Raw genomic sequence first — 143658 nt, forward strand, 5'->3', positions numbered from 1 at the left:
AGACTGGCAAACAAGCCTTTAACTGTGAGCATTTGGGAAAAACTCTTTCCATACCATAGTGTGTCCTCACACACTCACCAAAGAGGGAGGTGAAAGAACCATAGAAGATATGTGATAACAAATGTGTTGTGTTTGTGTATTTAAGAGACAGGAGGAAGGGAGGAAGGGAGGACAGACCTGTAGTGTGCATGAAAACATAACAAAGGAAGAAAAGAAGAGATGATACAATTACATTTTCTTTTTCTTTCTTTACCTTCTTCTTCTTCTTCTTCTTCTTCTTCTTCTTCTTCTTCTTCTTCTTCTTCTTCTTTTTCTGAGACAGGGCTTCTCTGTGTAGCCCTGGCTGTCTTGGAATTAGCTCTGTAGACCAGGCTGGCCTCGAACTCATAGAGATCCACCAGCCTCTGCCTCCCAAGTGCTAGGATTAAAGGCACATGCCACTACCACCTGGCTAATTTAAAATTTTTAAATGAAGAAAATATTCAAATAAATAAGGGCTAAATTTCTCAAATTTGGCACACATAACAAAAACCTCCTATGCCTGCAAATTCAAGAAGCTGAACAATATCCAATATTACTAAATCCAAAATAATGGACACGGAGACATCACAGACAAGTACCTGAGAATAAAATGTAAACGTTTATAAAGCAGACAGACAGAAATGATATACCACCTATAAGGGAGAAACCACCGGGATCAAAACAGATTCTCCCGCAGATACTACAGCCACCAGAGCCGAGTAGCATATTTTTAAGTGATAAGTGAATTTTTTACATAGGATTGTATATTCATTTAAAATAGGCTACAGGAGTGAAGGGGAAAGCAGAACGTTCAGATGAGGCCAACTGTTCCCAGAAACCACACTCTGAAAGAATATCCAGGGCACCTACACCAAAAACAATAAGCTCTGTCTCCCGCTTGTGGATCTGATGTAAGCTCTCAGCTACTGCTCCAGAGCCATGCCTGCCTGTCTGCTGTCACGCTCCTCATCAAGACCTTCATGGACTCACCCTCTGAAACGGTAAGTCCCCAATAAACACACTCATCTCTAAGTTGCCTTGGTCATGGTGTTTTGCTACAGCTCTAAAAGATACTTCCAGAGGATATAAAATGAGAAGTCAGAGGCCGGGCGGTGATGGCGCATGCCTTTAATCCCAGCACTCGGGAGGCAGAAGCAGGCGGATCTCTGTGAGTTCGAGACCAGCCTGGTCTACAAGAGCTAGTTCCAGGACAGGCTCCAAAACCACAGAGAAACCCTGTCTCGAAAAACCACAAAAAAAAAAAATGAGAAGTCAGAGAGATGAGATCACTCAGACACTGCTTGTGGGAAAGGTATAGTGCTCTAGAAAATAACTGGGCAATTTCTTATGAAGCTAAATATGCAGATTCCCATGTCAATCAGTAATTGCACCCTGGGCATTTACTCAAGAAAAATTATAAACACATAAAAACCTATATACAAATATTTCTCTTATAGTAAACGTACTATAATGTTCAAATTGGAAACAAGCCAGATATCCTTGAACAGGTAAATGAATGATTAAGAAAAAAAAATGTGTCATCCATACAACGGAACACAACTCAGCAATAAAAAGAAACAAACTATTGACTCATGCCACAATATTGATAAATCTCCAGGAAAGTTTCCTGAGTATATAAAGCTAGTCACAGTCACACAGTAGGTGGTTTTAGTCATAGGATCCCTTTGAAATGATACAATTATACACATAGACATCAAGAACCTATAAAATAACTGACAAGACATTGAGACATGGAGGTGGGAAGAAAGGAAACAAGAATTATGGTAAAAGAGCAGCACATGCACCCCCTATTCTGCAACTCGACTGTCATGTGATTACGTAGACCTATGCTATTGCTAAGCTACAGAGAACTAAATGTACACACAGAAGATGGTGAAATAAGATTTGTGCATTGTAGTAACATCAGTTTCCTGGCTAACGATATCATGCTATATGCTACCACAACTGGGAGAAATTGGGTGAGGAATATGCAGAATTGCTGGTTTATTTCTGATAACTTCATGTGAATCTATCTCAAAATTAAAATATTCATTCAAAGCAACTTCATGCGATGAAACCTAAGAGAATGCAGGTGTAGACAGATGGTCTGAGGGGTTACATCTCAGAGCAGTCACCCCTGCCCTTCAGTGACTGCCTGGGAATAAATCTCCATTCACCCAGATAAGACACCAACAGAAGACCAAAGAAATTACTACAGCCACGTCCACCTTGGTGAGCCAACCAGTTATCTGGGCACATGTACAGGACTGAGGATGAGGAGTTACTTAGAGAAATGTGGGTAATCCCTAAATAGCTTCACCACTGAAAAGTCCCACCCAACATGAATGGCAGGCTCTCAAAGGCTGAATAGATATAATCTTCCCTCCACTGCAGTTAACCTTTCACCCAATAAACCCTAGCACCCCTGTATATCTATGAGAGAACAAAATAAATGGAGAGGCTATAATCTCAGCCACTTTTACTAGGGCATGTCAGTATGCCTGGTCTTCTATAGGTCTCGTACAGGTTATCAAAACTGCTCTGTCTTCAAGATGATAATGTACATGCCGTACCTGAAAGATGTAATTTTACCTTTCCTCTGCTTCTTACATACCTTCCCCCTCCCCTCAGTTTTCTGCAATTTTATTGAGATTGGGAGGGGGTAATAAACATGTATGATTGTTTTTCTCCCATTTAGGGTTGATCATTGGGCTTCTATCTCACAGAAATAGTCAATTGTTCTTAGCATTTTAACCAGTTACACCTCTGCAGTAAACACCAACTACAGCAAAAAAGGAATTTCCAAGACCAGCAAAAGCAATAATATATGGTAGATGTAAGCAAAAGTTTAGAAGCCAATTAGACAGAAACACCATATCATAACTCATAGAACTGAACAATACAGAGAATAAATTTTAAAGATAAACAGGTGGTCTTAAAGACACACAAATTCACTGGACCCATCTGAGCATTTTCAGAGACGGTCCTAAAGGGAAGTGATCCTGAAAGCAAGTTCTACATCAACTTTAAGACAGAGTCAAAACTGGAAGCCAACAATAACTAGGCCCACTTTCTTTTAGACAAAGTTTGAAGGTCTGTGCCTTTAAGAATGTCTTGGTGATTAGTCTTTAACAAGTGTCTGAAGTCTTCCTGGGTTGGCCCTCTGTTAGCCTCATGAGAATTCCCTGTACCTCTTCTCTGTGCTGGATCCCCCAATTCCTATACCCTGGGCCTTTTTCTGGTTTTCTTTTTTGGTTTGGCAAGTACAACTTTCACCTACTTCTAGAAAAGGAAACATGAGTTGGTACATATTTGTATCTTCATACTATTCAATACTTGACTGGTAGTTTAGCAGGGTATAGAATTCCAGATTAAAACAATTTCCCTTCACAATTCCGAGGATATAACTCCAATATTTTAACTTCCAGTATTGCTAAAAATTAGTTCTGATGCACAATAGCTAGTTAGAAAATGGAAAGGACATGGAAACGGAAAGCATTCTCCACCCCCTAATTCTCCTGGTTCTAACATTTATTTTCCTTTTTCTCACTAGCTAATATCCAGGAGTTTTTCTTTTTTAACATTGTTTTCCAGTCCTTCGCAGTATAATTCTTTTTAAAAGGATTTTTCTAGAAAAATGTGTGTATGTATGCATGTGTGTGTGTGTGTGTGTGTGTGTGTGTGTGTGTGTGTGAGAGAGAGAGAGAGAGAGAGAGAGAGAGAGAGAGAGAAAGCTAAAAGGAGGGGGGAGAGAGAGAGATTATACAGAGGTCAAAAAAGGATGTCAGACCCCTTGGAACAGATCCCTTGGGATCTTGTGAGCTACCTGATATAGGTGCTTAGATCCAGACTCTAGCACTCATGATAGAGTAGCTAACAGTCTTAACTATGGAGTCACCACAGTTACCACTACAGACCAGGGGGGCTTCTTGTTACTGTTTGGTTTTATGTGTGATTGACAAGACAACCTGTAGAAAGCTGCACTCCCTTCTGTGAGAAACATCACAAATGAGATTGTTAGAAAATGCTGAAGAATGATGCTTTAAGTGCCACCATTTGGGACTTGGACGTAAGTAAGACACCTTCCTGGTGTTCTACTTCTGCCAGTCCTCTCTCAGACTGCAGGCCACTCAATGTACTGACAATGCTCCTCTTCAAGAGCAGAAATCTGTGAATAAGAGGAGTGCATGACTTTCCCTAACAAATTTCAAATTAGTTGCAAATGAAGAAGCTTCAAAGTGCCAAACGCAGCGTCCCCTGAGCACATCTGCATTTCTCACACGGACTCCCTTCAGACGTGCCATCTTTTTGCTCAGTCAGTGGTCATTCACTTTGCTTTGCTTTGACTTGTCCTGAAAATCTCTTCTGTGTAAGGTGCCAAGGATCGAGGTACAACCGAGTCAAGGTCCCACAAGACCCTGAATGGGACTCCTCAGGCCACATTGAGAAACACCAGTCGAGTCTTCTGCTTCTGGCAACAGTTTGGAGAAGAGAAGTCTGGAGCTGTTCTGATTCTTGAGATTCAGTATATGACTTAATTTTCTCCATTAAAGGTTGTGGAACCTTTTTGTGCCAAGTTCTGAAATTTCACAATTTCCATGTCTTAGTTGGGCCTGTTTTACCTACTGAACACAGCAAAGCCTCAACACCTGGTGATTTATATTTTCTACTTTGACAAATTTTTCTTGAATTATCTCACTCTTTATTACCTTCCCTCCCGTTCTCGAAGTCCTACTATTTTTGACTATTCCTCCTACATGTGGTTTGCATTTGTTTTCTATGAACTGCCTCAGACTTTGCCTACACATCTTCTATTGACTTTATCATTTCTGTAATACACACGAATGTATGTTTATTTTTAAGCTGCATTTTATTTCCTGCCTTAAGATAGCATCTTATTCTTGTTTTGTGGTTACAGTATCTCATCCTTGAGAGTAAGTCTCGATGTTTCATAAATTTTTTTCCTATTACTTTATTTTAATATGTGTTTTTGCTACTTGTCCTCTATCTTCTGTATCTATGGTAATCTAATAATCTATACTAGATACTATTGGTGTCCTACCCATGCCCAGCTGCTGTGTGTCTGGATGCCAATGAGCTGTTTTTCCTTTCTCTACAGAGTTGCCTTTGACCAGGAACTGCCTTCCCTAATTTGTGACCTCTTTCTTGGCAGTCAGTTGCCAAAGATCTATTAATAGCTGTATATAAGAAATCAGTCCTTTTGCTCCAAGATGAGATCAACTTTGATATAATTTCTATTTCAGAATTCCCTATGGATCAGGCTGAGTCCAGATTTTAGCCAAGACTACCTCCATGGTCTCCTTTCTTTATGACTTCTAAGAGCAAGAAAGTGAGCTGCTCCCGAGTCCCTGCCCTCTGTAAATCAGTTGCACGGGATGCCCATCTCCGGGTAACCTAAGGCACAGTTATGGTTCAACTTCATTTTTGCCTTGGTTGGATTTCGAATTAGGAGGCTGTCAGGGACCAGCCAAAACAAAAATACCTCTTGCCAGGGTAAAGACATGGGGATGTAGAAATGTAGTAAATATAGTAATATGAAGATGTGAATGAAAGGAATAAAACAGAGAAATATATAGGATAGTATCGGGAGGGAATTCCAGTGAGTACTGAAAATTTGCCCAGGTTTAATTTCCAACTGCTCAAAATACCCCTGACCCCAAAAAGTAGGAGTAAGACAAAAGACTGCATTCTCATGATACAAGGAAATGAACAGATCAGTTGAGGGCTACATTCATAGTTAAACATTCTGTTGCTAGAACAAAACAAGTCACACACCCTAGACCAAAACATTCTGTAGGCAAATCACGCCATGGGTGGAATCCCAAGTGAACTCCATAAAGGAAACAGGAACTTACTTGGATCCTTAGACTCTTGTTTGAGGTAGGAACAGATCTACTTCTCTAGAGTACAAGGTCTGACAATTAGCCACACCTGTTGACAATAACCTTGAGCAGGTAGAACTCTCTGCTCAACATCTGGTGGGACCTTTGAGGTGGAAGCACAATAACCTTGAAGGAAATAGAGGACTGTTCCAACTCTCTGGCCTTTGGTCAACATGGAAACAGGCTCACGTTTTTGGGCCTCCACAGGAGGTTTACTACCATGCTTGTGAGGGTGCTTCCAGAGAAATTCAACTAAAAAAGGAAGATTCACCCTGAATGTGGCCAGCATCTTTCCATGGCTGGGACTTGGGCTGAATAAAAAGTGGAAAGGGGAAAGGAAGCAAAGCACTGTCATTCATTTCTCTCTGTTCCATGACTGTGGACACAATGTATTTAGTTCATTGTCTTACACTTCCACCACCATGCCTTCCCTGCCATGACAGACTGTGTCCTCTTCAACTGTGAGCCAAGATAAATTGTTCATCTGTTATATTATTCTCATATTTTCACAGAAGTAATAAAAGCAAGTAATAAAGATAATTGATTCCTAGAAGTGAGGCCTTTGCTAGGATTACCTGGTATGCAATTTGTAGACCTCTGCAACTAATTTGCAAAAGGAATTTGATTTGGACATGGGGTGGTGGCGGCAGAGGGGCAGGCCATCCTGGTCTACAGAATGAGTTTCAGGATTGCCAGGGCTATAAAGAGAAACCCTGTTTTGAAAAAAAGAGAGAGAATATGGACATAGAAATTATGCTGTCTAGTAAAGAGATACTAATGGGTTTTCTTCTAAGATTCATGCCCTCACTAGCCCTGAGCAGTTAGCTAGGTTTCTAGTACTAGTCTCTTTGCTACTGTCCAGTGTTTGTGGATGGAAATGTCTGGTTTTTCTTATACCTGGTTAAGGTATTGGCAGAACAAAGGACAAAGTTAAGTTTAGGGGAAAAAAAATTTAGGACCAGAGAATTGAGAGGGGTGTTATCTGGCCTGTTTCAGGTGGATCCTTCAATTAAGCTCCCTGGAACTCACAAGAATTTTGGAGGTTTGTGAAAACATAAGTTTTAACATATTTACGTCAGAATGACTGTGACAGATGTTTTTGCACAATGGCAAGTATTTTTAAGACTATGAAAGACAGCATGAGAGAGAAATTTGATAGCGTGCGCCTGTCCTCACACCTTTATAACTTGCAGGTACACACCCTTATCACTTGTATTTATATTTTACTGAAATTTGTTTGGTGAGATTGTCCACCAATCATCAGGGAACTTAAAAGTTTGATCTCTGGAAGCCAAGCAGGCTATCCAACTCTGTTCCTCTACCTCTTGGCTATGATGCTTAGACCAACACCCTTAGACCACAACTATCACCACGATTTCTTCCTCCCCTGAATTTTCCATCCAGTTGTCAGGGCCTTTTCTTCCTTCAAAAGAGGAAATGGAGTGGGATGCTGCTACTGTATTGCTCACAGCTTACTCTAGGAAAAGGAACCTCGGTAGTTTTCTTCCTCCATTTCAGTCTGTCCAATCTACCAACATAGCTCCCAGTCACCACCAGCTCATTCCAAAGCAAGGGGAAGGGAAAAGGGAGAAGAAAGCAGACAGCTGTCTGACCTGCTTTCCAGCTGGTGCAGCACCCTTCTGGGAGGGTTTCCATCAGAGCTGGCTATTTGCTCTTCCGTCTTACATAATTGAAAGGTAGCCTTCTATGTTTTCGAAAGTTGGCTCATGCTATGGCTGAGAGAAGAATCTGTAAGGGAACATCATCCTCTGCAGGAAGGCACAACTTTCATCTAGGTCTTTGACTCTAATACAAGGTATTCCTTACTTGCCTGCTTGTCATCGCAAGGATCTCACGAGAAGAGAAATCCAGGGAGTATATGCCTTCCAAACAGTACTGGAGTCTTGTCCCCTCCACACTATCCCAGGCTAAGGTCATAAAATTAGTCCATATATCTATTTTTTAATCTATTTTTTTGTCCCTCCTTGATTCCACAAAACTACTGTCAGGCTCGGGAGTGGGGTGGGAACCTGAATTCAAGAGGACGAAGAAAACAGAAAGGACAGTTGCAAAATATGTTAGAAGCTGGAAAGCAGGAACAGATATAATTGACTTAGAAAGTCCAAGAGAGCTAAGAGCCAAGGAAAAAGTAAGAACAGCCTCATTTTCGTGGAAAAGAGCGTGAGTTAGGGAGGGGAGATACAAATTGAGTCTTAGACACCTTTGGAACTGAGCAAGCCAAAATCAGTAGAACTGAGTGAACGGTGATTGAGAAACAGTTAAGTCTTACTTATGGAAGTGATTTGAAGAGGTGGGTTTCCCCCCTTACTCTCTGGCATAAGAACACTTGGCCCCAGTTGGTGGCACTATTTGGGAAGCTTAGGAGACTGGCCTTGTTGAAGGAAGTGTGTCACTGGGGTGGGTTTTCCGAGTTTAAAGAGTTCTGTCTTCTTCACACTTACAGTCAGGGATGAGAGCTTTCAGCCCCCTGCTCCAGCTACAAGGCTTGCTGCTACAATTTTTGGCTATGATAGACTCTTATCCTCTGAAATCATAAAGCAAAATACAATCTTCTTTAAGATCACTGGGTTTTGCTGTTTTTGTTTTTTTGTTTCAAGACAGGATTTTTTTGTCTAGGCCTGGCTGTCCTAGAACTTGATCTGTAGACCAGGCTGGCCTTGAACTCACAGAGATCCCCCTGTCTCTGCCTCCCAAGCGCCCAGCTGATCACAGTACAACATGGGTTAGGGATGCCAGAAATAGTACAAATTTGTTTTGCGTTTGCTTTTGAATGAATTTTCGGCTGTTGCATATTAAGAAACCTTTTACTGTTGCCAATTTTTATGTCACCTCCACATTCAGTGTGGGTCCCTAGCCACATTTTGGGAAGTTGCACCTTATCTATCTCCCCCCATCACCAACCTCCCCCACCACAGTGGGAAGTTCATTGTAGCTGACAAATCTTCGTTGATATGTCATTATCATCTAAAACCCATGGCTTATGTTAGGGTTCACTCTTGTTGCCATATGTTCTACAGGTTTGCACAGATGTGTGACTTGTAGTCACCAACACAGCATCATTCAGGGTATTTCCAGTGCTCTAAAAATTCTGGGTGGATTTTAAGAGGAAATAAGTTTTCTTCTGTGTTGCTAGGTAAGTGTTTTTCTAGGAGAGGGACCAGCAGCCACAGTGGCAGAGAGCGAAGCAGTACCGTTGCTGATCTAGAAACAGCTGTAAAATAAGGCTCAAGTGCCAGACAGGGCAGGAGAAAATGAAAAGCCAGACACAGCAGATCTGCACATCAAGAGAATATATTTTTGAAGAGAGGTGAGGGAGGGAGAGAAAGAGAGAAAGAGAGACAGGGAGAATAAATAGATCTGCATGAGAAGTGAGCAGCAGCCTAGAGCAAAGGTGAGGAGGTCTGGTCTATACCAAAGTGAGAGCTATCATCAGCAAACCTGTGTCCCTAAGGCTGTCCTGGGAATTGCTGGGATTAAGAGCCAGGAGGGAGGGGATAGTCCAGACCCCCACATTGAGGGCTGAGGGAGGAAGTGGTCACAGCAGGTGGGTTCACAATGAGCTTTGTTAGTCTCAAGACCTTGGAGGGCTGTTCTCAGCCTTAAGGGAAGAGAGTGTCATCTCAGAGACATCATGGCTGGACCTTGAAGAGAGAGGGGGGACTCCGTTCCAACACTTGGAGAGGAGCCTCGTCAGTAGAGATAGCTTAAATGGATAAATAGAAAACAGAGCTGCCACGTACAGCAGGACAGGCATCCTGAAAGGAGAGTTTCAATAACCCCAAACAGGGGAGATTATTTATACAGTATTCTGACTCATTCTTTGATGATTTCATACATGTATATAATGTATATTGATCGTATCTACCCCTCTCTCCCCACTCCTCTTAAACTCTCTAATCCATCTCCTTCCCACCTTCGTGCCCCCCCTTCTCTCTCAAGTCACTGAGTCTAATTAGTACTGCCAACATGGGCACGGGTATGGTACCATCCACTGCAGTATGGCCAACATACTAGCAGACACATCCTGGAAGAAAATTTATGTCCCTTTCCCCAAGCAGCCATCAACTGCCCATAGCTTCTCAGTTAGGGGTGGGGTCTCGTGAGCTCCCACTCCATCTGGAATGTTCACTGGCTAACTCCCGTGCATGGAGCACAGCTGTGGTGATCCACAAGCGCTGTGGCCATGCCATGCTCAGAAGCAAGCTTTTCACAGCATCCCTTCACACTCCTACACAGGCCTCTGCATCCTTTCTGCCCCCTTACATGATAGTCCCTGGACCTTGGTAATAATAGATGTCCTATTTAGGGCTCAGCATCCAAGAGTCACTTATTCTTTACTCTTTGACCACTTACGAATCTCTACGTTAACTGCAAACAGAAGGTTCTCTGTCCAGTCTTGGGAATAGCACTCATCTATGGGTACAAAGAGAAATATTTAGAAGGCAGCGTGACAGCATGAACATTTAACAGAACAGGACTTAGATCCCCCTTGGGTCATCTCCCAAGCCATTGGCATTTGACCAAGTTTACAGTCTCACGTATGAATTCTTCCCCGTGAGGCTGGCTTAGGTCCAATCAGAAAGTATTCAGCTAAACCGCAACAGTCATCACTGCTTCAGTGGGAAGACCTTGACTGACAGCTCAGCATCGGAGCATGTAGGGTCCTGTGCTGGGTAAGACCATTGTTTTCATTTGCCTTCTACTGCAGTGATAAAAGACCAGGACCAAAAGCAACATGGGGAGGAAAGGGTTTATTTGGCTTACATTTCCAGCTAACAGTCCATCACTGAGGGAAGTCAGGACAAGAAGTGAAGGCAGGAATCAGAAGGAAGGAGCCCCTACAGAGGCTGCAGTAGAACAGTATTCACCGGCTTGCTCCCTAGGGATTGCTTGGCTTGCTCTTTTATGCTACCCAGACCACCTGCCTAGGGGTGACAGCACCCACAGTGGTTTGCATATCAGTCATTAATCAAGAAAATGTCCTATGGACTTGCCCTTCCCACCCACCCTCCTCTCCTCTCCCCTCCCCTCCCCTCCCCTCCCCTCCCACATAAATCATTAATCAAAAATATGTCCCGAAGATGTGCTCACAGGCCAGCCTGATACAGTAATTCTTCAGCTGAGGCTCCGTCTCCCCAGGACTCGTTTGTGCCACGCCCCTTCTTGTGTCTCCCCTCCCCCCCAAAAGAAGGCCTCAGACAATAATCCAGGCACTTGAGTGTCTTCACTCATGTGGCCCTGCTGCTCCTTTGCATTGTATTCTGAATATTTTTTTCTTTTTTTCTTTTCTTCCAGTAAAGTTTTCTTGCTACTTTTGCACATCTGTGTGGGCTCGTATTTCAATTCCTTAAATAAGAGACCAGCAACGTGAAAACCCTGTACCCTAACTTCGGTTAACAATCTGTTTTAGTTTATCTGCCAAGGTGAAGGAACTAGGTAGGCCTTTCTGCGGGCAGCCGCGAAGGGGGAGGAGCTGCGAGGCTACGGCACAGCAGGACTCCTGAGAGCCAAGGGAAAAGAGGGGAGGGGAGGAGGGAGGGAGGGGGCGGGCATGGGAGGGGAGATTGCTGGCAGTTGTGGCCTGATTCTGGGAGAACGAGAGGAAGTTGGGTAGAGGGCCTGTAATCTAACATTTACTGATCCTTCTTACTTCCCCTTTCCTAGGAGGTTTATGGTTTGCTAGGCATTTTCCATGATGAATTAAGCCATGAACTATTTATGGTTCATGTGAAGGATCTGTGTGTGTGTGTGTGTGTGTGTGTGTGTGTGTGTGTGTAGGGGGGGGATGTCTCAGACGGGGAAATAGGGGCTAAGGTAAGCGGGTAAGAAGCCTTAGCGGTGGTGGCTAAGAACGTCTGCACGCTCCCACTGATATGCTAGAACTTGGGCCTTGCTATTACAAGAAGGACTCACTGCCCCCAAATCCTGAGCCAGTTTCTGTCTACAGTGTAAAACAGGAGCTGGGGCCCGAGAGTAATGGGTAGATAAATAAATAATTAAAGGCAATTAAATAAAGGAACGCACTGTTTCTTGAATATACTTTCTTCCACTATCTGCAGGCACTGGGTCTGCAGCAGGTGAAACATCTAAATAGGGGGCACCCCACTTTTGAGTACTCTTGGTCCGGCGGTTACGACAGAAGCCAAGTTTCACTCTAACTGTCAAATTGTTTCACAGACACGGAAAATACTAAACAGCTGAGAAGACACGAACCGTACAACTCAGCATCATGAATCTATGCTACAGGGCAGCCAACAGCCTAGACGCGCTACAGGGCGCCGCGCCTGCGCATTGCAGACAATGAAGCCGCGCGCCCTCAGCGAGGAGGTGGGACTTGCCCGGGCATCCGGGTCCCACACCCCGCCTCCGCGGCATGAATGAGAGGCGCGGCGCCCGCCCCTCCCCCGCCGGGCCCGCCCCTCGCCGGGGCAGCAGCTAGCAGTCGCCAGCTCAGCCGCTCGGGCTCTCGGACGCCGCTCATTAGCAGCTCGCTGCCTGAAAGCTGCTGCCGGGCGCCGCAGCCCTCACGTCTGCTGCCCACCGCCCGGGTGAGTGAGGGGAGGGCCGGGCCTGAGGGCCGCGCGGCTGAGGCGCAGGCTGAGGCGCAGGCTCCGCAGGTCCGTATCTGGGATGCTAAGGGCTGCGCGCCGGCCTCGCACCCGCTCCGAGACTGGGGGGCCGCCGGGCATTCTCCACACACCCGCACAAAGGGCGGCTCAGGCTGTCACCCGGAGGTCACCTCGGGCTGGGCCCGGGCGGGGGAGGCGGGATGGGCGGAGGATGGAGGAGCCGCTGCCTCCGCGTTGGTGGCGGGGACTGACGCGCGTCTCGGGGACGCGGTGTGGCAGTGGTTTTTTGGTCCCGAGCCACTCCTTCCTTTGTGGTGCTTGTCTCGTGCCTGGTTGTCACACTGCAAGGCAGTGGTCTGCACCGGGTCATTGACTAGTGAAAGTCGTCTGGCGGCCTCATCATCTATGGGTGGGGGGCGTGTGTGTGCACCCACAGGGCAAAGAATTAATGACCCTGCTTTGTTTTCGGAGACCCAAGGGGTGTGTGTCCTGTGAACAGAGACGGTCTGGGATCAACTAAAAGGGCACACGGAAAAAGAAGTGTAAAGATAACTTCACACCTTTATTCGTCCGTCCCTGGTGCGGGGTTTTTTGGGTTTTGTTTTTTCGGGTTTTTTTGTTTTGTTTTGTTTCTATATTTTTGTTTTGTTTTGTTTTTGATTTCTTGTAAAACCAGTGGGTCTGTTCACTGAAAGTGCGAGTCTGTATTCTTATGTCGCTGTATATTTAGAACACATTGCTCTTGTGGTTGATGGTGATGTATTTATGTATCGGGGTTACGCCAACATCCAGAGCATTGCTTTCTGGCCTTAGCTGATTGATAACAGGTCTTTGTATACGTACCTATAGGAATACTTCCATGTATGCAGACTCCACTTTACCCACTCTGCTGTACAGGTGGATTGGGTTTCTTGACTTCCTGCCTTAGTAAGAGGTGGTCCAGCAGGTTCTCTCTACCTCCTTGTTTGTCTGGTCGCCCCGTAACCGCCTCCCCCCCCCCCCCATGTTTTGGCAAAGGATTTTATTGCAGATTATTCTGGCATGCACTCTGGCTTTGATCTGAACAGCTCATTTTACACGACTACCAGAAAACAACACCTTTTTCCCCCATTGTTTTCAGCCACCCAAAGAGGGTAGGAAGCCCTGCTGGGTCCCATAGACTTTGACTTGATAGGACCGCCTGCCTGCTTGCCTGTTCACTTCACTGGTTAAAAGAGGTCGTTAAGCTAGCACCAGTCAGGCTTGGCGGCCAAAGCCTTCCATCCCCTCACTTAGAAGGAAGAGACAGGAGGATCTCCGTGATTTCAAGGCAAATCTGTTCTACATCGAATTTCCAGGCCAGAACTGCGTACTGAGACCTTGTCTCAACAAACCAGCAAGCTATATCTTGTTGTTTTAAGACAGATTATTTGAATCTTATAAGATAGTTCTTACTCTAGTTGGAGAATGATATTTTGGTTTCTTTTTTACCTTCCTAATTTTGTAGAATGAAAAAGCCACATTTTAGAAATATTTTTGCTATGATCTTTTGTTTCAAAATAGTGATGGTGGAAGAAAACTGAGGAGTTTATATATGAATAATTGAGTGGGTTCAGTTTTCTTTAAAGTTCTTTTCAAGATTATTTATTTTTGAGTCGCATATATTTTCATTCCTAGTAAAATTTCAGTACAAAATGAAATGTTAACCTCCACAGCATCTGTTTATGTATAGACTCCCTGCTTAAAACATTTGCCTTTAATTTGAAGGAAATTTCCACTGGTTGGATGACAATCCATTATTCTTAAAGAAATTCTTGCCTTATGCATTTCTCTTAAACCATGGGTCACAACCCAATATGGGATTGCATAACTGAATGTAGGACTCACAATAATTAACAACCAGAAGTTTCTGCATGTTCGGTGATCAAAAATTAATTCAAGGGGCTAGAGATGTAGTTTAGTTGATAGTGCATATTTGCTTGGCATGTGCAACACCACGCCCTGGGCTTGGTCTCTTGACTGAATTAACTAGATTTGGTTTCCCATACCTGTAATCCATCTCCCCTTGGGAGATTGGAGGCAAGGAGATCACTTTGGCTACATTAATAAGTTTGAAGCCAGCCTGGGATACAAGAGACCCTGCTAAAATGAGAATAGTAAGAATATTACTATTCTGTGTTTACAGTCAAACACAGAATAGATCTGAGGTGTTCTGGCATTGCTGGTGTAGCAGTGTAGGACTTCACTGTAGCCTTGCTTCTGAGTATGCTTGGCACCTCATGTTATTATACCAACTGTGCCAGTGGACCTTGGCTCAGACTCTAGGCTATTGTCTGTTTGAATTACAGTGGTTTTGTTTGTTTGTTTTCTTTTTTTCTGCACCTAGAAGGGTTTTTTTTTTGTTTTTTTGTTTTTTTTTTTTTTTTTGGTTTTTCGAGACAGGGTTTCTCTGTGGCTTTGGAGCCTGTCCTGGAACTATCTCTGTAGACCAGGCTGGTCTCGAACTCACAGAGATCGCCTGCCTCTGCCTCCCGAGTGCTGGGATTAAAGGCGTGCGCCACCACGGCCCCGCCTAGAAGGTTTTGTGATCCTGTGGAAACACCCCGTACTCCCGAGGCAGGTGGGTCTCTGAGTTCAAGGCCACCCTGGTCTACAGTGTTAGTTCAGGATAGTCAGGGCTGCACAGAGAACCCTTTCTTGAAAAATCAATGAATGAGTGAATGAATGAATGAATGAATAAATCTTTAGAGAAAGAGAAAAACACTATACCTATTGTATTGTGTTTAATTTTCTTTCTTTCTTTCTTTCTTTCTTTCTTTTTTAAAGACAGGGTCTCACTACATAGACCTGTAACTCACTGTGTAGACCTGGATAGAATATTCAGGAGCCAGTAGCAGGCAGATTGATCTCTGAGTTCAAGGCCAACCTGGTCTACAGAGTGACTTCCAGACCAGCCAAGGATGCATAATGAGACCCTATCTCAAAAGAAAAACTGTTTGAGTGGCTAACTTTAATTTCATTTTTAAAAAAGAAACAATCATTATTTGAATTTCGGTTTAGGATTAGATTTCCAACAACTCCAGATATGGCTCTGTGTTTGTTATTTTTCTCATTCCTGTGACAAAAAAATGACTTCAGGAAAGGTCTGTTTTGACTGACATCTTGAGGGTGTCATGGTAAAGTCTAAGACAGGAGTACCAGACCCTGGTCCCATTGTGTCTGGTGGCGAAGCGGAGAGGGGTGCATACTGATGCTTCATTTCTTTCCAGCTTGTGAGGATCCCGGCATTCACATTCAGGGTCTTCCCCCTTTTTTCCTTTTTCAAAATTACTATTTTATTTATGTGTATGGATGTTTTCCCTGCAAATGTGTCTGTGTGCCAGTGTGCTTGCCTGGAGCCAGAGGAAACCAGAAGACAGCATCAGATTTTCTGAAACTAAAGTAGCAGACAGTTGCAAGCTGTCCTGTGGGTGCTGGGAATTGAACCCCAGTCCTCTGGAGGAGCAACCAATGCTTTTAACTTCTGGATTGTTTTTCTAGCCCAGTCTTACTCTTGAGTCAAACCTTTCAGGGGCAGGGGACTTCTTAATAGACACACCCTGAGGTGTTCTTTTATGATTATTCTAAGACCCATCAAACTGAAAATCAACGTGAACCATCATAGGTCCCAAACATACTTCTTCCATTTTGTACTATATATAAAGTGACATTTCAGCATTGACATTATAAAGTCAAAAGATCACTCACCTCTGAAAATGATGCTCTAGGTAGTATCAAAATTTAGCTACAATTTAATTTTCTATATAAAAGTCAACAAACATATTTTTTAAAATATTTATTTATTTATTTTATTATGTTATATACTGTCTGTGTGTATGCCTGCAGGCCAGAAGAGGGCACCAGATCTCATTACAGATGGTTGTGAGCCACCATGTGGTTGCTGGGAATTGAACTCAGGACCTTTGAAAGAGCAGGCAATGCTCTTAACCGCTGAGCCATCTCTCCAGCCCAGTCAACAAACATATTTATATCAATATACAAATTTGCCTTTTTGTCTTTAATAAGTGGTAAAATTGTATATGTCAAAGAGTTACTTTAAAACAAAACTGTCTTAAGTTCATTATCAGTAAATGTTTGATTTAATTTTAAGCCAGTTTTATATAGCCCTTCCTTCTTTCCTCCCTCCCCCTTCTCTCTCTCTCTCTCTCTCTCTCTCTCTCTCTCTTTCTTAAGACCGTAAAGGTTTAGAAGATCTCAGACGGAAACCCCTCTTCCTCTCACCAGCTCTGGAAACCTGTCTTTAAGACTCTTGTTTCCTGGTCTCAGAACCACCCTTCCCACACCCATTCTTTGTCTCTCCCCTTCACTACTCACAGTTCCTGTATTTGTGCCCTCGCTCTTGCATCATTAACTTTACACAGGTTATGTCAGGTCACAGGCATGTTCTCATGTCCATCACATCCATCTATAAAAACAAATTTAACAAACTTTCTTTGCTTCCCATCAGTCTGTCGTGTTTACCTGATAGTTCAATGTCTCAAGTGAAATGCACATACTTTGCCTGTGTCCTTACATAAGACCTATCATTCCTAAAATACTTTAGTTTAGAATACTTATATCCCCTAAGATATATTGGTCATAAATATGACCTGTTTAGTTTCTTTCTTTCTCTCCTTCTCTTCCTCCCACTCCCCACCCCCAATTTCTTGCCCACCGGTTCTCCAGATTAGATCATGTGATAGGTTAGTAAAATGATCTGCTGTTGGCCAGGTGGTGGTGGTGCCCGCCTTTAATCCCAGCACTTGGGAGGCAGAGGCAGGGGGATCTCTGAGTTCAAGAAAGCTCCAGGGCTCTTTACACAGAGAAAAATCTATCTCAAAAAAACCAAGGATCTACAGTTGACAAATGAGCAGCTTATAGCACTTCTTAGCAGTTTGGTAAATTGATAAATTGTTTTGATCATTTGATAAAATAGTTTAATTTTGAACCAAGTACTATTTGTTTATTTGGCTCAAAGGTTCTTTCTTCATGTTACTTATTTTTATCTTATTTACTAATTTTGTTTTCCTTTTTGAAACAGTTTCATTATTGTGTAGCCCTCGCTGGCCTGAATCTTACTATGTTAGCCAGTCTGGCCTCCAGCTTGAAAGACCCTCCTGCTACCTCTGTCACCAGTGTGGTAAGATTATGGTTGTGTGCTAAAACTTTCAAATGCCCAGTGTGTCATCAAGCAGATTTGCTTATTTATTTTGGTTATTTAAGACAGTATTTTATGTAACTCAGACAAGCCTTGAACCTAATAACTTTGTGGCTGAAGATGACCTTGAACGCCTAATCCTCAGGGCTTTACCACAGTGCTAGAATTATAGATTAACACCCTTAGAGGCGTGTTTGTGTGTTAGATACCTGGAAAACAGATTTTTTTTTTTCAGGTAGCTATAGATGTTCTATCTGCTAGCAAGGTAGCCAGGCAGATGTATGTAGCAGTTCAACTTTTGGGAGGCACATGAAGGATATAGACAGGCTGTATAAGTCCCATTTGGAAGGGCTAGATCTTATGTGTTAAATTGTTTTTTGTTTTTGTTTAGTTTATTTTCTTATTGTGTGTGTGTGTGTGTGTGTGTGTGTGTGTGTGTGTGTGTGTGTGTGTGTTAAGGAAGCTTACTTAACCATTTTAAAGAGAAAGCTATGGGTAATTTTTAGTTTTAGAAATTGTTTCTTGAATTAATTTGGTACTTACTCTACTCTTTCTTATCTAGATACATAATGGGAACCCTTAGAATCTGAGCATTTCAGACCTCAAAATGTAGTGCTGTGTAAATTGAGGGTTTTAAAAGAATGCCAGATGGTTGAAAAGGAATTGCGAGCTCTCCAGTTAGTGCCATCCTTTGAAAGCCAGCTGGATAAACCTCTGCTCTGGAGGTAGGAACTAGACACTTTGTTCCATGCCAGCTGGCCCATGAATAGCTGGCCAGTGGCCTTATTTTGGGTCGACCACTATTGGGAAAGCTAGCCTGGGCCTTCCATCTATCCTAAGAATAGTCATGCCAAAGAGTTAGTTGCTCCAGGCCTCCCTCTATGGAGTTGAAGGCAGCCTGCAGTGTTAAGGGAAAGCAAGCCACTTAGTATTGCAAATGAACTCTGTGTTATGAATTGCTGTGGGAAAGTTTAATGCAACCTGAATTTTTATGAATTTAATGCTAAGGATAGAAAAACTGCTTGTCAATAAAAGTAAATGCTTTTCTATTGGGACTTCCTCCAATTTATCTGTTTTCATTTATTAGCATCTCTTAATAAAGTTTGCCTGCTATTTTCATTTTTATCTTATAACATTTGGGTGCCTCAGTAGAAGGCTAATTCTATATGTTATCTTAAAATTAGTCTCATTTTATTTGCTAATATTTTCTTAACTTGACAGATACTTGTATCAGGCAGTTCCTTAAATCCTTTAGCAAATTTAATGTATTAGTTTAATTAAGAGCAAAAGAATAAGTGTGATACTGCAAGTATGAGCACACATCTCATCTGATGATGCTATCTTTCATTCTCAACATTAATAGTCTTATTCAGACTTCAGTCTTCGGTGATTGGCTAGTTTTAAGAGAATTGGTGCAAAGGAAATGATGGAAAGGGGTCAACACTTCAAAGCATCTAGTTCTGAAATTGCAAGGGTGTCCTGTGGTGAATTACAGGATGTGGGGTGTGTGTGGGGGGCATTCTATAAAACAAAAGTTTTATCATGTGGAGATTTATGGAATGGTATTGAGCAAAGTACCTTTGATAGAAAAAAACTATCTCACAGTAGTATGTTGCCTTAATTTTTTTTTCACTTGGAGATTGAATGGTTCTATATTACCTGTTTGTTAAATTCATCTAACCAAAACAAAAAGCATTAGAAATTACCTAAATTTCTTTATTATTTTCTCTTGAATCTGAGCATGTGAAATTATACTTTGTGCTTTAAACTTAAAATAGGATCTAGTATCTACAGTTTGTACTGAATTGTGTACATGTCTGTAATTAAAGTTTCTTCAATCTGATGGATGGTGATGCTGCACATCTTTAATCCCAGCACTTAGAAAGCTGAGGCAGGTGGATATCTGTGAGTTCCAAGCCAGCCTGGTCTACTTAGTGAGTTCCGGAACAGCTAAGGCTACACAGAGAAATGCTATCTGGAAAACAAAACAAAAAAGTTTCTTCAGGCTGGAGAGATGGCCCAGAAGTTAAGAGCACTAGCTGTTCTTCCAGAGATCCTGAGTTCAATTCCCAGCAACCATATGATGGCTTACAACCATCCATAATGATACCTGGTACCCTCTTCTGGCTTACAGGCATACATGCAGACAGAATACTGTATACATAATAAATAAATCTTTGAAAAAAATAAATAAGTTTCTTTAATCTTTTGATTTTTCAATTTTGTCTCTGAAAACAAGCCAAAAAGTAATATTCTTTATTGAGAAAGGGTCTCACTATGTAGCTCTGGATGTCCTAGAATTCTCTTTGTAGTTGTGGACCAGAATAACCTCAAACTCAGTGCCTCCCAGGTGCTGGGATTAAGATTGGAAATTTAAGATTTGTTTTCTTTAAATGACAAAGCAGTATCAATAGCTACATAGAACTTTTTCATGAATTGGCCTATGCTGAAAACATTGTATATCTATAGCAAAACAGCTATTATTTTCTCCTTACAACTACTCCAAAACCAGTTCGTGGGTGATAAAATTAAAAATCAAAGAAGTAATTTTGTTTTATAAAAATAATTTATTTATTTTTATTTTATATGAATTGGTGTTTTGCCTGCATGTATGTCTGTATGAGGGTATCAGACCACCTGAAACTGAAGTTACAGGTAGTTATGAGCTGCCATGTGGGTGCTGGGAATTGAACCAGGGTCCTGGAAGAGCAGCCAGTGTTCTCATCCTTTGAGCTATCTCTCCAGCCCCCAAAGAAGTAATTTCTTGAGGTTAACAAGTCAGGAGCCAGGGCACAAACATCTCCATCATCCAGTATCTCTCAGTTTATGCTGCCAACTCCCAGGAGAGTATTCAGATGCACTGCAGTGGATGAAAAAAGTTCAGGGTCCTTTGTGTTTAAGGGAGGTTATTCTATAACCAGCACTCATCTTGAATTCACTCTGTAGCTCAAGCCTCAACTGTGCGGCACACTTTTTGTTAGAGTTACAGGTACGAGTTACCACACCTGGTTGTAGATTCTTAAAATTATTCTACTTATGTGTGTGGGTGCTTTTTGCCTGTGTGCATATCTGCGCACCACCTACATGCAGTGCCCACAGAAGACAAAAGTAAGTTGTCATATTCCATGGTACAGTTACAGTGGTGAGCTGCCATATGGTGCTGGGAATCAAACTCAGGCACTCTAGAAGAACAGCCAGTGCTTTTCTTACTTTCTTTCTTTCTTTCTTTCTTTCTTTTTTTGCTTTGTTTTGTTTTGTTTGTTGTGAATGCTGTATGTTAGGATACGATCTCAGAAAAGATGTGAAGTAATCAAGTGTAAACAAAAGGAAAAATATTCGGTTCTGAATGTAGCTGTGACTATTTTGTGGGTCTCGGTTCTCTGTTTCAGTTCCCTGCCACCATTCATTTACAGCTCAGTTCTTTGAAAGCAGGACAGTTCTGAGGTGTGGGCAGCTGCAGCCATAAAAGGATGTGTTTGTATTTGGAGACTCTGCCTCTTATATGTGCGTGTGTGTGTGTGTGTGTGTGTGTGTGTGTGTGTGTGCTGTTAAAACTGCTTGTTCTGTGTTATAGATTTTCAGTAAAAGAATTTATTTGAGGTATAAAACAATATTTGCATTCTATAGTTATGTCATTGTTTTACTCAAGGAGAAATGGGTATTTACTGTATAACTTATTCTACTTGTACACACTGAAAAACCAGTAAGGTGGCTTTTAGCCTTGGGTCCCCTTTATTTTCTGCCTGAGATTAATATTCTTAGACTCATGTTATAGAATATTATTTTAAGGTGTGTTACATTTGATTATGCTCTGGGACATTTGTTTAATGATGTAAAGATGTGTTACTTTTGTTCATGCTGCAATTGTTTAACTGTGAAGCTGTGATTCTTTATCTGTCTAAAACACCGTATGGTCTAATAAAGAGCTGAACGGCCAGTAACAAGGCAGGAGAAAGGATAGGTGGGGTTGGCAGGCAGAGAGTATAAATAGAAGAACAACTCTGGAAGAGAAAGAAAGAAGAGAAAAAGGAGAGGAGGATGTCAGCCATCTAGTCAGCCAGGGAGTAAAAGTAAGATACACAGAAGAAGTAAGAAAAGGAAAAAATCCAGAGTCAGGAGGTAGATGGGATAATTTAAGGTAAGGAAAGATGGCAAGAAACAAGCCAAGCTAAAGCCAGATACTTATAAGAAAACATAAGAATCTGTGTGTAATTTATTTGGGAGGTGGGTGACAGCCTCCCCTCCCAAGAACAAAAGAATAGAGAACCCAAAAAAGAAAAGACTACAGACTCAACTATCCTTTTTTTTTCTTTTCTTTTGTTGTTTGAGATAGGGACTCTCCATGTAGCCTACTGGCCTGGAACTTGCTACATATACCAGGTTGGCCTCAAACTCAACAGAGCTCTGCCTGCCTCTGTCTCCTACATGTTGGGATTGCAGGCTTGGGCCAACACACTGAGCTCAAACTTCTGTTTGCCAGAGGCTTAGGTTTTGTTAGGAAGAGCTGTAAACATCCTCAGAAGCAGTGTTGAGTGCTCCAATATGCCATCTCCATAGTTGGAGCAGCAGTTCCCAACCTGTGGGCTGAGACCTCTTTGTGGTCAGATGAACCCTGTGACCAAAGACCGCTGGAAAACCCAGATAGTTACATTACAATTCATAACAGTAGCAAAATTACAGTTACAAAGTAACAATGAAAAAATATTATAGTTGGGGGTGTCATCACAACTTGAGGAACTGTTCTAAAGGGTTGCGGCATCAGGAAGGTTAAGAAACACTGAGTTACAGGGTTTGTCACATTTGTTTCTCCTATTTTTTTTTCTCTTTCGCCTTCCCTTGCTGTGATATTTTAAAGACTAGTCCAGGTCTTCTGTCTCTTTATTTAGGGAAGTTCCTCTTCTTTTTGTTTTATGTTATGAATGCATCGCATCACACAAGCTGGGTCCTGGTCCTGTGATTCTCACATTTGGGCTTTGTCTGCTTCTTCATCACATGATGTAGTTTGTTGCCCTTCTCTGTATCACATTCAACACTGAATCACACCTAGAGGCTATATGTATCTGTCTACCCCACTTCCGGTATTGCCAAAAGACCAGTGTGATGGTCACAGTATCTGTGGCGTAATAATGACTTTCCTTACTCCGCTATCTCTTCTACATCTGTTAGCAAGAATTCTGTAAGGTCTTTGTCTTAGCCAAGGGATTTTTTTGTTTTGTTTTGTTTTGTTTTTCGAGACAGGGTTTCTCTTTAGCTTTGGTGCCTGTCCCGGAACTAGCTCTTGTAGACCAGGCTGGCCTCGAACTCCCAGAGATCTGCCTGCCTCTGCCTCCCGAGTACTGGGATTAAAGGCGTGCGCCACCACCGCCCTGCCTCTATCCAAGGGATTTTTAGGGCAACCATAAAATTCACTTTAAATGAGAGGCTGCCACTATAATTTTATACTGTTGTATACTTGGTAAAAATAAGTTTAATCAGATAAGGAAGGAAATTGAATATTTGACTTAAGGATTTAATCTTGTGTCTTTGTGGTGCTGCTTTTGAATACTATATCAGTATGTGAATTATTTCTTTTAAAATTGACATGCACTCTAATACCTCTGCAAGCAAAAGGTGGAAATATATAAACGCCTTTTTAAATCAAGCGATGGAAGGATACTACTAGTTTAGGATACAAAGTCAGGATTCCCAAAAGTTGATTTGACCTTCCTCAGATGCACCTGAGTGCCCATTCCACTCATTCTTCATGAGCTGCTTTTTGGGTGAATGTTACTAAGTTCCCAGGAAAAAAAAAATGAATCTGGAATAAAAAAACAAAATAAAAAACATAAACACAGATGACAGATAAATTGGAATCCTGTCTAGAAAAAATTTTTTTTACTTTATGCTGAAGAGTTCTTTGATCATTTCTCCTGATACTTTTTGTTTATTTGTGTGTGTGTGTGTGTGTGTGTGTGTGTGTGGTTTTGTTTGTTTGTTTTTCAGGCAGAGTTTCTCTGTAACAACCCTGGCAGTCCTGGAAATTGGCTGGCCTTGAACTCACAGAGCTGCTGAGGTGGGCTACCTCTGCCTTCTGAGTGCTGGGATTAAAGGGTGTGCCACCACCACCCAGTATCTCCTGATACTTCTTAACATCAAATTCCTTTAATGCCAAGGAATTTGTCCTGCTCCAATTTACCTTATTTACGTTTTGTTTTTAGTTATTCCCTGAATCCTTGTTCTCGGGAAAGTAGTCTTGATTTCAAAGGAAAATTAAACAGGTTAGAGTTCTTAACTTAGTAACCATCTCTAGACAATCTAATTGCACTGTTTGAGAGGATCATTAAAAGTATGTGCTAGTGTGATTTCTCCATAGATGAGCCCTTACTGTGCTATACTGTTTACTTAAAAAGGAGTAATACTGTACTGTGATCTCCTAAAAGTGAAGTATGCCATTGTAAAGGGATGCCTTCAAAAACTGCAGATAGGCTGAGACAATACAGAAAGCCACAACTACCACAATCCAGAGAACAACTGATGGTGGAGTACCCAGGCCCAGTGATACATCTGCAACAAAACTCCAGTACCAAAGGCTCAGGGGGATCTCATGGAAGAGGGGCAGAAAGATTATTAGAGCTGGAGGATCAACAAGCCACACAGTTGTGTCTCCTAGGAATGATAGGGAACCTACACTCATGATACCTGAACAGTGTGTCTCCTAAACAAGACCTGAACAATGACAACACCAATAGACAAGCTAACATGAAAGGGGGCAGCCTCTAATCACTGCCATGGGAGGGCGAATGATTCAACCCTGGGGTGAACCCCCAATTGGTTATCCAAGGCCAAATGATCAGCTCTGAAATCATGTACATACGAGCAACTCAGCAAGTCATATTTGTGTGTGTGTGTGTATGTATGTATGCTGTATGTATGTATAAAATTAAAGGAAAAGAAGCCATTATCAATTTGAGAGATAACAAAAGGGAAATGGGAAGGACTGTAGGATAGAGAGGGAAATAATGTAAATATATATATTGGTTTTTCGAGACAGGGTTTCTCTGTAGCTTTGGAGCCTGTCCTGGAACTAGTTCTTGTAAACCAGGCTGGCCTCAAACTCAGAAAGATACACCTGCCTCTGCCTCCTGAGTGCTGGGATTAAAGGTGTGCATCACCACCGCCCGGCTTATTTTAATTTTTAAAATTGAAAAAAAAAAGACTGCCTACAAGAACTGGGAGTATTAGTAGAGTATTAATAGTATTAGTAGGCCTTGTCAGTCCCTAGCACAGTTAAACAAAACAAAACATCCCCTCACTGAAGCATATAGATAAAATCAGCATAATTGTTTTTAATCAAGTGATCCAAGCATTACAGGTGTCTTTATTCCTCATCTCAGCCAAAGTGATTTAGTGCAGAAAATGAACTTTCTACTTGCTGAGTTCAACAATTGCTTTAGGATAGTCACGGTGTGCAAGTCATTGTGCCTGCAGAGGGCTCATTATTATTGCATGTGTTTAGTTAAGATACACTTCCTTTCTGTAAAGAGTCTTTCTAGGAAATTGTGTCACCACCTTGTTGCCTCATGCCCTTGCAACCTCTTGTCTCATACAACCAGAGCCCACAAGGTGTAGATCCACCATTCAAGGTCCTACTGTTATTGTTTATGGTGGGGAGGCCGATAAAGCAGTGGACCACAGTGCCTAGTAGTCTTAAACACTTTGATGTTCACAAAGCTGGTACGTTTTACAACAAACAAGTGTAATTTTTTGTATTTTTAAGATAGTGAGGTGGCTTAGGTATCAGCACTTTTGATCCCCAGAAACCCACATGGTAAAAGAGAGACCCAACTGCTTCAAGTTTCCTCTGACCTTGACATTCTCTCCAGTGTACACATGCCCCCTCCCATACACAATAAATAAATAAATATGAAATTTATAAGTTTTAATCAGTTAATATAAAAAGAATATTTCCATTATTCCATTGAACATTCTACTTGGGTTTACCATCTTTATTTATGTCTCATTTATCATCTTTTATATACCAGGCATCATCTAGTCTGAACATATAAATGAATATCTCTGTATATGATTCACTAAGTTACATTTTAATATTTTCCAGTTGTCATTTTAATATTCTTTTTGTGACGTATTTCATACAGTCTGAAAAGTTCCTGTAAAACTTAAATAGAAACTTCTTTGGCATTTCAATACTTTCCACAGGCTAATTTCCTATAATTGCAGTGAAATCAAGTAGAGCTTGCATTTGACTTTTATTAGCTAACTCCCAACTCTCCTAAAAATCAAACTTATACATTTTTTCACAATAAATTCCAGTGATTTTTTTTTGAATACAGAAAAAACAGAGTGATATGGGGATAGCATATGGTAGTTGAGCAAGTTTTGGCCTTATTCATTAACTGTGTTCTTAGCCTCAGATGGAAGTAATTACAATTAAATACTTGAGTTACTATGAATGTAATTTGGTTGCTTTAATAAAGTACTGTCCTAATAATTGCTGTTGCTTTTTGAGAGCTAGTCCATTGAAAGGAGTGAACACAGAACAGATAGCTTTGCCCTCCTGACTGCCAAGATGTGCCCGATCAGAGGTTGCATAGTTTTATTAGACAAAATTTACATGTTCACAATTTATTTAAATGTATGATTCAGTTCTAGGCTGGAAAGATGGCCTAGTCATTAAGAGCATCTGCTGCTTTTGTCGAGGACCCAGTCAGTTTCCAGTGCCACATGGTGGCTCACAACCAGTTGCAGGGGGTCTGATGCCTTCTCACTTCTGCAGGCACCAGGCACATTTGTAGTACACATATGCACATGCAAGCAAAAACACTCACAGATAAAATGAAATCTAAAATAAAAATTTTAAACAACCAAAAAAGTTTTTACTGCTCCTGCAGAGGACCCATATCGGGTATCCAGCTCCCGCCTCAGGCAGCAAACAATATATAACTATAGTTCTAGGGCATTCAACACCTGTGATTTCTGTGGGTGCCTGCCACACGTGATAGACCAGCCCACATAGGCACACACATACAAATAAGTAAATCTTTAGATGTACATCCATTGGATTTTAATTTGTTCCTAGAGTTGGGCATTCATCACCGTAATTTGGGAACAGTATCATTCTCCTACAAAGGAACCTTATTTCTGTAGCCATCGCTGTCTACTCCTTACTCTCGATGGCTTCTGTGTCTAGTCTCAGTCTTCCAGAGAGTCATATACTAGGCGACCATGTGGTATTGATTCATGTGACTTAGCAATGATGTTTTCAAAGTTCATTTTGGTTATCATTTTGAAATATTAAGATTCTCAGAAGCACACTGACCTATAGGAGGAATAGATGGAATGACTTGTTAATAAAGAAAACTGACTTGGTGCCATGCCTCATTCTGTCACAAATGATGAGAAATGCTCTCTAAATAGTTGCTATAGATGGAGTAAAGAATGGTGTTCTGGTAGGGAAGAGAAAAGATTGCTCCTTCTGAGCCCCCTTTATACATGGATAATGTCATGATTGTCTTTTCATGTACAGGGTAATGATTGAGACTCTGGGTCATTGTATCTAAACTGTTGCACCACTGTCGCTTTTATTTGTTGTTTCCCTCCTCTGAAACTGCTTTTTCTCTTCATTGTTCTGCAGAACTTAAACATTATTGATATAATTTCTAGGCTTACACACTACATTTTAATTATGGAGTTTTATGAGATGAAAACTTAAATGTTTTATTTTGAACAACCAACTATAGTGTGTGTAACAGACTGAGTATCCCTAATCTGAAAATCTGAAATGCTCCAAAAGTTGAGACTTTTTGAGCACTAAACAAGTCCTCATGTGACTGGTTACAGAATAGGTACTGTAAAAATTGAATAACATCAGCTTCAGCTATGTGTAGTCAATATATAGAAATACAAATGACTTTATTTATACTTTAGTAAAGTGATAGCCAACCTGCAGCATAGACATGATTTGGGATCAGGATATATATGTCAGATAATGTTAGTTAGGTAATTAGTAAATATATTGCTGTTGGTTTCACACTACCTCCACTGTTGTGTTATGAACACATTGTAATGTCAAGTTCTCTGTGCTCTAATTAGTTATATAATGTGTCGGAATATGGGGCTAGGAAATATATATGATCTTAGCAAAAAGTGTGTGTTTCTGAACTAGAGTTAGGATCTGTGATCTGGCTTTCTGAATGTCTGTGAATACAAAATAATTTAAAAATAGTACTGACCTAGATGACAAGTATGATTAGGGATCAGCTATCATAAAACAAGTGCTAGAAAATATTGAATTTATTAATATTAATATTAAATAAATATTAAAATTATTTCTTTATGAATGTCTAGTATGTCACATGTCTAGTATGAAGAATCATGGAGCAAGGGACCTTAATACTAAACATCCCCATTTCTTTCTTGCCATTCCACCTTCAAGTTGTGGGTGACCTCATCCTCTTCCTATATTTGCCATGCTATGAGTGGAACCCAGAACTTGTGTATGCTGGGCAGGCACTGGGCCAGTGAACTGTATCTCCAGCCCTTCTTGAGTAGATTGGTGGCCTGGCATTCCCACTAGAGAACACAAGGGAAAGAAAAGAATGAAGCATAAAGTAGAAGACAGTTGTCAGTGCTTTGATGAGCATGATTTCATGTGCATCCATTGCATGTGTCTTAACGAAGATGTGGACAAGTGTAACTGCAAGGAGAGTTGGGAAGTGTAGTCATGTACCCACCTAGAAATCTAATCACACGAAGGAAAGGAAGACAGATGTGGCAGGAGGCAGGAGAGGAGGACAAACCATCATTCTCTGCCACAATCTCTCTCTTTTTTTTAAACATTTATTTATTTATTTATTTTTTATTTTTATTATTTTTTTTTATTTTAATTTTTTTGTGGTTTTTCGAGACAGGGTTTCTCTGTGGTTTTGGAGCCTGTCCTGGAACTAGCTCTTGTAGACCAGGCTGGTCTCGAACTCACAGAGATCCGCCTGCCTCTGCCTCCTGAGTGCTGGGATTAAAGGCGTGCGCCACCACCGCCCGGCTTATTTTTTATTTATTATGTATACAACATTCTGCCTCGATGTATGCCCACATGCCAGAAGAGGGTGCCAGATCTCAGTACAGATGGTTGTGAGCCACTATGTGGTTGCTGGGAATTGAACTCAGGACCTCTGGGAGAGCAGCCAGTGCTCTTAACCTCTGAGCCATCTCTCCAGTCCCCACAATCTCTTTTTGTTAAATTATTGTTAAGGATTTTATTTTTTATATATTTTATGTGTATGACTGTTTTGCCTACATATATGTCTCTGTGCCACATATGTGCCTGTGCCTGCGGAGGCCAAAACGAGGGTCTCTGATTCCTTTTATCTGGAGTTAGAGATGCTTGTGAACTGTGTGTAGATGCTAGGACTTGAACTTAAGTCTTCTGGACTTAAGTGCTCTTAACTGCTAAGCCATATCTCCAGCCCCATGCCACTATCATGTTAATCATAAGAGAAAAGCAAGGACATTCTTCACCATATCTCTTCCTCTAAAGAAGGATTCTATGTTTCTAATAGCTCATACTAATTTCCTAAATAAATTTCCCAACTTTATAAAAATATCTCTTAATATATCATTACCAGGACTGGAGAAAGGGCTCAGTGGCTAAGGGTAAGTAGTGTTCTTGCATAGCATCCAATCTGAGTTCCTAGTATGTCGTTCAGTTTACAACTGCCTGTAACTCCAACTCCAGGGGTACCTGGCCTCTATGGACACCTACACTTGTGTATGTGCATGTATACACGCACACACACACATAATTAAAAGTAATAAAAGTAAATCTTAAAACAAAAAGAATATGTCATTCTGGTATCTAGCCCCTGTAGTCTCAGCATTTGTGAGACTGAAGAAGGAGAATAGCAAGTTTGAGGACAGTTTGATCTATATTGCAAGTTCCAGGCTATTCAAAGCTACATGACAAGACCTGGTCTCAAAAATTAAACACAAAAAGAAAGAATAAATCATTCCTTTTTCTGTAACTGTGTTATTGTAAAGAGATAGTCTGAAAGACACTTGCTAGAACTGATGTGATTTATGGATTCTGAAAAACTCGTATCTTTCCTAGGAATTGAGAGCCCACCTGTGAGACTGGGATTACAACTCAGTGGCAGAATGCATTTAGCATGTTTAAAGCCCTGGGTCTAAACACCAGAAAGGAGACTCAGCAGTAAAGTCCTGAACTTGATGTGTTAAAATAAGAGAACCTAGTGAGCCTCATAGAGGATCTTAACACTTCTCCTAAAGCAGCTTGAATATATATGTATTCAATATGTAATAACTGAGTATTATATAAAGACTACACTTTTTCTGGGGATTCAGAATTTAAATTAAAATCACTTAGCAACTTTACTGCCATCCATGAGAAAAAGGGAGTTCACATGGAGAGAAAACCCAGTGCATTTTAATATCCGTTGTATACTTGAATTCAGTTATTAATAAAATCATTAATTTATTTTGTCTAGAGACTGAACAAAGTCAAGTCCTTTAATTTAAAAACAAATTAAATCTTTCATGACTGTTCCATTAAACAAGTTGTATTGATTTCTATCTGGTGACCTGTGCTTTTCCAGGAACTTATGACTAATTGTTGGTTTGTTTTGTTTTATTGACAGGTGTCTTAAGTGCAGGTATCACAGTCAGTTCTCTTTACTTAGAGAAGGGCTCTCAGGGACCTGTGAGAAGGCTCAGAAAGTAAAAACTTTTGCTGTGTAAGCCTGGCCACCTGACTTCAATTCCTGGAACCCATGTTAAGGTGGAAGGAGAGAACTAACTCCACAAAGCTGTCCCCTGACCTCCAGGTGCACACTGTGGCACACATATACCTCCACACGCATCATTCCCATCAGTGCACACACAATAATTTTAAAAATTAAAGAAGGGCTCTTTTTCTGTCTTTAGAGCCTCTCTGGCACTGATTTCACAATGTATACACAGCCAGTGTCTAGGACTTGGACAATCATGACACTAGAAAGAGAATTTCAGATATGAAAGCCTCAGCCATGAAATATAAAGCCCAAGACACCCAGTGGAATCCATAAAGTCTATGAAATAGTTACCTTACATTGTACCTGAAGGCGCTAGGCAGGCTGCTAGGTGAAGAAATGCATCATTCGTCTTACCTGTTCCTGGACCTTGCATCCTACAATACTGATTTGCCTGGCAAGATGTGCCTACTAGTGCAGTGGTAGCATAATGGTTATGAGAGCAACCAGTTGCTTTCTGATTAGGGGCCTATTCCCCAGGAGGCATTTCATACTTGGTACTGTAAAACTGGTCAAAAATCCATACCTGTGTGCTAGCTAGTTTTTATGTCAACTTGACACAGGCTAGAGTCATGGGAAGAGGGAACCTCAACTGAGAAAATGCCCCCATCAAATTATCCACTGGACAAACCTGTGGAGCATTTTCTTGACTAATGATAGGGTGTGGATGGGCCCAATCTGAAGAGGGTGATGCCAGCCTGGGCAGGTGGTCCTGGATGGTAGAAGTAAGCAGGCTGAGCATTCCATGAGGAAAGAGCCAATAAGCCAGCACTCTTCCATGGCCTCCAGGTTCCTACCCTGCTTGAATTCTTGCCCTGACTTCCCTCAGTGGTAGAATGTTACCGAGAAGTGAAAGATGAAATAAATCCTTTTTTTTCCAAGTTGCTTTTGGTCATGATGTTTTATCCCAGCAATAGAAATCCTGAGACAAATAGTGAGAAAATAGGTCTTGGAGGAACCTAGTTTTGTTAGTCATGCTGTTAGATTTCCTTCTAAATATAGATTTGTGTTGCTTTCAACTTCAGTCAGAAAAGTTGCCTTTTGTAGTGGATAGTGGTTAATGCAGAGACTCATAACTGCTTACCGTGCTGAGTATAAGTAAGATGAGTGGTCAGCTGTGTAGCACACACACACACACACAATCCCCACCAATGTCCAAGCCTCAGGGAACATTACAGGGGAGGGAGCAGAAAGAATGAGGACTGTTGGATGAGGAAGAGAGCCGTGAGATGGTGGTTTCCGGATATGACACGACATGACAAGCACACATCAACCCATAGCAGCTGTTGTTACCCACACCAAATCAAACCCATCTCATGATTTTCAAACAAATTCATACTAAAGACTTTCTTTAGATCTGTCTTTATATTCTAGTATATATGTAAATTTATATTAAAACCAACAGAAAGTATCTTTTGTACTGACAATGTGGCAGTCTTACAAATTTTTTAATTACATTTATTTTGTGAGTTCAAGACCAGCCTTGTCTACAAGCGCTAGTTCCAGGACAGGCTCCAAAGCCACAGAGAAACCCTGTCTCAAAAAAATCAAAAGTAAAGTTATTATTGACATAATTATTATTTTGATTTCTTTTGTTGTGAGAAAGGTGTACTACTATTCTCTTGAGAACAAAGCAGCTCTTTTAATATTAGGCAGATAATATACCTAGTTTATTGCAGATTGGAAAGGGACCTTCTCTTTTCTGCCTACTTCTTTTCAGTGCCTTTCTGGAACTGACTGAAAGTCTCCTTTACAGTTTGTATTCTGTGCTATCTGAGTGTTACAGGATAGTGGTGGATATGTTCTTTTTAACAATCTGTACAAAAAGAATTCTGTACTTAGATCAGATGTGTATACATGCATTTGACCCAAGCACTCAGTAAACATAGGGAAGCAGATCTCTGTGCATCTAAGGCTAGCCTCTTCCATATATCTGAGTTCAGACCAGCCAGGGATACATAGAGAGAACCTGTCTCAAAATGGATGGATGGATGGATGGATGGATGGATGGATGGAATTTTAAAATTCTGCGCTTAGAGCCATAGAAGTGTACACCTCAGCACTCAGGAAGAGGTAGGAAGCTTGTGATTTTAAGACTGAGGTTTAGTTGTGAAATAACTCAGTTGAGAGAGTGTTAGACTGAAGACTGAGGTTTATACGAGGACAACCTATCTCAAAAAGAAAAAAAACACCCTAAGCAAACAGAAAAGAACTTTCACCAAGCTGGTTGTAAAACCATGAATCAAATAGAATCCATTAATTAAAGGCTGATAAATAGATTCTTTGTAATATAGTGTATGCACTGTGTGCCTGCGACAAATCAGAAGAGAATAGGAGATGACTAATTTGAATCCCTCATCACCACAGGGAAGTCTCTTAAAGGTCTAATGAGATTCCTAAAAATTTTAATGGAGACTTCAGTATGTAAAAAGATGGAGGTGGATCTTTAAGAAACTGACGCATAGAACAACTGACACTTCTGCTGGGCTGTGGTGACCTGGAGGGTCTGCGTTCAAAGCCATACTGGTCCACAGGTGAAGTTCCAGGACATCCAGGGCTACACAGAGAAACTCTTATCTCGAAAACAAAACCACAGAAAAAGAATAACTGAAACTTGGAATAGGGCAGAGCAAAGGACCCATCAGAATAGCAAACACTCATGCTCCAATTACGGTACACAAATTAAAGGCAGCAGCTCAGGCCCGATTACTTGGGCAATACCAGCCAAGGGGAGTGCTGGATACACACCCGTAGGGATCAGTGGCAGCTGAAAGAAAAATCCAACAGCAAAGGGCTCAGCATCTCCATCTATAGAGCAGGGGAGGATAAAGACTATTAGAGGAACTATTTAGATTTTTTAAAATGATTTATTTTATTGCATTGGTGTTTTATCTGCATATATATCTGTGTGTGAGTGTCAGATCTCCTAGAATTGATGTTATAGACAGTTGTGAGTTGGTGCTGGGAATTGAACCCCAGTCCTCTAGAATAGCAACCCATGAGCTTAACTGCTGAGCCATCTCTTCAACCCCAGATCTATCTTTTCCTCCCTTCCTTCCTTCCTTCCTTCCTTCCTTCCTTTTCTTTCTAACAGGCTCTTACTGTATAGCACTGACTGGCCTGCACTTGTAGAGATCCACCTGTCTCTAACTACTGAGTGCTAGGACTAAAACCTTTTGCCCCACAGCAAGCTCTGTTTAGAATTTTTAATTTTCTTAAAAACAAAGTACAAATAAAGAAATAAAGCTTTTATAACTTTTTTTTACTTACTTATTTGTGTGTATGTGGCAGAGAACAATTTACAAGTCAGTTTTCTCTTTTCCATCATATGGGTTCCAGGGATCAAGCCCAGACTTGGCAGTAAGCAACCTGACCCACTGAACCATTCCACCATCCCACTTAACAGCATTTTTTAATGAATAAAAGTAGAATCAAAATAATGTGATTTAGGAGTGAAGTAAAATGGAAAGATCTGCATTGAAATAGAGATGAGACAAATAACTAGAATATAGCATTGCAATTGTGTAGTTTGTTGTTCCTCCAATTCCCTAAACAGTGAGAATGGGATGGGAATGCAAGCAGAGGGAGGTTACAGAGTTCCTGCAGAGAAAAGTCCTCTGCCTGTAGATTTAGTCTGTGGCAGGGCTTTTTTGCTCCCCACCGCACCCCAGATTTGGCACTTGAAGACAGAGCACCCAGATATTCATCATTTGTTGTTGGCTGGTTTTCAATACTGGAGGTTGACCCTAGAGCTTTGCACAGCATTCTACTACTAAATTATGTTCCATAGTTCTTTTTTTTACGTTTTAAGATTTGGTCTCACTGGGTTGCCCATGCTGGCCTGGGTCTCATGACTGTCCTGCCCCAGCCCCACTGATGTGCTGGGATTGCAGAGGCCTGCACTACTAAGCTGATAATTCAGCTTCTTCACCAGAAAGAATAAAAAAATTAGAATGACCTCAAATCAACTCAAACAGTGTAGAAAAGGTTCACTAGAGAAATTTTAACATACCAATTTCACGATTTAAAAGAATATATATATATATATATATATATATATATATATATATATATTCACTTCCCTGTTGTCTTAAGATTTCTATTGCTGTGATAAGCATCATGATTTAAAGCAATGTGGGAAGGAAAGGGTTTATTTCTTACAGCTTGTAGTCCATCATCCAGGGAAGTCAGGATAGGAATACAAGGAAGGAACCTGAGAGGCAGGACCTGAAGCAGAGACCATGGAGGGGTGCTGCTTACTGGCTTGCTTCTCATGGCTTGCTCGGCCTGCTTTCTTATACAACCCAGTACTACCTGCCCAGGGGCGGTACTGCCAACAATGGGCTGATCCCTCCCATATCAATTATTACTCAAGAAAATGCCCTCATAGACTTGCCTACAGGCCAATATTATGGAGGCATTTTTTTTTTCAATTAAGAGTCTCTCTTGGGGCTGGAGAGTTGGTTCAGTGATTGAGAGCACAGGCTGCTCTTCCAGAGGTCCTGAGTTCCGTTCCCAGCAACCACATGGTGGCCCACGACCATCTGAAATGAGATCTGACGCCCTATTCTGGCGTGCAGGCATACATGGAGGCAGAATGTTGTATACATAATAAAAATAAATAAATAAATCTTAAAAAATAAATAATAAAAAAAGAGTCTCTCTTTCCAGATATGTCTAGGTTCATGTCAAGTTGACAAAACCAACCAGCACATGTGTTCCTTATTGTCTCACCAAATCAGTCCATGCTATCAGGTCTTTCAGTTTCTCAATATCCTCCTGGCTTTGTAGTCCAAGCCAGTTCCAGCTGTGCATATCATGAGCCATACAGGCCTGTAATTTCAGTGCTCCAAAGCAGCAATATCTAAAGTTCAAGAACAGCCCAGGCAAGACCCTGCCTCAAAAATAAAACACAAAGTAAATTTCTATTCTGTAGTGAAATATGCTAAGCCTATTGGCAATCCATGTGTTTTGTTGGCCTCTGTTGTAGTAGAGTTGGCTGTAGTAGTAGTCAAGGCAGATCCAGAGCTGTTTCTGGAAGACTCGGGTCATTGGAGTGGGGCCAGATGCCGGCCTGTCCAGTGAAGCTGCCTTGTGGCTCCTCACCAGGTGTCAGCAAGAATGATGTCTTCTGCAATTGTTCCTACACTAGCAACATGAAACAGGTCTTTAGGCTGGTTTTCTTTTCTTTTAACTGATTACTAAGACCACCTTTGGTTAAGCTAGAACACAAAAGATTGCATCCTTTCCAGCACCAAGCATGTGCTCACACTGCAGAGGCTGGAGCAACTGCTGGCTTACTTGTCAGGAAGATGAACTACAGATCAGCAAGTTTAAAAGTAGTTTTACTTGTTGGCATGTTTTTGTAATTATTTTTAGTAGCATATAAGTAAAAAGCACACATTAAATTCTGTGTTCAATTGCTTTTATATGTGTTGTTTTAAAACTAGCTTCTCTTGAAGCACCCACTGGTTAAAGATGAGTAAAGTTCAAGTGCTTTAACACTTATGAAATAGCAGCAGTAGCTGCATCTGTCTTTAACCTTTTAGGGTAGGTTAAAAAAAAAATGCTTTCTTCTATGTCAAAAGAACCAGTTTAGAAAATATTAAATGTAATTTTGTGTGTGTGTGTACACCTACACATAAACTTGGAAAAGTATAAATTTGTTTGAATAAACTATAAATCTTTTATCTGGACATGGTGGCAAACACCTTTAATCCCAGCACTTCAGGGGCGGGGCAGAGGTAAATGGATTTCCATTATACAAGGCCACTCTGATCCACGTGACAAGTTCGAGGCCAGACATGGCTGCATTATAAGACCCAATCTCAAAAAAAACTAAAACCAAATCTATCTTAAGGAATAGAATAAGTCTAGGATAAATGAAAAGAATAACGTGTTTTGTATAAAGGTGTATCTTAACCCAATTTGTGCTGCTATCACAGAATCCCATAGACTGGAGAATTTAAAATATTAAAATTGAAAGAGGGGCTGATAATGGCTTCATCCAGTAAAATGCTTGCCACGCAAGCATGTGGACCTTAGTTTGGGTCCTCAGCACCTACATAGAAGGCTGAGTGTATTAGTGCATGCCTACAATTTAGCACTGAGGAGGTGAAGGAAGCAGGGACTTTCTTGGCTAACCATGTATAGTGGTCTAAATGAGAGTGGCTCCCATAGATTCACGTTTGGTCCCCAGTTGGCGGAACTGTTGGAAAGATTAGGAAGTGTGACCTTATTGAAGGACCTATGCATTAGGGTTAGTTGGTTGTTTTTTTTTTTTTTTAAGCCAGGGTCTCTATGTAGCCTTGGCTGTATTGGAATTCAAAAGCCAACAACATTACCAGTTAGTTCTCTCTGTCTTATGCTTGTTGGTTAGATGTAAGCTCTCAATGACTTCTCTAGTGCCATTCCTGCCTACCTGCTGCCATGTTCCCTGCCATGATGGTCATAGACTCTAATCCTCTGGAACTGTGAGCCTCCAGATTAAATGTTTTATAAGTTGCCGTGGTCATAGTGTCTTGTCACAGCAATAGAAGAAAAAAAAAAAACAAAAAGACTAAGACACCATTTAGCCAAATTGGTGAGCTCAGATTCAGTGAGAGACCTTGCTTCAAAAATAAGGTGAAGAGCCGGGCGATGGTGGCGCACACCTTTAATCCCAGCACTCGGGAGGCAGAGGCAGGCGGATCTCTGTGAGTTCGAGACCAGCCTGGTCTACAGAGCTAGTTCCAGGACGAGCTCCAAAGCCACAGAGAAACCCTGTCTCGAAAAACCAAAAAAAAAAAAAAAAATAAGGTGAAGAGAGCTAGTAAGATGGCTCAGCAGGCAAAGGTGTGCAAGCTTGGTGGCCCTGAGTTCTGTCCCTGACCCAGATGGTGGGTGCAGAGAACTGACTCCAGAGTGCTCTGACTTCACATGCACAGTACTACTGGCTCTCTTCCGCTTACACCTCATGCACACACGCAACAAGGAAATCTTAAAAATGAAGATTGAGTGCTCACTTCAGCAGCATATGTACTAAAATTGGAGCAATACAGAGAAGATTAGCATGGTTTCTGTGTAAGGATGAGCTGGAAATTTATGGATCATTCCATATTTTTTAAGAGTAAATAAAAAATAAGATGGATTGATAGACACCAGACATCATTGATCTCTGGCCTCTGCACACATATCCATGCACACACATCTATATTCCTGGAGCTTGTGCCACCCTATCTAGCTGAACATTGAGCTCCAGTGAGGGAGCCTGTTTCATAAAATAAGGTGGAGAACATTTAAGGAACACACAGACACTTACAAATGTGCACATATATACCACACACACAAAATTAACAAATTTATCTCTTAAAGGCCTTCCTGCTGCCTTGTAATATAGTGAAAATACAAAGAAAAACCAGTCAGTGTGGCCAAACCCACGATATCTATTCATGAGGAATAGCCCTGTGGTTGTGTACCTCTCAGAGGTCTTGCTTATAATACTATCACAACAGAAAATAACTGTAACATAAATTTGGAAGGAGACAAGCATTCAGACTTTAACAAAACCTGTTCTTATGTAAACTATACATTTTGATACTCTTCAGTCCCCTTCCCAAGAGAACATTTTAGAACCCAAGGACTTGATCAATGGCTCAGAGGTTAAGAGCACTTAACTACTCTCTCAGAGGACCTGGGCTCAGTTCCCACTTCAGGTGGATATTTAATTCCAGCTCCAGGGAATCCAATGTCTCTAGTCTCCTCAGGCACCTGCACTGATGTACACATGCAGACACACCTATACATAATAACAAAATTGATCTTTAAAATAAACTTACCTGGGAAAAAAAAAGGTATAGGGATAATTTTGAAGTATTTAAAAAAATACTGTTCCACACACTGAGACAATGGGGATGTTCTATCGGGAACTCACCAAGGCCAGCTGGCCTGGGTCTGAAAAAGCCTGGGATAAAACCGGACTCGCTGAACATGGCGGACAATGAGGACTACTGAGAACTCATGAGCAATGGCAATGGGTTTTTGATCCTACTGCACGTACTGGCTTTGTGGGAGCCTAGGCAGTTTGGATGCTCACCTTACTAGACCTAGATGGAGGTGGGTGGTCCTTGGACTTCCCACAGGGCAGGGAACCCTGATTGCTCTTTGGGCTGATAAGGGAGGGGGACTTGATTGGGGGAGGAGCAGGGAAATGGGAGGCTGTGGCAGGGAAGAGACAGAAATCTTTAATAAATAAATAAAAATGTAAACGAAAAACAGCCTACAGAATGGCTTTGCAGCCCCAAGCAATTTTCTGCTGCTGTGTAAGAATGCAACTTAGTTGTAAGAGTGCTTGCCTATATATTAAATAAATTAAATACACTTTCATATATTAAATCAGGTCTTCTTGAGCCAGTTTGGCTATTTGTATACCAATAAGTCCATTAATCTAAATTAGGAAATTAATACTCAAATTCTCATTAATTTTTAAAGATTTCAGCATAAAAAAAATCTTATCTTTTTTATTTGTTTAGTTGACTCAAACCTTTATTTTTTTCTTAGTTTATTTATTTTGGGGTTTCCCTTTATTTCTTCTGACTTACATGATTTGTTCTTCTAAAGTTGGGTTATCCATTTCATTTTCAGTATTTTTCTGTTCTTTTAAAATTGATAATATTAAGGTTATGTTCCAATTTCTAGCTATTGAAATGAACATGTTGAGCAAGTGTCTTTGGTAGGACATATATATATATATGTATGTATACATACATATATGTATGTATGTGTATATGTGTGTGTATATATATATACATATACATATATATATATATATATCTGAGAGCAGTATAGCTGATTCTGGAGGTAGGTCAATTCTTATCTTCTTAAGGAACCACCACACTGAATTCTGTAGGGGCTGTACAAGTTTGCAGTTCCACCAGTGGTGAATGAGTGTTTTTCTTACTCCACATCCTTGCCAGCATGAGCTGTCACTTATGTCATTGATCTTAGCCATTCTGATAGGTGTAAGATGAAATTTCAAAGTAGTTTTGATTTGAATTTCCCTAAGGATGTTGAACATTTATTTTAAGTGTTTCTCAGCTATTTGAGTTTCCACTTTTAAGAATGTTCTATTTAGATCTGATCTGGACCCCATTTTTTAATTGAGTTGTTTGTTTTCTTGATATCCAGTTTTGATCAAGTTCTTTATATATTCTGGTATTAGCCCTCCGTTATATATTTATTTGCTAAAATCTTTTCCCATTCTGTAGACTGCCATCTTGTTCAAATGGTAGGGTTCTTTGCCATGCAGAAGCTTTTCAGTTTCATTTATTGTTGATCTTCACACCTGTGCTTCAGAAAGTCTTTACTGGGTCAATACGTTGAAGGCTATTCCTCATTTTCTCTTCTGACAGGTTCAGTGTATCTGGTTTTATGTTGAGGTCTTTGATTCATTTGCAGTTAAGTTTTATCCAGGGTGAGAAGTATGGGTCTATTTGGATTCTTCTACATCCAACACCATTTGTTGAAGTTGCTGGCTTTTTCCTGTATGTATTTCTAGCTTCTTTACTAAAAAGCAGGTGTCCATAGGTGTGAGGATTTATGTCTGGGTCTTTAATTCCATTGATCAGTGTGTTTGTTTTTGTGCCAGTACCATACTGTTTTTATTACTGTATCTCTGTAGTACAGTTTGAGGTAAGGGATGGTGATACTTCCAGCAGTTATTTTATTATTCAGGATTGTTTTAGTTATTCTTGTTTTGTGTGTGTGTCCATATAAAACTGAAAATTGTCCTGTCGAGACTATTAATGGAATTTTGATGGAAATTGCATTGAATTTGTAGGTTGCTTTTCATAGGATGGTCATTTTTACTGTGTTCTATCAATCCATCTTCTTCAGTTTCTTCAGTGTCTTAGTTTTTATCATACAAGTCTTTCACTTTCTTGGTTAGAGTTATCCCAAGGTATGTTATATTATGTGAGGCTATTGTGAAGGGTTTTGTTTCCCTGAGTTCTTTCTCAGTCTGTCACTTGTATATGATTTTTGTGCCTTCATTTTGTATCCAGCTACTTTTCTGAAAGTATTTATAGCTGTAGGAGTTTCCAGTGGAATTTTTAGTTTTACTTACATATACTATCATCATCTGCAAATAAAGATACTTTGACTTCTTTCTAGTTTGTATACCCTTCATTTGCCTTAATTGTTGTAACACTTAAATACTATGTTGAAGACATACAGCGAGATAGATAGCCTTGTCTTGTTCCTGATTTTAGTGGAATTGCTTTGAGTGTCTCTTTATTTTAAGTGATATTGGCTATGAGCTTGCTGTAAACTACCTTTATTATTTTGAGGAATGTACATCCCTTGTATTCTCAATCGTTCCAGGACTTTATTGTGAATGGGTGCTGGATTTGTCAAATGCCTTTTTTGCCTCTAGTGAGATGATTATGTGGTTTTTATCTTTTCAGTTTGCTTATATGGTAGACTACATTTATGGATTTTACGTATGTTGAACCATCCCTGCATCTCTGGGATGAAGCCACTTGATCATGGTGGATGATCTTTTTGATATGTTCTTGGATTCAGTTTGCAAGTACTTTATTGAGAATTTTTGCATCTGTGTTCAAAAGGGAAATTGATCTTTAATTTTTTAAATCTTTATGTGGGTTGGGTATCAGTGTAATTGTGGCCTCATAAAATGAATTGGGCAAAGTTTCTTCTGTTTCTATTTTGTGAAATAATTTGAGAAGTATTGGTATTAATTCTTTGAAAGTCTGATAGATTTCAGAACTAAAGCCATCTGGCCCTTTTGTTTGTTTGTTTTGTAGACTTTTAATTACTACTTCCAAATAGAAGTGATAGAGTTATAGATGTGTTTAAATTGTGCATCTGATCTTGATTTAACTTGGGTAGGTGGTATGTATATATCAAGAAAATTATCCATTTCTTTTAAATTTTCCAGTTCAGAGTACAGGATTTTAAAGTCTGCCCTTAGGATTCTCTGGATTTCCTTGGTGTCTGTTAATTGACTTCTCTTTACACCTTTTAGTTAATTTGCCTAAGGGTTTGTCAATTTTACTGATGATCTCAAAGAACCCTCTCTTTGCTTCATTGATTCTTAGTATTGTTTTATCATTGTTGTTTCTATTTTATTGATTTTGACCCTGAGGTTGATATTTATTGCTATCTACTCCTTTTGGGTATGATTTCTTCTTTTAGTTCTAGAGCATTCAAGTGTGCTTTTATTAGTATGAATGAAATCTCTCCTTTTTTGTAAGTAGGCACCTAGTATTTTGAACTTGCCTTGGAGAATTACCTTCATTTTCTCCCACAAGTCTGGGTATGTTGTATATTCATTTTCATTCAGTTCTAGAAATTTTTAATTTCCTTTTTTTTTTAAAGATTTATCTATTGTGTATATCATAGTCTGCCTACATGCTTGCCTGCAGGCCAGAAGAGGGCATTAGGTCTCATTACAGATGGTTGTAAGCCACCATGTGGTTGCTGGGAATTGAACTCAGGACCTTTAGATTAGCAGGTGGTGCTATTAACCACTGAGCCATCTCTCCAGCCCTTAATTTCCTTCTTAATTTATGTCTTGATCCAGTTTTCATTCAGTGGTGAATTGTTCAGTTTCCAGTTTTTGTCAGCTCTTTCTTGTTTTTGTTGTTGATATCCAGCTTTGGTCTGTGGTGATCAGAGAGGATGCAGGATGTTAGTTCAGTTTTCTTGTATCTGTTGAGTCTTGACTTTGTGTCTAAGTATATGCTCAATTTTGGAGAAAGTTTCATGAACTGCTGCTAAGAAGGAAGTTTTTTTTTTTTTCTGTTTCAATGGAGTGTTCTTTGAATATCTGCTGGGTTCATTTGGTTTATGACATCATTTAGCTCCATTTAGCTTTTTCTGTTTAGTTTTTGTCTGGATGACCTGTTTATTGGTGAGACTGGAGTATTGAAGTCACTCACTATCGTTGTGTGTGAGTTATTTTTTTTTGTTAACACCTTTTTTATATATTTATTTTCCTAATAATTTATTTATTTTTATTTTATTGGCATTGGTGTTTTGCCTGCATGTATGTCTATCTGAGGGTGTCAGAGTTACCGACAGCTGTTGACTGCCATGTGGGTGGTAGGAATTGAACCTGGGTCCTCTGGAAGAGCAGTCAGCACTCTTAACCACAGGGCCATCTCTCCAGCCCTGTGTGTGAGTTAATATATGATTTAAGCTGTGGTTGTGTTTCTTTTTTTTTTAAAATATTTATTTATTTATTATGTATACAATATTCTGTCAGTGTGTATGCCTGCAGGCCAGAAGACCCCATTACAGATGGTTGTGAGCCACCATGTGGTTGCTGGGAATTGAACTCAGGACCTTTGGAAGAGCAGGCAATGCTCTTAACCTCTGAGACATCTCTCTAGCCCCGGTTGTGTTTCTTTTATGAACATAAGTGCCCTTGTATCTGGTGCATAGAAGTTAAAAACTGCAATGTCTTCTCGGTGGGTTTTTCATTTGAGTAAGTAGCGTCCTTCCCTATCTCTTCTGATTCTTTTGGTTTGAAGTCTATTTTGTCAGACATTAAGATGACTACGCCAACTTGCTTCTTAGGGCCATTTGCTTGGAATACCTTCTTTCATTCCTTTACTCTTAGGTAATATCTATCCTTGATGTGAAAGTGTGTTTCTTGTATGCAGCTGAAGGATGGATCCTGTTTTCTATCCAGTCTTTTAGTGTGTGTTTTTTGTTGTGGGGGATATTGAGACCATTGGTGTTGAGAGTTACCAATGAGCAGTGTAGTCAGTTTTCCTGTCCTGCAGTCAACTCTCAAATAAACACACTGAGGTTTATATTAATTATAAATGCTCAGCCCATAGCTCAGGCTTATTACTAACAATCTCTTATATTTTAAGTCAACCCATATTTCTTATTTATGTTCTGCCTCATGGCAGTACCTTTATTAACATTCGTCTCCTGCTCCCTCTGGGTCTGCCTGACAACTCCATACTCCACCCTTCTTCCTCCCAGGTTCTCAGTTTGACTCTCCTGCCTAACCTTATTCTGTTCAGTTATTGACCAGTCAGCTTGTTTATTAAACCAATTATAGTGACACATATTTGCACATTGGAATATTCCACAATATTTTTCCCATTTTGTCTAAATAAAAAAGAAAATTTTTAACATTAACATAGTAAAATTGTATACAACAAAAACAGTTATCAAGTAAGAATTATAGTTATAATATCCAATCTATTTGTATTTAGCAAAATTAGAGAAAATATTTTATTATCTACCTTTCATAGTAAATCTAAAGTTTTACATATAATATACCTTTTTATCATGGCTAAGGAAAACTATAACTATCTGGTCTTCAACTCTATCAAGGACCTCAGAAGGGCAAAATGTTACCTATTGTCAGGTTCATCAGACTGCCTAGACAGTCACCCAGAGTTCCTCTGTATTATTTGGGCATATGCTACAGGCCTAGCATATCTGACAGACTTTCCTGAGAAGCGAGGAATTTTGAAGGACTTTCCTACCTTCTCTTGGCAAAGTTCAGCAGTCACCTTTCTTGCATCCTGTTGGTTCCATTTGGACATTAAGTGTCAGCAATTGGGGCAAGGGCAGTTTCTTTGCTTTCTTTTGCCATAAAGAGAGCAAATTCCATATATAGTTTCTTCAATGCCCATTATTTTCTCTGAAGTAAATCAGTGCTGCCAGGATTATACATGTCTCACTTTCATGAAAAGCCTTAAGTTATTAAACATTAAGTACCATATTCTGTAGGTCTTTGAAGTGTTTGAAGACCATCTATTTATCTAAGTATATTTGTTTATGATCTTGACAACATATCTAAAATGACTATAGGTTTGACTGTTAATTTATACATTACATTTTAAATGAGTTACATAAGCACAATAACTCAAACAAGAGTAGACACATACATACAATATAACAAAATTAACTTTAAATTTGTATTAGTATACAAAAATCTATACCAGGGTAAAATATTTAAGTCAAGTAGTTGCTTTCATGGTTTAAAAGTAGATTCAATAATCTACCATTCTATCCTATCATTTCTATATTTCCCTTTTTCTTTTCAGAGAGAGATCTTTGAATCTAATCTTTTTTTGTTTAGCTTTTTTCCTGACCATTACCAATAACAACTTTTAACCACCCCCCTTAAATGATAACATACAACAATAACCAGTATTTTGGGAATGTGGACATTGTTTTTTCTAAACTGCTTTCTGTTGTCTGGGGGTGCTGATAATCTTTGAGGGAACCTTGTGAAAATCGGGATAATCATTAGATCTTGATTAGAGTATTCTGTGAGGCTGGATCATCTCACTCAGTACCCTTGAAGCTGTTTTGGATGCTGGATCACCTGGTCCATCCATTTTTATTGGTGTTTGGTCCCCTTGTTCTGAAAAATATATAAAATTTTAAAGGTAACATACATATTTGTGTATATATAAATATAAATACAGACTACATTCTACACAAGTCAGCCAAAGATGATTTTTAAAAGAACTTTCTTTACCCCTTTTCTTTTTTCTCCTGATTCCTACACATATTTTTTTTTAACACATTAACCCATTTAGAGGTTTTTCTTTTTTTTTTCCTGTCTGAATCTGTCTTTATTGTGTATCTGTAACCTTTTCTATTTTCATGATCAAAACCCTAAACCCTCCATAAAGCATGCTGGTGGAGCACTTAAACCCACAGGCAGCAGCTGGGAGAAGCTTTCCTATACCACGGCCCACGTGGAGAGACTGTGGGAACCTGACACTCGGCTTAACTCACGGAGGTTGGTGACTGACTCCATTTTGTATGCAGCTGTTGGGAGACACATCTCTGCATTGTGGCTGGCTCCATTTTTGTGTATTTAGAACTTTTTAAAAGCTTTTCTAGGTCTTATGTGGATCTACACCAGATGGTGGGCACCATTTGTAGGAAGAGGTTTTTTTTGTCCCCCAGTTACTCTCAAATAAACACACTTGGCCAATAACTCAGGCTTACTACTATCTCTTACATTTTAAGTTAGCCCATATTTCTTATTTACGCTCTGCCACATGACAGTACCTTTATTAACATGGCACATTCGTCTCCTGCTCCCTCTGCATCCTCCTGGCAACTCCATACTCGATCCTCTTTCCTCCCAGCCTTCTCAGTTTGACTCTCCTGCCTAACCTTATTCTGTTCAGCTGTTGATCAGTCAGCTCATTTATTAAACCAATCATTGTGACTATATTCGCGCATTGTAAAGAAATATTCCACGGCAGAGCAGTATTCGTTGACTCCTGTTATTTTGTGGTGATTGTGTGTGTGTTTCCCCTTTTTTGACTTACTGGTCTACAATTATTTATTCCTTGTGTTTTCTTGGGTGTGGATAACCTCTTTAGGTTGAAGTTTTCCTTCTGTCATCTTATAGGGCTGAATTTGTAGATAGATATTGCTTAAATTTGGTTTTATCTTTAAATGCCTTGTTTTCCCTATCTATTGTGATTGAAAGTTTGGCTAGGTATAGTAGTCTGGGATGGCATCTGTGGTCTCAGCTTATAAAACATCTTTTTGCTCTACATCAGGCTTTAAAGTCTACAATGAGAAGTTAAGTGTTATTCTAATAGGTCTACCCTTATATCCCTTGCAGATTTTAATATTCTTTCTTTGTTCTGTATAGTTACTGGTTTTGATTATTGTGTGCCAAGGGAATTTCTTTTCTCATCTGTTCTATTTTTTGTGCCTTTGCCCTGGGTTGTTTCTATTCCTAATCTTCATTTGGTCTTTTCATAGTGTCTCCAATTTCCTGGATGTTTTGTGCCAATATTTTTTTAGATGTAACATTTTCTTTGACCAAGGTATCCATTTCTTCTATCATGTTTTCAATGCTTGGGATTCTCTCTTCCATCTCTTGTATTCTGTTGGTGAGGCTTGTCGTGAAATTCCTGTTCAAGTTCCTAATTTTTCTTTTCCGGATTTTCTTCAATTTATGCTTTCTTTTTCTTTCCTTTTTCTTTCTTTCCTCCCTTTCTCCCTTCCTTCTTCCTTCCTTTTCCCTCCAAGACAGAGTTTCTTTGTGAAACAGTCCTGTTGTCTTGGAACTCACTCACTATGTAGACCAGGTTGGCCTTGAACTCACAGAGAGCCACCCTTCTCTCCCTCCTGAGTGCTGGGATAGCACCTGGGTGTTTTGGCTTTCTTTATTGATTCTATTTTAAGCTCTTTGTTATACTCATTTCTTCCTACTTTTTGTTCATGTATTTATTTCCTCTTTAAGATCCTCTATCATATTTATAAAGGCTATTAAGGTCTTTGTCCTGTACCTCAACTGTGTTGCAGTTTTCGGAGTATTACAGTACTTACTACTGTAGTAAGGTTGCCGGACTGTAGTGGAGACATATTGTCTTGACTGTTATTGTGTTTTTATGGTGGTGTCTAGGCATCTGGGTTTGTGATGATTGTAACTCTAGGGCTAATATCTGGTCTTTGTTGTGTCGGTGTTTTGTTCCTTGGTTTCTGTTTCCTCTCTGCTTCTTAGAGTGTGGTGACTGTGTGATGCCTGGTAGGAAATTCTTCTGGGACCCTGGGTGTGGCCGCTGGATGTTCCAGGTAAAATGTGTTTCTAGGACTTGGGAATGGGGATAGGCTTGGGGAGTGGTTTCAAGGGGTCCACAGGAGGAAAGAAAGCAAGGTGTTCCAATAGAGTCTGCTTAGTCCCCTAGGAATAGGGGCAGAGTGAAGAGAGGCCACAGCAGGTAGTCTGCTGTAGAGCTGGGGGGTGAGACTGGGGAACTGGATTTGTAGAAGAGGGAGAGTGAAGATCAGCTATTAGCCTGCTTGCTGCTGTGACTGGCTTGGCTCGCAGTTTCCCAGGGAATGCCTGGTGTAATTGGGGGCTGGGATAAAGAGATGAATGGGGGAAGGAAGCCTGGAGGGAAAGATCTGTGTGATCTGCTGGAGATAGGGGAGGAGCATGCAAAGAGGGAAGGGAAGCCTGAGCGGAAGATATCTTACAGAGCTGGGTGAGACTGAGGGATTGGGTTTGGAGGAGAGGGGGTAAAGGTGAAGATCTGAAGTTAGCTTACTTGCTTCCTTGACTGGTGGGTTCCCCGAGAATTCAGTCCACCTTTTTATGACTGACTAGGAATCCATTATAGGTGACAAACCACAGTTGTCATCTGTTCATCTCAATAGACATCTAGGCTCTTTCACTTTAGAGCAACAATGAATAGTGCTACTAAAAGTACACAAGAATATGTTTTCAGACCTGTGGGATATATTACATGATAATCTTATTTAACTTTTCATTTTGTTTTCTTTTTGTAGTCTCTCACTGTGTATCTCTGGAACTCCTTAGGTAGAACCCCTTGTGTAGACCAAGCTGGCCTTGAACTCACAGAAATCTACCTGCCTCTGCTTCTGAGCATTGCCAGGCCCAACTCTTTAACTTTTTGAGAAACAACAAACCTGTAACATTTGATGCTATATAATTATTTAATCTTCTTTTTCTGAGAAATATGTGTTTTATTGTTATTGTGCATGTCGTGTGCCACAGTGCAGAATCCATTTTCTCCCCTTCACATGGGCTCTGAGGATGGAACTTAGGTTGTCAAGAGTGCCACATTACCAGCCCACATGAGTTATTTTTCATTATATTTCATATATTACCATTATAAGTACTGGTAAATTATGAGGTAAATACTGCTACATAAAGGGGTAAGTTATTAAGTAAATAATCTGAGTAGTTTTAATATATTTTTTTCTTTTTGCACTTTGAGGCTTTTGTGTTGATTAATTACTGGCGTTATTTCATGAAGTGCCTTATGAATGAATGAGAGCTGATATGCTTTATGTTTTTAATTTAATAAAATCGTTAAATATTTGGTGTGGTGAAGGAAGGACAAGAATATTAATACTTTAGCTTATTTTAGTTCAGGTCAAGCATTAGAAAACTTTTACCTGTTCATGAATAAATAAATAATGCTATCTTGGTTCTAAGGGAGTTTGAGAGTTTGTTTTGGGGTGTTTGGAGGTTTGGTATTTTATTTTATTTTTACAGTCTTGCTATATAGCTTTAGCTAACTTCAAACTCATAGCAGTCCTCCCGCCTCCTCCCAAGGGCTGGGATTACAGACATGTATCACCATGCTTGTCCACACCTAATTCTTTTCCATTCTTTCTTTCCCACAGTTCATCCATGAGCTCAGATTTCCCACATTACAACTTCAGGATGCCTAATATTGGATTCCAGAATCTGCCTCTCAACATATATATTGTGGTCTTTGGCACTGCTGTATTTGTCTTCATCCTTAGTTTACTCTTCTGTTGCTACTTGATTAGGTAATCAATTTTTATTATTTTCTGATATTTCAGAATATGTTAAACAGTTACTTCTACCATAAGGTCAAAATCTGTGTTTTGGGGCCTGTTTTCTAAGGCCTTAGTGGCTTAGCATTTTAACTGTCTGTGGTGTTCAGTAACCCACTGCTCTGCAATCTTCCATCCTACCGCTCATGAGGGGTTTTACTCTGCAGTAGAAAATGCTCTTCAATAGTTCTTCCACAGTATTAGCATCCAAATACACTTACGTCATCATCTCCAAGATTTAATCTTTTTCTTTTTAAGTTTTGTTTTGAGACAGAGCCTCAATCTCTGCATTCTTGACTGGTCTGGTACTCATTATGTAAACCAAGCTGGCCTTGAACTCACAGAGATCTACCTGTTTCTGCCTCTAGATTCCTGATTTAGTCTACTAGAAGTTGCTCTTGTAGAAAGCATTTTTGCATCACTGTCATCTGAAGTCATCACGGGTCAGAAGATAATGTCTTAAGACAAAAGCTATGCCTTAAAAAGCCTCTTGCAACCTTTAGTCCCAGCACTTGGCGGATCTCTGTGAATTCAAGGCCAGCCTGGTCTGCACAGTGAGTTCCAGGACGGGCTCCAAAGCTACAGAAAAACCCTGTCTGGAAAAACAACAACAAAGCCTCTTGCAGCTAGTCTTTCAAGACTTTAAACACCTCTCTGTTGAAAAGTAGTTGAGTATTCATGTAATTATTTATCTTCATAACACATTAAACACTCCACACTACTAACATGGGACACAAGAGGTTGCCTCAGGTGAGGTGTTAGATTTTTGTCACTAATGATTCATGCCTGGCTGAGTTGTTATTATCTGAACACATTTACCTTTTACATTGTTAAATAGAACCTAATTTTCAAATCCAAAACTAACTTTAAAAATTCTGTATAAGACAAGTTTAGTAGCAAATACTTGTAATCTTCGCACTTGTGAAGTAGAGCCAACATGATCAAGAGTTTAAAGTCAACTAAACTACATAGCAAGACCCTCTATCAAAAAACAACATTAAAATATTCCATGAAACTGTGCATGGTGGTGCACGCCTTTAATCCCAGCACTGGAGAGGCAGAGGTAGGCGGATCTCAGTGAGTTTGAGGCCAGCATGGCTTACATATTTAGAGTTAGAAAACATGGAATTAAAGGGTAAGCGTATTTGTGTGGGGTTGGGTTTTTGTTGTTTTGAGACAGGATCTTCCTCTGTATCTAAGGCTAGCCTTAACTCTTGCTTCTCTTGCCTCAGCCTTCTAAGTGCAGGGTAGTTACAGGTATGAGCCACCTAGCTGTAGTTTCTGATAATCTGACATGTGATTTTACATTTATCGTGGCAAGTCTTTCCTGGATGGACATGATTCTCATGCCTGTAATTATGGCACTTTGCAGGCTAAGGCCAACTTCAGCTCCATAGTGAGTTCCAGGCTCACCTGGGATAAAGTAATACTTTGTCTCAAAAAAAATTTTTTTTAAAGAAGAACCAGGTGGTTCACACATACTCGGGATGATGAAGCAAGTCAGTCCTGAGTTCAAAGTTATCCTGACCTTCACAGCAAGACCCTGTCTCAAAGACAAGGGTAGAGGGTATGGTAAAACTTGGAGGGGCAAGGGTTTGAAACAACTTCTGCATAGCTTAGGATTCTAATCATGGATAGATAAATGCAAAAAGAAATTATAACTCAAGTGCCCCCTCCCCACTTTCAGTACTAGGCTAGACAAGCATTCTGTCAGTAAGCTATAGTCTGGCCCCAATATACCTGAGCAACAAATAGTGATCATATTGAATTTTAGCCCATAGAGCATAGATGAAAATAAATTGTGTAAATTAAGGGGTTTTGCTTTTGTTTTGCAGCCTTGAGTTTGCTGTATAGATCAGACTAGCTTCAAGTTCAGAAATCTGCCTACCTTTGCCTCCCAAGTGCTGGTATTAAAATTGGGTGCTGCCATAATTGTCTGCCTTCACTTTTACATGTGAATTCCAATTAAATATACAAAGAATTAGGACCACTGGGCAAGGAAGGTGGATGCTAATACTGGAAAGAAGCTTTGTGAAAAATAAGATACAGACATGATTTTAACTTATGTCCCTAAGATTGTGTCACAAAGGGTACGGTAGTGATTTTTTTTTAAATATTTATTTATTTATTATGTATACAATATTCTGTCTGTGTGTATGCCTGCAGGCCAGAAGAGGGCACCAGACCCCATTACAGATGGTTGTGAGCCACCATGTGGTTGCTGGGAATTGAACTCAGGACCTTTGGAAGAGCAGGCAGTGCTCTCAACCTCTGAGCCATCTCTCCAGCCCACGGTAGTGATTTTTATGGCTGACAATACCTGAACCGACCAATTTTAGTTAAGTGTCAAAGCTTTGAACAGCTAATAAGATGGCATGATAGCAGGGGCACCGGAGACTTTAGGTGTAAAATGTGATCCCAAGTATTTCTAAGGAAAGGGCATGAGTGAAAAACCTTGTGGAATTCCAATAGGGCCTGTTGTTAGTAGTTGGCCAATGTCCTGTCAGTATTATGCCATGTAATTTCTAGTTATGGTAACTATACTATGGTTCTATAACTTTAAGCGTTGGGAAATAAGAAGAAAAGTATATGTGAGCTGAGCATAGTGGTTCAGGATCCTAAGGCAGGAAGTTTTAAGTTCAAAGCCTGTCTGACTACATAGTAATACTCTGTCTCAAATCAAAAATATATATGGACTCTGCACCTTTTGTGTGTTTTAGAATAAAAAGGTTTTTTATGTGCATGTACCTACATGAATTTATGTGCACCACATGTGTGCAGATGCCTGTGGAGACCAAATAGTGTTGGAACTGAAATTATAATCAGTGTGAGCCATCTGATGTCTGTCTCTTTAGGCATGTCCATTGGAGGCCTCTCCCTAGCTTCTGGTGACAACCAAGCCATCCTTATTTCCTTGGCTTGTGGATGCTGTTTAGCCTCTGCTCTGCAATCACTTGGTCACCTGGCCTCTTTCCTGCCTCTGCCCATTGACTAAGGATACCAGTCACACCAGATTCAGGATTCGGCGTTTTTGAGGGATGCCTTTGGAACCAGTATGCAAGGACAGGAAGATGGAACACTGGGGCAAGGTGCAAAGTCTCTGAGAAAATCCATATGTTGCATATGCAGTTATATGCAGATACCAGACATGTAACTACTGCATTTATGGAGAAAGGAGGATCTTGATAAATGTTAGAAAGTCAGTAAATCCAGTATAGGGATAAAAAAGAATCTAGAACCCTAACTCACAACACATAAACTAGGTTCAGGTGGATCTCAGCCCTAAATGGAGTAGGTAAAATAGTGCATGGCTTTTTTTTTTATTTAGAATGTGGGATATTGTCTTGAGCCTGTCTTATGTAGCCAAGAATGACCTTGAACTTTTGAGCCTTCTACCACTGTCTCTACCACTTTGCTGGGTTGTCTTCAGACACTGACTTCAGGAGAATTAACTTCTTAATCTTTGGCAGACATTTCTGTAACTAGACACAAAAAAAAATCTCAGGGACTATAGTTTGGAAGAAACTAAACACAGAGGAGGGTACACCAAGCAATGCATGTATGAATCTAAAAACAGACATAGCTAATCTACATTGATCCGTGATAAAAGCCCAAGTCGGGCAAGTTTTAAGGGTGGACACTAATTGGGAGGGACAATTTCAGAATCTTTGGGAATCTCGGGAATAACCTATATCTTGATGTGGATGATAATTATTCCAGCAGATGCATTTTTTTAAATTTCTGACTTGTGTACTTAGTTTTTGCACTTGATTGTCTTAAATTTTTTAATTAAGAATTAGACAAATTAACTTAAATAAGGAGACTTTCCTTAACACACAAAATTTTTATCTTCATTGAATATCTGATATGTTGAGACTCTTGTTTTGCTGAGATTTTACTAGAACTTACAGCGGGTGCTGTCCCGTGGTTCACTGGGTACTTTCTCCAAAATCTCAATATCACACTGCTCATTTGTGTCTTTTAGGCTAAGACATCAAGCACACAAAGAATTTTATGCCTACAAGCAGGTGAGAAATTTAATTATAATTAGCTTTTATTGTGTATTTCAGTAAACTTTGAGACTATGAATCTATAGTTTAAACTGAGATTCACTTAATATGGGTTCATCTTAGCTTTTCATTTGTCAGTTTGCAATACAGAATAGATCAATTTGATTTTCTCCTGATCTTTTATTAGTATTATTTGAAGCTATAAAATTTAAATTATGAATAAAATGACAGAGTTTCAGCCAACATTTGCTGAAGTAAATGCTGTCATCTGTAACCCTTCAATTTACTGTCAATAGAGTGCACATCCCTCTGAGTGGATCTTTCTCCTTCATGAAGAATACATCAGAAGCTCAGAGGAGACCAGATGTTCTGTGTTCTCTTCCTCCAGGTCACCCAGCTGTGTTACTGTGTTCTCTTCCTTCAGGTCACCCAGCTGTGTTACTGTGTTCTCTTCCTCCAGAACCCATGTTTTTATAATCTCAGCTTGCTTTTGTTGGTAGTGGCAGGTTTTGTTGTTTTGAAATAGAATCTTACTGTGTGCCTAAGTTTGACCTGGAACTTATTTTGTAGTCCAGGCTGGCCTTGAACTTGAAGCAATCCCTGTAGTGGCTTAGCCTTGCTGGCATTGATGTCATATTTAGGGTTATGCATTCTTCTGTTTGATTTTGTGGAAGTCTTAAAAATGATCTCATTGACTATACATTTTAATCTTTTATGAATTACTAATTCTCATCAGCCAGTGCTGCTTTACTGAATTGTGGTTATTCCTTCCACCAATTTCAACAAAATCCAGATGAGTATGTGTTAATGTCTTTCCCCAAGATTTGTTCTACCCTGAAAAATATTCAGAAGTAGGGCTGAGGATGTAGCTCAGTTAAAAGAGGTTTGCTGAGCATGCAGAAGGTTCCGAGTCCACCCCTCAGCATCACCTAAACTGGATTACACACTTGCAATTCCAGCCATTCAGGAAGTGGAGCCGAGGTTCACCATCATTATTAGCTACACAGTGAGCTCAGGAATAGCTCAAGCTACAGGAGACCATATCTTTAAAAAATAAAAAAGTGCTTTTCAGAATACATTATTATTATGATGATGGTTTTTTTCGAGACAGGGTTTCTCTGTAGCTTTGGAGCCTGTCCTGGAACTAGCTCTTGTAGACCAGGCCGCCCTTGAACTCACAGAGATCCGCCTGCCTCTGCCTCCCTACTGCCTGGCTCAGAACACTTTAAAGAATGTTGTTAATCCCAGCACCCAGGAAGAGGCAGACAGCTCTCCATGAGTTTATGACTAGCTTGTGAATCTCAGGCTAGCCCTGCCATATATATGGTTAGAATGTAATTGTTGAGGCAAATGAACTATATATACACATATATGCATACATGTGTGTGTTTCTTACCCGTCTTGTAGTATACACATATAAGCATTTGTCAGCAGAATTGAGAATTCTTCAATCCCTTCTGTGGATGTGGCAGTGGGGAATTGAAACCTGAAGCCCAGCTAGGCAAATACTGTAACCACTAAGTACACATTTATGTGGCTGGTGAGATGGTGCTGTGGGTAAAAGTACATGCCTATATATTTACGTGGGCATAAGAGCATTTTTTTTTATCTTACAGGTTATATTAAAAGAAAAAGTTAAAGAACTGAATTTACATGAGGTAAGTTGCTTTTAAGTATTTTAATCTTTCCTTGAGCGATTTTCTAGTACAAGTGGTGTGCTTGAATACCTTCATTTTCAGAAGCTGAAAAAGATAGGCACCTCCCTCCTTCCCTCTCCCTGCAGTGACAATACCATAGGGCACATCATGGATTATCACTTACTCTTCTTGCCACTGGGACAAAACACCTGGCAGCACTTAAAGAGCGTTTATTTTATATTTATTTGGTTTTTATGAGACAGGGTTTCTCTGTGGCTTTGGAGACTGTCCTGGAACTAGCTCTGTAGACCAGGCTAGCCTGGACTAGCTCTTGTAGACCAGACTAGCCTCGAACTCACAGATATCTGCCTGCCTTTGCCTCCCGAGTGCTAGGATTAAAGGCGTGCGCCACAAGAGCATTTATTGTGGCTCACAGTTTGGGTATTCATTCAGCATGGTGAAGAGCTGGCAGCGAGCAAGGCTTGAGTGATTGTAGGTGCATGAAGAGCTTGCACTGTGTCCTCCAGTAGGAAGCAGAGAAATGAACACTGATGCTCATCAGGCTCTCCTGCCCCTCCTCTCTTTATATTCAGTGTGGATACCCAGTCCATACTTAAGGTGTGTCTTCCTCCTCAGTTAGATCTCTCTGGAAAAACCTAATATGTCCTAGGTGACTTCTAAAAGCCAGTCAGGTTGATGATGAGGCTTAACCCTTACACGAAGTCTCAAGATTTTTCAGGGGTTGTTTTTGAGATCGGTTCTTATTTTGTAGCCCAGCTTGTCCTTGAATTGACAACAATCCTGCTTTAGCTTCCTAAGGGCTTGTAGGCACAACTCAGCATGCCCACTTTAAGGACTGCATTTAATATTATTCCACATGCTGACTTTAACTACAAATGTCCAGGATGTGCAGCCTGATCCTCTCACTAGGAGCCTTAGGGAAGCCATAAGTCCTGTTGCTTAGCTGAGCTTCAGGAACCCACACGTTTTGTGGTAGACACTGGCCTCACTTGTGACTTTGCCTTCCAGCTCTGTGCTGTGTGTTTAGAAGACTTTAAGCCTCGAGATGAACTGGGGATTTGCCCGTGTAAGCATGCCTTCCACAGAAAGTGAGTATTGTTATGGAATTATTTAATGTGATCTAATTTACTGTGAGCTGTGGGGCATTGCCAGCCAAGCTTGATGGCTTCATAATTGTCTGTAATGCAGAAAACTGACAGCACTCCACAGGGTGGGGCACACGCATGTGTACGTGACATTAGGAGGAACCAGGGAAATGGAGCGTGACCAACACTGCAGGCTTGGGCAGAGGCCCAGCCCACCCTACACCTCTATAAACAGTTTTTTAGCTGGAACTTTCCAACAACCGCTCCATCTCTTGAAGCTGTATTTTAATCAAAACCAGTTACTTTAAGTCACAATAAATAGTATGGATATACATGATGTTGTAATGACACCCTTCTACAGACACATCCATAATTCCGTCTGGAAATTTTGGTTTGCTTTCCCTCATCAGCCTACTTAATAGAAAGTCACATGTGACCCAGAGTATGTGTTGGTTGTGGTACTTCTATGTTACCTTGTGGGAGACAAAAAGCTCTGGCATGTCAGAGGGTGATGTGGACGCTAGGGCTGAGTCCATCCCAGACTCCTTGCTTACTCTAAGTCTGGAGCTGATGTCTTCCACCTGGCTGTCTTGTTTGCAGGTGCCTTGTTAAGTGGCTGGAAGTCCGGAAAGTGTGTCCCCTGTGTAACATGCCGGTGCTGCAGCTGGCCCAGTTGCACAGTAAACAGGACCGTGGTCCCCCTCAAGAGCCCCTCCCTGGGGCAGAGAACATTGTATAGCTCACTGAAAGGATCAGACTTGCTGGATACATCAGTGTGGAGCCAGGAGGAATACAGCAGACTCTGGGCTGTTCGCTGCCTGGGGCACCCACTGTCACTTCCTTTGCCTCACGAAGAACTCTTGAGCCAGGCAAGCTGAGACCCTAGGCATCTGGATCTTGTGACAACCAAAGCACTCTGACATCACCCTAGGCCAAGAGGAGTATATGAGCCTACAGGTTTGGTTTCATAAATTTCCTGAGCATCTCTTGCTGTCTCCCAGGCACCTCCACATCAACCAGAAGGGAAGATAACACAGGTGTTAGAAACAGAACTGAGAATGGGACTTTAATGCCACACCCACATGTGGACCTGTAAGCAGCTATGCAGACCTCACCTGTCTCTGCCCTCTTGGCATCCTGAGTCGTGAAACCAGCTGTTCCATCAGCTGAAGCACAACTGACTGCCAGTGTGTGGTGAGGCAGCCCCTGCAAGTCTCTTCAGGTTCTATCCTTTTAATAAGGCCTCTGGGAACCTGAAGACTATGGAACAGCATCAGCAGAACTCCTCGCCACACATACCAGTTCACACTTGCTGTCAGATCTTCCAAGTTGAAGCCATTAGACACACTTGGAAAGGCCTGGTCAGGAGCCATTCTTCTTCTGTTTTCTCTCCTAGTCAGTCATCAGTAAGAAGCAGCAGGAGCTTGACCCTGAACCTCAACTGTCTTATATAACCCAGGAGCCAGGGTACTACTCCTTAAGTACCCCACAAATGCAGTACGATTCCATTATAGCTGCTGGCCTCAGCTCACTGGCTAAGGAGTCTCTCTCGGCCCCTCAGATGGCTCCAAAGAGGAGCTGAGCTCCTTCCGCACCAAGGCCAGTCCTCACCCACCTGGATGACCAGGACACTGACACTTTGCTTCTCTCTTATCCTTTCACTCCCCTCCTCTCTTCTGCTTCTTTTCTATGTAAGAAAAATGTTACTGCATTTTTAAATGTTTATCCCAAATAAGCTCCCTGCAATTCTAAAGCCAGTGAGCCACCTGGAGTTGTAAATATTTTGAGGAAGCTCCTGCATGGCTGACCTTCTGTTGGTGTGTACCTCAGTTACTTGGACTTGAGATCGCTAACTGAAGGTGTTTTTATAGGAGAAATGCATGCTGCTCTTTGGCTTTTCCTGTCCAACTTTTCTAGAGATAACTGCCTCCAATAGGCTTTGTGGACACTGTAAATTAGCCATGTAAAGCACAGAACATTCTTTTACAGCTTGCTCTCCCCTTCCTCGTCACAAGAGTGCCACTGTAATGCCTCAGCTGCTCTGCCCTGCTGTCCCACAGTTATGAAGTTTTTGTAGGAAGTACAGCCTGGTATGAAGAGGAATGGGGGGAGGGGGGCTTGCTACTATGTTCTTGCCATCTACCCAATCTTAGAATGAGAGGGAACCTGCCTTTGCCTCCAGTAGCTGAGGTCAGATGGGGAAGAAAATTCCTGTCTAACAAGTGCCAAGGAATCCAAATGTGGTACACACACCTGTATAGTCCCAGCTGAGGCAGGCAGGGTCACAAATTTGAGACCAGCCCTGGCTTCATAGTGAGGGTTTTTCTCTTGTAAAAGGGGGTTAGGGGTGGTTCTTGACAGAGTCCATTTGGAAAATTACAAATCTGGTTGGTGAGGATTGGCTGTCCCCAGTGTGTGCCCTATTTATGGCAGGCCAGCTGGATTCCTATACAGAGCAAAAGGTATGAACCATTTTCTGAGAGTCTTAGCCTGACTGGCCCATAGAATTCATGCCTATGTTCCTCTTGCTCCTGTTATGTTTGAAGCACCAGTCAAATGCCCAGATCCTCGTTTACAGTGAAATGTTTTCAGTGACCAATGCCAGAAGTGGGCTTCTTCTGGCCTAGTTTTGTTATAGGTTAGCATTCACCATTTAATATTGCATAACTGGACACAGTAAGGAAATGTCCCCTTAAAGATCACCAAATGGTCAGTACTGTAAATTATTATCACTCACAGCTTTTGTAGAACCTTCAGCTGGAACCTTTTCTATTCCTGTCCTTACTAGTAAAAAGCCAGCCTCACCAAAGCTCTGTATTTGTAAAGGCAGAATTCCTCATCAGACCTCCAGACAGGTTGAGTAGATGATATGCAGTGGATAGTCAGGCTTTGGAAGAGTACTGGGGTGCTCTGTTCTGTATCAGGACACCCATTCTGCTGGGCCTGAATGAGATCCCCTAAACGTTTCTGTTAATGTGACTGCTTCCTAAGAGACATTCCTTGGGCTGGAAGCTTCAACTGTGCAAAGTATGCTTCTCATCTCCCCTTGGCTTGGTGGGTGATAACCTCCTGCTGCAGCAGCCCCCCCCACACACACACACCTCCCTGTCATTCTGGCCCCTGTTGTCACAGCAACTCAACATTTACACTGATGTCTGGGTCCCCACCAGTGTTCCCTGTACATCTGCATTTGGCTGAGCCATACTCTGCTCAGGCCCAAACCTGCAGTGAGGTAATTTCTGAAGTTTCTGGTAATATTTATCTAGGGATGAAGATTTTGATCTACTCTCAGACTATTTGAAATCTTGTCAGGTGTCTTAAATAGCTAGAGGATTAGGTGCTACTTGTGGGCTGTGGGTTAGTGGAACAAAAATCAGCCTAGCTGGACTTCATGCCATGATCACTGTTGCCTGAGAGCCGACTGAATTCAGCTGGCATAGAAATGAACAAACCTGCCCTGATCAGACTTCTGCTTGTACTCTAACATGTAAGCTGACATCTGTGTCTCTCTGCCAGGTGTAATTTAGTTTGGTCTATCCCTCACCATTAAGGTTCTTGTAGCATGTACTTACCTAACCAGGAAGCAGGACAGAGGAGCCAGGTAGGGACAGGTGGCCTCTGGGTGAGGTCTATACTGAGGGATACAGGGGACCTCCCACCATTGCCAAATACTGTTCTCGACAAGACTTGACAAAAGATCTTTTCCTTGGCTCTGTTCCAAAGCATGCTATCTATGGTTTCTAACAGCAACTCTAAGCTGTGCTGAACACCTACAGCACGTATTTTCTGGGAATCGGAGATCTCTGCAGACGTGCTTACGCTAGTTTGAATTGTCTACTCACTGCTAATTTGCTTTGTGCTTTTCTTCAGGTTAGCCTCTCAGAGCATCCTTTCCTTAGTCACTACCCAGGAATTGTAGCAAGGTTCCTAGAAGACATATCTGTCAAGTTGGTGGGCACAGGCATGGGGGACAGGAGCTGCTGATGGCACATACCTTCCTAGTGATTAACTCAAGAACTTCCTGGACTGTGTGTCTTCCCCTGGCTCTGCTACAGTCAATATTTGAGACAGGTTCTATGTTCTCCCAGTTGTCATCAAACTGTAGCCTCAAAATCAAAGATCAGCTTCCTCTGCACCTGCTGCAATTAAAGGCGGGGCACCATGCCTGAGCTCCGCATGAATCTTGACTTGGTTGCTCAGTCTTCCTTTGAGTCTTTAAATAGGCAATTCTTCACAAAATTCACATATCACAGTAGTTGTCTTCCTTATAAAAAGCACTTAATTCATTATTTGTTCCTTTTGTCTCCCAGGGCGGGGCAGGACACATGCACACACTTGCATGCACATGTTGAAACTTTAGAGACAGCCATCCCAGAATGTCTACATGAAAGGAGCAGACGTGTAAGCTGTTTTTTCATATAGATTCCTTTACAGATCCGTCTAATAAAACAGCAGAGCTGATTTCCCTACTCTCTCCAGAATGACAGTCTTCCCCCTAGCACTAAACAGTTTCTTCAGGTGCCTGACCAGCTGCCTTTCAAGTCACTTTGGTACAAGTTGGTCTTCAGGGCTAACAGTCATTACACCTAAGTGTCTACAAATGAGACACCACAGAAGCAAATGCTTCCTACAAAATGCTCCCCTCACCCAACTTTCTGATTAACAGAAATCACTCCTAAGTTCATTTTTGCCATCTCCTAAGGTAAAAATTAAAGCAGCCTCCTCTAGGCAACCATAAGGGAGAGCAGACATGTGCCTTGCTCTTCAGCATCCACCACCCAAAGTTCTTCCCCACTCACTCACCCACCTGTTTCCCTGCCCAAGCACAGCCCAGTGAGTAAAGTGTCCCTGTGCTCACCCAAGATGAACTCATCATTAATGCAACCTCTAGCCTGGCTAATTGCTTAAGAGCAGATGCTGATCTTCCAAAGGACCCAGGTTCAGTTCCCAACACCCACGTGGTGGCTCAGTTTCAATTCCTGGAGATCTCTTCTGGCATTTGAGACGCCAGGTGTACACACACATACATTCAAGCAAACACTCATACACATAAAAGTCAATTTTTAAAAAAAAAAAAATTTCCGAAAATGGAAGCATCACAGTATCTAACTAAATTAAATCTTAGAGATGAGGACCTGAAATGCCAAGTAAAAGCTTTTTAATAAAATTAACAGGACTTGGGTACACTAATTGAGTCAAACACTAGCCCGTTTTCAAGTTCAGCTTTAGAACTCAAATTGCTTCAAGATGCTTTTATTCTAGTTAGACTAAGCAAGTATCCACAGTCTTAGTTCCTTTGTTCACACGGTCAGGGAGAACACCCTTGCTGTTTCAAAGGCACGATATAGCTAAGAACATGGACCCACCAGTGTTAAGGGACTTGCACGGTTGAAACCTCAGCACCACCTACTCCACTCCAGCCTGGCTGATGTGGAGAAGCAGGACATCTTCCTGGTGATGGCCTGGAACTGGTACCTCTGGGTCTCTTGACAAGTCATTGCCAGGAAAGTAGGGGAGTGGCACTTTAGTCTTGTAGTTTAGCCCTTTGGGGCTTATTTACTAGATATAACTCCCTCAAAAAGGTTTATGAAATGCTGAGCCTCAGATTTCATAGACTGTTTGTACACTAAGAATTCTGCAGCAGAATATTTTTAAATATTGGTTTTTGTAAGCTATATTTTTGTATATTTAATTGCTATTTTAAAACTTTAATGCATTTTTTTGCTAATCACTTGTTAAAAAAATAAAACATGCATGTAATTGACCCAAACACATGTAAATAAAGGGCAGATTTTGAAATACTTTGTAGTATGTACCTGAAACGGTGAGCATGAAACGGATAGACTGAACAACCTCTGACCTATCCTCCTTCAACATGGGGTAAGGTGGGGAAAACACATCAGGCCTCAGTGACAGCAAGAAGCCGGACCACACCATCCATTCCTACTGTGACTAGTCACTTGGGGTGACTTGATGTATAGCTTTGTCCTTGGATAGTAGGCAACACTCCTAGTACTTGCCCCAACCTTTACACTCAAAGTTCTGTAAACGTAGCTGCTTTCCTCTGCTAACACAAGGCAGTGAGCAGCTCTCTGCTGCCCAGCTCCAGCCCATGGCTTCACCACGGCAACCTTGTAACCAACCCTTCTATGCCTTCTATCAAGTACCTGTTGAGCACTTTGCTCTCTGACCCCCATGACCTTTTACCTCAGGTTGTTTTCCCTACAGCCTGTTCCTTCACTACTCATCTCTACATTTTTCTCATGTTCTGGGGATTCACTGACTCCTCACATTCCTCATATTCACATCCTCTATTTGGTCTCTTCTTCAAATGCCCTCATGCTCTGGGGATTATCAAAACCAGGTACTCTGAAACCAACCCTCAGCACCTCCTGGCTCACCTACATACATCCAGCCATCGGGGCTTCTCCCATCTTCCATCTCAGTTCAGGCTACTTTCTCTGTGCTCCATGACTACAAGCCCTCATTTCTACCTGAGTGGGAGGAGTGAGATGGAACTTTTGGTCACCAAAGAAACTACCTGAACTGGACAGAGAAGAAAGATGGTTCCAACAGCCACTGGATACAGTTCACAGGTCAGGTGGCCATAAAATGTGATGTGTACATTTCTGCAGATAGTGCTGGGACCACAGCTGCTAGGGAAGCAGGTTAGAACTGATAAGATGAGGCCCTGAAAACACCTTTTACAATGGAGTTGTACTAGTGGTGCACACCTATAATCCCAGCACTTCAGATGTGGAAGCAACTAGATCAGCAGTTCAAAACCAGCCTCAGCTATACTGCAAGTTTGAGGTTAGCCTGGACTACAGGAGACGCTGCCTCAAAAAATAAAAGAACGCTTCATGGAGTGACACTGGGCTGAACACAATGAGGAAAGAGAACAGACCAGTAATGGAAAGTGCAAAACAGTACCATTGCTGTGTGACCTTGAGGCTTGCTTTTCTGAGCTAGTTTCTTTTGGTTTTTTTAAGACAGGTTCTCTCTGTAGCTTTGGATCCTCCCCTGGAACTAGCTCTTGTAGACCAGGCTGGCCTTGAACTCACCACAGAGATCCTTCTGCCTCTGCCTCCCAAGTGCTGAGCTAGTTTCTTAAGACAATAATTATAAATACAAAGCACTAACTGGCCACAACTGTCAAATAGCAAGGGTGCAGACAACACAGCTCAGGTGTTTAGTCAGCCAGCCCAGAGTAGTAGTTAAGTTCACAGGAGTCACTCAAGGAGGTGGTAGGGAAACGTAGAACCCTGCTATAAACGGGAAAACTTCCTGGTACTAGTAGTAGATGGAAGGTCAGTTTTGAGGAGTCTTAGCCATTCCTGGAGCCCCATGTACTGTGCTGTATAAAGCCCCAGCCCAATGGCACCAGAAGTCCAATGGGCCAAAGCACCTGTTAAAAGGCAGCTGTCCCTCTGGGAACCATCAAGCAGGATAGCCAGCCAGTCAAGTCCATCCCCTGAGTTACCATGGTCCAAACCAACAAGAGCCTTCTGTTGCCCAAAAGCTGGCATCAGAACCCATAGCTGAGAATGGCAGAAACATACCCCTAACCAGAGCCTGAGGTATCCGTTCCAGCAGCAAGGCTACTGTGAACAGGCCCTTCCTTGCCTTCAGCTACAATGCAGACCTCTCTTAGTTTGTACAATATGAAAGCAGGGAAAGCTTCTTAAATTATTCTACATGGAAGAAAGGCCCAGTCCCTATCAAGAGTGACTTGTGGCCTGTCCACTTCAGCAGTTTTCTGAGTCATCTCCCCACAAGAACCCCACATGCTGAAGAACACGAGTTATTCAATAAACTTCCTCCTCTGCACTCAGTATGAAAGGACAAGCACTCTTCCTGCCCATCTGCACTTCTTTTTTACCTAGCTCACCCACTTTCATCAGGTCCCCCAATCACCTACCCAAGAGAATTCTACCAGAAGTCTCGTCTTTCTACATAGACCTAAGGGTTAAAAGTATAAAGAACAGGAAGTGCCCTTCTAAAATTCATGAGCATTGGGTGCAGAACAAAAACCCACTTTGTAGAACCTTAAATAAACCATTTTCAGTATGTTAACATAGAGGCTAAACATGAGCCAGAATGTGCACAGAAGACTATCTCCAAAGGCATCCTGATAAAATTGGTTAGATTCTAACACACATTTCACCAGGACAAGCTGTCACCTGCTGCTGAGAAGTACAGACAGCTCTCCACTGCATACATAGCAGCTGATATTGGGAGTTCAAAGTACCTTGGAGTTAATAGTGCTAATCTGAAGAACAGCAGCTTATTTTGTTGTTGTTGTTGTTGTTGTTGTGTTGTTTTGTTTTTGAGACAGGGTTTCTCTAGCTTTGGAGCCTGTCTTGGAACTAGCTCTTGTAGACCAGGCTGGCCTTGAACTCACAAAGATCCTCCTGCCTCTGCCTCCCAAGTGCTGGGATTAAAGGCATGTGCTAGCACCTATAACAGCAGCTTATAAGCAGCAAATCTTCATACTGTCTACACAGGGAAAGAAAAAAATTCTTTACTGGTTGCTAGATTAGATAAAATTTTAAGACTTTATCTTGATGACTTAGAAAAATACATTTGTTTCTTGCTCTGATTTGGGTAGTACACGATCATAAAACGTCTCTTAAAAAGAAAAAGAAAAAAAAAGGTCCATAGATGCCCCTGTGGTAGGTTTCAGGAAGTCCTCCGAGTAGCAGTCAGGGTATCTTCAATAGCTCAAGGAGTGCACCAACGGCTCCAAAATAACCCTGAAAAAAATAATACACCACAAGTAAGATTTTAAAATATGCATAGGGAGTGTGAGTATAGGTGCACAGAATCCAGGTGTCAGACTCCCTGGAGCTAGAGTTAGACAGTTGTGAGCCACCCAACATGGGTGCAAAGAACCAAATTTAGGTCCTCTGCAAGAGCAATGTGTGCTGTCAACCACTGGATCATCCCTCCAACCCCATGAGGTCATTTTTAACTCCTACAAGTATAATGTTAGATAAGGCTAGCATATTACTTTAACACCTGACCCATTTGTTTTCTGAGCACAGAGAGCACATGTAGTCAGAAGAAGCCCTAAAGAACTCTTTTTCAGGGAGGGGATGGCATGATGCTGGAAATACCCAACAAGAAGAGTGGGCACTACAGCAGCTGAGGGAAGAAAGGCTCAGATCTGGCAAGGATGATTTTATTCTGTTTTTGTTTGTTTTTTTGTTTTGTTTTGTCAACTTGAAACAAGCTAGAATCATCTGAGAAGAGGAACTTCAATTGAGAAAATGCGTCGCTTCTAGTTAGGCTAGCCTGTAGGCAAATCTATTTGGCATTTTCTTGATTAGTGATTGGTATGGGAGGGCCCAACTCAGTGTGGGCAATGCTATCCTGGGGTAGGCAGTCTTGGGCTCCATAGAAAATAGGCTAAGCAAGCCATGAAAAGCAAGCCTTGTAAGCAGTTTTTCTCCATGGCCTCTGCATCAGCTCCTGCCTCAAAGTCTCCACCCAGTTTGAGTTTCTGCCTTAGCCTTCCTCAATGGACTGTTACCAGGGATATGTAAGCCAAATAAACCTCTCCTTCCCAAGCTGCTTTTGGTTATAGTGTTTATCACAGCAATAAAACCCTAACAAAGACAGATGGTGGCTTTCCTATCCTGGAGCAAAGGCCTGGACACTTCCAACAGCCAAAGACTGATGCTGAGAAGCTCAATCACAGAGGACAAGAGCCTGACTGGTCTGAAAGGAGGGGGAACTGGAAAGGGTCCAAACCTATTGGTACCTGTTCAGAAGGGAAAACCTGGCCTACAGAGTTCCAGACCAGCCAGGCTACAGAGTGACACCCAGTTTAAAAAATAGAAATTAAAAAAAGATACATGCCTTACTGTCTCCAACAGTAAGAAGTGGGCTCAAACAGGAACCTGAAACCAACCAAAAACCAAAGGACAAAAAAATATTAAGTAAGACTAAACCCTCACCAACAGAAGGAGATAGCAGCAGGAATCAGAAGAATCATACAAAGGACAGACTATATCCGTCTCCAAGCAGGAGGTTAGCAATTAAAGTATTGTAAGAACAAACAACTGAACTGGGCTGTGGCTCAGTTGCAGACCATCAGACCAGAACATAAAGTCAGGGTTAAATCCCCAGAACCACCCAAAACAACAATAAAATTGAAAGGAAACAGAAAAATCTTCAAGTTCAGGTGGTGGATTCTAAAGAACACACTAAATATTATATCTAAAAAGGTCCCTGTCTCTCTATTTCTCAGTTTTTGTTTGTTTATTTTTGTTTCTCGAGACAGGATTTCTCTGTAGTTTTGGAGCCTGTCCTGGAACTAGCTCTTGTAGACCAGGCTGGCCTCGAACTCAGAGATCACCCTGCCTCTGCCTCCCGAGTGCTAGGATTAAAGGTGTATGCCACCACCACTGCCCAGCTAACAATTTTTTCTAATATAAAACAAAATAAAATAGGTCACGTGTAAACTAGCAGGTAAAGGCACTTGTCATCAAGTCTGTCAACCTAGAACCAACATGGTAAAAAGAAGAACTGAGATATTCTTTGACTTCAACATAGCATGAGCCCGCCCAATGAACACATGTGCATAAGCATGCGTATAGACAGACAGACAGACAGACAGACACACAGACTGTAAAGTACTAATAAAAAAAAAATAAAGCTAGACCAAGCTTTATTGGCCTTTAATCCCAACACTCAGGAGGCAGGTGAATCTCTGAGTTCAAGGCCGCCCTGGTCTACAAAGCAAGTTCCAGGACAGACAGGGCTACACAAAGAAACCCTGTCTCAGAAAATAAGTAAAAGTTAGATGACTTAAGCTTTAATCTTTCTGATGAAAGGATGTGTGTACTTTGGATTTTAATTATGAAGTATGCAATTGTTAAAAGAACTTTTAACAAGTCATAAAACAAATATGCACATATTAAAATTTCAATGTTTGTGGTAACATTATCATCTAAGCTCCAATAACATATGAACAAAACAACTACCCACCCACCAAGGGGAAGAAAGAGAAACACCCATCCATGGCTCCTGTCCAATTGTTCCCAAACCGGGAAGAGGGAGAACTCTTAAGACAGGAGTTCCTGTTGAGCAATCCCAACTCCTCTCCACTTTTGCTTCTAGCTGTCTGCGTACTCTATTCTCAGTATAGTGTGGCTCCAGTGTGGAATGCCTTTATTACCATCCATACGTACATATGTAAATGGTATTTCACATTAAAAAGCAGAACAGATGGCTTGTTTAGAGACATACAGGGCAATGTTCATCAGTATTACCTTTCTTTGGGCCTAATGGTATAGCTGAGTGAAAGAACCCTTGCCCACCTAGTAAAAAGTCCTGGGTTTAATCTGATACAAAAAAAAAAAAATCCCCCTTTAAAACCACTTAGTTAAACTGAAAAGCATGGTAGCTCATGCCTATAATCCCAGCACTGGGAAGCAGAGGTTAGAGAGACTGTAAAAGTTCAAACCAGCCTGATGTATACAGCAAGTTCCTGGACATCCACTACATAGGAAAGACCTGTTTTAAACAATAACAAAAAAAAATTGCTTAAACTAAACTAAATGAACACATACCTCGTTACATTTGGTAAAAAACAGTTTTCAGAAACAAGTCGAAGGCCACTGCAAGTCAGAACAGGACCACTGCAGCCCAGGTCAGTCCCTTACCTCGTGCTCCGAAAACAGTGCTTTCAGCTGCCCCTTGGACCAGTAATCCAGAGCATACGCCAGAAGTCGCATGGCGATTGTGTTGACTCTCAGGAAATTGCCGACAAATACGACCTGGTTAATGTTCTGAGCACAGAAAAGTAGCAGTGAGTTCACACTCTGATTTTTGCTTTCTCATAAAGCTACACCCATAGAGTTTTTCAGAGCAACTTGACTGGATCAAATTCAATCCAAATGGTTCATATCTAGTAAGATTTGATACTCAGACAATTATGGGCTCACCAAAACTTGACCCATGAAAAGATTATGAAAGAGAGTGTGTTAAATGTGATTAACAAGGAAAACTTAACAGTAACCTTTTTTTAAAAAAAAAAAAAAGTAGAACCCCTGATGATTTTGTCAACCTGATTAGATTAAGACGTTAGGACAGTAGTGAGGCACAACTTCAGGCTTGTGAAGGCACTTACAGAAGTGTGAGGGGGCACTCTGAGGGAAAAGTCATCTAAACACCAGCATTCCCTCTCCCCTCAGGCCTAGTCCATCCACTGTGACCAGGAGCCTCACATTCACACTGCCACAGTACAAGCATTTCCTACAGCCATTCCTTCCCCACCATGAATTCAAGTAAAACTTTCTTCCCCTAAGTTGCTCTTGCCGGGAATTTGGTTATAGCAACAGGAAAAGAAATACAGAGAGCCGGGGAGATAGATAAGGTGTTTATTTTGTAAGCATGAAGGAGAACCTGAGTCAAATCCCAGCACTTAGAAAAAAAGCCAGACTGGCTGCACACACCTTTAATCACAGCACCAGGAGTCCAGGACAGGTGAGAATTTACTTCAAGGCAATAAGATATAAAAAAAAAATAAAGGAAGACATGCAGAGTCGTGCTTTGGCCTCCATAGACATGAGGAAGGGTATGTACATCTGCACATTCACATGTATAAGAAGAGAGAGACAGAGGCACAGACAGAGAGAGGAAAAAAGAAGAAAAAAACGAAGAGAAAGGAGGGAGGGAGAGGAGAAAGGAGGGGGCAGAGAAAAAAGAGGGATATCTTTCTTAAGAAAACAGAAAAACAACACAGAAAATTGGCACCAATAGGCCAGTGAAATAGTATGCTATAGTAAAAAATGCTTACCTCAAAGCCTAATGACATGGGTTCAATTCCCAGAATCCACACAAAGGTAGGCCAGATCCAATGCCACAAGTTGTACTCTAATATCCACAAGCATGCCTTGATACATGGGCACTCCACCCCATATAAACAATAATAATTACATTTTTAAAGAAACTGGTACCAAGAAATAAGGCCATTATTGTGATAGCACTGACTGTGGTACAAAGGCCTTCTAGACCGCAGGAGGGATGTAAAGAGGTTTGGGACCTGAAGATGTGAAGACTTTTCACATCAAGAGATGTGAAAAATGGGCAATTTGAAAGAAAGGAGCATGAATCCAGGTAAAATGATTCTAACTGTTAAAGAGACTATTGCTATTACAGAGAAACCAGGGATAGTGCTCCAAGACAACAGAAAGATACCCTGAGGTTAAGACCCCCACAAAAGTGCAAACTTATCTGAAAAACTTGCATTTAAAAGAAGACTGAACAAGTAATGACATCTTGCTCTAAAAGGGCTGCAGACACTCAGAGACCTGTCACTATTAAAAATGAGGCACGGCCAGGCGGTGGTGGCGCACGCCTGTAATCCCAGCACTCGGGAGGCAGAGGCAGGCGGATCTCTGTGAGTTTGAGGCCAGCCTGGTCTACAAGAGATAGTTCCAGGACAGGAACCAAAAGCTACAGAGAAACCCTGTCTCAAAAATCAAAAAATAAAATAAAATAAAAAATAAAAATGAGGCACAGCTATATCTGGAGCTGAAGGCAGGGGGCAGCAGTGATTCTACAAGGTACTGCAGTGCAGGCATCACAAACTCAGAGCTGGGCTGGTAAAATGGTAAGGACACTTGCATGATAAGTTGAGTTTGATTCAACATGTTGGAAGGATAGAATCAATTCCCAAAATCTATCCTCTGATTTAACACAACCTCTGACATGCAAGCACAAACACACACCCACTAAATAAATATTTGTTAAAAGATCCAAAAGCCATGGAGTCTCTGAAGTTTGCACCACGGTTCCAAAAAGCTAATGGGACCAAGTAATATGGGATGGGGTTGAATTCCCTACAAAGAGGCTCCCAGAGGTGACTATGTGAAACAGAGAAGTCCTTAAGTTGCAATGTAGACTCTAAAATACTGGAGATGCCAGCAGCACGGGGTATTTGCCAAGGAAAACTGGAGACTCCATGTGAAGTGAGCTCAAGAGAGAAACTACAACTGCCACCAACAATAGCTGGAAGAGAACTATGAAAGCCTGCCCAAGCCGAAATGATGTCATCATGAGCCCCGAGTGATGGTCACGGAGCTGCGAAGGTTGACGTTTATCCTATTATTCTGTTACACAGTTCCTCCCTTACAGGATGGAAATGTTTACTCTGCCTCATCATACTGTAAATTATACTCTACATCTTGATTCCTATAGAGTCTCACCATTATGAGATTATGGTAAGTCTCAGAACCAACTTTGTTTTGCTTTGTTTCTAAGACAGATTCTCACTACACAGCCTCAGCTGGCCTGGAAATCACACTGTAGACCAGCCTGCCTTGAAATTCAGAGATCTGCCTACCTCTGCTACCTGAGTGCTGGGTTTAAAGGTACAGTTCTCCATGCTCAGCTTCAAAACCAAGCTGCCTTACTAAAGTAAATAATGTCATACTCATGCAAACAACTCCCATTAAGTGCAGTGGGCCATAAACAACAATTAAAAAAAAAGACATGAGGTAGGTAGGGGGTTGGGGAGGAAAAGGGAGGAGTTCGAAGGAAGACAAGGTGAAATGTTAGATTAAAGTGAGGTGTTTAGGTGACAAGTTGACAGGTAATAAGCTTGAGATGGGCAACAATAATTGTCAGCATAGCTGGAGTAGGAAGCTTCAGTGAGGCACACCTTTAGCCACGTCTAGGAGGGCATTTCCAGAGGGGTGATTAAGAAAAGACTCGTCTTGAGCGTGGGCTACACCATCCTACAGACTGAAATGTCCGCTGAATCAGTCTTCATCTGTTTCCTGGCATATCCAGATGTAAATGAGCAGCTGCACTCTACCACAAGTTCCTCCTTCCCTACCACGACAGACTGTGGGCCAACACAAATAAACTTTGCTCCTAAGTTACTGTTGTCAGGTATTTGGTCAAGGCAAAATGAGGGCTTGGCACAAAGAAGCAAATTGTATGCAAGGTAGTGGCAGCTAAAAACAGCTATGAACTAAGGAAGCAGAATCTTAGGGCAGTTTATAATAAAGTCTACCTGAAATTCCACCCCCAAATTCAGTAAAGTAGTCCAATCATCAATGCTAAAGATGCTCAAAATGGGTACAACCCTGTGCAAAACTGTTCAGCAATCTCTATCAGGATCCCTAAGTACAAAACTGTTCAGCAATCTCTATCAGGATCCATAAGTATAAAACTGTTCAACAATCTCTATCAGGACCCATAAGTACAATCATAATGTAGGATGATCACAGTGGTCACTCCCAGGTCAGCCCTGTGTCATGAATAAAAGAGCCAAAGAACGAGTTCATACTTCAAAATACTTACCTCAGTCACCACTTTCAAGAAACCAAATGCCCAGCTCTATTTGAATAATGACAAAATAAGAACCTGATCAAATATATAGCTATGACCTAGGGACCCGCGTAGTCAGTGGAATGTCTGCCGTGCAAGCGTGAGGTGCTGAGTTGAATTCCCCAGAACCCACCTAAGAAAGCAGGGGCAGTGGCAAGTTTATAATCCCAGCACTTGGCGAGGCAGAGACAGTCAGATCCCAGGGACTCACTGGCCAGCAACCCTAACCTAATCAAGTTCCAATCAGTGAGAGACCTTGTCTCAAAAAATAAGGAGACCCAGGCACGATGGAGCACACCTTTAATCTCAGCACTAGGGAGACAGAGACAGCCAGATCTCTAAGAGTTTGAGACCAGGGCTGGAGAGATGGCTCAGAGGTTAAGAGCACTGCCTGCTCTTCCAAAGGTCCTGAGTTCAATTCCCAGCAACCACATGGTGGCTCACAACCATCTGTAATGGGGTCTGGTGCCCTCTTCTGGCCTGCAGGCATACACACAGACAGAATATTGTATACATAATAAATAAATAAATATTAAAAAAAAAAAAGAGTTTGAGACCAGCTGATCTTGATAGCCAGTTTGAAAAAAACCAAAATCAAAAAACAAGATGGACAGAACCAGAGAATACCTTAGGCTGTCATCGACCTTCACAATTGCACACAAACATGCACTTACACACACACAAGTCAGCCACAACTACACAAACACACACATGCACTTACACACACACACACACACACAATTCAGCCACAAACCATATATTTCAGGTTAAAAATATAATGTATGCACATCAATTAAAAAAATTTAAAATACTTAAGCACAGGTAAGAGAACATGCGATAAAGGGTAAAATAATGTTACTCAAATGAAGTACTTTTAAAAATCTGGTATATAGTTTCTTCTAAATTAAAATTTAGGCAAATCCTTTGGGCCTTGAAATCTCTTTTTAAGGTACATGTCTATATTATTTAAAGAATAATTTTAAACCAAAGCGTGTAAATAGGGACAAGCCATAAAGCTGTAGCAACTGGATCCTAGATCTCTTGTCCCTGAGGGCAGCCCATTCTTGGTTCTTTCATAGCCCTGTACAATGCTGCTTGACCTGAATGCTACAAGGCAGCACTGTAAAGAAGCTGAAAGCACGAAGACAGCTCTGCTGAGGTGGAGGGGACCACGGTGGGCTTCCTCTGACCGCTCAGTCTTCGCCCAGCTTCAGTGGCTTCCTGCGAATTCCTTTCCACACCTCAACAGCACCCAAAAACACAGCACCAGATTCAGCGTTGTTACCCATCATTCACCCCACTCCCCAGTTAATTCTGGCTTCCTTCCTGACCCCCTTCTACTTTCTCCTCCAGCAGCAGCAATGTTTATCTTCAGGAAGAGAAAGGTGTGTGTATGGGGAGGAGGTGTCAATGAAGATGAATCTGTTCCTCAAGAATAAAGTTCATATTTAAAGTCTACCCCCATGTAACTACATTTGGGCACTACTGTAAGAAGACAGACACAGTGTAAGGCCAAGGTGGGACCCATTTAGGAAAGTCATCATTTCCCCTTAGAGAAAAGAACAATCTCATGTCCTTACTTCGTTAAGGGCACACATTCTTGCTATGGAGCCAATGTTGTTGGTGATGGTGATCAAAGTTGCTCTGGCGAGGTCCTCCTTACTGGCAGCTTCTCTCTTCTCCTTGCTCATCATGTTTCCAAAACTGAGGTAGAGAAAAAAAAATATCATTGGTGAAACAAAGGCAATACAGTCCAAGAGAACTTCAAAGTTACTTTACTATGATAAAATGACTTTACAATAAGCATTTCCATTTTTTATTACAGAATGATAGAAGTATCCACTGAAGAGAGCTCAGCTTCAAACAAAAGTTCACAAAGCACTCTAAATGAGAAGGTAACTTGCCCTATCTTCTACTAAAATTCAACTTTGGTACCAGATAGTTCCCTATCCAAGTAGCATCCTATAGACCCACTGGGAGGCAACACTGCCTGATCTGCCACCAGGGCTCCAGGAAGACATCTCTTACCAGCAGGGCATCCCTATGTGCAACTGTTCCACTCAGATGGTCACAGTAATATCTATTATAGAAAACTCATTTTATCAGCATAGAGTACAAAACAGCTGAACTCCACAGTGAGCTACTAAAGTACCTGGTTGCTCTAGAAGTTAAATAAAAGACTTCCAAATTTATTTTTTTTTAGATTTATTTATTTATTTATTTATTATGTATACAGTATTCTCAATACTCTGCCTGCAGGCCAGAAGAGGGCACAGATCTCATTACAGATGGTTGTGAGCCACCATGTGGTTGCTGGGACTTGAACTCAGGATCTTTGGAAGAGCAGGCGGTGCTCTTAACCACTGAGCCATCTCTCCAGCCCAAGACTTCCAAATTTATTGATCAGCAAAAGTGCTGCATTAGTAATTATGACCCAAATCCAAGAATAAGAATAAGGAAGTAATCAAGACCAGTGATCAAATGCTGCAAACAAAACAGAATCTGTAGCATTACTCAGTGCCTATTACTCAGCAAATACCTGCACATGAATGCCTTTTCTATTATTAAAAATCAAGTGTTCTGCTGTGCATGGTAACTCGCACCTTTAATACCAACACTTAGAAAGCAGAGGCAAATAGATCTCTAAAGAGTCCAAGGCCAGTCAGGGCTACATAGTGAGAACTTATTACCTCAAAAACAACACACATGTACTTTAACACACACACACAAAAAAAATTACAACCCCAAGGGGGCTAGAAAATGGCTCAGTGGTTAGGAGTACTGGCTGCTCTTCCAGAGAACCTCTTCAATTCCTAGAACCCACATGTCAGTTATAACCATCGATAGGTCAATAAATTCAATCCCAGGGAATCTGATGCCCTCTTCTGGCCTCTGCGGGTACCTGGCACACCCATGGTGTACAGACGTACCTTAGGCAAAATATTCACACACATAAAAGTAGTTTTTTAAAAAATTACAACAAACAAAATAAAATTTAGACAACCCCCAAGCTGAGCAGGGTAGTACAGGCCAGCATCTCAGCACCTGAAAGATCAAGGGAGACCTGGGCTACACAGTGAAATCCTGTCTCAAAAGCAGAAAGAGGAAGAGTGAGCAAAGACTTCCATTTTTGATAGAATTGCAGAGAACTAAATAGAAATATACTTAACAAAAGAATACTAAAATCTTTTGCAGTTAAAAGACAAAAACCATGTAAGTAAATGGAAAGAAGCCCATCTTCCTAAACCAAAGACTTGACAGTGTTAAGTTGGTAATATTCAGGTCTACAGAGATAGTGGCTAAGAGCACTTGCTCTTACAAAGACCCAGGTCAGATTCCAAGTACCCATACAGAGGTTCAACAGTTCACATTTCCAGACTGATATCCTCTTCTGACCTCCATGGCCATCAAACAGACACTGGGTTCACATATATACATCCAAAGGAAACACACATAAAATTTAAACATAATAATTAAAAATAAAAGTTGGCAATACTCCTCGAGCCGGTCAATAGATTCAACATAGTCCCTATCAAAATCCCAGCTGTCTTCTTTTATAGATACTGCCAAGTTCATCTTATAGTTCATACAGACAGTCAAGAAATTCAAAATAATCTTGGAAAGGAAGAACAAGTTAGAGGGCTGTATCCTGTATGTTTACTACTTCCTCCTTAGTACCAGACTGTAGTAAACAAGGGAATGTCGTACTGCTCTAAAGACAGATATACAGAACAGAAGGAAATTAAGAATCCAGAAATAAAACCAAACATCTAGAGTCAACTAATATGACAAAGAGCTCCAAAGAATAGGGAAAGAACACTTCAGAGATGAAGTGAAAAACACCATGCAAAAGGGATTATGGAGCTCTATTAATGTACCATACTGAAAAGCTAACATAGACTGGGTCTTAGACATAAATGTCAAAGCCCAAACTATAAAACTCTTAGAAGTTAATCTTCACATCTTGGATGGGGAAAATGTCATTAAAAGCACAAGAGATAAACACATAAATAAGAGCCTTCACCAAAATTGCAAGCTTCTGGCAGGGTTTGATAGCACTTACCTACAACCCCAGCAATCAGAAAGGAGAAACAAAAACCTGAGGCCAGCAAGAACCACACGATGAAATCCAGTCTCAAAAAGACCAAATAGGCTACAGGTGTGGTCTCGATTGCTTGCCTAGCACAGATGGGACCTACACAGGATTTCTAGCACTAAATAATCTGGATGTCAGTACTCAGTACTCAGAGACACAAAGTCAGAACATAACAAGGTCAAGGCCAGTCTGAGATACAGGAGACCTTGCCCCCACTACCTACCCCCCAAATTAGAAATTTATGTACTGTAAATACCATCAAGGAAGTGAAAAGAAAAAAGGGGGCGGGGAGTATATCAATTATGTGTATCATGCATATATAATATATACATTATATATATATAAAAGAAGTTTTATCTACAACACGTAAAGACTTCTTTAAGCTTGGCCAGGCAGTAATAGCAAGGCAGAGGCAAGCAGGTCTCTTTGAGTCTGAGGTCAGCCCTGGGGCTGGGCGGGGGGGGGGGGGGGGGGGGGGCCCGTGGGGAGGGAGGGAGGGAGGGAGGGAGAAATTAAATGTCCATACAAAGACAAGTAAGTACACAGGTCTTCAGCACTATTAATGACAAAAAAGGGAATACCTAATGTTATTAATAAATATATAAGATATGGTATATTCACATAACATCACTCAACAATAAAAAGAATTATATAAACATTGCACTAGGTGACATGAAGCTGCTCATGACAGATCATACTATATGATACCTATATATATAAAATGTTCAGAGCAATCTACAGAGACAGAAAAAAGTAGCCTTGGGAAGGGTAGAAGGGTAAAATAAAAATGTGGCAGCTAAGGACTGCAAGGTTTCTTTCTAAAATGATAAAAATGTTCTGAAAATGAATTATAGAAATAGCTGCAAAATTCTGTAAAAATACAACAAACCACTAAAAATTTTACATATATTTTTTAAAAAAAGACAAGTGCTTGTGTATACCAGACTAGCCTCCAATTCACTATGAAGCAGAGAATGATCTGAACTCCTGATCCTCCTGTCTCCATCCCAGGGCTGAGACTATAGGTATGTACCATACCCAGTTTATACAGTGCTGAGATCATATACACTAGTGCAGGGCTTCATATTAGTACATACTTTTTATTAACTGAACTATATCTTCAGCCCCAAATTAAATACTTTAAACAGGTAACTTTATAAATTACATTTCAATGAAACAGCTTAAAATAAAACATATATCTAACAGGATTTTACTCCTATGTTTCTTACTATGTACATACTCCCTTACCTTGAAGCCACAGCCCATCCTGGCAATCCAAACCTTTCATAATCTCCTCCATAAATGTCTCGAACTAATTTGTCCACTTTGGTGCTATCCCCACGAGACGCCATCTCAAGAGCTTCTTCAAAAGTGCTACAGCCAGTAAGAAGACAGCAGAGACCAAAGAAAGTTCCTCCTCCAAGACTATGATTAAAAACAAACAATGTAGTATTTTTAAAACACAGGAATGGGATGTTAAGACTTATGAACCCCAAAACAACATTCATGTATCAGTCTACTCTTGCCCCAGTTAAATCATGCATGATACCAGTAAATTTTCAAGAAGATAAATACAAGTGCCTCATAAACACAAAATGTATATATCTATGTGAGCCAACAAAGTAGAAAAATACAGAGCCCACCTCCCTGTCTATGTTCCCAGTGCAGTCTACTCTTGCCTCAGGCACACATAAGTAAGGCCAACATACCCAGCATCATACTGGCACCTACTTTCTGTCTTCAAGTGCAGAATGACCTCTGAAGTCATTCCAGCACCTGTCACTAAACCACAAGATCCCTCTATTGAAACCTTTCTTCCCCAAACTACTCTCATTTGTTGGCTAATACTCATTAGGTAAAGTTAACCAAATCCTCAGTTCCTTTTCCTCAAATAACCCTTGAACATTAACTAAAATATTCATTCTCTTCTTTCATCTAATTCTCCCTTTTCAAATCATTTTTTCTAGTTATCAGTACCTCAACTTCTAGATCCATACTGCCTTAGATTTCTATTGCTGTGACCAAGACAACCTATATAGAAAAGAGTTTAGGGCTGGAGAGATGGCTCAGCAGTTAAGAGCATTGCCTGCTCTTCCAAAGGTCCTGAGTTCAATTCCCAGCAACCACATGGTGGCTCACAACCATCTGTAAAGAGGTCTGGCGCCCTCCTCTGGCATGTGGGCATACATGGAGGCAGAATGTTGTATACATAATAAATAAATATTTAAAAAAAAAGAGTTTATTTGGGGCATACAGTTTCAGTGGTAGAGTCCACGGCTATCATGGCAGAGAGCATGACAGTAGGCAGGCATGGCACTGGAGCACTAGCTGAAAGCTCACATCTTGAAACAGAGAAAGTTAAGAATGCCTAGCTTTTGAAATCTTCAAGCCCACCCTCAGTAACACAGCTCCTCCAACAAGGCCACACTTCCTAATCCTTCTCAAACATTTCCATTAATGGGAACCAAATATTAAAACATATGAGTCTATGGGGGGGGCATCCTCAATCAAACTATCAGACACACCATCCCATAAATATCAATATCTCTTATCCTACGGTCATCCCCTGATCACCTTATACCATCCTGTGGTATAAGTACATGTATGCACATGTTAAAGCATGTATGCATGTATATGTACAAAATTTAGAGGTTTCAAAGGAAGACCTTTTTCTTGCCTTCTCTTCCAAAAGTCTACCTGATTAACTTCAGCTACTTTATATATGCACACCATAAACTTGGATGCAATGAGTCTTGTTGAGCCAACACTTAATGAAACAACAATAAAACCTAAGCAAAAGAGATTAAACCTATATCAAGTATAAGCAATGACTTATATGAAAGATTTACCTGGTGCCTGTGACCCTCCTATAATTATCTTTGGAATACACTGCTAAGATGCTAACACCTGAGCCGATGTTCACCAGAAGCAGAGGGTATGGATTTTTCAAATCAAATGGTAACTTCTGACATTTTTCAGAATCAGCAGGATTTTCAAAATAATAGCACTGTGACCGTCCATTGAATCCAACTGAGTCAATGTACAAAATTCCTTTTATTAAGCAATCCAATTCATCCAATTTGTGAAGTTGAAGGTCGCCTATCTGTAATAAAATAAGAAAGTAATCAGATTTTCTAATAAGCTAACAATTTTTTTAATATGGTTTTCTGAACCAAAGTCTCACTGTAACCTAAGCTGGTCCCAAATCCTCTTGCCCCCACTTGCTAAGTGCTAGGACTATAGGTATGAGCCACTATCTCTGGCAACCAACAGAAAAATTTTAAATTTCACTTAAAAAAGCCATCTGTACACTGAAGGAAACATAAAAGCATGCCTGCCCATGGATGTGTGGCATTTATACGTGCTTGTAGAGCAGCTCTGGGGGTAGGAAACAGGAGGATGGACTGCCAAGACAAACTCTGGTTCCCACAGACCCAAAGAGTCTCCATCCAAACCACTGCAACTGTGGGGCTGTGTGCCAAGTCACAGGTGACCAGCAGAACATAGGACCACTGCTGAAAGAGACAGTGAAAACAGATATGTAGTTGAGACCATGGCTTAATCCATTTAGTTTGATATTGGCTACTGGCTTGCTGTATATTGCCTTTATTGTGTTTAGGAAAGTTCATTGTATCCCTGCTATCTCCAAGACCTTGAAGATATCATGAAGAGATGTTGTATTTTGTTGATGGCTTTTTCAGCATCTAATGAGATGATCATGTGGGGTTTTTTTTTCTTCCCCCAGTTTGTTTATATGGTGGATTACACTGACAAATTTGAACCATCCCTGCATCTCTGGGATGAAGCTGACTTGATCATGGTTAATGATTTTTCTGATGTGTTCTTGGATTTGGTTTACTAGTATTTTATTGAGTATGTCTGCATCAATGTCTAAGAACCTATTCCTAAAATGCATAGTCCAGGCCAGGAAGCGGTGGTTCACGCCTTTAATCCCAGCACTTGGAAGGCAGAGGCAGGCAGATCTCTGTGAGTCTGAGGCCAGCCTGGTCTACAAAGCGAGTTCCATAACAGCAAGGGCTTTTATATAGAGAAACCCTGTCTTGAAAAATAACAAAAAACAAAACCAACAAAAAAATTAAACAAATAAACAGGATATGTAGTCCAGTCTGCACTCTTCCCTTGAATCCTCAGACAACTGAGACTCTGTTCATGGCCTGAATGATTTTCAAATATTTGTTGCAATGGGGCCTCTACAGCATCTTGGAAACAGAAATCTTTTCCACCTACCTAACAGTTATGACCGAGAGTCCACTGGGAGACTCTCATAAAGGAGCACTTGCTATTCCACTCCTTACCTGAATTCATAGATAGAAAAGAAACCACTGAAAACCAATAAACAAGAAAAATCAAGGGAAGAATATAAAACCTGCCAGACATGGTGGCACACACGCCTTTAATCCCAGCACTTGGGAGGCAGAGGCAGGCGGATCTCTCTGAATTCAAGGCCAGCCTGGCCTACAGAACAAGTTCCAGGACAGGTTCCAAAGCTATATAGAGAAACCTTGTCTTGAAACAAAAAAGAGTATAAAACCTTATTAGCTAGTGAATGTCATTTCTGCTAGGATTACAACAGCCAGTTGGGGGATGGGGAGAGAATCAGAAAAGGGCAAGGCCATAAAGTATGTAGTGACACATAGGGGGAAAGAGTGAGACATAAAAACAGTATAAACTCAAGTTCCCTGGAAAAGCCAGGTACATGTTGGCGAGTCTGCATACCGTTAGTACTCTCAATAGCTATCACCAATTTTTATACTTAACATCCTTTTAGACTATCAGCTAAAATCTTTGGAATGTATTAGTAGACCACTAGCTTAAACTTAAAAAAGTCATTAGACAACATCTAAAACTTATTAGCACCTGCCAACCTGATGTCAAGACACCAATGTTTTTTGAAAGGCACTGCCTTATGGCTTCCTTTTGCTCTGTAACCTCTCCCACAAAAAAGATGTCATTCATGCTGTTCAGAGCAATCCAAATTTGTGTTGCCAAGACTGGCTACTTTTATTTGGTTCAGAATAAACTTAATTCCTATGAAGCAAGAGCTATGCTTTGTGTTGACAGAGACAAAGGGAAAACCTCCCTCTGTCAAATATTCTCATTTGGTAGCATGAAAACAGGTTAGTGAAGACATTCTAACTCTGCATGCACTGCCTCTGAAAGCTGCGGTATTGTGCAATTCATTTGTTAGTACTCACACCTTCACCACATTGACCCACAAAAGATCTAGCCTCAAGACCTTGCAGTGTTCACTAAAGGAAAGCAAAACCTAATGCTCAGTGCTCTCCTGGCATTAGGAGTTTAGATTGGTCGAAAAACTTGGCTGGCAAGAAGAGCAGAGGCTGGGATTGTATTTGCCTAGTTTGTGCACAACAGCTCCGCCGGCAGTTCTAATGCCTGAAAAGAACTTTTAACAATCTTGTTTTTTGAAACAGTGCTTCTCTATGTGACCACTCTAGCTGTCCCAAGTGCTGATTAAAGGTGTGTGCCACCACTGCCCGGTACTTTAAAATTTTATGTGTATGAGGCTTTGCCTGCATGTATGTATACTATATGTATACACTAGGATACCTTGAAACTGGAGTTACACACAGTACACGGTTATGAGCCACCATGTGGGTACTAGGAATCAAACCTGGGTACTCCAGAGGAGCAGCCAGTGCTCTTAACTAATCAGTCATCTCTCCAGCCCCCCATACTCCCAAAAATACTTTTAACCAGACATGCTGGAAAATAACTGAGGTGGCAGAAGAGAAACTATGTGGTACACAAGGTTGGAAGTAGTTTTGTGGCCCTGTGGAGATCAGAAGACAACCTGAGATGTTATTCCTCAGGTGACATCTACTTTTTTCTTGAGTCTTCATTAGCCTGGAGTTTTCCATGAAAGCTACCAATGAGCCCCAGGGATCCACTTGTCTCTGCCTCCCTAGTGCTGGGGCAATACCCAGTTTTATTGTTATTTTATTTCCATTTGACTGACCTCAAACTCAGAAGAAATCCACTTGCCTCTGACTCATGAGTACTGTTGAGATTAAAGGCGTAGACCACCAAAACCAAATAAATTTTTATTTATGGCTTTGTGTATGCATTTCCAAGAAGACCACAGGTGCTATCATATACCCTAACACTGAAAGTGCAGGCAGTTATGGGCTGTTTTGACATGGGTATGGGAACTGAACTTAGGTCCTTGCTGAGCTACCTCTCCAGCCCATGCAGTCTTTTTATGTGGGTTCTGAAGAATGAACTCAGGTCCTCCAAACATTTTACTGACTGATCCATCTCCCTAGCCCAGGACTAAATTTTTAAGTTTTTTAAACTCCTTAATAAAATGTAATTATGGTATTCGTCATAGACTCTTATTGTGCTTATCCCATAGTCAAAGTTTTCATTCTAAAGAAATGGTAAAATGCTATGCTGATATACATCAACATATTTTAACCAGGTAAGAAGCACACTACCCAACAAGCGCGAGAAGATCAACTACTGACTGTCACTAGTTTATATAATGTTCATTTCCCTCAAGAATAGTCAAGCTCCATTATAAAATGGAAGTGATTCTACCACTTGTAATTGGCATCATTTTAAACAATCAAATTTCCATAAATTGTATATAAGCTTAAAAATGCATACTGTGAGAAAATCCTGCTCAAATTTGTATGATCCGCCTCCAGTGGCACAAAAGACAGTGTGGAGACTCGAGAAGTTTTTATCTTTGCCCATTTGAATAAAAGCAGGCATGTCATGAGTAGGAAAGCGTATAAAGTGCAGATTGCCTTTGCGTCCACACAGAGTCAGGTCCTTCAGCTCAAGGTGCACGTCCCGGATTCCTGTGGATCCATAAGCCACATTGGAGGTCAGGTACTTGCGAATGCTTTTCAGACTCTCCACTTCCTCCTTTTCTTCTTCAGCAGTGATGTCTTTAGGTTCAAAATAAACCAGCTTTACTAGGGTTCCACCAATATCCAAGCCAAACCATGGAAAATCTAAATGGGAAAGAAAAAAAAAAGTAAAAACACCTTTTTCTAAAATTAAAAGTTTATATTTACTTGACTAGCAACTTATTCCATAGGCTATGGTTTCTAAGAAATAAAATTCTGAACTAAAAGGTTTGGGAAAAAGAAATGTGAATCAAAAATATCAAAGTATCAGGACAAACTAACATTCCTGTATGCCCAAACTATACTGTGAAATACTTAAAAGCTAACAAGTTTCAACCCTGAAAAACAAAGACTGAAACAAAATCTTCAGCCTTCCTCCAGCTCAAAGAAAGGAGCGCTCAGACTACAGAGCTCGGAAAGGTCCAGCCTGACCTAAGACTCTCCAGGGTCAGTTCCTCTCAGTGCTATTCTGGGCTAGTCATACAGCTTAGGGATAGAGTACTTAATCTACTACATATACATCAGGCCCTAGGTTCATTCTCTGAGAAGCCAAAAAAAGGAAAATACTGGCAGCTTAAAAATAAAAGGTTTCAAGGGACTTTAAGTCCAAGCTATCTGCTGCCAAAAAAAAAAACACTTTAAAATCAAATAGGGGGCGGAGAGTCCTTTGGTGGCTCACAACCACATTTAACTACAGTTCCAGGGGATATGATATACTCTTCTGGCTTCCATAGGTTTTAGGCTGAACATAGATGTGCCTTCCCAAACCTAAATCTAGAAATGACTAATGAAGGCTTAAGTTTATTAACATTCTCCCCTAAAATAACTCTGGAACACACACAAAAATCTAGTCAGTGTCTGTTCTGAACCAACAGGAACACTAATAAAGCTCTGGAAACAGCTGTGAAGGTGGCAAGCACACAGGGGTGCTCTACCCAAGCAGCAGACGGAGTGGCTGCCAAGGATGGCACAGGGACAAGTTTCAGCAGTCATGCTGATATGGGATATGGTCAGGAAACAGACTTGGAGCAACTCGACCAAGACTACTTCTCACCCTCACAAAGGTAAACAATCTTTTCCCTGAATACATGGATCAGAGACACAGAGTCAGGATGGCATCCACTTGGCTGGTGCCACACCAAGGAAGGACAGCTTCCACCCATCTCTCCACAATACCCCATCCTAGGAGGCAATAAACAGAATCTACAGCCATTTACAGATCAACAGCAATTCTCACCTAAGGATGAATCACCAAAAGGAAACAAGTGCCACAAAAATGAGAAAGTATCTGAAGAAAGAGTTGCAGGAATAATGAATAGTAAACGTCTTCAGACATATAATGTGATCTCATCTGTGAAAAAATTAGAAACTAAAAACTGCCAAAACTACAAGAATTAATGCATGATTTTCAAAAGTAAACAGAATCAGATACTTATAAGTTTGTGTAAAAGTGATGAATAGGAGCTGGAAAGATGGCTCAAGAGGAAAAGAACGTATACGGCTCTTGCAAAGGACCAGAGTTCCGTTCCCAGCACTCCCATCAGGTGGCTCATCACTGCATATAACTCAGCTCCAGGAGATCCAGCACTCTTCTGGCCTCTGGCATCTATACTCACATGCACATATTGACACACAAACACACATATACACAATTTTAAAATAAATCTTTTTTTAAAAAAAGAGATGAAGCCGGGCGGTGGTGGCGCACGCCTTTAATCCCAGCACTTGGGAGGCAGAGGCAGGTGGATCTCTGTGAGTTCGAGACCAGCTTGGTCACAAGAGCTAGTTCCAGGACAGGTTCCAAAACCACAGAGAAACCCTGTCTCGAAAAACCAAAAAAAAAAAAAAAAAAAAGATGAATAGAGTTTGTTCCTAATCAGGGGGGAGTGCTTTCAACACTTGCCCTTGCAAAAAGAAAACATAAATTTACCTATGAAACTCAAAAACAAGCCGAGTGAAAAAAGTCTTCCAGAAAATGCTACAGTCTCTAGGAAATACAAACTGATCACTTCCACAGCGAGGAGAGAAAGCCAACTGTATGATCACACTGCTAAAGAGAGGAAGAACTTTAGAGGTACAGGTCAGCGGTGTGAGAATCACAGAGCTATATACTCTAAACCATACAAATACACTTAGCAGTAAAATGGGAGTGCAGACACACTAAGTAGAAGACAAAACTAAGAAATCCTCTCAGCTTGTCTCTCAAGTACAAAAGTGTCAGAAATAGAGGTAGAATTCAAAGCCCAAAGCCTTGTCTTTTACAAGCTCTAGAAATTTCTCAGGACAGAGTGGAAACACTTAAAAAAAAATCCTACCAGAGTCAGATATGGTACTTAGTCCCAGCACAGGCAGATCTCTGTGAGTTCTAAGCCACCTAGTGCTCCACAGTGAGACCTTGTCTCAAAAAAATAAAGAAGTTGGGGGTTGGGGTGCACGCCTTTAATCTCAGCATTTGGGAGGCAGAGGTAAAAGTGTATTTCTCTGTGAGTTTGAGGTCAGTAGAGAGTCCCAGTAGAGTCAAGGCTAAGAGGTCTACAAGAGCTAGTTCCAGGAGAGGCTCCAAAACCACAGAGAAACCCTGTCTCGAAAAACCAAAAAAAAAAAAAAATAAAAATAAAAATAAAAATAAAATAAGTAAAGAAATATTTTTAAATATTTATTTAACTTTATTTTATGAGCATTTGGTATGAAGGTGTCAGATTCCCTGGAACTGGAGTTACAGACAGTTGTGAGCTACCATGTAGTTGCTGGGAACTGGATCTGGGTCCTCTGGGAAAGCAGCCAGTGCTCCTAAACACTGAGCCATCTCTCCAGTCCCAAGCAAAGAAATCTTACTGAAATTTCAGAAAACTGTAAGAACCAAAGTTCCTAGGAATAGGCATAAATTATACAAAGGTAAGCAGTGCTCTTCATCAGTAACATGAGTATTAGAAGACACAGGAACATAGGCTCCAAAAAAGAAAGGGAAAGATTTAAAAGTGTTAGCTAGTCAACCAGCTTTCAAGCAGGAATTCAAAACAAAATTCACACACTAGTCAAAGTCTCTGATTTATATTAATGCACAACAGCATAATTTTACATTTCCAAGAGCTGTAAGAAAGACTTTTACCCATTAGCTATAAGCAGAGGAACAAATGCATGCTAACTTTAAAATCTAAAATACTTACACAATTTCAACAAAGGACATCAAGGAGGAAAGGAGTAGAAAGTGAACGCAGCACGTCTGTCTTGTAGGGAAAGGAAAGAGAAAAAGACTAAACAACTGGAGACAAGAACAAAAAACGGACACTTTAAAACAAAAGTACTCGGGAGGCAAAGGCAGGGGGATCATTGCAAGTTCAAGACCACATGATTACATGTCGAGTTCCAGGCCAGCTAGGACTTCATGGGACCCCATGTCAAAAAATAAAATAAAAATAAAATAATAATAATAATAATAATAAAAGCAGCTCCAGAAGAGAGAAGGAACATAAGATTTTCAAATAACTAGATACAGGTAATAAATCTGTTTGGGGGTGGGGATAGCCAGGAGATCCAACCCAGGGTCTCACATACTGTAATGTGAACACCACACCACCTAGATGTATCCCCAGCCCTAAAAGATTTTGCAGGTTTTCACCAGAGAGAAATTAATTTAAGTAGACATGCTAACAAACATTAATGATTTAAACATACAATGGATACATGAGTCAAAACATCACACAGATCTCTGTAAACAGGAATATTTTTACACACAGCTAAAACAAATTTTAAGCTAGGTATGGTGGCACAAGCATGTAATTCTAGTGCTCAAGAGTTGAAGCTGGAACAGGATTACTGTAGGTGGACTTTTCTTTCCTCATCCCCAGTTCCCAAATAACCTACACAGGTACTTAGTATCAATTATAAATGCTCAGCTTAAACCAAAAAACAACTATTAATCTCAAAATATTTTACACTGGTATGGACTTTGGTTTATTGATACAAATTTAAAGTTATTTTTACTCTACTATATGTATGTTTCTACTCTTGTCTGGGGTATTATGCTTATGCAACTCATTTAAAAAGTAAAGTATAATTAAGAAATACAGATTAATAGTCATCTATTATTGTCAAACTTAGGTTAGGTATATTTTCAAGGTCATAAAGAGATATTTAGATAGACGATTTTCAAACACTTCAAAGACCTACAGAATATGGCATTTAATATGTTTAATAACCTAAGGCTTTTCTTTGCAGTGAGACATGTCTGCTCCTGAAAGCACCAATCTACTTCAGAGAAGATAATGGGCACTGAAGAAACTCTGAATAGAGTTTACTTTCTTTATAGCAAAAGCTAGCCATTGGGGGGCGGGGGGCGGGGACAAAGAAACAAACAAAAAACCATGTCCTTGTCTCAACTGCTGACAGTATACTGTCCTAACTGGACCAGAAGGACACAAAAAAGGCAACTGCCAAACTTTGCCAAGGCAAGGTAGGACAGTCCTTCAAAATTCCCTGCTTCTCAGAAATGTGTCAGATATACAAGACCTTTAGCTAAAGATAGATACCCCAACGTTACAGAAGAACCTAGGGTGACTGACTGTCCTGATAGTAAGCAAGATGTCCTTGTAGTTAGGTAACATTTCACCCTTCTGGGGTGTTTAATGAATCTGAAGACTAGATAGTCATAGCTGAAGTTTTCCTTAGTTATGATAAAAGGTTAATTAGGTATAAAACTTTAGAGTAATAAAAATAACAGTATTTTCTCTAAATTTGCCAAATACAAATGGGCTACATATTATAACTGTAATTCTTAGTTAATAACTGTTTTGTTACATATAATTTTACTATGTTAAGTTAAAACCTTCCTTTTTAACTAGATAAAAGGAGAATTGCTGTGGAATAACATCATTGGTTAATAAAGCACCTAATGGCCAGGAGCCAGGCAGGAAGTATAGGCAGTCAAACTGAGAGTGCTGGGAAGAAGGTGGAGTCAGTAGAGTCATGAGGAGACAAAGAGGGCAAGACATGCTGGCAAAGCAAGACAGGTAAAGCCACAAGTCACACGGCAACACACAGATTCCTAGACATGGGTAAGTTATAAGAGCTAGTTAATAATAAGCCTGAGTTACCAGCCGAGCATTTGTAATTAATATTGAGCCTCTGTGTTGGTTATCTGGGAACTGATGGGCAGGACAGAAAATTCCATCTACAGACTACAAGTCCAAGGACAGTCTGGGCTACATAGTGTAAGCCTATGTCATCAAAGAAAAATACACGTATATAATGACATGTACAACTTCAAGTGCTAGAAAAACAAAGCGGACCAGACCTAGAGTAGGCAGAAGCAAGCCAGATATGGAAATGCATGTCTGTAGTCTTAGCACTCTGGAGGCTGAACAGGAGGAGCATTACCACAATATCCAGGGTAGCGAGGGCTATAAAGCACAATAGTCAAGGGGGAAAAAACAAGAGCTGGAAAGCTGATTCAGTTGGAGCACCTGCTGTACAGGAGTAGAACCTAAGTTAGTAGCCCAGCACTCAGGTAAAAAGGTGATTGTTGCTGCACAGATGTCTATTCCCCCATCACTGTGGAGGGTAGAAACAGGAGGATGTTGAGGCTTGCTGGCCACCAGCCTAGGTCCAAGTTCAGTGAGAGACCCTGTTTCAAAAAAAGAAAAAAAAAGGCAGGTGGTACAGAACAAGACACCCAATGTCTTCTTCTGACCTCCACACCTGTAGGGGCATGCATACCTACACAATCGTGTGTACATGTACACACACCAAAAGGAAGATATAAATAAAAACAGGAAAAATATTGTGCATAGAGCTACAGTAATAAAGTCTTAGAAAAGTCATTAAAACAGAAAACAAGTAGCTTTTGAGTACATACATTTTGCAAGCCTACTAGTACGCTCCCATTCTTGAAACTGTCTTCTTTTTCTTAAACTGTCTCTATTTCTTTTTCTTTTTTTTGGTTTTTCGAGACAGGGTTTCTCTGTGGCTTTGGAGCCTGTCCTGGAACTAGCTCTTGTAGACCAGGCTGGTCTCGAACTCACGGAGATCCGCCTGCCTCTGCCTCCCGAGTGCTGGGATTAAAGGCGTGTGCCACCATCGCCCGGCAAACTGTCTCTATTTCTATTAAAATTTTCTACTAAAATAATAGTAATAATAATAGTAATAATGATAACAATAATAATACTCAAGAGTCAGAGGAAGGTAGATCTCTGAGTTCAAGGCCAGTCTGGTCTACAGAGCAAGTTCCAAGACAACCAGAGTGCGGAGCTATACATAGAAACCCTGTTGTAAAAATGAAATAAATAGGGCTGGAGAGATGGCTCAGTGGTTAAGAGCATTGCCTGCTCTTCCAAAGGTCCTGAGTTCAATTCCCAGCAACCACATGGTGGCTCACAACCATCTGTAATGAGGTCTGGCGCCCTCTTCTGGCCTGCAGACATACACGCAGAAAGAATATTGTATACATAATAAATAAATAAATATTTTAAAAAAAATGAAATAAATAGATGGATGCATACACACATACATACATAGATAAGCAGTGACAGGGCTAGTAACATAAAAGCTCAGTGGTAGAGTGCTTGCCTAGAATGTATGAGGTGAGGTGGGGGTGAGATATTCTAGTAACTAGTAGCTTCATGTGTTTGACTGGGTGTGCACATGGGAGCCAGGAGTCAACACTGAGTATCTTCCTCAGTCATTTGTCCACCTTATTGTATGAGTCTCTCACTAAACCCAGAACTTAAGCTTTTGTGTATACTGGCAAGCCCCAATCTTAGACCTGCATCATGCTTTTAAAAGTGGGTGCTAGGATACAAATCAGGTCTCCATTTCTGCACAAGCACCTTACAACTGAGCTATTTCTAGTCCCTAACTTTTCTCTACAAATTAATTAATTTACAAAGTCAAAGATGAAAAAGTTCATATGGAGAGACTTTAAAATTAAGTATCTTTGGGGCTGGAGAGATGGCTCAGCGGTTAAGAGTACTGCCTGCTCTTCCAGAGGTCCTGAGTTCAATTCCCAGCACCCACATGGTGGCTCACAACCATCTACAATGGGATCTGATGACCTCTTCCGGCACACAGGCGTACACGCAGAGAGCACTCATACATAAAATTAAATAAAGTTAAAAAAATAAAAATAAATAAAATTAAGTGTCTTTGTAACCAAAGTTTAAAAGAGACCCTAAGATTAGTTGGGGGGGACAACTCATAAAAATCTCAAGGGACAGAAGCTAACTCCATGGGTAAAGTGCTTACTGTAAAATCTGGAAGCTATAGGCCTTAGTCCCCAGCACATATGAAAGGAGTTGAGCACCTCAGCTCCCATCTGCAGTCCCAGCATTCCTAAAGGTAGGTGGGAGGTGGAGACAAAAATTCATGGGCCAGCTAGCAAACAAAGGGAACCTGTCTCAAGCAAAATGGAAGACAAGGACTCAACCTCAAGATTGTCCTTTGACCTCCACCCCATGCCATGGCCCACACACGCCTGCACACGTGCACATGCACACACACAAATCATACACCCACAACAAAAGGGTTTAAGTGCTTCACAATGAAGAAGGGAAAAAACATGAAAATCAAAAGCACTAAAAAAATCTTTATCACGTGAATGGGGGGGGGCAGAGTAGACCTTTTGGTTTCCAAACAAACCTAGGAACACTTAAAACACAACCAGCTCCACTCAACCAACACCAATATTCCCCAAAAGTCAAGGAACCTCTTTTCTAAATTAGTATTGACAAGCTACAAAAGCTTTGTTTTCTAGACTAATAAAATTTAAGGATATCCCATGATTGGCAATGAGTCCAAAACTCACCAAGTTCCAAAGAGCTCCCTCGTGAGCTATATCATATAAGGAGTCACCTTCAAAGAGCTTTTCCTCCACAAAACCAAGTAGGACTCTGACCCATACTTCCTAAAAACCTGTACACTTTACTGTGTGTGTGTGTGTGTGTGTGTGTGTGTGTATGTGTGTGTGTGTGTATCTCCAAAATGTTTTACTGTATGTTATTATATCTCAAACAAACTTTTAAAGTTTCACTAAGCCTACTTTTCCACTTGGAAATTGAAAGAGGGGAAGGTGGCTCAGTGAATAAAGACTTATGTTCTGCAAGCACAAATCCCTAGATTGCACATAAAGAGACCTCAGCATAGCCATGCATGCATGTAACCTCAACATGAGGGGATGGAGACCAGCGGGTCCCAAGAATTCACTGGTTAGCCATCCTTACTGGTAGGGTCAGCATCCTGTTAGTAAGAGACCCTGACTCAAACAATCACACAGCAATAGAAAACACCTTAAGTTCTGCTCAAGACCATGTGTACATTTGAATTCTCACTTGCACATACCATACACACATTCTCTCTCACACAAAAACTGCTACCTCAATGGATAATGAGGCCTAAATAAAATACCTGGGACACAGTGTCTAACGAACACCTAAAAATTGGTAGCGGTAGCTATTATTAGTGTCTTGCTGTCATCATTTTTACCTATTTAAAGTAATGCTAAAATTGCCAAATATTTGCCAGGCAAGAACTCTGAGTTACATCTTTACCACATATTTTTTTAGGTTTTTTGTTTTTGTTTTTCAAGACAGGGTTTCTCAGTGTAGCTTTGGGGCCTGTTCTAGAACTCACTCTCTAGACCAGGCTGGCCTCAAACTCACAGAAATCTGCCTGCATCTGCCTCCTGAGTGCTGAGATTAAAGGCATGTGCCACCACCGTCCAGTTTTTTTTTTTTTGAGATAGAATCTTACATATATCCCAGATGAGTCTTGAATTCACTTTATAGCCAAAAATGACTTCAACTTCTTACTTCTTATCCTCCTTTGTTGTCCTCCTTAGTGTTGGGATTATATACAGGTGCTACCACACCTGGTTTATACAATCCTGGAGATCAACCAAGGATTTCTGCATGATAGGCAAGTAGTGAACCAAATAGCTATGGTCCCAGACTTCATAATTTATTTTCTTTATTCTCTTGTGCCAACAGCATGTGTGTGAGGCTATAGGACAACTTTTCAGGAGTCAGTTCTCTTGTACTTTACTGAGACAGGGACTCTGTTTTTGCTCCTAGCCAATTCTACTGTCTCTGCCTCCCATCTCGCTGTAGAAAGGCTGGGATTACAGAGGGTTCTGGGTTCATGAATTCAACTATAACACTTCCAAAGAGTATCAAAACTGGGCTTGCTGACTGCTAAGCTAATGTTCTTTCACAGAAGGAAGGGGTAGGAAGGGTCACTGGATCCTCACCTGAGAATCCAAACACTAATCCCAGTCATCTGTGTATGCAATGCTGTGCTAAGTACACATGGCTCCTTGGGGAGGGGCTAGTCTTAGGGAAGCCATCATCCATGCTAAATCCACACCTTGCAATGTGGCTTTTAGGCTGTAGACAACCCTAGTTAGCTCACTGATTCCTTAGTGTGAACTTTGGTTTGTCATTAGAACCTTAGGACAAGATGGGGAGAGTCTGCCTTCTCCATCCAGGGCAAAATTTCTCACAACACATGACAAGTGTTTTTACCACTAAACCATCTCCCTGGCAATTCCTGAAATTTTAAAATATCTTTATTGAGTATTTTCTCATCCTGTGAGAGAACACCCACCTAATCTAAAATCTTTAAAGAACTTCTTGGTCAGTAAGATGGCAGTAATTAGTGGCACTTACCACTAAGCCCGAGTTCAATCCCTGGAATCCACAAAGTGGAGGGAGAGAACCAACTCCTGTAACTTTTCCTCTGACTTCCACACATGCACCACAGCACGTACCCATACACTTACAACATTAATACTATTTTTCCAGGTTTATTTTATTATTTTATGTTTATGAGTGCTTTGCTTGACCATATGTGTGTGCACTTCATGTGTGTCTGGTGCCCTGAGAAGTCCAAAGAAGGCAAATCCTCTGGGATTGGACTTACAGACAGTTGTGAGCCACAAACCAGACCCTCTGCAAAAGAAACAAATGCTCTGGATTGCTGAGCCAACGTTCTGACCCAAATTTACGTAATAATACTTTACATTTCTCACACATGCCCCTCATCTCCTTTCTCATTCATAAGCCTAGGATGAAACCAGTCTGGAAACCACACTGTTCAAGCAACATGTGAAGTAGAACAGTATTATAAATCATGACCACAGATTACAAAACAATTAGCTCCTACTAGTTCCAGCTGCCTTAGAAAAGTAGTATAAGCTCAACATAGTGGTTCACGCCTTTGGTCCCAGCACGCAGGAGGCAGAGGTAGGCAGGTATCTATGATTTCAAAGCCTGATCTACAAAGTGAGATCCAGGACAGCCAGGGCTGTGTAGAGAGAACCTGCAGTAATTACTTCATTTGTATTTTAATGAAGTTTGCCTGAAGATCAGAGAGTAATACAGCCACCCTAGTCAGTCTTACAGATCAGGCAGTGGTGACACACACCTTTAATCCCAGTAGTTACACTAGTTGCCATGGAAACTGGGCAGTAATGGTGTAAACCTTTAATCCCAGCCCTAAAGACAATAAAGTGGGAGGAGACAGCTCTCAGACACAGTTTCATTGAGGTAGGGTTAAAAGCCAGTGGTTCGCTGTTTTGATTTTCTGACCTTCAGGTTGAATCCTAATATGTCTCTGGGTTTTTATTAATTGTGCTATAAGAAGCTGTCTTTAAAGAGAAAAAAAGAAAAAAAAACAGGAAAGGAGAGAGGGAGGGAAGGAGGGGAAGGAAGAAAGAAAGTATTAGAGACTAAGTAAGGGTTTCTAACCTCAGATGGCTTCTCTCAATAAAGAGTTGTCAGAGGGCTCTCTCAGAGCTACGGCTAAAGTACACTCTTGGAAGGTTCAGCAGCCAACAAGCTGTGCTCTCCATGCAGCAAGGTATCCCTGGGTAGTACAGAAGATCAAATGGATATAAGAACAGTCAATACCTTGTTTGAATCCTAGAGTGGTGGACTTGCTTGTAATCTTAGCATTGAGGAAGCTGAGGTGGATAAATCATAAGTTCAAGACCAGCCTGAGCTACCTTCGACCCTATCTCCAACAATTAAAAAAATTGTTTCTTCAGCAGGTTCATCATCTGAAATAGTTTTTCATAATTTATCAGACAATCAGATAAATCAAAGAAAAGGAATATGGCCAATATCAAACACCATATTAAAAAAATAAATCAGAGGCTGGCAGGATATCCCAGTGGGTACAGACACCTGCTTCCAAACCTGACCACCTGAGTTCAATCCCCAGGATTCACCAAGTAGGAGAAAACCAATTTCCACAGCTTGTCCTGTGAACTCCCCATATATGCCCTTCACTCGCACACAAATACATACACACCAAAATAAATATGTAAATAAATATAAAAATAAGTAAATAAATGCCCGTGGTTTGTTTAAACTTGAAAAAAAAAATAAGGGATGTAGCTCAGTGTGCAAAGTTCTTGCCTACCATGCAGAAAGCTCTGGGTTCAAACCCCAGCACCAGATAAAGCAGACCTGGAGAGAGAAAAAAACTGTGATCCCAGCCTCCAACACAGGGATCCACCTGCCTCTACCTCCAAACTACTCAATCAAATGAAAGGCATGGGCCACCTACACCTGGCGAAGGCAACTTCTTCAACACCTCTTCATATCTGTTTTGTTTTGAGACAGGGTTTCTGTGTGTAGCTGTCCTGGAACTGATCTGCAGACCAGACTAGCCTTAAAGTCACAGATCCGCCTGCCTCTGCCTCCCAAGGGCTAGAATTAAAGGTGTGAACCACCACCTCTCCACTTCTTATTCCAACCACTAAATTGGGCCCTGAATCTGTTCTAACTCTACATCATTCATATATGAGAAAGCACAAATGCAAACTAAAGTTCATGTGTGTAGCTCCTCAGGTGCCTTCTACTTTTTGAGACAGTGACTCTCATTGGCCCGAAACTCTGCCAAATAAGTTAGGCTTAACTAGCCAGTGAACTTCTAGGAATCTGCCTACATGGATGGCTATCACTGTATTACAGGCACATGCCAGTGTGCCCAGCTTTTGACCTGGGTTATGGTGATTTGAACTTGGGTCCTCATACTACTGAAGCAAGCATTTTACTGTAGGTCATTTTTTTATGTTCAGTACTCAGCAGTCACAATTTTTCCCCTCAAGACAGCCTTGAACACAAAAGATCATGTTTGCATTTGGCCTAAAGCAATGAAAAACAAAAAACAAAAAACAAAAAAAACCTAGTAAGGCAATTCAGTAAAAGAGAAGAGCAGAAGCACAAAGGCTAAAATTCCTAAATTCCATTTCTATTCCACCAGAGTAGCCACCTGTCACTGGGCACATTCCAGTGAAACAGACTGCCACCACATACACACCTCATGGGTGCTCTGAAGGCTGAACTGATCCTAAGTAATACCCCACAACCAACCATCTGCATATGGCTAATCGTCACATTAAACCTCTAGAATTGACACTCATGTCAAATCCCGCAATACAAGACCACAAAGAAACTGTTTTTGTGTTGCTTAAAAATCAGGAGCTTGGTGCATAGCCTGTAATCTCAGTACTTGGGAGGTGGACAAGAGGATCAGGAGTTCAAGGCAATCCCAGACTACGTGAGACTGTCTCAAAACAACAAAACTTGGGTGCTCGGACTAGGAATATTATAATATACCCAGTGACAGAACACGTACCAGCATGTACCTGTGCTCAAACCCACTACTGGAAGAAGATGAAGGCCTAAGAGGAGCATGGTAGTGGCACATCTGTAATCCCAGCAGTAAGGTGGCTGCAGCAGGAGGACTGTCCTGGGTCCATCCTGGCTATACAGCAATTCTCCATCTTAAATCAAAAACAAACAGGGGCTGCAGAAATGGCTCAGCAGATAAGAGGAATGGCTGCTCTTCCAGAGGACCGGAGTTCATTTTCCAGCACCCATATGGCAGCTCACAACTGTCTGCAACCCAGCTCCAAGTGATCTGAGACCCTCACACAGATATGCAAGCAAAACACCAATGCACATAAAAGAAAAATAAATAAAATAAAAACAAAAAACCAGGTACAGCAGGGTCAGTGAGATGGTTCATTGAGTGACTCCCCCTGCCAACCCCAGAACTAGGGGAAGTTGTCCTCTGACACACACACACACACACACACACACACACACGCTCACCCATGCACTCACCCACACACATTCACACAAGTAAATAAATGTAATTTAAAAATTTAAATCAAGTAAACGTCTTGTTTTTTATTTTTATTTTTATTTTTTTAGGACAGGGTCTTAAAACTTCAGATCCCTCTGCCTTCACCTCCCAAGCGGCTGGTATTTTCAAATCTCTTGCAAAATGAAAATGACTATATTTACATATATATCAACTCTCCAAACTTTCCACGACAAAACAGCTACATCCAATCACTCAACTCATCGATTAAAAAAAGCTGGGAAACTGGGCTGGGCACAAACTATCCAACACAGTCCTGAATATCAGGCCACTTTCCCTAACTCTGACAGCCTGCATTAATCATTTACCTTCCTCGTGGTAATCTGACAACCAAGTCTTCACCACATGTAAAACACAGCTATGCTGTACGGTTCCTATTACAGTATCAGGGCAACTGACACTTTAAACAATAGTAAATACACAAGGCAACACACACACACACAAATTGATAGTGAGAAACCGAATTCTCTGGAAAGCGTTAACTCTCTAGGCAAAACTGAGGAGCAAGTCGACACCCATCCAAAGAAAAGGCCTTAGTGTACAGAACGCTATAGCTGAAACCGGAATTCCCGCGAACTGGAGGAAGGAAAATGGGGGAAACCTCTGGGTGCGAGATGACCTGAATTCTCTCGGGAAGAAAAGCAAGAAAGAGGCGTACTGACCCAGAGTCGAATTTTAGGCCCGTGGCGCTTCAGGGAGGGGCGGAAACAGTTAACCATTTTCTAGTGGGCTCGAAATCGCCAAATAAAAGGCTCGATTTGTGAACGCGATCGGGGATTCAAAGGGTCTGGGAGAGGAAGCGCCTTCTCAAGACGAAAGCCGAGGCATTCTCCGGAGAAGAACGGTCCAGGAGGCGGGAAAGGGGGAAGTGGCGGGGACTTACGCGGCCGCCTCTTCCGGAGGCCCTCGCCGCGCGGGCGGACGACCGAGGCGGTGCCGCTGAGGGAGCCAGGCCGTTCCCGTCTCACGCCCTCCGCCGCCCCGGACCCCGGCGGCGCCGCGCTACTCGCCCGGCGCCTGAGCGGCTCCCGCCTCCGCGCTTCGGCATCAGCGGACGCCGACTCGCCGGCTGCGGATGAGGTGGCGGCAGCCCTGCCCTGGCGCTCCATAGGCGCGCCGAGCCGGCCCGCTCCCATCCGCAGCTGCCGACGCTGCCGCCCGAGCCAGCCCCCCAGCGCCGCCTCGCCGTCTTCGCGCAGCCCGCTGAGCGCAGGCGCACGCGGGCTGCCGCCGCTTCCGTTGCGCCAACGTGGAGCGAGCCAATCCGAGCTGACTTAAGGCGAGTGGCAGGGCTGTCGTCCAATCGGCTCCCAGACTCGAGCCGCTGGGTACCGCGCTGCCACCCAATGACAGGCATTCAGGGCAACTGAGCGGAGCAGGCGGGGAGCGATGGCGGCGGCCCACGAAGGACTCGAAAGAGGGGCGCCCCCTTTTGCGCAAACACGGGAGGGGTGGGCCGGTCGGCTCGCCTTCTTCTGTAGAACTCTCCCCGGACGTCGCCTAGTCTCTCCTCGCTGCCGGGAGCCGGCGCTCGTGGATCGCGCCCTCTTTGGGCCCGATAAAGCCCCCGAAGCCACTAGTAGCCAGTGTTAGCTGAAGGAAGGACTTTGAGCCGCGTCTCACCTTAGCTTTTGTGTCTGGGTCTGTTTCTGTAGCTGCTGTAGGGGCCCAACAACCATCCCTACTGTACAGGCACCATCTCTTTGTGTTTTGGCTACTATCCTTCATTCCCGGTACCATAAGGAAAGAAAAGACTGGGGTTGGTCTCCATGGCAACTGGCGGGAGGAGGTGGATTCTAAATCCTTCACTTACCTCCTGTCTGAAGGAGGCGGTGTGAAGGCCTGGAAGTTGGGTTGGGGTGTGTGTCTGTCTGTGTGTCTGTCTTTGTAGCCCATGGCGGTGTGAAGGCTTGAAAGTTGGGTTGGGTATGTATGTGCGTGTTTGTTTCTGAGCTTTTTAGCATGCATGTATGTCTGTGGCCCATGATGGTGTGAAGGCCTGAAAGTTGGTGTGTGTATGTTTTTTACTTTTTGCATGCATGTATGTCTGTGCTCCATATCCATGCTCGCCAAGGGCAGAACACTTTATGGGATTCACCACAGGGTCCTAGGAACCTAACCCGGGCCTGTGAAAGAATAGCAAGTGCTCTTAATCACTGAACAATCGCTCCAGCCCCTTGGGTTGGCTTTTTGCAGAAGCCTGTTCCCCTTTTATGTGCGTGTTGAAGAACAGAAGAATTTGGCAGCTGGATTTGGTGATGGTGGTGTTGTCTTTTCTAACAGTCCCTAGGTTCCCTCATATAACAGGCTCTTCCCAACATCCCCCACTGCCAAAGGCTGCCCTGACTCTGGAAGCATTCCTATCCAAATATACCCCTAAGCCATCCCTCAATTTGAAATGACGGGGGCTTTCCCACAATTTCCTAAGTACCTTTTCTGAGAGGCAATAGTGTCCCCCGAGTGACAGCCCTCTTATCCTCACTGACTCCATCATCAATAGTACCAGGCTGAGCTTCTTTTGGGTCTGTGGAATAATAGTCCCATGTTCACTCCAAACTAGTGTCCCACGATGTCAGACTAACTCTGGAAACTCTATTTCCTAACTTGAATTTTCAGCTCCTGCAGGAAAACACCCCATTTCAGATCTAACAAGAATACCCATAGCAGAGCTGAAGAGAGCAGTCAACAGTTACCAGCAGAGGACCAAGATTTGATTCCCAGAACCCACATGGCACTGACAACCCTCAGTAACTCCAGGGGATCTCACGCTCCTGGCCCTCCTGGAGTACCAGGCACCTACATGCTGCCCAGTCACCCTGTCTCTCTCTTACATGTAGCCACTGTGCCAACTCAAAGCACTAGGCTAGGGCCTGAGAAGAGCTGCTTCTATACTATAGGAATTACCACTAATATATGCAGACATCATTGGAATTCTGAATTATGTGCAACCAATAAAGATGAGACATAGATGAGACAAAGTAAGAAGCATCAAAGCCATACTACTGAACATAACAGCCCCCCCCCTTCCTCCTCTGGGATGATCATCCTGCAGTGTTCATTGGATTTACAAGCCCAAAGTGCTTGCTATCACAGAGGAAACTGCATTCTTGCTTCCAGTGTTGTGTGCAGACTGGCTATCTGGCTGTTACCTCCAGTGCCTGCCTCCCACCATCTGTAGCAGCTGAACACGTCTCCCCACTTGCTGATAAAGTCAAGGCCTTCTTAGCTAATCCAGCTACATTTGTGGCTGCTGCCCCCGTGGCAACAGCTACCACTACTGCTCCTGCTTCTGCAGCCTCAATCAAAACTGAAGCCAAGGGAGAGTCAGGGGAGTCAGGCAGGGATGTGGGGCTTTGACAAATTACAAAACTCCGACCAATTCAGCCAGTTTTATTTGTACAGTACAGAAATCAGGCTTAGATTTGAGTGATGGGGCAATTATCTAGAAACAAATTTTAAAAATGACGGGGAACTGGGGATATAAATCCGCTAGAAAGTGCTTTCTTAGTGTGGAGAGGCCTTGGATTTAGGCTCCCAGCACGGGAGGAGAAGATAAACTATTCACTGCCTTTGTAATTAAAAGAAGGCACAAACCGGGCGGTGGTGGCACACACCTTTAATCCCAGCACTCGAGGCAGAGGCAGGTAGATTTCTGAGTTCGAGACCATCCTGATGTACAAGAGCTAGTTCCAGGACAGGCTCCAAAGCTACAGAGAAACCCTGTTTTGGCAAAGAAAAAAAAAGGCACAGATTGTAGCCAAGCATGGTAGTCCATGCCTATAATCCCAGCATTCAGGAGGCTTCCAAGTTCAAGGCTACCTTGGGCTATATAGGAATACTCTTGTCTCAAGAAGAAAATGGACAGCACAGATTGAAGTTTCAATAAATTAGTGAAAACCCCTAGCTTTTTGAAACAGCATTTTTTTTTTTACTACATGATTCTGGTGGCCTCAAACTCATGAGGTAAGGAAATTAGGAGTAATTTAGCTGGCCTTAGGGTTTTTTAAAGGTACAGTTGGGCTGGAGAGATGGCTCGGTGGTGAAGAGCATTTGTTGATCTTGCAGAGCAACAGGGTTCAGTTTCTAACACCTACGTGGTAGCTCACAACTATCCAGAGGAATCAGACTTCTGCACTCTTCTGACCTCTGCAGGCATCAGAAACACCCATGGTACACAGACAGACATGCAGGCAAACATACACATAAAATCAGAATAAAGAAGTACTATCAGTGAAAACAGGCTGGAGGATCGTGCCTGGCTATCATGGGATGGCAAGGTAGTACTGGTAATTATCAGGAAGCCTCATCTCAAAATGTGGTCCTGTCTTGGGTTGCTGAAGTGTCCACACAACATAGCAGCTGGCTTCTCCAGAGCTGGTGTCCTATGAGAAAATAAACAAAGGTGACAGTGTCTTTTATGACACGGGCTGGGAGGTCATGCTCCGTTATCTATATAATATCCTGTTACTAAACAGGCCAAATGTATTCAATATGGATTGGTATCACACAAAACTATCAGAAGAGAGAAAATTCTTAGAAGCAGCGGAGAGCCCACAGTCTGCCCTAGGCTTAAAATGAGTCCAACCTCATTTCTCTTCTAAGTGATGAGACAAACCTGAGTTTCCGCTGAGTTTTCATGCAGCTAAATTACAGCGTCACCGTAGAGTAAAAGATGATATTGTCTTTAATTACTGTTGTTAGAACCAAAATAGCATCATCCAAAAGAGGAGTTCTGGGACAATGTCCTAAACAGAAGGCCCTTGGCTTGGGTGAACAGAAACCTAAAGACCATTATCTTCATGGAATTAACTAAAAGCCCAAATAAACTCTTCTCTCCAAAGTTTCCTTGGAACTGCTGTTTTATCAAAGCAATGGAAAAGTAATACGGGGTTGCTCATCATTTCTAGGCCCTTCTATAGATAGAATATATAGATGGATAGATAGCTTATATATAGTGTGTATAAGCATGTATGAGGGGGGAGAAGAGGCTGAAGTAGACTTGGATGTCTTTCCTCAACTAAGCTCCACATCTTTCGTTGTTTGAGACCCAGTCTCTCACTGAACCTGAGACTCACTGATTCTGCTTGGCTGGCTGGCCAATGGGCTTCAGAGAGCCTCCTGTCTCCATCTCATCCTCAAGGCAGGGGGAACAGACAAAGCACCATGTCCTGTTTTTTCTGTGTGTTCTAAGGAGATGAGCTCAGGTCCTTATGCCTGCATGGCAGGTACTTTACTGACTAGGCCATCTTGCAAGCCTCAAACTCCATTTTTAAATCGAAAAACACATCATGAACTTATGGTAATATTTCCCCATTAATTTTTATAGTTGCTGACATTTAATATATCTGACTTATATTTCTCTTATCTCACCCTAAATTTCAAGTTCTAACAACATTGACATGTATCTGGTTTATCAATAAAAAGGTAGTGGTTTTAGAATTAAAATGCTAATTTTATTTGCAGTTCTTCATGTCCTTAGGACATACCATAAAGAGGATTGTTATATTTGAAAGTTACTTGAATTAATTCCTCTTCATGGAGACCAGCAATCAACACAATTGTTTTCCGTTTCAACTCAATTCAATTTGAGAAGGGTTTAATGTTAAAATTTAGTTCTGAGAATACACTGAGTTGGAAGAGTGTTTGCCTAGCATGCCTAAAACCCTGGGTTCGATCCCCAGCACCACATACATCAGGCACGGTGGAGCACATCTGTAATCCCAGTACTTGAGAGAGAGAGGCAAGAGGCTCAGATGTTCAATGTCATCCTTTGCTGTACGGTGAGTTCAAGGCCAGCCTGGTATACATGAGCTCCTGTTTCAATAAATAAATAGATAAATAAAAGTAAGCAATATTTAAATTTAATTTTATAATTATGTAGACTAGTAACATGGTTTCCAGCATAAAATCAATATATAGGTGTTATATTCAGAGAAGCCGTTTCCATATGCCCGTCTTCTCTCTCTTCATAGAAAATTACTGTGGTTAGGATGTGGTTTGTTCCCTTTAAAGATTCCTGTATTAGAAGCATGGCCCCTAGAGTGACAGTAGAGGAGGCTGAGACCTTTGGCAGATGGAGTCAAGCTGAGTTTATAAGTGGATCCCTTTCCCCATCCTCATCTCTACCATCCTATCTTGCCATGTGATGATGACTCTTTTCTTGCTCCCACCATTGTTTGACATGAATTGATGCAGCCAAGGGACCCAGCTAACCTGGACCTGAACAGAAAAACTATGAGGTACTAATTGTGGTGGGTGTTTTTGTTTTCTTTTGTTTTATTTGTTTTGGAAAGGGGAAATTGGCATAATTTCCAGTGGTTTAGTACTTACAGGTACACCTCTACTATTGTTTGAATGAGCATCCTGTTGTAGGAATTCATTCCACCAATAGATTTGGAGTTACGGGTCTTAGGGCATGACTTCTTGTCTGTGGACATGATCTCTTATTTTGTGTGTCTGTGTGTTTATTTTTTTAAATTTCATTTTACATTCCAATCACAGTTCTTCTACCCCTCCTCCCGCCCTCCCCCACCTCACCTCTGCCCACTCCCCATCTACTCCTCCCAACAAGTAAGGGTTCCCATGGGAAGTCAACAAAGTCTGGAACATTAAGTTGCAGCAGGACCAAGACCCTCGCCCTGTATTAAGGCTGAGCATGGCATCCCACCATAGGGAATGGGCGCCAATAAGCTAGTTTATGGACCAGGTTTAGATTCTGGTCCTACTGCCAGGTGTCTCACAGATAGTCCAACCTTCACTACTGTCTCCAACATATGGAGAGCCATTTGGTCCCATGGAAGCTCCATAGCTGTCAGTCTAGAGTTCATGAGTTTTCACGAGCTTGGTTCAGCTGTCTCATTAGATTTCTCCATCATGATTTTGACCTCCCTTGCTCATGTATTCCCTCCTCCCTCTCTTTGATTGGATTCCTGGAGCTCGACCTGTTGCTTGGTTGTGGATCTCTGCAGCTGGTTCTGTTAGTTGCCGGATGAAGGCTGTATGGGGTATTCACCAATCTGATTACAGGTTGGGAACATCCTGTTGTAATTTGAATGTAATTGGTTTCCATAAGCTCTTAGGGAATGGCACTATTAGGAGGTGTAGCCTTGTTGAAGTAGGTGTGGCCTTGTTGGAGGAAATGTGTCACTGTAGAGGCAGACTTTGAGGTCACATAAATGTTCAAGCTCCACCCAATATCTCCATTCACTTCCTATTGCCTACAAATCAAGATATAGAACTCTCAGGCCCTTCCCCAGCACCATGTCTGCCTGCATGCTGCCATGTCCTGCCATGATGATAATGGACTAAACCTTTGAAACTGTAAGCCACCCAATTAAATGCTTACCTTTATAAAAGTTGCCACGGTCATGGTGTCTCTTCACAGCCATAGAAACCCTAAGACAGGGGGCTGGAGAGATGGCTCAGTGGTTAAGAGCATTGCCTGCTCTTCCAAAGGTCCTGAGTTCAATTCCCAGCAACCACATGGTGGCTCACAACCATCTGTAATGAGGTCTGGTGCCCTCTTCTGGCCTGCAGACATACACACAGACAGAATATTGTATACATAATAAATAAATAAATAAAAAAATAAAAAAAAGAAACCCTAAGACATACACATACAAATTGATGTCTGATAATCATTGTCAACTCAAATCAGTTTAAATCACCTAGGAAACACACCTCAGGCATTACCTGTAAAAGTGTTTCCAGAAAGGTTTAACTGAGGAGGAAAGGCCAGTACTGAATGTGGTGGTGGTAGCCCACGCACTGGAATCCCGACTGATTACACGGGTGACATCTGGTAGAGCACCAGCATTGATCCCTTCCTCTTCACTGTAGATACAGTGTAACCAGTCACCTCACACTCCTGCCATCCCTGACCACTCTCAACCCGCAAGCCCAAGTGACCCCTTGTTTCTTTAAGTTGTTTTGCTCAGTTCTTTATCATTGTCTCAAGATTGCATTATTGGGATGGACAGCTGACCAATGTAACCTCAAACAGGTGTGAGGAATGGTATTAGATCACTGAGGGAAAATGATAATGGCACGTGGCCAGTGGGATCCTGGCTCTGGTTTTTCCCTGTTCTCCACTTCCTCAGCGGTTTAGGTGTTTCATCCTGCGTGTGGTTAAAACCCCAAAACCACAGGGTCCTCAATCAACTGAAACAGAGACAAATTATTTGTACTGTCATGTCATTTATTGTCAGAAACTCAATTCATCCCAGCTTGGCCAGATCACATCATAGGGTGCGATAAGAGATACATCCAATTTCAGCGGGATAAAGGGCATCCACTCTCAATCATTGTTCTTTGCCTTTATTTAAAACAAACAAACAAATAAACAAAAAAGTTCTTCAGAAACGCAGTCTCAGTCCACACTCAGGACTGAGTAAGTTAGAACCTGGTCTTGCATGTCTATTAAATTTTGACAAACTCAGAGTTTTACATGTGTTCGCATATTATCCATGTGGTTATGTCTTAGTTGTTGTTTTAATCTTTTTGCTTTTCGTTTTGTTTTTGGTCAACTTGACACAAGCTTCAGTTATCTGGGAAGAGGAGCCTCAATTAAGAAAATGCCTCTACCAGATGGCCTGTCTGTGGAGCATTTTCTTGATTAGTGATTGATGCGGAAGGGTCCAATCCACTGGGGGTGGTACCATCTCTGACTAGGTGGTCCTGGGTGGTATAAGAAAGCTGGATGAGGGTCTAGAGAGAAGACTCAGTGGGTAAGAGCACTTGCTACTCCTTCAGAGGACCCAGGTTCATTTCTAGCACTTATATTGGATGGATCACAACCATATATAATGTCAATTCCCAGGAAATCTGATGTGTCCAAGGACACCTGCACTCGTGCACACACCCACATGCACACACATACCTTACATAACTAAAAGTAATGAAAATATTTTAAAAACCAACAGAAGTTAAAAAAGAAAGCTGGCTGAGCAAGACAGAAGGAACAAGCCAGCTTCTTCATGACTTCTGTCCACGTTCCTGTCTTGAGTTCCTGCCCTGACTTCCCTCAGTGATGGAGTGGGACCTCAGAGTTGTAAGATGAAATAAACCCTTTCCTCCCAGGCTTACTTTGGATTGTGATCTTCTATCACAGCAATAGAAACCCTAACTAGGACAAAATAAAACAATATTTTTTGCTGGAAATTGTGGCGCACACCTTTAATCTTTAATCCCAATACTCAGGAGGCAAAGGCACAGAACCTTGGTGATTCTGGTCTACACAGCGAGTTCCAGGACCGCTAAGGCTACACAAAGAAACCCTGTCTTGTAAAAACTAAATAAATAAATAATTTTTTTTTGATTTTCAAAACAGGGTTTCTCTGTAGCTTTTGGTTCCTGTCCTGGAACTAGCTCTTGTGGACCAGGCTGGCCTCGAACTCACAGAGATCTGCCTGCCTCTGCCTCCCAAGTGCTGGGATTAAAGGTGTGAGACACCACCGCCCGGCTTATAAAATTGTTTTAAAGGGACTATCAGTAAAGAAGCTAAAATTTCACGGGAGAAAATTGACTGCCCTGGGCTATATGGCAACAAAGAGCTCCACTAAACTAGCCTAGGATGCAGGTGACAGCCCAGCCTGCCACACCCTCTAAGATTCAGGAACTTGTCTTTGAGTAGAATATCCCAACACCATAAAGAGATTAGAGTGCAAAGGGGAAGAGGGTGTAATTAGGTCTGGCCGTACTGGGTAAGAGCCCTGAGCTGGGAAGAACGGCCCAGCTCTAACCTGAATGTTCTGTTCCACCTACAGAAACAATATCCCCAAGTATTAAAAACAACACACCCTGCTCCCAGCCAAACCACAAAAAAGCTGTAACTTCCTGGTGTGTGTGTGTGTATGCATATATGTATGTACATATGTCCTCCAGCTCCTCTAAATGCACTCAACCTTCACCCCATAGAAAGGTTGGGGCCCCTCACTATTACAATAAAGCAGTCTCAGCCTGTTGAGAACAAGTCTGTCTGCTTCTCTGCCTCACTTTTATTACACTAATTACTTTTGATAAAGGGGAAAAAACGCTTTTTCACATTGGGGATCAAATACAGGGCTAGATAAGCTTTCTACCAATGGTATGAAACTTCTCCTGGGGAAACACAACACGTGTCTACTCACCCCGGTTAGGAAAACCCATGAGAGACCGATGAGTTCTTATTGAAATCACCTCCAGGAACATGGATAGAATTACTTACAGATCAGAGATGGCTGAAATGCAAGAGCATCGTTGCAAAGCCCACCTAGACACTGATGCTGGCTCTCAAAAGCTGCATCCCTGAGTTCGCATGCAGCAGGAGTTCAGTAGATCGAGAGGCTCCTCAGAGGGCCTGAGTCTGGGCCCGAGAGGTTGTTCACTGCTTCCATAAGCTTGGGCTGAGCCCTACAGAACCTTATGAAATTCAGCTTTCTAGGACAAGTAGTTTGTTTACTTCCTGAGTCTCTGGAAATGTCCCTTTTTTCCAGAGGGAACTGGTTCAGTTCTGGGGAAACTGCCGTACGACAACACTAAGTTATGTCAACAGCCAGCCCAGGTTTTCTGTTTTACTGTGTTCTGGTTTTTGTTTGCTTGTTTGTTTGCTTGGTGGTGGGGTTGTTATTCACTATAACTTTTAAAAAACAAACAAACAAAAAAAACAAAACAAAAACCTCTAGCTAGCCATTGTTGTGGCTCATGCCTGTAATCTGACACGGAGTAGTCAAGGCCAGAAAATTGCTGCAGGCTCAAGGTTAGCCTAGGATACCTAATGAGTTTCAGGCCAGCCTTGGCTAGAGTGAGACCCGGTTGAAAAAGAGAAGGGCTGGAGAGATGGAGGGCAGAAAAAAATAGAGGCGTTTGACCTTCAACAGAAAGGCAGGACAAACAGCCAGAGAACAGACTCTCTGCTGAAGGAAACTGAGCAGTCTGTCAGAGAAAGAAGATGACTTGAGCCTTTACCGGGGCTGGGGGTGGTGACTGCAGCATCTTAGCCTTCCAGAGCTGCCTGCCCAAGGCAGGACAGGTGTCTCAGCAGATTACCAAGCAAGGTACAGCAAGATTTTAAAGAGGAAACACTGCACCATTCCAAACCCTAAACAAGTGGGGAGTGTACGTTCTTTCTTAGCTGATTGCTCTTAAGGAAGGCTGCGATCAGAGGGCTTTATCTCCAGGTTGCTGTAGAGGAGGTCGGTCATCTGTCACTTAGCTGTAAGGAGATGATTTATTTCCAGGTTGCTGAAGAGGAGGTCATCTGTCTGTCACTTAGCTGTAAGGAGATGATTTGGCTGGAGTGAAATTAAGATAGTCCAGGGAGTTAGAGGCTTGGGGAGGAGTCGTGAGAGAGCTAGAGTGAGCCCATGAAAGCAACGGGGTGTTCGAGGCCAGCCTGGTCTACAAGAGCTAGTGCCAGGACAGGCTCCAAAGCTACAGAGAAACCCTGTCTCAAAAAACAAAAAAAAAAAACAAAAAAAAAAAAAAAAAAAAAAAGGAACGGAGTTTGGAGTTGATTTAGGACAGTGACTAGTCCCATTGCCAAGAGTGCTGCACCAAACTGGTCCAGCAGCTGCAGCAGCAGCAGCAGGAAGCTAGAGAACATTGAAAGCGGGTGGAGAACTAACGTAAAGATTCTCTCTGGCCTGGGTGAAAGGGATGGAGGTCCCTCATAGCCAGACTTTCTCACAGCATCTAAAAGTTCCTTTTGCTGATGTATCAGTAACAACCAGAGCAAATGGGGCGGTTGTAGGGTGAGGACCGTTGGGAGAGCTTATGTGGAACATTTTGTTTGGGTATAGGGGAAAGTTCAGTAAATAAAACATTTAAAAGACAGGGTGAAAACATAAGTATGGAGATAATAAAGAGGGAAGTGATCAAGGGGAGGAGCCACGTGAAAGGTTACCAGAAGCCAGTACAGAGGCTTCTGGTTGAATTTTTGTCTGGTCCCTGTGTGATCTAGACCAGCAGGCCATTTTTCAGTGACAGGGTGCTGATGAGGAGATACCAGGGGATGAGAAAGATAGAGAAGATAAAAGCTGAAATCGGGAGGTCTTGCACAAACCTTTTCTTTTCTGAGGGTGGTGTGTTTGAGACAGGGTTTCTCTGTGTAGCCCTTGGGGTCCTAGAACTCTCTCTATAAACCACACTATCCTCAAACTTAGAGATCCACCTGCCTCTGCCTCCTGAGTACAAAACATTCACCACTGTGCCTTGTTCACAAACCTTTTCTTATATCAAGCAAGTTTATTAATAAGTAGACCAGCTGAGTGTGGTGATGCACACCTTTTGATCCCAGCACTTGGGAGGCAGAGGTAGGCAGATCTCTGTGAGTTTACGGTCATCCTGGTCTACATAGTGAGTTCCAAGACAGGACTATGTAGAGAGATCCTGTTTCAAAAGAGAGAGAGAGAGAGAGAGAGAGAGAGAGAGAGAGAGAGAGAGAAGAAGAAGAAGGAGGAGGAGGAGGAGGAGGAGGAGGAGGAGGAGAGAGGGGAGGAGAGGAGAGGAGAGGAGAGGGGAGGGGAGGGGAGGGGAGGGGAGGGGAGAGGAGAGGAGAGGAGAAAACAGGAAAAGAGAAAAGGAAGCACAGCATCTCCTATATTGTTTCTGGGGCCAAGGTCAGCAGAAAGCTAAGTCAGACAATGTTGGCAAAGAGAACACGGGATACTTCAGACACAGCTGCCTTAGGACTGATAAGACAACCCAGGGGGAGGAGCTTGTTCTCCAGAAACCCCAACCTTAACTCCTTCAAGACACAGACTCCAGACTAGCCTTGCCAAATCCATTCCTGGACACAGATATAGAACTAAAGTTCCCTTTGTCCTTACATCAGAACCTCTGAGACAGTCTTGGGTTGGCCTGGCTCTGCACACCTCTGTCCTTAGACCCTATCTTAGTTAGGGTTTCTATCGCTGTGAAAAGACACCATGATCATGGCAACTCTTATAAAGAATATATTTAATTGGGTGGCTTACAATTTCAGAGGTTTAGTCCATTATCTAACCCAAAGTTCTTCGGGGTTCCTGCTTCATGAAAGAATCTGCTAGACATTCTGCAGGACACAGAAGAAAATGACTGACAAACTGCCAAAATAGGTAGGCCTGTCTTTGAGATTTCCTGCTTCATGAAAAGTCTGCTAGATAGGGCCTGTAGGCTGAAGATGGATACCCCAATGGTACAGAAGAACTTTGGGTGACTGTCCAGGCAGAGAAATGTCTCTGTCAATTCTAGAGTTTTGGAAGTTGCTTACAGAGCACCCCCTGCTTACTTAGGTAATATTATATCCTTCTGGAGTCTTTGATGGAGTTGAAGAATAGATAGAAAGTTATAGTTTTCCTTATTTATGATAAAAGATAAATAGAAATATTGTAACTGTAATTCTTGCTTGATACCTGTTTTGTTATATGTAATTTTATTATATTAAAGTTAAAGCCTTCCTTTTTGTTTAAACAGAAAAAGGGGACATGGTGTGGGAGGTCCTTCTGTCTATGTGTTGCTTTTATTGGTTAATGAATAAAGAACTGTTTTGAACTTATACCAGAGCAGGGTAGGGTGGAGCAGAGCTAGGCAGGGAGGACTGGGAGAAAGAAGGGCAGAGTCAGAGAGACACCATGGATCTCCCACCAGAGTTAGATGTGCTGAAATTTTGCTCTTAGGCCACAACCTTGTGGTGATACACAGATTAATAGAAATGGGATAAATTAATATGTAAGAGTTTGCCAATAAGAAGCTAGAGCTAATGGGCCAAGCAGTGATTTAATTAATACAGTATTTGTGTGGTTATTTCGGGGCTAAGCAGCCGGGAATCAACAAGCGGCTCCCTCCAACAGTTATGTCATCCCTGAGACTGTATTAATTACAGACTGCTACTTTACTATTAGAGCAGATAAAAGATCTTGACATATTGGGCAGGAATGTTTCAGTGGGAAAAATCTCCCTTTGAATGTGGTTCTGGCTCCAGATAGACACAGGTCAGCTGAAGTCCACTGACATAAGGAAATCCACATCTGGGGTTCAGGGTTCATTGTCCCCTCTGATCTTTCCTCCTGCCATTTTACAAGCCAGCTATAAATTGAGTCCATGATAGTGTCTCTTTCACAAGGTCAACATGAGGACTAAACGACCTAATATATAGTAAGTGTTGGGCAAAGAGTCTGGAACATGAACAAGATACATGGTAAATGGGGCCCTTACCATATTGCTGCTGTTATTAGCAGAAACAGTGGCTAATTCTTTAGCGACCACATTTAACAGGTCCTATAGCCATTGTAGCCTTGGGCTAAAGAGATACAGGCAGAAAACTGAGCACAGTAGAGCGTATGTCTATCCTCTAAGGAAAGAAACAAATTCTGACAAAGACACATTAGACCAAGAACCCTCCATCTATTTCCCTTAGAGGAGGGTGTCTTAGCCATCAGCTCTGTGATAGTACATCTACGGAAAATATGGATCTCAGGGGCTGAGTGATTCTATTCCTACGGGGCACAAGGGGTCATGTTACTGAATTTGAATTTCTACCTGATAGAAAAGGTTGCCAAGCCTGAGGTGGCATGGTAAGACACAGGACCCTGATGTAATGGAGCATACCCATGATGGGTGACTCTTGCATCTCTGACTGAGTCCCATAATGAGGGCATCTAGCAAGGGAAGGAAGTGAAGGGTGGCACTGTACTGAGTTCATCACAACAGGGCTTATTGGGACTTGCTGGGGATAGAGCATTATAGTTCTTGAGCTTTGGGGAATTCTTTATCAGAGAAAGAAGATGGCCAGGGCTGGATCTTTTGCAGGTACATCTGTGCATGGATGCTTAGGAAGCATGGGTTCCTCCAGCCAACAGTGATCATTCTGTCAGGAAACTGCTTCCTGACATCCATAGTATGTGTACCCAGACACCTGTGGGTACAGATGCTTGGGTTCTGGTTCATCTTGTCCAGATCATGGCTATGATAGTAACCTGGCCCAACCTTCCCTTCTACACAGCTATGAATCTTACCGCCCCCAAAAGCAACAAACACAGGACTCCTGGGACCTAACGCTGGCCAAAGCCTTCCTCTTCCTGAAGCTGGCATCTGGGATGCCTCCAAGTTGATACCAGCTGAGATGATGATGTCATTAAATGCAGGCCTAGTTATCAAAACAGGCAAAGTACAGGGAAGGCCTTTGACACTTCCTACACATCCTTGACCTAAGAGACGCCTAGTGACCTATTACTGCGCTTGAAATCTCACCATCTGGGTGACACTCTGTAGGGCTATGTGTTGTATTATTGAGATATTTCTTTTTAAAGCTACCCTGGAATGGCCACACTAAAGCTAGTGCCCCGCCCAACCATTCACTAGTACAGCCAGCATGGCACTTGGGAAAGGGTAGGGAGTTCAGGAGTTGGTGGGAAACAAAGGTGAGCCGGGCAGTGGTGGTGCCCGCCTTTAATCTCAGCACTTGGGAGGCAGAGGCAGGGGGATCTCTGATCAAAGTCAGAGTAAGTTCCAGGACAGGCAGGACTATACAGTGAAATCCTGTCTTGACAGAAACAAAATAAACCAAAACAATAACAATAACAACAAGAAAAACCAAAAAAAATTGAAAAAAATTAAAGAAACCAAGGTGATAAAAAAGCAGTGCAGACTTGAGGGGAACAAATTACATCGAGATTCATGGCACAGGCTGAAGTGCACCTTGTAGTTCAGAAAGTATAGGTCATTAGTTCATTTTCCCCTAGGGCATGCAGGGAAGACTGTGACAGCCACTCCCAGCCCTGATGCCTCTAAGCTTTGTGTTCAGAACAGAGCCCAGAGATGAAGTTGGCTCCATGCCTAACCCTTGCCCAGCAAAGGACACCTTAACAGAACCCATGAGGATACCCTCAATACGTCTTACTGGATTTCTTTTCTTTCTCTGGAGGTTGGGTCTCACTGTGTAGCTCTGGCTGTCCTGGAACTCGCTCTGTAGACCAGGCTGGCTTTGAACTCATAGAGATCTGCCTGCCTCTGCCTCCTGAGTGATGGGATTAAAGGTGTGTGCTTCGCTGTATGTCTGATGTAGATGTAACTAAACTTCTTGCCCATGGAGGAAAGAATATGCAGCCCTTATCTCTAACTGTGCAGTCAAAAGCCCTAGCACCTTTCCATTTGAAAGTGATAACATGTATCCAACCCCTAAGAAATACAGAACTCAAAAGATTTGCACACATAAACTTTTTTTTAATTTATCTTGATAAAATTAGAACCTATTAGCACATATGTATGCATATTCGCCCCATTTCACACATGGGAAAATTAAGGCACAGAGGTTTATTCCTTGTCAGAGATCTCAGCGCCAGAGAGACATAGAAACACTATGTAGGCCAAGGCTGTCCTCTTAAAGACAAAGACTGTGCCATTACAAACCTGAACTCTGCCTCTCAAGCTCACCTTAGTTCGACCAGGCTGGGCAGGAGGGTAAGTACTTGGTGGTCATACCCTCTGGGCTAGGCATTATATAAATATCTATATCCTCCAGTCTCAGAAGAGCCCAGTAAAAGCAAGAGCTGCTCACTGTCTACCCTGGGAAAAAGACTAGAGAAGCCAAACATCGGCTAATGCCAGAGAAAGAATGGAACTGAAATCCAAGCCCAGCCAAGCTCCGCCCACTAGGTGTTCCATCAGCCAGTGTAGGAAGCCAAAGAGAATGGAGACCAGGAGGGAAAATGTGAAGAGGAGGGGGTAAGGAGGCTAGAGGAGGGCTCCCAGGGTCTTCCTCAGGCCTGGCAGCTGCTTCTGGTTTTCTTGGAGTCCATAGGGAACCACGTGACCTTCCCTTCGGGAAGCCTGCCTGTGGAGGGGGTAGAGAGACAGAGGATTCAAAGCTCCCTACAGACCAGCCACTCTGCTACTCCCAGGCTCTGGTGCCAAGGCCTTAGGCCGGACTGCTGGTGGAAGGCACAAGATGTTATGGGAGTTCTCACCAATACACCTGTGCTTGTGTTTCAAAGAGCCTGGGCAGGACGAGGGGCACCATCAACAGAGTGACACCTCCTGATCTTCAGGCTTGGGCCAAGAGGGATGAGGCTGATGGGGACACCTGCTTAGAAGCACATAGCATGAGATCCTAAACTGCCGTGTGGCCAGGTCAGAAGTGGTGGAGCTAACCCAGTGCCTCAAATACCTAAAGACCAAAAGATGGCATGAACTAGGATGGAAAGAGTCTCTCCCCTACCCCAGAGGACGGAGCGCTTGAAGGAATCACCATCTCTAGGTTCCCCTAACTCAGCCTCTACCAGCCCGAGCCTAGAGAACATGCTTGACGGAACTGAGCAAGTGAGTGACACACAGCTGAGGCCTCACTGGGCCAGGCGCCTACTACGGTACAGCATCACTGCCAGGAATGCGGCCAAGAGTGCACTGGTTGCTCCAAGCCACTTAGCCCAGGATACTGAACTGGCACAAAGCTCTTCTTTCTCTTCTGGGGGCTCCTGGGTGGCTTGTGGCCCAGGGCTTCCTTCCAGGAGGTCAGCACTGGGGCTCTCATCCACCTGGATCCTAAAGGACGAATACTCATTCTCTTCCGGCCCATGATTGAGTCCTGAGCCGAAGGAGCTGCTGGAGCTGATGGCAAGGTCCAGAGAACAGCCTGAGAATGGCTCATCCACCTGGGACACCAGCACACCTGGTTTGCTCATCTCAGTCGTGGAGCGCAAGCTCCTGAAGCTGCTATCTGGTCCGGGCAGGTTGCCTCTAGTGGTGCCTGTGGTTGCTGGAGGCTCTAGGGTCTCCTGGAAACACAAGGAGAGTGGTGGAAGGAGTTCAGGTGACAGGAAGACAAGCTAGGTTGTGTGGTCAGGGCATGAACTTGCATCCCATAATAGCTGAAATCACCCTCTCTTGGGGAGTCAACACACAGCTGGGAAGGAAGTGACCAAGGCAGCCCTCTCCCACTCCCTGAGCTGCTGTGAGCGTCACTGTTAGGGAGCCCTTGCTGGGGTGTGACAGATCTTGCACTATTTGGGCCCAAGAGCAACAAGGCAGCCACAAGATCCAAAGGTCTGTGACTTTGGTTCCTTCAGATAAACAGGGAAAGTGGCTATATGCGTCACTGGGTTGGAGTAGCTGCTCCAAGACAGATGCCTGAGACCACTGCCCAATGAAGAACAGCGCACATGAGCCACCAAGTTCATTCCTCACTACTTCATCTATAAAGTGGTACTGCTCAAAGCCCCAAATGAGTTAATATACACGTCAGTGGGGGTGGTCTCATGCCCCACCCTGCTGAAGGTCTATGCTAAGAAGTTCTCATGACTACCATTCCTCCTGCAAAACAAGGGGTAAGGGCTGGACGAGGCTTGAACACACCAGCACCTTGGAGAACACCTTGAAGAACCAGACCAGAGACAGCACAAGACTAAAAGGGTCAGAGGGTGGAGCAGAGGGTCAGCTGTCTTGGCAAAGTGGACTAAGTCACTACTAGGAGGAAGAAAGACTCACCTTGGCTTTGCTGCTGCTCATGTTAGGTGGCATTATGTTGGCAGGTGCTTTGGCCACACTAGCAGGCACTTTGGATGGCATTGCGCCAGCATATGCTGAGTTGATGGGTAACTTTGATGGTGCTGTATTGGTGAGCACAGAAGAGGGCACTGCAGCAGTGGGCTTTGAACTGATCGGCAACTTGGAGGATAGTTTGGAAGACACAGTAGTTGTTGTTACCAATTTGGTAGAAGGCACTGAGCTGGTAGTTATAGAATTGGTGAGTTCTCCCCCATCAGTGCTGAGACAGGGGGCAGCCATGGCCTGGTCACCAGCTCCCTTTGCATAAGCCAATTCAGTGGAAGGGGGAGACAAGGAGGTATCAGAAGATGGAACAGATCCCGTGGCCCCAAGCATGTGGCTTGTCCTACGAGTAGTACGTGGAAGGGGCTGGAAGGAGACAGTGGGAGACACAGGTCCATGCTGCGGTATGGGAATGGAGTCAACACCTTCAGGTAGGGAGACAGAAACAGAAACAAACTCAAAGGACTGTTTTGTGTTGAGGGCTAGAGAAAGGTCCCCCGGCCCTTGGTTACACTGTCCCTGCCATTTCTGGTCTCCCAATTTTGGCTCATGGGGAAGATTCTTGCCCTCAGTCCTTGACAAAGAGCCCTAGTCTGTCCTATCACCAAAATAAAATGGCCTCTACTTTCATTCACATCCAAAAGCTTGATGCGTGTTATAAATTATTCTTTTTTCCTTCCACCCTGGACACCTGTCTCTTGCCCCACTTCTGCCTCTTCTCCCTGAGACATTCCCCTCACTGCTGTCCCCCGCTACCTTCCAGCAGGAGCAGTCCTGAATCAGGGCAGGGGACAGCAGGACGGCCCAATAGAACCACTAACACCAGTCAATCAAACCACAGGTTTATGCCCCCAGGCATAAAGACCCAGGAAGAGAGCCTGATCTGGGGAATCCGGAAGTAGCAGGTAGTAACATCCATAAAGCTGATGACACGAGACCCTGCACAGAACTCTCAGGATACACATGCCAAGGCTGACGAACATCAGAAGTGATGTCTGCTGTCTCACACTAAACCTAACAAAATCTCCTGGCACGGGATCACAAACATACTACAAACGAAGTGCCCTCTGCCCCCATGGTTCACAGCAGTATTTCCTGAGAAATGTCTTGTGACAAGCTGACATTACAAAGCACAAATGGTTGACCGAGGGCTGTTTGGGGATGAAAGGAGTCGGGAGCACTAAGATGATTTTCCCCAACCTTTAACTGTTTACACAGCAATTCCAGGGTATCAAGGGCTGACCAGGCACCAGTGACAAACAGAACAGAATCAGGAAAGCAGAGGTGAGCCGTTCTAGACTGGAAAGCCAGGGTGGACCGAGTACAGTCCTGGGGGGAGCGACAGGTTCTGATCCGACTGACGACTCCTCTGGAGCTGAAACACTTCAATGATTTCCTGGGGTCTTGGTTACTTTTCTATGGCTATGACAACACCATGACCAAGACAACTTATAGAAGAAATCACTTAATTTGGGGCGCATAGTTCCAGGGGGTTAGAGTCCATGACTATCACAGTGGGGAGCATGGCAGCAGGCAGGCATGGTGTTGGAACAGTAGCTGAGAGCTTACGTGTGATCCACAAGCATGAGGGAGAGAGAGAGAGCTAACTGGGGATGGCATGAGCTTTTGAAACCTCTAAGCCTGCCAGGCAGTGGTGGACACCTTTAATCCCAGTACTCGGGAGGCAGAAGCAGGTTGATTTCTGTGAGTTCGAGGCCAGCCTGGTCTACAAGAGCTAGTTCCAGGACAGGCTCCAAAGCCACAGAAAACCCTGTCTCGAAAAACAAAACAAAAAAAAAAACCCAAACAAACAAACAAACAAAAAAACCCAAACAAACTTCTAAGCCCACCTCTTCCTAGTTCTTTCTACATGGTTCCACCAGCTAGGGACTAGGTACTTAGATATATGAGCTTGCAGGAGCCATTCTGATTGTAGCCACCACAGCTGGGAACTAGAGCTCTCCTTGTGCATAGCAGGGTTTCAGAGCTCCCTCATCAGCTAGTCCTATGCTATCCTCCCATCTTCAGCCCTTTTGCCTGAGTGCAGAAATGGCCCTAACTCTCTCTCGCGCATAGCACACCTACACAACAAGCACAGTCCCCAGTGCAACTGTACTAGTTTATCCGTTCTTGGAATCTGGGCTGACCTTATTACTTTTTTGACCACAAAACACAGCAGGAGTAATGAGGCCAGTTTTGAGCCTATACCTCACAGCCCTGCCTCTCTTTTATCCAGAGTCTTGCCCTGACGGCATGGGATAGGTTTGCATGCTAGAGGATGAGAGAGGCACCAGTCAACGGACAGCAGCAGAGCATATGTGTATGTCAGGGAATGCATGGGAGGAAGTCAACAAGACCAGAAGACCTACCCAGCTGAGCCATGTGCTAATAAATGACTGTGTTTGAAGCTGCTGCTACTCTACTCACGCATGCACACATGTACACATGCACACACGAACACAGATGCATGCTCTCTGACGTGCATCTTTATTCCTACCCTGCATCCTGTCCGAGGAAGGCCAAGTGGTAACTGTAACCCTCCCCTTCCCTTGGGAGGTCTGAGGGTACCACTTTCTATGCATACTTGCTGTGGATGTACCACCCCGTTCTGGTTCTTGACCATGATGCTCTCTGGAGGGCTGAGGACTAAGAGCTTGTAGGTTGGGCGAGGGCATCAGAGAGTCACCCGTCCCGAAGCTGGCCTGTGGGACTTGCTCTGAGTTCTGCAACAGAGGAAATGGTAATAAAGAAATTGTTTCTTCCAAGAGCTGACAAATCTTTATAAAGAACAGCAGATATTTATAATGCATCTCCTATAGGCCTCAGCTCCTGTTCCCAGGACCCTGGGAACCCTTGCCTTGCTTCTGGTCATAGGTAACATGTACATACCATGGGGTAACTGATCAATAATATACTTACTTGCCTAATATGTCTTGAGTTCCTAGTGCCTACTTGGTTTTGTTGTTGCTGTTACTGTTTTTGTTTATTTCTTTCAGATAGGGTCTTTTGTATCTCACCCTAGCCTTGAACTTACTATGTAGCTAAAGATAACTTCTGGTCTACCTGCTTCTCCTCTGCATTAGGTTTATAGTTGTGTGTCATCATGCCCAGTTTAAATGGTGCTGAAAATGAACTCAGGGCTGTGTGTATACTAGGCAAGAACTCCACCAATTGAGAGCTACATCCAGCCTCCCAGGATGACCTCAAATGCTTTAGAAAAACAAAAACTGGGGGGCTGGAGAGATGGCTCAGTGGTTAAGAGCACTGGCTGCTCTTCCAGAGGTCCTGAGTTCAATTCCCAGCACCCACATGGTGACTCACATCTATCTATAATGAGATCTGGTACCCACTTCTGGCCTGCAAAACGCTGTATACATAATATATAAATAAAATCTTTAAATAAACAAAAACAGGCCGGGCTATGGTGGCGCACAATTTTAATCCCAGCACTCGGGAGGCAGAGGCAGGCAGATCTCTGTGAGTTTGAAGTCAGGCTGCTGCAAGAGCGAGTTCCAGGACAGGATCCAGAGCTACAGAGAAACCCTGTCTCGAAAAACAAAAATCAAACAAACAAAAAGCAGCAAGCTTGAAGTGGACTGTGAGAGCCTACCTCTCCTGGGGACCTTGGTGGCTGGGTGTCCTGGACAGGCCTGGGATAGCCTGATTTCTCTTGGTAGCCATTGTCAGGAATGCTGTGGCCTGGAGCAGTGCCAGGAATTGCTGGTGACTCCAGTGGCACTAGGGAGCGGAGTGAAGTCCCTAAAGGACAAAGACATAGTGATGTCCAGAAAGAATCACAAGTGTCCTGGTTATTACCAGACCTGGAAGCTCTGGGGCGTCTCGTCTCCCTTAAATAACTCCGAAAACTGACCTGATGTGGGGTGAAAGCATCACTGAGGAGGGGTGGGGGAAGAGCAGCTGGAGAAGACAGGAAAGGTGGCAAGAGAGATGGGGGGCACGAGCCCAGCCACACTGCCGGTGGTCACTCCTCTCTGTCCCAAGGCTTTCCCTCACAGCTGTCATCCTCAACTGACCCTTGCCACAGCCCAACTAGGACCCCACCACAGTCATCATCTCTATTTGAGAGAGCACTGTTGACTTCCACAGATGAAGACACCAACTTGGAAAGAAGGGAGGAAAAGGGAAAGAAAAGCAAACACGTGTGTTCAAGATTGGCTTGACTTTTCTTTCTGGATCTTCTCTTTGGGGACAACTACCAACACCGCCTCCCCCACCCCACCACATGACTTGGCAGGGACATTAAGAGGAATTAAGGAACAACTGGGCAGCTGGGTGTTGGGCTTAGAAACCAGGATGTTCTCAGAGAAACCTTGGGGAGGGAAAGAGAAATGAAGAGTGGGGTGAGCGATTGGGTGTTGACTCTGCACTCTCCATTGTAGAGAAAGGAGACAGGACAGAAAACGAGGACCAAGTAGGGAGGCAAACATCAGAGCTACAAAACTGGCAGCAGGTGCCTTGGGCCGGGCATAGGGGAGGCATGAAACCCCAGCTAACACTCAAGGCATCACCCTGGGGTGTCTATCCACTGCAGCCATACATGAGGAATGTGGCCATCAGCCTCACTGTGACTGACTAAGAAATTAAGGGATATGGCCAAAGGGACACAGCTAGTGAGTGGCTCAGCTGGATTAAACCCAGGTATATCCTATGATGGAGAGCGATGGAGACAGAAAGGCAGGAGGTACAAGGTGAAGGAAGAGGGAGACGGGGCCCAGGAAGGAGGCAAGGGCAGGATGCTCACCAGGAGGCAGGTAGCTCTGATACACTCGAGTCACTTGCTCAGCCAGCCTAGGCAGCTCACAAAGTCTCAGGGCCCGGATGAAGACCTCTACCCAGCCAACCCGACGCTGGAGCTTATGGAAGAGGTCCCAGAGTGTGTCCCGGTTCCCTAGTTGCTTGTAGGACGCCCGCAGTTGATCCTGGAAGACAGCACAGCCGCTCTGCTCAGGCCAGGTGGCCTAGCCTTTTCTCCACTCAGACGAGAGCTACTGCAAAGGGGACGCTAAGAAAGCCACAAGAGGAAGGCAGCTACCTGAAACTAGGTGAGAGTCAGGACAAGGTCAGGGCGGTAGCCCACGTATGGAATGAGGAAGCACAATCAACTATCAAGGCAGCTGCCAGGAAAAGGTGATGGCCATGTTTAGGTTTGCAGGCATTGTCCCATTAAACGCTATGATCATTCCTACTTTACGGATGAAGAGGCAGAGGCTTAGCAGAAGCAAAGCAGCAAAGGGGGCAAAGCTTGAATCAGGCAGCTACTGAAGCAAAGGGAAGAGTGAGTAAGTTGATAAGGAAAAGGGGCCCAGCAACAATGGGATGAAAAGGGGCAGAGAAGAAAAGGGAGGGGACCAAGAATGGGAAGCCAGGCAGGCAAGAGTAGAAATACAACAGCAGCTGTAGTTTTTTTTTTTTTAATTATTCATGGGGATTCCCACTTGAAAACGATCAATCAGCTTGTTAGTCTCAACACTGGGGAGGCTGAAGTAGGAGGATTACGGGTTTGACACCAGACTGGGCCATGTAGGACGACCTTGTTTGAAGAAAGAGAAAGGAGGAAAGAGGACAGGAAGGGAGAGGAGGAGGAAGAAAACTTGGTAGAGGAGGAGGAAGAAAACTTGGTAGAGGATTAGGAGGAAGTGAAGAAGAGAGAAACAAGTGACAAACCACAAGAAATATTTACTACACACTAGATGGCAGCGTGAGGCCAGTAGAGTCTCCGGAGTGCCCAGCCCTACACTGTAACACTGTCTGCACAGGAGACTGCACAGAAAACAACAGCACTCGGGAGACCCCAACAGCATACAGGCAGCTGCTGGGAGCACAGCAGCCTATGCCATCTGAGAAGAGTCCAAATATAAACCACTTCACTGGCTGGTGAGAGCAGGAGCCCGCAGTAAGTCGTGGTGGTGGAGTCCTCAGAACTGACACTCCAGACTCTATCCCAAGATAAGATCCTAGGAGAGAACGAATCAGAACCAAGTAGGACCAAGATCCAAGAACAGGCAAAGAGAAGGTTCTGAAAAATTAGGGAGCCAGAGCCTGGAAACCTGCCGATCTGGAGTCAAGTTCTTGAGTGCAACATAAAAACAAAAGGAAATCAACAATGTTAGGAAAGCCACCGTTAATACACTTGATCTGACAGTCAGAAAAGCAGGGCAGGCAGCAGCCTCAGAGGCCTTGGTCTGGGAGAAGGGCTGGGAGAGGATGAAAAGCAGGGCAGGCAGCAGCCTCAGAGGCCTTGGTCTGGGAGAAGGGCTGGGAGAGGATGAACTTGGATGAGATGGCCCTGTGCTCAGAGCACTGGCCAGCTGCAGTTTCCCTAGCTCACCTGGTCACTGGGTGTGAGGCAGGACAGGTAAGGCAGGATCTCCAAAACGTCAACACAGCAAAAGTTGCTGTGGTTGTCCCGGATATACTTATAGGTCTTCTCTTCAGCAAATGTCATGGCTGCTCAGCTTCTGGAGTGGACTCCGGCCCTGGGAAGGATGGGATGGACTGACAGAGATGGACTGGAAGAAAGATCACACAGGGCAACAAGTTGGCAGAGGGTCGGAGGAAGGCAATTCTTTCTCAGCTTTTAGAATCTTTGCTTTTTTTTTTTTAACTTCCTTGCTTCTTTTTTTTAAAAAAGATTTCCTTTATTAACTTAAAAAAATTATGTGTATGTGTGGGTATGAGCATGGATATGTGCATAAGGGAAGGAGCCTGGGGAGGCCAGAAGAGGGCGTTGGAACTAGAGTGACAGGCAGTCGTAAGCTGCCAGACGTGGGTGCCAGGATCTGAACTCTAGTCCTCTGAATAGCAGTGCACTCTCCTAAGTACTGAGCCACCTCTCCAGCCCCAAGATTTATTTATATTTTATATGCGTGGGTGTTTTGCCTGCATGTACGTCTATGCACCACATGCCTTCAGAGGCCAGCAGATGGCATCCCATCCTCTGGAACTGAGTTACAAATGGTCGTGAAATGCAATCTGGCTGCTGGGACTCAAATCCAGACCTCTGAAAGAGCAGCCAGTGTTCTTAACCACTGAGCCTTCTCTCCAGTCCCCTTAAGCTTAAATTCTTATTCACTTACTATTGTACGTGTATGGTGGGTGTGTGAGTGTGTGCACATAGTCACAAGCGTACACACAAAAAGCAGAGGACAGTTTCTGAGTTGATTCTCCCCTTCCGTTTTGGGTTCATCAGGCTAACACAGCAAGCACTTTTACCGGCTGAGCCATTTCACTCACCCTAAATGTAAACCTTTTTTATTGCCCGAGATAGGGTTTTTCTGTAGCTTTGGAGCTTGTCCTGGAACTAGCTCTTGTAAACTAGACTGGATTCAAACTCACAGAGATCCTCCTGCCTCTGCTCCTGCCACCACCGCCGGGCCCTGAGTGTAAACATTTAAAGTGCCTTAAATGCAAGCAAGCATTACTTATGCAGCATCCTCCCCATCAGGGCTAAGAAAGGCAAGGTCTATGTGCCCTCCACATGCATCCAACCTATGTGCTATGGAGTGGAAGCGGTCACAGGTCAGTTAGCACATCCCCAGATGAGACAATGGGACAGAAGTCCAGGAGGAAATGCCCTGTTTGAACTGAGTGCTCAAGGAAGGCCCTCTGATTGATAGCATCTAAACTGTGCGGTCCTTCACTGTGAAAAGAGTTCTAAGCAGAATGCAAAGCAGATGCAAACGTTTAAGATGTGTTTCTCCACTGATGACAACTTATGCTGGAGAGGTTGTGGGGAAAAGGAAACACTTCTGCATTGCTGGTGGGAATGCAAGCTGGTACAACCCCTTTGGATGTCAGTGTGGCGATTTTTCAGAAAATTAGGAAACAACCTTCCTCAAGATCCAGTAGTACCACTTTTGAGTATATATCCAAAAGATGCTCAATCATGCCACAAAGACATGTGCTCAACTATGTTCATAGCAGCTTTGTTTGTCATAGCCAGAACCTAGAAACAACCTAAATGCCCCTCGATTGAAGAGTGGGGCTGGGCAGCTATGTTCCTGGTGCTTTGTGTACACGGGAGGTGGGGGAAAAGAACAAAACTTTGTTTCTTGGAAGCTGGGGCAGGGGAGGTGCCACCGCCTACACTAGGAAGTCAGGGAGAAGTCACAGAAAGCCAGCAGCACTTCAGAGCTCCACTGTGACAAGGTCAACTTGTTGCTGGATTCCAAGAGTATTGTTCAAAAGAGAAGAGAGGGCGAGAAGGGGGAGCCAGGTGCTCTTTATTGAGTATGGGGCCTCTGGGAGACAGCGTAGCTGCTCCAGGTGCAGACCCCGGCCACACGTGAGAGGAAATACCAGTTCTGCCTAGTGACCCATGGCTCACGATATCACGGGCACTGCTAACTACCAAATGCTACATTCCTTTGGAGAGCCACAGATAGAAGGTTAGGAGATCAGGGAGGTAAGATTAGGGTCTGTTGAGCCTCCGGGAGATGAAAAGAGAGTTCTGGGGCAGACAGGCTGGTGAAACCTTGGCCCCTCCTTTCCCAGATCACCTAGAAAGATATGACGAGGGACTCAAACTAGCAATTTTCTGCAGTCCGGCCACCAGCCTGAAGGCACAGATGGGGGCATGGAGCCCCCCCAAAAGCAGAGGAGCCTCACATTTGTTCTCTTGAAGGTTCGCTGTTACCAGGAGCAGCCTAGAGTTCTTTCAGCTAGTCCTCTGACACAATCACAAGCAAGAAGGAAGTGATACTATACTGACCCTGTGGGATTTGAACCCAGACTTTTTGCCGTGGACTAACAGAGGAGAGAGGCCCCGCAGGAGAGTCACAAAGTCTATCTTTATGTCAAGGTCACTGCCTGGGGACGCTTCTACAGGGTGAGAAGATGCGGCATTTAGGCTCTCTGAAGCATAAATCTCTCAGACACGGCTGGCACTAATGCAACCCTCACTGACATTCACCTGAGTTCAGAGATCAAGGCCAAACGCCCTTCAGGTTTTGAAAGCTTGACGGTATCCAAAGAACATTTTTTTCTTTCCTTTGTTTTCATCCTTTTCCTCAAACGTCTTTCCCATCTCAGAGAAAAGAAGATGGCAGGGGTATTCTGGACAGCAAAGCTTCCGACCTGACTTCCACGGAGTTTCCGACTGGCTCACGGAAAGAAATATCCACGCTCCCGAGGGACACGTCTCCTGGCCTCAAACTAGATTCCCGGCGGGGCCCAGGTCTCCAAGTGCAGGGAGGCTGTTTTGAACAGGTGTCACTGCCCACAACTGTCCAGACCCGGGATCAGACCGTACTCCGGGCTGGCAGGCCTACTCTCTGGCGCGACTGCCACAGGTCGTTGCGCGCAGCCAGGCCTCGTTGGAGTCATCAGGGCCAGGGAGAGGCAGGGAGCACGCCGAGGTTCCTCCTGTCCAGCCCGGGCAAACGCTCTGCACCACCTACCTGCTCACTAAAGGTGCCGGACGCGGCTCGAGGAACTCCCAGGGTCCCGAATCCGAGTGGGGCGGGACGCGCTCTCCCATAATCCCGTCGGGAGCCTCCCCGACCCCGCGTGCCCTGGCCCGGGGCGCTCCCGCGGATTCCGCGCCGCACTGGGCTCCGGCCAAGGCCCCCTCCCTGAAGGGCAAAGGTGAGCACTGAGCCGTGAAAACCCACTCCCGGGCTGCGAACTTACCGAGAGGAAACCAGACTAATCAACAGGTTGACCCGCGTACGACCGTGCAGAACCCTCCCAGAGCAAGAGGGCGGGGCGGGGAGAGCCGCGCGCCCATTGGCCAGGGCGCGGGGAGGAGCTAGGAAGGGGTGGGGCCGGAAACTCTGCCATTGGCTGGGCAGGGTCTGGACTGGATGGAAGTAAGGTTGCTGGTTGGGTAGGAAGGTCCTGAGCCGAGGAGGGCCAGCCCGGTCGTGGGGGCCTTTGGATGCGTCCCTAGTTCATGAGCCGCTGCTCTAGCTGCTAGTGCTCCATAGACCTTGCTTGGGGGCCGTTCTGGTTCCCTGCAGAGGCATGAACGAGCAGATTATTCTCTCCTTGCTTGGTCTGGAGCAGTTTCCACGGGCAGTCCAGAAGCCCAGAAAACTGGAGCTCTTGGATTCTGTCCCACCTCCTCAAGCAAAGCAGCTCTCCTTTTAGTCAGGTGCTGGAGGAGCGAGGGTTACCAGTGCCTGGCACGCTGTGCTCCGTAAAGGTGCGCTGTCACGCAAATGTCACAGGGGCATGAGTGCCTAGCCAGGCGACACGAGTAGGGACCGTGGGAATATGATGCAGTAAAAGACTTTGAGCTATGAACCCATGTCTGGAGCCTTACAAACGCTTTTGACTCCAGCACCAGGGTGACCCGACACCTCTGGCCTCCTCTGGCACCTGTACTCACTGTACACCTACCCAGGTAATTAAAACTAAGATTAAAATCTTTTTAAAAACTACACCCACTAGAAAAGGTTCTAGTATCTTTATTCTTAATAAGCAAATTATTAATTTACTTACTATAAATTAATCAAATGTGCATCCGTAAAATGAATGGGCAGACTGTGACCAGTACACAGCAGTAAGAGGTCACAGCTTCTCGATGCACATAACAGGGGTAGGCTCTCACATAGTGGAATGGGTGGCGTGGCTAAACGGTGCTCAGCTAACAGACAAAATAATGCATGCCTTCTGCTTCCAGTCACATGTTTCAACAAGAAGTAAAAACTAATGTCCTTCAACAGAAGTCATGTTAGTTACCGCGGCACGCCTGGAGGGTAGAAATGCCCTGTAGTTTGGCTGTGGGTGCTGTGTGCACAGCTTGAGCATACGTGGAAATGTGTCCACGGGGCTAGTGAGATGGCTCAGCAGGTAGAGGCACTTGCTGCCAAGCTTGAGAATCTGAGGGAAGGAGAATCAGTTCCCAAAAGCATTGGCATCTATGCCCCCACAAATGTAAAACATGAAAAAATTTGAAAACTCCATCAATGGCATACTTAATGTTACACTTTCCTGTCTAGCACAGATTCGAAAGAGAAGCCTGAGGGATTCCGTGGGAAATCACTACTGCTGCTAAACAGAATTAGTTATGTGACAAAGATTCTAGAACTCTGAGATTTTATTACTGCTTGGTTTATTTAGGGTTCCTATTGCTATGAAGAGACACTAATACCACGGCAGTTTACTTGAGGGCTGGCTCACAGTTCAGAGGTTTAGTCCATTAGCCTCACGGTGGGAAGGATGGCAGAGTGCGGGCAAACATGGTGCTGTAGGAAGGCTGAGCTCTTTCTACATCTGGATCCTCAGGCAGCAGGCAGGGAGAGTGAGGCACTGGGCCTAGGTTGAGCTCCTGAAACAAAGTCACCCCTGGTGACACACTTCCTCCAATAAGGCCACACCTCCTAATAGTGCCACTCCCTGGTGAGCCTATGGGGGCCATTTTCATTCAGACCACCACACAGTTGTTGGTAGTTGTGTAGATAGTTCACAACTTTCAGCATATACAAATCACACTTAAGTTTGACCCCTGGGACCAACGTAGTGTAAGAACTCCCGAAAGCTTTCTTCTGATCTTCACAACTGTCTGTCCCTTGACTACAAAATAAACTTGAAAATGTAAAAAGCAATTTTTAAAATTTGAGTATTGGGGGGGGGGGCTGGAGAGATGGCTCAGAGGTTGAGAGCATTGCCTGCTCTTCCAAAGGTCCTGAGTTCAATTCCCGACAACCACATGGTGGCTCACAACCATCTGTAATGAGATCTGGTGCCCTCTTCTGGCCTTCAGACATACACACAGACAGAATATTGTGTACATAATAAATAAATAAATATTAAAAAAATTGAGTATTGGTGATTTAGTCTTGCTGCAAACAACCAGGACCTCTGTGGTGATATTTTGTTTGTGCTCTAACAAATAAAGCTTACCCGAAGATCAGAGGACAGAGCTAGTCACTAGGATAGGCAGTGGTGGCACAGGTCTTTAATCCCAGAAATTGAGAGGCGGAAGCAGGAAGATCAGGAGTCCAAGGCCACACTGGTTTACGGAGGTTTAACCAGTCTAAAAGAGAACCAGAGCTCACACCTTTGATCCCAGCACTTGGGATCTCATGCCTTTAATGTCAGCACTAGGGAGGTGAAGAAAGGAAGTAATATGGCTGGGCAGAGAGAGGAGACAGGAGCTCAGCCCCTTTGGTCTGAGAATTTGGTATAGGTAAGAAGTCTCTCTAGTGGCTTGCTCTTTTGTTTCTCTGATCTTTCAGCATTTACCCCAATATCTGGTTCCACATTTTTATTATTAAGACCAATTAGAATTCACCATACCAAGCTTTTACTTTATTCTTGCAAAAAGAGCATCAGGCCTGTGAGAACTGGCTTCTAATTGTGATTATAGTTAGCCCTGTCCTTTCTGGACTTTGAAGGGCATTGGAACAGTCCAGCTTCTTGGCCTGCCTGGTTCCCAATCACCTGTCAACAGCTCTTAAAAATGCCTTTAGCATTCTGAGCCCCTTTGGCCACATTCCAAATGTGAACTTCATCTGTGTATAGATAAAGAACATTTCTCTCTTAGAAAATTCTACTGGATAGCACTGGTATGCAGAATAACATCAAAAATGTTGAGGTCATGTGATACAGTCTATGACCCCAGCACTTAGGAGACTGAGGTAGAGGCAAGAACATGAATTCACTGTTGTCTAGGTCAGGGCTCCAAGGAGACTGTGTCCACTATCAGTAATCAGCTCATGTTTTCCCGAGAGAGAGCAGGGGTTTAGGCCCAGAGACAGTGACAGAGGGCATCAAGTTTGAAGTCAATTTGGCTACATAGCAAGACCTTGTCTCAAAAAATAAAGTGGAAGATGGGCGGGGGATATGAAAGTTAGGGAAAGATCGGAGAACTATTCCAGACTAACGGAGACCAGAGCAGTATAATAACTGAATGCAAGGTGCCATCCTAGGCCGGGTCCCGAAACAGAGAAAGGACAGTAATGGGACAAAGGTGAGATCTGCACTAAGCTCTATCATGTTTTGCTCTTCTGTTCTGACTGATGCCCTGCAGCTGGACAAGAGGCACTTGTGTTACTTGGAAACTGTAAATCTGAAATTCTTTCAAAATTATAAAGTAAGCCGGGCGGTGGTGGCGCACGCCTTTAATCCCAGCACTTGGGAGGCAGAGGCAGGTGGATCTCTGTGAGTTCGAGGCCAGCCTGGGCTACAAGAGCTAGTTCCAGGACAGGAACCAAAAACTACGGAGAAACCCTGTCTCGAAAATTCAAAAAAAAAATTATAAAGTAAGATAAAATGAACTGGTTATTCGCATTACTCTATCTTATTGCTTGTTATATCCCCTGTTCCATAGCCACAATTCACTGTTGTCCAGGTCAGGGCTCCAAGGAGACTGTGTCAGCCATGTTTTCCCGAGAGAGAGCAGGGGTTAGGCCCAGAGACAGTGACAGAGGGCATCAAAAAGGGCAGCATCCTCATCCTTCAGCCCTGCAGGAACTTTTCTAGACCAAAAGTAAAATTATCCCTGCCTTTACAACTTCATACCAAATAATTTTTTCATTTAAGTGATGACTTCATTTATTTATTTATTGGTTTTTCGAGACAGGGTTTTTCCATGTAGCCCTGGCTGTCCTGGAAACGCGTTCTTGTAGACCAGGCTGGCCTCGAACTCACAGAGATCTCCCCGTCTCTGCCTCTAGAGTATTGGGATTAGAGGCGTGTGCCAGCACTGTTTGGCTCATTTACTATTATTTTTTAAACACAGTATGGCCCAGGTATGAGCTGTGGTGGAAAAGCATGGCCCTTGGATGGTAACTTAAATTCTAACACCCCACTACAGCTAGATCTGTTTTATAGGTAAAAGGCAAATGGGGAGAGATTCCTTATGCCCAGGTTTCCTTCTCCTTTAACGGACAACATCAACTTCTACAAAGACTACAAACTGGATCACAATTCAGAACGTTTATTCCTATGGACAAGTCTGCCTTAGCACTTATATACTTGATATCAATTCAAAGTTCATGGGGGAGGGGGCTAGAGCAATGGCTCGGTTGTTAAGAGTACTGACTGCTCTTCTAGAAGAGTTAAGTACAATTCCCAGCACCTACATGGTTTATCATAACCGTCGGTGACTCTAGTTCCAGGGGGTCCCATACTCTCTTCTGACCTCTGTGGGTACCAGGCACACAAGTAGTGTACAGATATACATGCAGGTATCTACCTATACTCATAAAATAAAAATTAACATCTTTTCTTATGGTCTGTGGAGGAATGAAGCTAAATAAACCAGATCTTATAGTACAGAGATTATTAGAGGATTTTAAACTTTAAAATGTTAGATGACAGCCTTTAAAAAAAATTCCCCCTCTGGTGGGTGGTAGCCTTTCCTTCTTCCTAAATGCTTACCCGTCAGTTATAGAGCACAGGTAAGGTGACCTCAAAACAGCTGCCTCACCACAAGAGCCACCCCAGCTTGATGACCTCACGGAAGCTGCATTGTGGGGGCCCCCTCAGTCCCCTTCTACTTCTTATATCCCAAGATCACTTGTGGTTGAGGGGGGCAAGAGGGGTAATGGTTGTAGCCCAACCCCCACCCCCTTGCCTGCCCATCATCCAACTAGCTCCATTATCTTTAACACAGACCTGGCTACTTCTGTTTCGTTCTGCTCAATTAGCTGCAGGGTTGAGTGGGTGAAGGTAAGCTCTACTCCAAGATGCCGATCATATTATGCAAAGAACCTTCCCCTGGTCATGCCTCTCCCGGGTTCCAGCTTCCTATCATGGGGCCATACATGCCCTCAGTCCCCTTGCTACCTGTTGGTCTAGAGCCCTTCCCTCAGTGTCAGGTGTTCGGCTCAGGAAATAGAAGTTACTCTGGATGTTTCATGATGGAAAGGCTTGGCTGCCTGAAACATAATTTACCTTCAGTGAATCACATCAATCGTGTGTGTGTGTGTGTGTGTGTGTGTGTGTGGCGAATGCACTCCACAGCACATGTGTGGAACTCAGAGGATAACCTCAGGTTTCATCTTCACCTTCTACCTTGTTTGGTGGCAGGGCCTCTCTTTGCAGCTGTAAGCTCCAGGCTATCTGGAATGAGCAGGGCGGAAGTAGCAGCTGAATCTCTGTGTGTTCAAGGCCAGCCTGATCTATAGATGGAGTTCCAGGACAGCCAAGGCTATCCAAAGAAACCTTTTGTCAAAAAAAAAAACAAAAACAAAACCCTGGAATGTTCCAAATCCCAAAACACTCCTCCCCCCACACTTTAAAAAAAAGGGAGAGGGGGGGGTCTCACATAGCCCAGGCTATTTTGATATTTATAAATTGATATTTACAAACTTGCTATATACCAAAGGATGACCTTGAATTTTTCTCTTGTAAGGTTTTCATTTGTGTGTGTGTGTATATGTGTATGTGTGTATGTGCGTGCGCGTGCTTACTCATGAATCACAATGTATCCACAAAGATTGTAAGCTAGGACACAGTAAGAAACCACAGAAATGACCACTCCTCCACAGTTTGGGAGGTTTTTATTGTAAATATGAAAGAGAGAGAAGCCAGAAGCATCTGGAAGAGTCCAGAGCAGAGAGAAAAAGACAATCTTGCTGGGCAGAGAAATCTTCCTGGGAGCAGAGAAAATAGGAGGGAGAAGCAAGAGAAGACGATAGTGTGTGTGTGTGGGGGGGTGACCTTGGCACGATAAGAGAGCAGAGCCTGGGAATGGGGAGTGAGCTGTAATCTGGAGCCTCCTGGCAGCTAGCAGAGTGGGGTAGCAGTGGGGGAGGTGAGAAGAGCCAGAAGGCCGGAGTGGGGGTTGATATTCCTAAGAGGTGCCTGTTGCTAGAGACTGAGGGAGCCTAGAGGTTAGTTTTGGATTTTGGTATGTAACCACAGGTATATGGCAGGCAGAAACCCATTTCACAGGTTCCTGAGGAATGCTGGCTGTAGGTTTTGATCTATCTGCCAAAAATCCTTCTATAGTTCAGCTTGAGCTGAACCTAGACTATCGTTTTGGACCAAGTCAGGGGCCAGCCCTTTCCGGGGTGCTTGGAGTCTTCCCCTTTGGACAACGTGGGAGAGTTCTCTCCCTCCACCATGTGGGTCCAAGGGATCAAACTCAGGCCATCAGGCTTGACAGCAGTGCCTTTCCCAGCCTAGCATCTGTGGCCCCCACCTTGAGTTTCGGATCGTCTTGCTTCCACCGGCTGCATGTTGAGGTTACCAGTGTGCTAACGCCATCACACTCCCCCCACTCTCTACCATTCAATCCATTTTCTGATTCCATCACTGTTAAGGATTTGAATGTAAATTTCCCCCTCAGGCTTACGTTTTGAGTGAACCCCAGGCAATGAATGGTGCTATTTTGGGAAGTTCTGGAAACTTCAGATGTGGAGCCTAGCTGGCGGAAGTAGGTCCCTGCAAAGTGTGCTTCTGGAGGTTGCACCGGTCCTTTTGGTTCATTTCAACTGAGCATGGAGATGAGAGACGGTTTGGTTCAAGAAAGAGGAATCATAGGATCACACCCAGCTTGTTATGAGGGTCCTGGGATCCAAACTCAGGTCCTTACTGTTTTACAGGCACGCTCCTTCCCACTGGGCCATCTCTCATGCTCACATTCCTTATGTTCCTCGGCTTGTACTGGAACATCTGGGCTCCCTCGGGTTTGGATGGGTAGGAGGAGAGCTGCTATGACCGTTCACAAGGCTGTCTTTCTGTGGGATTACACGCTCATTTCCCTTGAGTAAACTGCCCAACAGAGGCTAAGCTATATTTAGCTTTATCAGCAGTTTCCAGACTTCTCCAAAGAGATGGCATGGCAGCCCGCAGCAGCAGCACAGTGTGAGAGTCAGTTGATGCAGTCTGGTCCACTCACTTGACACGGTCTTGGTGCTCTGGAGTTTAATGTGCAAATTCAGTTGACTGCGGAACTGTGAGAGTCAGGGCGCTGCCCCTGGAGGGGATCCAAGCGCACATTATTGCTGTGGGATTCACCTGTAACCCCCGCACTGGAAAAGCTGAGGCAGGGAGAGCACAGGGTTAAGTGTATCTGAACTACATAGTATAACCTTGTCTCAAAAATAATAGTAACAAAATAAAATTTAAGAAAAAAAAAACTTGAGCCGGGCGGTGGTGGCGCACACCTTTAATCCCAGCACTCGGGAGGCAGAGGCAGGCGGATCTTTGTAATTTCGAGGCTAGCCTGGTCTACAAGAGCTAGTTCCAGGACAGGCTCCAAAACTACAGAGAAACCCTCTCTCGGAAAAAAAAAAAAAAACCAAAACCAAAACAAAACAAAACCCTTGGGGCTGGAGAGAGGGCTCAGTGGTTAAGAGCTCTGGCTGCTCTCCCAGAGGATCTGGGTTCAGTTCCCAGCACCCACTTGGCAGCTCACAACTGTCTGTAACTCCGTTCCACAGGACCCTATACCCTCTCACAGAGGCAAAATACCAATGTACATGAATATATAAAAAATTTAAAAAAACTTTTTAAAGTTAATGGTTAAAACATAACAAAACAAAACAACCCAAACCTCATGAAAACCGTGGTCAAAAGCGGAGACGGCTGCAGCCATCCCCATTCACAGGGCTCTGAGAAGCCTCTTCGGTGCTGAGGAAGAGGCAAGGATGCTGGGAGCCGATGTAGACCCTAGCGTCATTGTTGTCACGTGACAGCAGGAGGCCGTCCTCTGTCCCTCAAATAGCTCACGGCAGCTAATAATTGACTCACTTCATATGTACAGCTCCCGCTACCAAGACGTTTGGAGGTGGGATAGTTCTTTGTATCCGGCCCTTCTCCCTGGAAGAAGATAGAGGGAGCCAGCTGTGTTACTTGCACCTCTTCCTCCATTCAGTGGTTGGTTTGGTGATATGGGGCTGACCTTCCTGCGGCAGCTCTGCTCTTACTTGGTGTTGCGATACTATTCCTGGGGAGACACGAACTTTAGTCCCATTATTCACCCCAGATAGGGAGTCTATGGCAGTCTAGACTTTAGACTCCAAAGTAAGGATCCTACTTAGATCCAAGGTGGTAAACCAGTAAGTTTTATTGAGGTTACTTACAGGAAGGAGCTCAAAGGCAGCTGCATCACCAAAGTGCTCCCAGCATGAGTGACAGCTCAGGAGAGCTGGAGAAATAGAGCACACTTCAGTGTGCAGGCAGCTCGGCAGGCTGGAGACTCTCTTCCAGGCAGTTTATGAGGTCTGAACCTCTTTCTGGGCAGCTGTGTTAATAAGTGGTCCTTACTGCTTATATATGCTTGGGGAGGAAAGGGCCCAGTGAGCCTGGTCAGTTTCTGGGACTTCCTGAAGACTTTGAGTTGTTTACTTGACAGCGTCTCTTCAGGATGGAGCATTTTCATCTTGTCTTAGTATATCCTGTGTCTTTTAAATTGTTTTTTTTTTATGAGTGTCTTGCTTGCATGTATGTCTATGAGCTATGTGCCTGCCTGGTGCCTGAAAAGGCCAAAAACGGGTGTTGGATCTTCTAGAACTGGAATTATGGCCGGTTGTGAGCTGCCATGTGGGTTCTGGGAATTGAACCTGGGTCCTCTAAAGAACAGCCAAAGCTCCTAACCTCTGAATCATCTTTCCAGATCCAACATCTCCAGCCTGAACAAGCTTCTGTCTAACACTGACTGTTTTATCTTAGAGGAGACTGCTACACAATGCTTGGGCTCACTTACACCTGAAGGACTCTAGCAGGCTCAAGCGTGGCTCTCGGGCTTTGCCCTTCCCCCATTTCCTCTGCCTTGTAAAAACCATTAGATTACTTTCTCAAAGCTATTCACCACGGTCTATTCCCTTATTTGGCCACTTCCTCCCCCTACCAACGTTCAGCTACCAAAGTATTGAAGTCCAGCAATCAAAAGCCCCCTTTCGGCTCACTTAATTAACACACCCAACTAAAATGAACCAACTCATCCTAACACAGGGTTTCCCCTTCTACCTTTATAAACTGCCATTTGCCCACCGGCCACACCTGTCTCCCCTCTATCCAGAGGCAGTCCTTAGTCCCTTCGGGACTCTCTCGTTCCTTTCCCCTTCTCCCTCGTTCTCGATCTCCCATGTTGGTCTCTTATTCCCTGCCCCCTGTCCGTCTGGGACAAATAAATCTCCTTTTTGCTGGTCTTGGGCCTCTGTGCTGATAGCGGTATCAGTCCTCTCTTCAGTCGGTCATCTCTTCCGTTAGGAGCTGATAGCCTCAGATGGACTCAGCTGGGACGACGCTCTTTATTTGCAATAGTTATTTATTATTGTGAGAGGGGTGCACATACCAGAGAGGGGGAGGAGAGAGAGAGAGAGAAGGTCAAAGGAAACTGTAGGTTGAGTCAGTTTTCTCCTTTCATCTTTACGTGGGGTTTGTGCAGCCTTACCTAGCGAGTCATCGCACCAGCCCAGAGATGGTTCTTTTCACTTCACGTAGCTTCTTACCCTTCATCAGCCTGAACCACACGTTTTTCATAGCAGAAAGCAAAATGCCCATGAGACCTTCACTCTAAACTGGCAAAGTGTCATTTCTGCCACATTGTACTGGGCCGATGCAAGTAAGGAGGCTAGCCCAGACACACTAAGGACAGAAACCCTCCACCCTCTCAAGGGGTGATGCCAGGCCACATTGTCTGGTGCGATAAAGCATGGGGTGGAAAAGTACGGAAATCTCTAAGGACCGCCTACAGCACCCACATCCCTCCTCCCCCACTGACCCAGCGGCAAACCTTGAGTCTTTGGGTTTTCTTTGCTTCCTTTCTTTCCTTTATTTTATTTTATTTTATTATTATTATTATTTTTTGGTTTTTCGAGACAGGGTTTCTCTGTGGTTTTGGAGCCTGTCCTGGAACTAGCTCTTGTAGACCAGGCTGGTCTCCAACTCACAGAGACCTCTGTGAGTGCTGGGATTAAAGGCGTGCGCCACCACCGCCCGGCTTCTTTCCTTTTTTTAAAACAGGTTTCTCTCTGTAGTTTTAGAACTTGTGTATGGACCAGGCTGGCCCTGAACTCAGAAATCCACTTGCCTCTGCCTCCCAAGTATTAGCATTAAAGGTGTGCATCACCCCATTGACATTTGGGTTTTCTTGTCTGTGAAAACAAAAAAATTCCTGTGTTTGACTATTATCCCTTCTGTTTTGTGGTGCTCCCCTTAGTTGGTTAGCTTTATTTTCCAAGTTTTCTAGTTAACATTTAAGATAAGAGTAATATCTGGAGCTGGGTATAGTATCGCACACCTTTAATCCCTGCATTTGGGAGGCACAGACTCAGGAATCTCTCTGAGAGTTCAAGGCCAGTCTGATCCACATAGTGAGTTTCAGGACAGCCAGAGCTACATCTAGAGTTCCTGTCTCAAAAAAACAAAACAACCACAGTAATAATAATATATGGAGTCAGGTGTATGTCAGGTCCAAAGGATACCCAAACCCCCAAACTCCAAAGACACTCCAAATATCCAGAAATGAGCTCACTTGGACTGTTGGAGGATTTCTGGTGGTTACATGAAAGCCGACATCCTTAGGAACTTGGAAACTAGTTCTCTTACCTCAGCCAGGAGGGGCACATGGGTACCGTGGCACCTATCAGCATAGCAAAGCCCATGCTGGCCTGCAGGCCCTTGTAATGCAGGTACCAGGTATACACTTCAAAGTCCACACTAACTAGCATCCTGGCCCTTCTCACCTCTTCCCTCCCCTAAGGTCCCTCTAGCTGAGAGCTTCCCTTCCTGGCTACTCTTTCTTATAACCCTGCTATCCTCATTATGTTCTCTCTGCATGGCTTCTGCTTGGCTCACTAAGTTTTCTCTAGTCTCTGTCCCCTGCTATTCTCTCTCTTTCTCAGAGAGCCCTACCATGTCCAGTCTACTTCTTTCTCTCTCTGATCTGGACTCTTCTAGATGTTTCTGGTTGTTCTCTAGCTCATCTGCAATAAAAATGTTCTCCTTAACCATGGAGTGGTCATACATCAGTCTGTACAATGTGGTGATTGATGTATGCCTGTTACCCCATACTGGGAGGTGGAAGATGGAGTTTGAGGCCACCCTGGGGTGCTGACCAGGGACAGGTACTGTGACTGTGTTCCCCATTGCCCTTGGAGGTCTTTGCACAGACTCTCTATTTTTAATTTCGCCTGACTGTGAGGGTTTTGTTTCTTTATCTTTGCTAACTTGCTGTTTGTGAACCTAGGAAACTGCTCTTCTGTGCTTACCGCTCACTGTCAGCTCTGCGTGGGCCTCTCTGAGGCTGAAGTTTGCTCTGCCTCCCAGTGCTTTGTTCTTATCATGTAGACGTCCAAGACCACAGGAAATGGAGGACTGCAAAGGCTTTTAATGTCGTTTTCAGTCCAGCAAGGGTTGATTCCCAAGCAATGCCCAAATGCCACCCTTCTCCAGCCACAGATGAAATCTTTGCTGCTCCAAATGCTCATGGCTCAAGCTGACAAGGCCAGGCTGAAACTGCTTTGATCTTGCCACCATAAATCGGGTGACTGTTCCTGAGAGGGAGGAGTTCTGGCCCCCTTTTCACCTGTTTTCCCTCGGGACAGAACCCATAGGTGTGTACTAACCTCCAGTTCCAGCTCTAGTCTCATCTGGAGCACTCACTGGAAGAAAGAACTCACTTTCCGGGGAACCAGACCCTTGGAGAGAGAAATCCCTGCATGGGGCCAGGAGTATAGCTCAGTGGGAGGACGCCTGGCAAGCATAAAAAAGCCCTTGTTCTGTATTTAGTACTGAAGGAGAAGAGGTTGGCACATGGTGAAATTTCAGAGTTCCCAGCCCCAAGGATTCCCTTTTTGTCTCAAATGATAACACTCTACAAATAGAAACTGTCACCAGGTTTGTTTCACTCTGCTCTCTGTCCAGTTTCTTACACTCTCTACTACATTAATTTGAAAGAAACATGCAGCGCATAGTATAGATCGATGATCACAGTAAAGAGAATTCAGTAAACCAAAGCACTCTCAAGGCAGAGTGGGCAATGAACGGAGGGACCACTGCTTAGATTGACATTACAAGATGGACTTTATACTGGTTCTTAAAGTGTCTAGGGCACAAGGAGAGAGGCCCATCCTCGATGTCCACCAAGCTCATGGATATTTATTTAGCTACATAAAAGAAACAACACTGTGCATATATTTGAGTGTTCATTATCATTGAGACCGGGTCTTGCTATGTAACCATACTACTCAGCAACCTACCCCCAACGTCCGTACTCACACAGTTTTCTGAGGGACTTCAGGCTGATTTCAAGGCCTGACCACAGCCCTCAAAAAGCAACTTTTAAATTAAGATATTATGTGTGTGCGATGTGTGCATGTGTGTGCCAGGAAGCACTCTGAAGATCAGAGGACGATCTTGGGGGTCCTTCCTTGCCTTCTACCTTGTTGTTTGCCACTTTGTATGCCATGTGAGTTAGTCTACAGCTTTGTCCTGTCTCTGCCTCCTTTTTGACTATAGAAGCACTGGAATTACAGATGTGGGCCACTGAGCCTGGCTTTACATGGTTCTGGGACTCAAGCTAGTCATGTTTGCACTCTAGTGTTTGGACCCAGTGAACCCTCTCCCCAGCCCTGAACTTTAAAAGAAGAAAGTGACACCTAAGAGTTGTTGGGAGGCAGAGGCCCCGAGTAGAGACCAGGAATGATTAAAACCTCCTTGGAAGAACAGTTGGGAACTCTGGAGAATCAAAGTGCTGGAATTTGCCTCTCAGATCACTTCTTAGGATCTTGGCCATAAGTGAGATACTGGTATATGGCAGACCTTTCAGAGGTAGTTAAAGTAACCCAGATATCTGAATTCAGAGCTCATTGCTGCTGGATACTTACAGATGCCAGTGAACAGAGGCAAGAACTGAATCTTGGGGAATGGAAAGATGCCTCAGCAGTAAAGAGCACATTCTGCTAGTTCAGAGGACCTGGGTTTGGTTCCCAGTGCCCACATGGCAGCTCCCAATCATCTGTAACTCCAGTTCCAGGGGTTCAGGTGCCCTCTTCTGACCTCTGGGGAATTGCACACATAGACATGGTACACACACACACAAAAAAATTATACACATAAAATAAAAAACTTAAAAAAGAAAGGAGTGCACTCTATTCTGAGAGGCTCAGTCTGAGAAGTCAGAGGATTATCATTTTCCAAGTCTGTCTTCCCTTTGTCTTCAGTAGGCTGATTATATGGGAAGGGAAACAAAAACAATCAATCACTCCAAGTCCAGTCTGGTCTCACTCAAGTGGTTGGGCTTGGATCTGAGTTCTGCTTTTCCTTCTCCCTGTGTGTGGAATACAGGAGTGTTCACTTACACCAAGGTTACAAAGTCTTGCATTTATCCTGAGACAACAATACTTCAGGTTAGCTCAGAACAAATCAATAGATGGGTTTGTGAACACTTTCCACCCAAGACATTCAAATACGCTCTTAGAATTTAGAGTATGGATATATGCACCCCTAGCTGTCATCTACAGCAGAGCTTCCTGTGAGGTCATGACTGGCTCCTGTCTGCTCCTCAGCTTACTGTACGACCACCTCTTTTCTCTCCTTGTCTATGTCCCCACCACTGAATTGCCACCCACCATGAGGTTGTCACCAGAGCCAAGCTGAGGCCAGTGCCATACTTTAACTTCAAAACTGGGATTAAATGAACCTCTTTTCTTTATAAATGTACCCAGCCTTAGATATTTCATTATAGTGTTTGAAAACTGAAAAATACAAGGATTCTATAACCATCAATTGTGAGATTTTTTGTTCTGTTCTGTATAACTCTGTCTTCCTAAATGTTCATTAGTAGTCAGCTATAACCAAAATGAACATGCTTGCTTTTGTGAGTAGCATCAGTGGAAACAGCACGTGTTACATGCTTAGAGAGAAAAGTGGAAAGAAGAGGAACATGTTCTGAGAGCCAAGTGAAACCGACAACACGATAGAACCATAATCAGAAATAAGAGAAACCATGTTCTGTAGACTCAAATGTTCCAAGACAGCCTATTTTCCTTTTCTTTTCTTTTCTTTTCCTTTCTTCCTTTTTTTTCCCCCTGAGACAGGGTTCCTCTGTAGTTTTGAAGCCTGTCCTGAAACTATCACTTGTAGACCAGGCTGAACTCGAACTCACAGAGATCTGCCTGCCTCTGCCTCCCGAGAGTTTGGATAAAAGTCCTGCATCACCACCACCTAGCTGCTCCGTGAGATCTTGAGATGCTGGGGTGGTAGTGGATGCTGGCACCCCACTGCAAAGAGAAGAGGGAGCTGAAGAAGCTGCATTTGAATACCATGAGAGCCAAGCACCTTGGATGGATGATTTGGACTGCCAAGATGGCAGAGACCTGGGATACAGATGAGCCTTGTTTTGCAGCCTGCAGGTTCCCTCCTTAGTTAAACTAAACTGCTTCCTTGCAGAACTGCTCTATGGTTCCTTCCTCACTGTACGCAAATGATCCAGCTTCCAAAAGTAACTTTCCTTTTCTGGAGTTTTCTGCTATCTGCCACAATTAGGATAAGGGAAGATTAACAACCTGCTGTGCAGCTGGACTATCTGAATGGAACAATGAAACACAATAGCTACTTAACAACCCAAGTTGGGAAAACATTTCTGAAATAAAAAAAGGGCTTCGTTTAACTTTAGAAAAAATACATCACGTACCGGAGAGATGGCTCAGCTGATACAAGTGCCTGCCAGGAAGCTTGACGGCCTGAGCTGGATTCATAGCACAAGGACAGTCAGTCCCACAGCGCAAGGACAGTCCCACAGTGCATGGACAGTCCCACAGCGCAAGGACAGAACTGCCCTCCAGTCTCTGCTTCTCAGAGACTGACCAACCACCACACAACCAACCACCCGTGACACATACTACAGCAAAAAGCAAGTACCATCATCCAAAGAAAGCACAAAGAAGCAATTGAGGAGGAGGAACGGAGGTCTTAAAAGGAAGCCCCGTAGGATGCTTGAGCAAGTAGCAGGGCAAGGAGGTCAGGGGTCACTCAGGCGGATGCTCATGCACAGGAGGGCACTGCATCCATCAGGTGCACAAAAAGAGAGAACAAAGTCAGACAGCCAATATTTTTAATTCAAAGTAAGGTATCACCTGGTCCAGACACCTGGCACTTGCTGGCCAGCAGACAAGAAAAGCTGCTGTGCACTCGGCTTGCCTAGCAGATATAGGCTCGGCACATACGGAGCCTCAGAATCCCCCTGCTCTGAACTGTGGTGGGGCCGGATGCAGAACAGGCCTTGTTGAAAATATCCTTGATGATGTGCAAAGGCAGGGGCCAGGATTTGCCAGGGTACCACCCCAGCTTTCCCACCTTGAAGGGAATCTCAGAGACTCCTTTTGTGCTGGGGTTATAGAGAAAGTGAACTAAAGTCTTGGCAGGCATTACAGGGCTCCAGTACAGGCAGCTGGGAGGGCTGGACGTCAAGGGCTAGCGTGGTGAACACCGCAGAGTGTCACATGCAGCGACAGGTTCAGGATGTTCTGCAATTCCACTGAACTGGGAAGAGGCACAGCTAGCTTCCTCTGCCTTCTCCCCAGGCCCCCTCCTGCCAGCTTGTACAATCATTTGTCCTGAGTGCAGTCACATATCAGACTAGGGAACAGCCTGGGCAAGAGGGAGATGCCAAACTTCTTCTTGAAGTATGTAATCTTTACCCTCCCTCTCTGTCCTTTCAAGAAGCCTCATTCTGGTGGGTGGTCAGCGGGGCCAAGCAGCACTGAATTCCTTCTCCAGGTCCTGGACAAACTGGTCATTGAGGAAAAGCAGCTGCCCATGTGGCAGGAAGCGGGCGAGGATCCCCTCAATGCGGTCAGCCCTCAACAAGAAGTTGTTACCTGGTGTCAGCAGCCGCAGGTGGTCAAGAAGGAGGCGGACCAACAGCCGGAGTGTGCTCTCAGCCAGCAGCAAGTTCTCATGGGTATCCAGCACCAGGGCAAAGCCTAGTGAGAGCACACCCAGCCACACCACTGTCTGTGGCTCCTGGAAAGGGTCCCCGGCTCCCAGGTAGAAGGCTCCATGGGGGGCCTCATGCAGAGACACAGGCTCATCGGAGAACTGAGGCTGCGGGTCTGTGGAGGGACATCCAGATGCTTGCTGCTGCAGCCGGCACAGTGACTCCACCTGCCTGGAAGAGGAGAGAGGAGTCAGGTCACCAAGGTGCCATCCCTGCCCCCCCCCCGTCCCCCCGTCCCCCGGACACTTCTGTCAACTTCCAATGTAGCTGGGAGCTGGAATGTCTCATATTGGGTAAAGAAACTTAGGCTTAGAAAGCTTAAGTGATCCAGGGATGCGGAGCCAGGGAAATGTGACGAGACAGAAATCCAGGCTCCAGCCTGAATCACTTAACTCTGAACGGCCAAGAGAAGGCAGGATCTGAACACAGCTCCTTGGGCTGGGAAAAGGACTAGGGGTGAAGTCTTGTCTCACTCGCCTCGCAGAAGCCTCCTCAACAGAGGCAAGTAAGTGATGGGAATAACAAAGTCGTCCAGCATGGCCGGCTGACCTCTCAACCATTCACCCTTCTCCGAGTCCTAAGCACCTCCCACATGACTGTCAAGGCTGCCCCCACCGCTTCCTGAATCATCTTCTAGATCAGGCCCTTCACAGACTGACTTTAAAGCCTTGCGTTTAGCCGGGTATGGTGGTGCATACCTATAATTCTAGCATTGGGAGGAGGAGGCAGGGGGATCGGTTCATTCTAGCCTGGAATACACAGAGAAGTGAAGGGCAGCCTGAACCTGAAAATTAGGCTCTGTCTCAAAACAAATAACTCCAACAGGTCGTTGCTTAGTTCCGTCTGTGCTGCAAGAGGGGAACCAGGTAGAGAATAAGGGGTTGGCAAAGAGCTGCACAACTCACGTGTGTCTGGGAAGAAAGGTCCCAGTCTATCCACCTCCCTCATTCGATGCTTTCCAAAACGGCTCTGTGTCTCCGGCATTCAGCAGCCCTGAGTCTCTGCTAATCATCACGTTCTCTCTCTCAGGAAGACCTTCACTAGAAAGCATGTTTCGTGTGCACGAGTCTGCCTGCTTATACTCTAATCTCCATTTCTAGCCATGTTTTCGTTGCACAACCTTGGGCAGGTTAAGTTCCTTAGCCTCTGTATGTCAGCTAACTCTTCTGGAAAGTGAAGATAATAATATAGCCACCTCAGAGGACTATGAGGATTACGTAATATACATGAAATTCCCTGAACCACCATAATGATAATCACGTTCTTTCTTTAGCTCTTTTTCATAGGAATACGTATACACAGTGGTGGGGACCAGGGGACATCGTGACTCCTCGTCTTCCTTCACTGTCCAACTCCAGCATCCCTCATAATCAGCTCTGTGTTTGATGAAGCTTGGGGCGGGGCTGTGACATTACCTGGCCACGGCCAAAATCTGTTCCTTGCGCAAGAGCCTGTCCCTTTCTGCACCACATGGCCGTGGATCATCGGGTGACTTCTCAGCACCAAAGACACAGGAGTAGAGCACTCGGCAAAGGCCTGTTTCTTCCGAATTCGGGGCCCTCAAGGTGTGGATGAGGAAGGCATGGACCATGGCTCCAGGGTGGATGCTGCAGAGAAGCCAGAGACCTACGAGGGGAAAGTGAAACCCCTGCTAAGGAGGTCCTCTCGAGGAGGGTGTGGCCTGGGAGTGTGCCCAGAGAGTGTTGTGGTTGGACACTGATCACCTATCTACTTAGATATGCCTAGCCTCTGAATAATGTAATGTCTGGTCTGCATTGAGAACAAGGGTGGAGATGTCTCCTACAACACTAAACCCACTTCTGCAAAACTATCCGGAAATCTCCAAAAGCATCAAGGTCATGAGAGTACAGGAAAAACTGATGACCAGAGGCCACAGCTGAGTGCTCCTGGGACAAAACCAACTAGACTCCACAGTGTGCGCGATTAAGACAACTTAAGTGTGGAGTATGAGATGGGAGGGAGAGTTTTTTGTTTGGTTTTGGTTTTTCGAGACAGGGTTTCTCTGTGTAGCTTTGTAGCCTGCCCTGGAACTCGCTCTGTAGACCGGGCTGGCTGACATGGAAGTCTTGATCAATGCCACTTGGTTTTGAATGGAGGAACGTGTCTTTGTTTTAGAAACTACACACGAAAATACCTCTAAATGCCGCATCTGCAACTGATTCTGATCAACGGGAAGAAAAAGGACAGAGCGAGTGTGGCAAACCTTTATCCAAAGGGCTCTATCTAGTTAACCAAAACTATTTCAAAAACAAGACATGTGACACATACCTGAAATCCCACTCGGGAGGTGGAAACAAGAGGATCAGGAATTCAAGTCAGCCACAGATATATGGGGAGTCCCTGGCTGCTCTGGACAACGTGAGACAGTGGCGACCCCGGGGTTGCAAGGCTGAGGGGGCCACAGTAGTTAGTCCCGGTCAAGACTAAACAGATCAAGAATTGAAAGTTATCAGACAGGTAGGTTCGCAAACCCGCTTCAGGAATGGAAGTCAGGTTTATAGGCCTTGACCTCTGGTCATCTTTCTGCCGCCAGCAGCGAACGTCATCAACCCCGGCCACCGTGCTCCCTCTTTCCCTGACGGCCTCATTGCGTCACTGCCTCGCGCGGGCAGTGGCGCGCTGGACTCTGGGGGTTGTAGTGCGGACTCAATCCTGGGTCTGTGGTCCGGGCGTGGGGCCCTAATTCCTGAGGGCGCGCAGGCTTCTGACTAGCCGATTCCCTCGACTGCGAGAGCGCCCTGGAGGGTTCAGGGGGCCGGCGAGCTTCTCTGGAGGCGCTGGAAAGCCCTTGACTAGCTGCGGCCTGGCCACCGCTAGGGTGGCCGCCAGAGGGCGCTGTGGCTGCTGCGACATGAGCCAAACTTTCCACGGAGGCCTGCGCACCGCTACCTCTAAGCTACTTGTGTGCGACCGAATTGCTGGAGCGGAGCCCTGCCAGCTGAAACGCACACCAGAAGGTGATGACTTTGGAAAGATACGAATATGCGAGCAGTTGTGAAGATTCTATATTGTTGGTTCCTTCAGTGAGTTAAGGCTGATCCTGGATTTCACATAGGATTCCAATTCTAGTCCCAACTTCGACGTAGTTGTGTAGCCCTGGCAGGTCTGCCAACTTTGTTAAGCCCCAGTGAAGCCCCATCTAGAGACAGCTGGGGCAAGTGTTTAAGGCTATCTTTCCCTTTTGCAGCCGCTGCTAGACTCCTCACAGGGAGGACATTTCTAACTTAAGAGATCTAAAACTAAGGTTTGATCCAAGTGGTACCACCAGCATTAGGGTGAAGATCCAGTCTGGAAACATGGCCCAAGTGGTGTTTGGGGCAAAGGTGCATACAAATTATTTTACCGCTTACTAGGCATGTGAATTCTTAGGCTTCCTTAAGTATGTCCCAGTCTTACGTGCCTCGAAGGCCCCACCAGGGATGTCCCCTCAGATTATTCCCTAAGTGACTCTGACCAAAACTTTTGTCTCTTGTGGGGCCCATCTCTGCCATGGTTCCCGTCTTTGCTCCCCAAGGCCAGGGTTATACTTACTTGAATACTGTCTGATAACAAAGAAATGAAAGAGCAGAGTGGCCCAGGCAGGGCTTCTGAAGAAAGACCTCCATGAAGGACTTTGGCAGGCGGTTGGCAGGGGGAATAGATGGTGCACAGGCTGTGGGGGGTTTGATGTCAGGTGCAGGTGAAAGGACGGGCCCAGAGGCAGTGTGGGGCCTCAATCAGAGAGTCAGGGGATGATGTTGGCTCCTGGTGCTCTGTCCCTATCACTCTGGGCCAGGCCTCATGTCTGCCAGCAGATTGTAACTAAGAACTGGCAGAGGGCACTGGGAATATGATATCCTGGTCTCTGTTCACCACCCGGCCAGTCCATGTCAAGTTCAAAACCACTGGAGAGTTGACCTTGTGTGGGGTGTGTGAAGAAAATGCGCTGAGCCGTCACCCTGGAAGATGGTGGAGGGCCCTGATGAATGTGGTGGTATCACAGAAGGCTTCCCTGCGAGCGCTGGGGGCAGACAGCAGCGGAGGTCTCACCTGATGGTTTTGCTTGGGGCTGTTGTGGAAGTGCCCTGGGAGAGCTTTTCCTTGTGGCCACTGGCCTCTTCTGATTTTAAGCTATGCTTCAGAGAGTCTGTGGGGCGCCCTGGAAACACTCAGCCATGCCGAATCAGACATGATCAAAAGCAGCCAG

At 43.3% G+C, this 143658-nt stretch overlaps 4 protein-coding genes and 1 non-coding gene across 14 annotated transcripts; 2 read left to right on the forward strand and 3 right to left on the reverse strand.

Annotated features, from left to right (window-relative positions):
* The first annotated feature begins 12281 nt into the window (after window positions 1-12281).
* Rnf24 (ring finger protein 24) lies at window positions 12282-60662 on the forward strand. The gene is made up of 6 exons (XM_041670468.1): window positions 12282-12493; window positions 48653-48802; window positions 52815-52857; window positions 54456-54497; window positions 55506-55585; window positions 56183-60662. The coding sequence occupies exons 2-6, from the start codon at window positions 48660-48662 to the stop codon at window positions 56319-56321; spliced, it is 447 nt and encodes a 148-aa protein (XP_041526402.1). The 5' UTR covers window positions 12282-12493; window positions 48653-48659; the 3' UTR covers window positions 56322-60662.
* On the forward strand, window positions 37487-37593 carry LOC121460570. Its single transcript, XR_005976064.1, has one exon. It is a non-coding gene; the product is annotated as a U6 spliceosomal RNA (small nuclear RNA).
* Window positions 60663-60723: 61 nt separating the features above from the next.
* On the reverse strand, window positions 60724-96297 carry Pank2 (pantothenate kinase 2). 4 transcript variants are annotated; one of them, XM_041670465.1, is made up of 8 exons: window positions 95970-96082; window positions 85090-85145; window positions 81675-82027; window positions 77876-78129; window positions 76275-76451; window positions 72511-72634; window positions 67255-67380; window positions 60724-64338 (listed from the first exon to the last, which is right to left on the reverse strand). In XM_041670465.1, exons 3-8 carry the CDS (start codon window positions 81780-81782, stop codon window positions 64288-64290), a joined length of 840 nt encoding a protein of 279 aa, XP_041526399.1. In that variant the 5' UTR covers window positions 81783-82027; window positions 85090-85145; window positions 95970-96082; the 3' UTR covers window positions 60724-64287. The 4 variants fall into 4 exon arrangements, with proteins under 4 accessions (XP_041526399.1, XP_041526400.1, XP_041526398.1 ...); XM_041670466.1 differs by having other exon boundaries at window positions 85090-85149; window positions 95970-96032; XM_041670464.1 differs by lacking the exon at window positions 85090-85145 and having other exon boundaries at window positions 95970-96297.
* A 14947-nt stretch (window positions 96298-111244) lies between these two features.
* On the reverse strand, window positions 111245-123291 carry Mavs (mitochondrial antiviral signaling protein). Of its 7 annotated transcripts, none has more exons than XM_041670879.1 (7): window positions 123239-123291; window positions 119937-120117; window positions 118350-118527; window positions 117198-117346; window positions 116085-116310; window positions 113525-114012; window positions 111245-112815 (listed from the first exon to the last, which is right to left on the reverse strand). In XM_041670879.1, the coding sequence occupies exons 2-7, from the start codon at window positions 120051-120053 to the stop codon at window positions 112384-112386; spliced, it is 1590 nt and encodes a 529-aa protein (XP_041526813.1). In that variant the 5' UTR covers window positions 120054-120117; window positions 123239-123291; the 3' UTR covers window positions 111245-112383. The 7 variants fall into 7 exon arrangements, with proteins under 7 accessions (XP_041526813.1, XP_041526814.1, XP_041526816.1 ...); XM_041670880.1 differs by having other exon boundaries at window positions 119937-120084; window positions 123239-123266; XM_041670882.1 differs by lacking the exon at window positions 123239-123291 and adding an exon at window positions 123007-123232 and having other exon boundaries at window positions 116172-116310; window positions 119937-120084.
* Window positions 123292-138448: 15157 nt separating this feature from the next.
* On the reverse strand, window positions 138449-142023 carry Ap5s1 (adaptor related protein complex 5 subunit sigma 1). The gene is made up of 3 exons (XM_041670598.1): window positions 141741-142023; window positions 140867-141077; window positions 138449-139622 (listed from the first exon to the last, which is right to left on the reverse strand). The coding sequence occupies exons 2-3, from the start codon at window positions 141040-141042 to the stop codon at window positions 139196-139198; spliced, it is 603 nt and encodes a 200-aa protein (XP_041526532.1). The 5' UTR covers window positions 141043-141077; window positions 141741-142023; the 3' UTR covers window positions 138449-139195.
* Window positions 142024-143658: the final 1635 nt, after the last annotated feature.

Source organism: Microtus oregoni, unplaced genomic scaffold, assembly GCF_018167655.1.
Source record: "Microtus oregoni isolate MIOR12 unplaced genomic scaffold, Mior012 000020F_ref0000438, whole genome shotgun sequence".
Lineage (NCBI taxonomy): Eukaryota > Metazoa > Chordata > Mammalia > Rodentia > Cricetidae > Microtus > Microtus oregoni.

Bases quoted from the DNA above. Each gene is read 5' to 3' on its own strand.
- Ap5s1 (XM_041670598.1), bottom strand. From the start codon at position 141,042: ATGGTCCATGCCTTCCTCATCCACACCTTGAGGGCCCCGAATTCGGAA. The intron at 139,623-140,866 runs GTAATGTCACAG...CTCCTCTTCCAG, and splicing joins CAGATTTTGGCCGTGGCCAG to GCAGGTGGAGTCACTGTGCC.
- Pank2 (XM_041670464.1), bottom strand. From the start codon at position 96,222: ATGGGAGCGGGCCGGCTCGGCGCGCCTATGGAGCGCCAGGGCAGGGCT. The intron at 72,635-76,274 runs GTAAGGGAGTAT...TCTCTACCTCAG, and splicing joins GGATGGGCTGTGGCTTCAAG to TTTTGGAAACATGATGAGCA. The intron at 64,339-67,254 runs GTAAGGGACTGA...TATTTTTTTCAG, and splicing joins CACTGTTTTCGGAGCACGAG to GGTTATTTTGGAGCCGTTGG.
- Rnf24 (XM_041670468.1), top strand. From the start codon at position 48,660: ATGAGCTCAGATTTCCCACATTACAACTTCAGGATGCCTAATATTGGA. The intron at 52,858-54,455 runs GTGAGAAATTTA...TTTATCTTACAG, and splicing joins AATTTTATGCCTACAAGCAG to GTTATATTAAAAGAAAAAGT. The intron at 54,498-55,505 runs GTAAGTTGCTTT...TTTGCCTTCCAG, and splicing joins AAGAACTGAATTTACATGAG to CTCTGTGCTGTGTGTTTAGA.
- Mavs (XM_041670879.1), bottom strand. From the start codon at position 120,053: ATGACATTTGCTGAAGAGAAGACCTATAAGTATATCCGGGACAACCAC. The intron at 118,528-119,936 runs GTGAGCTAGGGA...GCTGTCTTCCAG, and splicing joins GCCTCACACCCAGTGACCAG to GATCAACTGCGGGCGTCCTA. The intron at 117,347-118,349 runs GTGAGCATCCTG...TTTGTCCTTTAG, and splicing joins TCAGAGCTACCTGCCTCCTG to GGACTTCACTCCGCTCCCTA.